This window comes from Myotis nattereri, assembly GCF_964212035.1.
Source record: "Myotis nattereri genome assembly, chromosome: 4".
Classification (NCBI taxonomy): Eukaryota; Metazoa; Chordata; class Mammalia; order Chiroptera; family Vespertilionidae; genus Myotis; species Myotis nattereri.
The window spans coordinates 68,429,745-68,535,000 of record NC_138079.1 but is presented as its reverse complement, the minus strand read 5'-3'; the positions used below and the strand labels follow the sequence as shown (position 1 = coordinate 68,535,000).

Genomic DNA, 105,256 nt, shown 5'->3' with positions numbered 1-105,256 from the left:
ATCTGAGAAAAGGCGGGTCGCTCCTGCTGGTTGGCGCACAGCCAACATCTGGCTTTCGTTTTGTTTTTCTTTTTGTTTTTTTTGCTTCCATGGAGTTGGAAGGCTGTATTTCTTTGGGCCCTTTAGTTGTTTGTGTTTCCGTTTTATTTTGTGGACTTGCTGGATTAATAATTTCAAGGAGATTGGGGGAGGCTTTAGAGCTCCCTCAGGAATGGGGAAGTTGTTAGGAATTGAATGGATTGTTTAAACTCTGCATGAATGTCTGGTGAAAGTGTATGAATGTGGAGGGAGGGGGACTGCTCTCAGCCCTCCTTTGTGTGGCGGTCGGGTGGCCGCCTGAGTGAGGGTCTGTGGAAACAGGTCACCCCCTCCCCAAGTACTCTAAAATTAAAATCCTTCTTGTAATTGAAAAGCGTTTACAAATTTATAAATGCATCCGGGATTTCTGTGCACATGTAAAGGGAAAAGGCCAGTTTAAAAACGAGTGCGCATAGTTTTGAGCTGGACTTGACTTTTTGCTGTGTACAGAATAAAAACCCGAGACTGTTTTGGTCTTAAAAAAGGCGGAGATGAACCTGACAAAGAAATACAGGCAGGTTTCCCAAGGCGATTTAAAGTAGCTTTTGAAATTTCCCGCCCTGAGGCAAGTACCACCAGGAAGTTGATAGTCAAGTTTACATGTGAATAGCTATGGTTTTGTTTCTTGACTTCCCCAACAGGAAAATTGTGACCATTTTAGCAGCTATGCCAGGCTTATTGGCTGGAAACTTAAAACTTTTAAGTGCAAATCATCTAAAAGCATTGAAATTTATAATACTGAAATGTTGATCTAAATATGCCTAAGTTAATCTGTTAATTGAAAATGCCTTTGCTTATTAATCTGATTGAGAAGAGAGGATTGATTTTGTGACCTCAACTGAAGATTTTTAATACAAAAACCAGTTTAAACTTAATTGATATTAAGATAATTATAAAAAGTATAAACAGCTAATGAGATTTCTGTTTGTCTACAATATAATGTTGGCCATCTACCTTTTAGGGGTTTTGGTTTGCTCTGTCAGAAAACAGTGGACAGCCACAATGTTGAGCTGTGTGACTTGGCAGCCACCATGTCAGCCACATGGCGTGCCGCACCCCTGGGGGCCGCCATCTTGGAACAACAAAGGCCCCGCCCTCTGACTTAGCCAATCACAAAAGGAGTGTCTGCTTACTAAGGGAGGATAGAATTTCAGAGGTGGAGTTTTAAGGCGGAGTTTTACTGCGGAAATGCAGATGGGGCAAAAAGTGTGCTAGCCTCGCGGATTTATTTAATACTTAATAAATTAGCAATCATGGTCTTAATATAATTTCAGTGGTATGATAGCAGTAGAACCACAGTTATACATAATATCATAAACAAATTAAGAGTAATTGATTCCATGGTCAAGACTAAATCCTATTATGTTGAGAACTGTTTTTAAGTGTTGAAAATGTTTTCCTAAGTTTTACCTAGGTTACCCAAGAAAGATTTTTCTTTTTTCTGTGTCTCTTAAAATGTATTGCTAATCACCTAAGAATTAAGGCTAAGAGTTCTAGCTACCTGGAAAGCATGGCCTTGGTGTGATAGGAGAAAAAAAATAAATGTTAAGTGAATAATATACCAGTGAGCTGGGACTGGTCACTAATGATGGATTGTGAGAAGGGCTGAACATGGCCTAATTTCTCCTTCCTTGGTACCCCTGAAACGTCAGAGGATCCAATGTGTTTAATCCTCTTGAAGGACATTGAATGGTTCTTTCCTTCCTCTTTAACTTTTAGGGGATTGTATAAATGGATTACTGATGTAGATTATCAAGAATCTCTAAGGGACTTGTCCTGTATCTGGAGGAATGGCTTCTAGATGGTATTCACCTAACTCAGCAGATACTGCAGGCAGGCTTGATGGCAGCTGGATGGCTTGGCTTCCTGGCCCTACGGGGCACATTAAGGTTCAACCATGAAATTCCAGCAAAGGTAGTCAGTTACCATTCTTGTTGGGTTTATGCAAACATCAGGACAGTAAATAAATTTATCTTGATTTGGCTTTTTAATAGCCATGGAGGAATTTTAAGAAGAAAAATCCTATTTCAATAGAAGTTGTTAAAGCTAAAATGATTTCTTTCCCTTCCACCGGACCATTTGTTAAGCTTATAAGAATAGTTCAATTGATAGTTCTGTATGCCCAGTACGGGCCTCTAGCAACGGTGGAATAGAAATGCAGTCCATCTCATGATTGAGCCGGAAGTTCCAAGACAAGGGGGGAATGAAAGGACAGAGCAGGACTGATGGAAGCCGCAGGGTGTATAAGTTACTCAGCCTGCCCTTATCTTGGCCAATGGGAAAGAGGGGGAAACTAGACCAAGGCCAAAAGTATGCTGGCCACCCCCCCTGTCTTTGTGTAACCAGACCCTAGCTGCACCCTGCCCCAACCCCCGACCCCAAGCCCTATAAATTCTTTGTTCTCTTGGGATTCGGGGCTCTCTCTTGCACCCAGTAATGGAGGCAAGGGGGGGACCAAGCGAGCTTGTATAAGAGATCCTCTGCTTTTGCATCGAACTGGCTCCCTGGCGTGGTTTTTTGGGGATCTTGAATTCTGGGCATAACATTCCACAGTAAATCAAACTTTACAAAAATACATTTTTGTCCAATGTCTGGCTTTGTTCTTATACAATCAACGGAAAAAAAGTACTCTTCACTGATCTAACCACACAAGATGCTACAGAAAAAAATAAACATATCAAGGTCCAATGCAAGGGCAGTGATCCTCTTAAAAACCAAGAGAAGTCCCAACTGAACACTTAAAAAACTAAAGTGCTGAGAAATAATAGTGCACCACAGAATAGAAAGTTATTTCTTCTTAATTCTTTAATTTAAAAAAGAAAATAAATCATATAAAATAATTATCCCGTATTATATCCAAGTTTCTCAAGCAAGATCTAATAGCTTTTGAAACTAATTGGTGTTTAACTGGCAAATCTTCACAAGAACTTCACATCATGTTTTAAAAAGATATGAATTTAATCTTTAAAAATGAAAGAGCATTTTTCAAAGTTAATAATACCTCACTAAATTTACTAGTCCAATGGTGGCCTGACCAGTGTGGTTCAGTGGTTGACTGTCAACCCATAAACCAGAGGTCACAGTTTGATTCCCATCAGGGCACATGCCTGGGTTGCGGGCTGGATCCTCAAAAGGGGGCATGCAGGAGGCAACCAACTGATAATTATCTTTTATCACTGATGTTTCTATCTTTCTCTCTCCCTCTCCCTTCCTCTCTCTGCAGTCAATAAAAACATATTTTTTAAAAATTTAAAGATACTAATGGTGTATTTCACAGAACTAGAACAAATATTCCAAAACTTTATCTGGAACCACAAAATACCCAGAATTGCCACCACAATTTTGAAAAAGAAGAACAAAGTTGGAGGAATCATGCTATTAAAGTGTACTACAAGGCCATGGTAATCAAAACAGCATGGTGCTGGCATAAAAACAAACACATAGATCAATGGAATAGAATAGAGCCCAGAAATAAACCCCACTTCTGGGGTCAATTAATATTCAACAAAGGAGGCAAGAACCTAAAATATTCAATAAATGTTGTTGGGAAAATTAACAGATATGTCCAAAAAATGAAACTACACCACCTTCTTACCTTCTTATAGCACATACAAAAATAAACTCAAAATGGATTAAAGACTTAAATGGTAAGACTTGAAACCATAAAAATTCTAGAAGAAAATATAGGCAGTAAAATCTTGGATATTTCTTGTAGCAATATTTTTTTCTGATATATCTCCTTGGGCAAGGGGGAAAAAAAAGATAACCAATAGCCTTATGAAAAGATGTTTAATATCACTAATCATCAGAGAAATGCAAATTAAAACCACAATGAAATATCACCTCACATCTGTCAAAATGGCTCTCATCAATGAATCAACAAACAATAAGTATTAGCAAGGTTGTGGAGAAAAGGGAATCCTTGTTTTACTGTTGGTGGGAATGCAGATTGGTGTTGCCACTGTGGAAAACAATATGGAGTTACCTCAAAAATTACTGCCTTATGACCCAGCAATTCCACTTCTGAGTATATATCCAAAGACATCTGAAACATTAATTCAAAAGGAAATATGCACCCTATGTTCATTGCAGCATTATTTATAATAGCCAAGATTTGGAAACAGCTCAAGTGCCCATTAGTAGATGAGTGGATAAAAAACCAGGTACAATTACACAATGGAATACTACTCAAGTCATAAAAAAGAAGGAAATATTACCTTTTAGGACAGCATGGATGGGCACGGACAGTATTGTGCTAAGTGAAATAAGCCAGACAGAGAAAGTCAAATATCATATGATTTCACTAGATTAATGTGGAATCTAATGAACAAAATAAACTAACAAACAAAATAGAAACAGACTCATAGATAGATAGAACAGACTGACAGCTGTCAGAGTGGAGGAGGGTTGGGGGGGGGGGCTGCATAGAAAAAGTGAAGGGATTAAGTTTAAAAAAAAAACATGCATAGACACAGACAACGGTCTGGTGATTACCAGAGGGAAAGAAGGTAGAAGTGGGTAAAGGGAAGAACAGTGGTGATTGGAAGATACTTGACTTGAGGTGATGAACACACAATACATTATATTAGATAATGTATTATAGAATTGTACACCTGAAACTTATATAATTTTTTATTGATTTAGAGAGGGAGGAAGGGAGACAGAGAGAAACATAGATGGGAGAGAGATACACCTATACCATATGTACGGTATAGAACCTGCAACCTGTGTATGTGCCCTGACTGGGAATATAACCTGCAACTTTCTGTCGCAAGGGATGATGCTTCAACCAACTGAACTATACCAGCCAGAGGCTGAAATCTACATAATTTTATTAACCAATGTCACCCCAAGAAATTCAATAAAAATTTAAAAAAAAACACAAATCAAAGGTGAAAGATAACATATTCTTGTGTGCATGAAAATAAAACCATTAGATCTTAATAATAGGTATCTCTGGATTTTTGTCTTATCCTTTATTATTTATCTTAACCCCTCCTATAATAAACATACCCTTTACTGCCGGGAGCCGGCCCATCCTTGCTGTTTCAAAGGACCTGGCATATATGGCATACTGTTCTTAAAATGTTCGCTCACCTTCTTGGGACTATGTGTTTTAACCAAGGTCTCCTCTCTGAGAAAGATTGTTTCCCCAGGTAGGGATTTTCCCCTGAAGTTAGGGAGGGAATAAAACCCTCAACTAAGTGCCAGGCGGGTAATTAATCACTTTAACTACGAACAATCATGCTTAAGCTACATAATCTTTACTCCCTGGAATGGAGATAAGAAATGCCCTAACCTTTGTAATAGAGATTGACAGGATTGAATCAACTGGTATAAATACAGATGTAACAAGACAGTAGAAGACAGAACCAGGAGAGACAGAACCTAGGCACAGAACCTACACAGAACGTTCTCTAGAGACAGAAGAACTTCGCTGGAGAGAACATGGCAAAAGATCCTGGACAGAAACTGGCCACAGAACCTGGCTGGAGATCCTAAGCAGAACCTCTCTGGAGATCCAGACCAGAACTTGGCTGGAGATCCTGGCTAGGCTGCTGATCAACTGAACACTGTCTCCGTGTCCTTCCTTCTTCGCCGACTCCGTCCACACCTTTGGGGACCCCTGGACCTGCTGGGGACTGAACCTGGCTGGAGAACCTAGCGAGGGAACATGGCTACAGAATCTGGTTGGAGAACCTAGCAAGAGAACATGGACACAGAACCTGGCTGGAGATCCTAACCAGAACCTCTCTGGAGATCCAGACCAGAACTTGGCTGGAGATCCTGGCTGGAGATCCTGGCTAGGCTGCTGATCAACTGAACGCTGTCTCCTTGTCATTCCTTCTTCGCCGACTCCGTCCACACCTTTGGGGACCCCTGGACCCGCTGGGGCTGGACCCTGGCACTTTACATGTTTAAAAATATTAATAAATATTTCAAACATACATCTGAGAATAAATGTACAGTTCTCTCATAGTATGTACAAAACACATATGTCCGGCAGATGGTGCAAAAACCCAACCCAGAATTAAACACATTTAAAAAAAATAACCCTTATTACTTCAAGAATGCCATGTGGATGGTATGTTTCTAGGTGATTAAGAATCAATCAAAATGGAATTTTCATGTCTATCTATCTATATATAAAAAGCCAGCAAACAGAATGCCATAACGACCGGAACAACCAGTTGCTATGATGTCCACTACGGCCAGCCAACCGGTCAGATCAGGGGGTGGGGCCAGCCAGCCAATCGCCCCTGGCCCTGATCGGCCCCTATGGGGCGGGCAGCCAGCCAACCTCCCACCTTCTCCTCCTCCTGGCAGGGCCAGCCCCGATTTGCCCCAATTGGGGCCGGCCGGCTGGACCCCACCTGTGCACAAATTCCTGCACTGGGCCTCTAGTTAAATATAATTTGTTTGACCTCTTCTGTAGTCAAAGGTGCGTCACTTCAGAGGTAAATAAGGGGTCTTTCAATAAGGAATGTGTGGGAAGTACAGAGGCTATAGAGCAAGGTGATTTGTGTAAAAGAATCTTGAGGAATGGGCGCTAGATGTCAATGTAATGTTGTACCAGGAAAGGGCTTTGAAAATCATATTGTCCATCAGTTTTCAAATTTGTTTTTTATATTTTTCTCTAAATTAATCACAATATATAAAAGCAACAAAACTGGAACCATCCTATAGAAGCGGGAGTTGGGGACAAGAGCCATGGTGGGCCTTCTCTTTATTCAAACTCCCCACCCCCGCTTCCTTGGTGGCTGACAGAATCAACATCTACAGAATCTACAAAATACTCCCAAGAAGCCCTAGAGAAAACTTCTAATACAGTGTAGTATGGTCACTTTACTGCTGATTAAAGAGATGCTCAGAGAAGAGCTTCCCATGTGAAATGAAAAACTACATAAAAAGCAAATAAAAAATTGTTAATTGGTTTTAAGGTACAATTCAATAAGGCCATTTAAAATGCATCAATAACAATGACACCAATACTTTTCACAAAATTTACAACATTTAGAATTTATATTGAATTAAGTTTCTGATATCTTAAACTTTGGATTCACTTCCATCCTTTTTATGTATGTGGTTTATGAAACTATAGGAAGTCAGCATTTAGTTGAGTAATATAAGCATATTACTGGGTCTTATTTATACCAATAAAGTTTACTTATATCAAAATGTCCTTAGACTGTACTTCCTGTGTAGTCTATAATTTTTTTATAAATATATCTTTACTGATCTCAGAGAGGAAGGGAGAGGGAGAGAGAGATAGAGATAGAAACATCAATGATGAGAAGGAATCGATGGCCGCCTCCTGCACGCCCCCTACTGGGGATTGAGCTGCTGGGCATGTGCCCTTGACCGGAATCCAACCGGGGCAGGCAGTCGCTCTATCCACTGAGCACATTGGCCAGGGCTAGTCTATAACTTTTAAATGCAATTATAAACCATACAAATGGTGATTTGACAGCATGAAGCTAGTTAAAGAAGTTTGCAAAAAAATAGAAAAGTAATTTTGCAAACCTTTATAAAATCTGTCCACGTAATGTTTGCAAAGTAGGTACAACCTATTTAAATAAATTCACCTCGTTTCTTTTCAATACAAGTCCAAATTTAAGTCTCTTTTAAAACTCACTCTTAAAAAGTTTTGTTTGGATAGTTACATCTACATGAAGCTCTGCCTGATAAATTCCACTTGAACACCCGGTATTTCTGGTCCACAGATGGTGTGGATCCAAAGCTTTCACCTGAGATTTCTCGGTATATAACAGTGTCTTAACGTGTCCTAATTTAACAGATCAGAGAAAAACCCAAAGTAAATGGGGCAGTAAACAGATTGGGTCTTAAATCTGGCCGGTTATACTGACCGGAGTCGGGTCGTAAGCCGCTCTCTCGGTTCCAAATCCACCTTTTTGTCCTCTGCCTGAGGGGTTACGACTGGGCGTCTGCAAACCGCATGGCGCTTTAGCTCCAGGGGGCGCTGAGGGACCCGGAAGACTAGCGGAGGGAGAGGCTGGCTCTCCCCTGTTGGCTTCCGGTTTCTCTCAGCATCTCCTCTGCAGAGATTCTTATTACTGACTTGGTGCTGTTGGGTTCCAGTTCTCAGGATTCACCGTCCCCATCCCATCCCCATCTCCCAGGCCCAGCCTAGTTGAGGCACCCACAGATACCAGCCCCTGGCAGAGCCACCGCCTCAGGGGTCCGGGTCCAGCACCAAGAGGCCGTCATCTGAGTTCCTAGAGCACCCGCCCCAGCCAAGCCGTTCCCCTCCTCAAGGTCTGGATCCCAGCTCTGCCGGACCCTTCCTCTGAGCTACTGAGGCAGCAGCACCAGCTCTGGATCCCAGATAACCCCATCGCTTCTCCTTGTTGCCCCTGCCCTAGGCGTGCTAGCTCTTTCTTGCAGCTCTATCTCGGTGTTAGCTCAGTGTTACTCTTTTGCCTTTTTCAGTTCCATACATACCAATGCTATATATTAAGTTCTGTAAATCAAAAGAAAGCTGATCCGGTTTCTGTTTTCCTGACTGGTGCCAGCAGACTCCCAGGAAAAAGAATCTCAAGGTCAGATTCTGACCATGCCCTGTCCTTGGACACAGTGCTCACCCCCTAATGCCACCCCGGTGAATCAGGGAATCACCTGTGTTTGATTATAGTGAGATATCTACCGAAGCACGTGGCTTCTGGGGCCCAGGGGCTGTTGTATTTAGCCAGGGTGACCTTGAGGATATGGAAGGAATGGCTATTTCTGAATGCTCTGGATAATTTACAGGAAGGAAATTATCAGCTCAAGTCAGCGATTTTTAACCTGTTTCATCGGCACACATAAACTAATTACCAAAATTCTGTGGCACACCAAAAATATATCTTTTTTTGCCGATCTGACACAAAAAATAGGTATAATTTTGATTTATTCATACCAGATGGCTATTTTTGTGTTGGCTGTTGTTTTTTTTTTGTTTTTTTTTTTTTTTTTTGACAACCTAAGGGAAAAGAGGTCAGTGCCCCTGACTAAATAGTCAGGTATTGCATGTTTTAAAAATTCTTGTGGCACACCAGTTTGCCTGCTGAGGCATGCTGGTTGGAAATTGCTGACTCAAGTGATAAAGAGCCAAAGACCTTCAAAGGCAGTTCTCACCAAATCTCATATTTCTTGTAGCTGCTCTGTAGCATGCGTCATTACAATGCAAGTTGAATTCGCAGGCTTGCTAAGGGTCCACCGTGAGAGTTAGGGCACTGATGGGAAAGGAGACCCTGAGGTTTGGAATGTGGACATCTGGGTGGGCCAAACTAAACAGGAAATCGTGTGCTGTCTAATCCAAGCTCCTACATTCTAGTAACGCCAACCTTTGCCCTTTATCCTCCAGCTCTAAGAAGAGAACTACTTCCTGCACTATAACTTAGGGGTTTTCTTTTGCATTTTCATTCTCTAATAGCTGTTATACAAATCCCTAACATTACAATCTCTTTGGTAAAACAAACAAACAAAAATGGCCTACATTCTATTTTTCTGACCGGATCTTAATGGATTCACTGTCTTATAGAGTTATTTTGAGGATGAAATAAAGTGGCACATAGCTCAGTACATCCTATGTAGAGGGTACTGAACAGGTAGTAGTGATTTCCTACCGACCACATCTCTTCTCTACTATGGTCCAACCAACCCAGTCACCTGGCCAGGGCCTTAGCAAAGAATTTTTAATAAATCAAGATAGTAGTAAAGAATACATACTATACAACTTTGAGACTTATGTACCATTTATTACTAGTTGTGTGAAATATATCGTTTAGGCATTACTCTGCATAGCTGAAGTGAAGTTGTTGCCATAGTGACTTTTCAAGGTTACACTTATCCTTGTATATATAGGTTTTTTCAAAAGACATAGTTCAGTTTTAAAAACTTCAGAAGCATAAATGCTACAAACTTACATACAAGTTTCAAATAAAATTTATTAGAAAAATTTAATTATTTACATTTATTTTACATTTTGTAGCTCTGCTAATTTTGAATAATATCTTTTTATTTTAATATTTTAGTCCCTTTGATTTAAGATGGAAACTACTGACTGAAACGAGAAATTAAGTCTTTTGGGACAACCTGTGCCTTCACTTTGTGCTTACTGAAATGCTTAATAGATACCTTCAGGACTGTGGCTATGACCCTTAACAAGTTTGAAATTAAAAAAAAAATTTGAAAAAAAATACGTTGCAGTTCTAAAAAATATTTTATTTATTTTTAAATGTAATTTATATAATTAAAATTTTATAGAGAAGTTAGAATTATAATAAAAATATATTTTTCTGCATCATTAATATTTAGTTGTCACACCTGATGCCCCATTCACCCCTTGATGTGGGTTTCCTACAACAGGGATTTTTTCCTACATAAATACAACACAACCATAGAAGTCAGAAAGTTAACACTGATGCATTTCTAGTACCTAATCCTCAGAATTCATTCAAATTTTTCCAGTTGTCCCAGTAATGTCATTTATAGCAAAAGAATCCAGTTCTGAATCACATCACATTTTGTTGCCACATATCTTTCTTCTCTTTCATTCTAAAGTGGTCTTCCATCTTCCTCTGACTTTCATGACCTTGACACTTTTGAAGGATATTTTGTGGCATGTAACTCAATTTGAGTTTGTCTTATGTTTCCTCATGATTAGATTCATGTTATGCAGATTCATCTGGGTTATAACAAAAAGTGATGCTGTATTTTTGTCATTTTGTTTTATTAAGTGGAACACATTTTTTATTTATCCCACTGTGACAATGTTCACATTGATCTATTGATTAAAGTACATCTGCCAGTTTTCCCACTGTAAATTACTTTCCCTTTACAATTTATCAGTATTTTGCAATTATGTATATATTCTTTTCCTCATCAAAATTTCAATTTATTCATTACTTAGACATATAAGTAAAGATTCATGAATCCCTGTTTTATGCCATTACTGTCTTTATTACAATACTCAAATTTTCCAATATTTAATTAGTGAGGGCCCCCTTTAAACTGGCTTTTGTGCCTTTGATATGTCCTCAAGATTCTTTTAGCAATTCCTTACCTTTTAGTACAAAATGATATTCCATCTCAAATTGTCCTCAGCCCTGAAATCATCCATTTCTCCATGAAACCCTGGTTCTTTTAGCAGAATATGGCATTTAGAAGCCAAGATCTGGACACTAATGGTGCTCATTGTTATTAACACGTTGCTGCTCCCAGGCTTTACCAATTGAATACCTAGCTCTATATCTGTATCATCTATATCTATATAGCTATATTTCTATATCTACAAATCTGTATCTATATATCTACATCTGTATTCCTATCCATATTTCTATATGTTATTAACTATAATTACATATCTATACAGAGAAAGAGCAAGATAAGTCTATAAAGACATTTACATCTATATGTATAATCTATCCATGTATTGAGAACTGTGAGATCTGTTCACATCAGTACCTCCAATTCTAATCCAAAAACAAAGGGTTTGTCCTAGTGTTTTGTTTTGTTTTTCCTTTTGAATATCTGCAACTCTCTTCTGCAGAGAGAAAACCTGGATTCTCTTATCTCATATACTTCCTTATTGGCTTCATAACCCTGTGGTATCCAAGCTCCCATCTCTGCCTCTCCCTCACCCCATGTGGATGCCCCCCTCACCCTCTTCCGTCTCTAATATTTCATACTGGGCCACCCCACCCTTGCTCTAGATCTTCTCTTCTCACCATTTGGGCTTTGACTGCTCTTGCTTGCGGCTTCCCTGCATAGAGGTCCTTCTTACCCTGTTTGGCTCTGACCCTTCATGTCACAGCTGCCCCTCTGCACTATGTCACCCTCTGACTCTTCTGGGGCGCTGACAGCCAGTGCCAAGCTGCTCCCACAATGTGGACTCCCTCTTTGCCCCCCTCAAGCTTTTCCACCTCCTTCCAGGCCACAGGCCAGCACTGCTGTAGAAGCCTACCTTGCCCTGCCTCACCTTTAGGGCTGACTCTTTTGAAAGAAAGGGAAAGGAAGAGTCCAATTAACTCCTATGCGTTGTAATGAATATCTTTGCTGAATTTTGTTGAATTAGAGAGAAGATCAAGCTGGAAGCAATATATGTGTGGTTTCAAATGCTGCTGACTGCTACACAATTCTTTGTGGAGGCGCCAGCTATATTTAGTTGTAAGCACCCTTAAGACTTTGCTTTGGATATATTTATTTGCTAAAGCTTGGATGAAATAAAGATAGCATTTATTGGGGTAAACGGGAAAAGTAATCAAGTAGAGCTCCCTTTTAAATCTCATCTTATTTTGCTTTTTCATTTGTTCCTCAGAATGGATTTACTGTACAGACAGACTGGCCTCAGGGTTTGAATTATAGAGGATCTCCAGTCTTCAAGACTAAGGCATTTGTTCTTTCACTTAAAGTCATTGAATGTGTTTGAGCAGAAAAGAAGCATGAGATTGTGAAGAAAACTTTAATTTCTAATTACCAAAATTGAAAAAAAAACCATGAGTACATTGTACATCTTGTTAACTTTTCTTAGGATGAACAGTATAAAGAGAAACTATTTATAGTTGGGGTGCTAATAGATAAGATGGCTTATTAGTTAATAAAATATTTACACCATTTAGATAAATCTGGCAGTTTCATTCCCTGACTTACTGCTGTCACAATAACAAATTCATAATTACTTCTTTTTATACAATTATTAGGTACAATATAATAAAATGTAATTCTTATCAAAGTAACTGGCTTTATTCAAGCCAGAAAACCATTTACATTATTCAAAATTCCTTTTCATATTTAGAGGAAGGACTATTAACCAAATACTTGAGCATTTGACTTTGGATAACCACTTCCAGCACTATTTAATCACCACCACAGAGGCTAAGATGGGATGTGAATTTTTAGCAGATGGTCTGAATCAGGCAGTGCTTGGCATCACCCAACAACAGGCATCAGAGCCTGCTGGGGCCCCGAGTGTCAGCCTCCAACTGCCCTTGGTGGAATGAGAACACAGTAGGGTAGGAAGACCAAGGACAGAGGACATGGTCAACCAGGCCGAGGCCGCTGAAAAGGAAGGAAGACAGGAGTCCGAGGGAGAGAGGGAAGAGCTGGAAGTGGAGGAGAGAAGGAGGAGGAAGAGAAAAGCACTTGAGAAGACATGTGACATGGTTATCAAAAGATGAGATTGATGATCAGAGGGGGGAAAAAAGGAAATATAGAAAGAATGCTTAAGGAAACATAAGATATCTCATACACAACGATGTGAAAACATGGGGATATTTTATTGCTTTAATTTTAAATTTCTAAATTTCAAGGAAAAATTTTCTGAGCTGTGACCCATGGTCAAATCTGAGTAGAATGTGCATTGGTTTGTCCTCATGGTTGTCTCATAGCCTCCACTCACAGGGAGCATCTTCTTAGGAAGCGAATATGCAAGTGAATTTTTGTATAACATTTTAATTTGTGGCTGCATTAACTTATATAAGAAATAGGGAATAAAACCTTAAATCACACTGTCTTGAGTTTATATAACATTAGAGGCCCGATGCACAAAATTCGTGCAAGGGGCTTGGCCCCCTACACCATGGCAGCTGCCTCTGCCTTGGCCCCTGCCACCACAGCTTTGTCTGGAAGGTCGTCCGGAAGGACATCTGATCTAATTAGCATATTACACTTTTATTATTCTAGATATTTAAAGACCTTTCATTGACATATTCCTTAGTTTTTACAATATCACTCTGAGGTAGATAGGAGATCTGTAGTTTAATCCCCATTCTACAAAATCAAAATTAAAGCACAGTATTAAATCAGATATACACAAACTCTAGAGTAGGGTGATTTGCCTTAGCTGTCCTGGTTTTATCAGGGATAATAAAACTAATCTAATTCCATACATTGTGACTGATGAAAATGTTTAAAGTTGTCCAAACTACAAGTAGTTTCAATTTGGCCAAATGAAACCACATTTCAAACTAATCCCGAGTGCAAAACTGTGAAGAGTATATTCTGGTTAGCCTGTTAGTTTCATTTCTCTTTATTTGACCATATCCCTTTATGCTGAAGATTACCCTATAATTGCTATTGTCTGTTGACATATTATTTTTGCTCATAAACTTTGGCTAAAAGAATGTCCATTCCCACAGGAAAATACAGTCAAGAGCTTCAAGGCAGAGCCTTCCTCTCCAATCTGGCCTCCACACAGCAGCCTAAAGGTACTTTAGGATCCTGTGATCCTGGGTCTTTTTGTGACATCATACATTCAGTAGCCAGTAAGTGAAGTGTGGCACAATGCCTAGGTACTCTGGGTAGAGAGAAAGAGGCACAAGACACATTTCCTGCTTTTAGGGCAGTTCACATGGCTCATAAAATTGCCCATTCCTTCTTTTTAAAACTTGCTTTTCTTCAGCTTTTCTGATTTCTAGGGGGTATTCTTCTTCTGGTTCTCCTTCTTTACACTGTTGTGTTACTTGCTCGTTATTCTTTTAAATACCGTATCTAATAAAAGAGTAATATGTAAATTAAGCATCACTCCATGACAAAGATGGTGGCATCCTTAGTGGCTGGGGCGGGATGCTGGCGGTGTCGCCCCAGCAACGTGAGTCCAGCATCTGCACCCCGGCCATGTGGAGGGAAGGAAGGGGAGGGTCCTCGGGCCAGGGTGAGGGACGCTGGTGTCGTTGCAGGCTGGGCTGAGGGAACCCCCCTCCCCGGTGCATGAATTTCATGCACTGGGCCTCTAGTTGAACTAAATAAACCCTAGAGTATTGCAAATCTGTATTTCCTTCAGAAAAGAATGTGCTCATTTAGCCAATGATTTAATATTCTACTGGCCTTCACAACAGAATAAGCAAGACTTTCTAAGGTAAATTTGTTTTTTACAAGGCATTTAAAGTAAATTTTGTGGTTTTATAGCCCAACTTGAAGTGAAATCTTCCCCTAAAATGCAGCAGTGCTGGAAAACTCCTCAGCAATCAGTGAGCTCAGAGCCAGCGTGACAACAAGGGAGGAACAGGACGCTGAGTAGTAAATGTGACTGAAATACAAATAACAAAACATGTGGTTTTCTAGACTCACAAAGTATTGGAAGACAAAACAGTCAGCAAACTACAGTATAATATACAAGGGGAAATGCCAAAAGTGGCCACTAAATTATGTGTTTTTCCGTAGCCATGCAGCTATCCTGGCACTTCGGTTTTTGTTTGTCAGATTTTCATTCTTTATTGCCTGTAATTTGGCATGAACTTCGAGCCTCTGGTGCTCCTCCAACATGGGGCTGAAAAACTGCTGCAGCTGAAAGGACAAAGAGACGGTCAGGGCAATCTGACTCCTCATTTAGACAAAACAGGACGGTTCACTCTACGTCGCAACATGATTTTGCAAATGGCCAATGACAGTTGGAATGGGTGGCAATGTGTGAAGACCACCTACCCTGAAGAGTCAGATGTAGACCAGAAGCTCCATGATGTAGGAACTTCCTCTATTTTATTCACTGCTCTATTCCCCAGCCACCTAGTAGGTGGTCAATAAAGATTTACTGAATGCATACTAGATATTAGACAAAATTTGTGGACAGAGGTAGAGTGAGACCTTTTCTTATCTCAAAAAATACTTTGCAACTTTCAAAGCTCAAAACTGGCACACAACATCTGTGTCTTTACAGATGTTATCCTTTATTTAAGAACTAGAGGCCCAATGCACAAAAATTCATGCAAGAGTAGTCCTTCCCTCCCCTGGCTGCTGGCACCGGCTTCCCTCCAGCACCTGGGGCCCAGGCTGGCTTTCCTCTGGCTGCCCACAGGCACCCAAGACCCAGGATGGCTTCCCTCCAGCCCCAGCTTGGTAAGGAAGGATGTCCAGAATGACGTCAGGAAGATGTCCGGTCTAATTAGCATATTACCCTTTTATTACTATAGATATTTAGATAGTGGATTTGTCCATTGGCTAAATTCCTTCATTGAGTCAAGTCAAGCATTAAGCTATAGGAACATATGCAATACTATGTACAAGCCAGATGCCAATTGACTAATTAGTTATATTCCTAGTCTATTTCTCCTTCAGAGAATTAGAACTTAGCACATGTGAGATGACAGTGTACCCGTGCTCACAAAATGTCATTTAAACCCTAATGCACTTAAAATTCAGTAGTAATAGGGTTATCAAGGCTAATTACAATGTAAAAGAAAAGGAACATTCTGGAAAAAGTAGATTAAGGAACCAGAACCTCCCACCCTCTTCCACGCCTGTCCATACCTACCAGGCAGTGGAATCCACCTCCCCACAACCCCATATGATCATGTACCTGCAGTGAGTGGGAGGGGAGTTGGGTCCGTGACATTGTAGGGGGGTTTCATGTGTGCTTGAGAGCATGAGTGCGGCCAGGCTCCAACAGGGTAGTGTATAAGGAACAGAGCAAGAGAAGCAAAGAGTATATAGAAACTATGCTGGTCTGGAAGGAGAAGGGACTCATGTGACTTCCTTTTCATCCTCTTTTTAGTAATTATTTTTTATATTATCATGTGAATTAATACATTATAGGAGGACTATTGGGCTTTAATAGGTTTTTGACAAGGATATTCATAATAGCTAACTTGTTTTCAAAATTGTAAAAATGTAATCACTGCTAAATCCACTTTTACATTATCTCTCTATATAAAAGCCTAATATGCAAATTGTCCCCTCAGGAGTTCAACTGGGAGTTCAATTGCTTGCTATGACGTGTGCTAGCCACCAGGGGATGACGTGGAATGAAGGAAGACCCTTGCCAGCAGCCGGCAGCTAGGGAAGGGAGGTCCCGGCTGGCAGCCGAAGGCCCCAATCGGCCCTGATCACTGGCCAGGCCTAGGGGGCCTACCCATGCATGAATTTTGTGCACCAGGCCTCTAGTTTTAAATAAACTATCAGTGACTACAGAGCTTTGGAACTTTGAAGACTGCTAAATTTATACAACCTTCATTCATTAAACAACAACAACAAGCCCTGGCCAGTATGGCTCAGTTGGTTGGAGCATCATCCCAGACACCAAAAGGTGACAGACAGGTTCCATTCATGGTTGGGGCACATGCAGGGGTCAACCAATCTCTCTCTCTCTCTCTTTATCTCTCTCTCTCCCCCTCACCCCTTCCTCTCTAAAAATCAACAAAAATTAAAAATGAAAAACAATAAAATTTTACTGGGTTCTGTAGAGATAAACTACAAAGATAAACTGATACACTTTAGAAGACTCCACAGGATTCCAAGCCTTCTTTCCAGCATTTCTGGGTGTGCCCTTCACACTCTGATCCAGGGAATCCCTGATAAATCAGGTCCTGACAGTTCATCTTCAGGCAAGCCAAACTGAAACAAAGCTAATTCCTTCAGGAATTAGCAGTTCTTCCTCTCTCTCTTTATAACAACTACATAACTGACTGCTTCTTTTTTTCTTGCTCAGGATCAAATTTCAGGCTTTATGTCCTAAACATTTATTTGTTTACTTGCTGGGGCAGGGAGTTGATTTTCCTTTCTTATTTACACAGGCCCTTCCTATTTTTATTAATATAGTTCTAGGCCATAGTTAATATTTACTCATGTATTTTTTTTTTTACTCGTCATCAACTTTATTGAGATAAAATTTATATACATAAGCTTTAAAGTATACAAGTCGAGTTTGGATCTCTGTATACACCTGTGAAACCATAGCCACAATCAAGATACAGTCCATTTCCATGGCCCACCAAAGTTTCTTCCTGCCCTTTTCAGGTCATCCCTCCCTCTGTCCCAGGCAACAACTGATTTACCTTCTGTTACTACGGATCAGTTTGCATTTCCTAAAAAGTCTCTGGTTTCTTTTGCTCAGGACAATCATCTTGAAATTCATCCATGTTGCTACACAAAATTGTTCCTTTTTAAAATTGTGGGGTAGAATTCCATTGTGTGGATATATTGCATTTTCCTTGTCCATTCGCCTATTGATGGACATTTGGTTTCCAGTTTTAGCTAATGTGAATAAAGCTGCTAGGGACATTCAGGTACAAGTCTTTGTGTGGACATAGGTTTCCATTTCTTTTGAGTAAAAACCTTAAAGTGGAATTGTTGGGTCCATGCGTCTAATCGACATGTAGAGATACTGTTTTCCAAAGTAGTTTCCATGTCACAGTCCCACCAGTAGGGTAAGAGTTCCAGTTGCTTTACATCTTTGCCAACCTTTGGTATTGCCAATCTTTCTAATTTTACCTGTGCTGCTGGGTGTGTAGAGGTTGTATTTATATTTTATTCTTGTTTTACTTTGTGTGTTGCTTTTTTGTAGACATTTGCTTTTGCGACTCAGTTTACCTTGTGGTTATAGGATTTCCCTTTTCTTTCCAGAACTACTCCTTCCCTATCTCAGTGTCTGTGGTTTGGGTGGGGCTGGTTCCAAATGTGGGCAAATGACCCAGGTTAGGCCAATCAGAGTATTTCCTTCACCCTGGACATGGTGATTGGTGCATGTGAGCCAAGTAGGACCAATCAGAGTTCTAACTTCAGGACTGGAACTTGAAGCTGGGTGAAAAGGTATTCCTTTTTCTACAACTGAGGATGCTAAGGATCATGTAAGGCTGGACCTATGTTTGCATCCATGTGAAGAAAGCCTGCCTAAGAAGAAATTCAGCCCAGAGGGAAGCAGACGCTAGAAACAGCAAGCCCCACATTAGATTTTAGAATACAGTTATAATTAAAATATGGTCTCTGTCCTCAGGGAGCTTGTTTTACCATCATAGAGTAGACATATGCACACACTGATTACAGTATAATGTGGTAAGTGCTGTAATAAAGATATTGATGGGATGATTTGGGAGTATGGAGGAAGGACAGATATAAATCGGTTCATAAAAAATTCCTGGAATAGGTGGTTGGAGCAGGGTCTTAAAGGATGATTAGGAATTATCCAGTCAAGGACAGGGTTCTGAAATCTAGAAAATGTAAAACAACCTAATAATTTCAGAAAATCTGTAAGTGGTGGAGTATAGCTAGAGGGAAAGTACTTGGGGGTGGTCTGTCTCTTGGTTTCAGATACTCAGTGGTGAGCTGGGCAAAAATGAAGCTAGAGGGTAAGGCAGGGTCCAGATTATTAAGGGCTTCGTGTGTTAATGAAAAGATTTGAAAATTTCCTAAAAACTGATAAGCTACTGAAGCTTTGGGAACAGTAGCAATGTGCAGAATGGATGGAGGCAAGCCCAGCCTGGGCCAGGGAGCTTGGGCCAGAGTCTACTAAAGTAATTCAGGTGAGAAAGAATGATGTCCAACCCTCAAGAGCAAGATAGAATTAAAAAACATTTCATGTACAGTTATTTCAGCACCAATGCAAGCATAGAATGTTATAATTCAGATAAGCATTTTAATTTTAGCAACTCTAAATGACACAAAAAAGTGGCTTCCAACTTATCATTATAATTCATAATATCTAAAGTACTTACCTCCATGACCTGTAAATCTGTACTTATGGTTCTCCCTATTAAATACATTATAGTAACCAACGAGTGTATTCCATACCTGCAAAGCAACAAGATGCTAATCAGAGTTAGGAAATGTTTTACAAGACAAAGCTATATTTTATTTGCCAGATAAATGCTAAGTATATAGCCCCTTTTAATTTTTATCTCCAACATCTAAAAGAAAACATGTACGAATTAGTTTACCCTCATCTTTTAATAGAAAATCTATTATATAAAAAATTCTAGCCCTGGCCAGGTAGCTTAGTTGGTTAGAGCATCATCCCAATATGCCAGGATTGCAGGTTCAATCTCTGGTCAGGGCACATACAAGAAGCAACCAATGAATGCATAAATAAATGGAACAACAAATTGATGTCTCCCTTCCTATCTCTTTAAAATCAATAAAAAATTCTATTAGCACTAAAAATATTTATATTTAAATACTGATTTGTGTAACACATAGTTTTTAGTTCACTTAAATGTAAAAAAACTCTTTTTAAAAACAATAACAATGTCAACTGTTTTAATGTTTTTAAATGAGGTGGTTAGAATAGCCGTCACATACCTCAAATTAAGAAAATTTGTAAGGGAGTAAATAAATATGCAAATTATGTCCCTTAAAAACAGTGGGTTTTTTTGTATTTTTTTAAACTCTGACTAAAATACACTGAAAGCTCATTAAAAATGTTGTATTTGTATGTGCTTTTTGGAAAGGGGATCCATATCATCTGAGATTCTCATGGCTAAGTACGTGGTTCTACTCTATTTACATTCCCTCAAACAAGCGTGGTCACTGAAACTTCCTCCTTAGTTTAGTGCCCCTGATACCCAATGAAAATCATCTAAAAAAAAAAAAAGCCATGAAGTGTTGCTGTAGAGAAAGAACAGATACATACCTGCCCAAAGTGGTGCTGTAGTTATAAAAGTAAATAAAGACTTTTGGATGCATTAAAAAAGAAAGAAAATTAAGATAGGGTTAATACAGACTGAATAAGAAATGGTTGGACTGGCTTGATAATTATACACACAATTTATTTCAAAAAGTATACTTGAAATTAAAAATTATAAGAGTTAATGTTGGCATACTACACAAACAAGGGTAAGAGAAAACAGTGCTTTTGTTCTTTTTAGATCTCCAGCTATAGTGTAAACTGTGTTTACTTGAGCAAAGTAGAGGACAAGAGACAGTCTACATGTAATTCAGACAAGCAAACTTGTTTCTGTGGGGAAAGTGGAAATATTTCTTATTTTTCATTTTTATTGGCCAGGTATGAAAAGCCTGTGAGGTGACTCAAGAAACTTGGCAAAATTTGCAAAGAACCAAGTCCCAAGCTTAAAAAAAAAAAAAGTGGAAAACTACATAAGGTGCTAACTATGGGATTTTCTACCAGATCCAGAAGAAAGGTTACCCCAACAGGTGAGGCCCAATTTGAAGTTACCTTGGGCAACTCATAAGTTGTAGAAATGAGGAATAACATATAGTTAGAAGCATTGTTCTGGGGAGTAAATGAGATAATGTATGTTGTGGCATCTATCAGAGCACCTGGCACACATCATTCCTTCCTGGTCTTGCAAGCTTCAAGCAGAGATATTTTTGAGACAGAGAGGATTTGTCACTGTTGTTGCGAGAGCAATCTCTTTGAAATATTAAACAAAAATACATACTTTACGAGTAGTTTATCTCCGCCCTAGTCAAATGCATTCTAATTAATATCAAGACAAGAGCCAGGGGGTGTCAGCATAGTCACCCTTTAAAAAATACTGATAACATTCAATGCTAGTGTGGACACGGTGATATGGGTATTCTAGTTTGGCTTGCATTCTGCCTCTTTCCTTTCTCACATTTCTCCTTCTCTCCTCTCCCTTCCCCTGCCATGTCTGACTTCCTGTGGCAAGCATGGCCACTAGGCAAGCATGGGGCACCAAGGCATCCAGCCCAATCCAGTGGCAGGTGGTGGGAATGGGTCCACTCCAACCACATCTCAACTCACGCAGTTCCCTTGTGCTCCCACTTAACCTGTTCCACTCTGTGTTCCCCATCATTAAACACAACAGAATGGAAGTGAAAATAAGTGCAAGTTTCAAGCTTAGGACTCTAGGCAATATAACAATATTTGGAGGAGAAATCGAGTGTTTGGAAAGGAAAAGTGAAGATTCATTTTGGGCCAGTTGAGTTTGAAACTGATTATACCTTATAGTCTATATTCAAACAAAACTAGTGTTTTCCTGTTGGCTGTGAAATCCACATTGTTTTAAGAAAGCTAAAAGCAACTTAACAAGGGTGATAAGGGCATAAATATAACTTCTACCACATACAACAAAAGATCACAAAAATCCTGGTGTTCCATCCCTATCCACACATTCTTCCATAGAATCTACCCACATCTACATGTACATATTGATTTTCCTGTAACCTGAAAGATGTCTTTATGGTCAGTGGAGGTTCCTTCATTTAGATGAGTGCTCAAAGGATCATCTTGGTCCAACAGTTAAATAATTACCCCTCAGAGACCAGTGCAATGTCTGCACAAGGGAGGGAGGAGCAGGAGCAAGCTGAAGATGTTTTACTCAAGCAAATATTCCAAAATGTATTTTCAGATTGGGCCTTCTGAGAAGAGTCCTGGGCGTGGTCAAGGGGAGCAGATGTTTCTGAACTGCTATTGGCAGTGTGCTCAATTCAACCCCGTGACCTCCCCTGTCTCCCCCTTTCCAGAGCCCCAAGTTCCAGCCAGGGATGTGACTCATTCCAAGTCAGTCTTTTAGTCCTTCCATGTGGAAAGTGACTTTTCCCAAATCTGCCTGTTCAAACCTCGCTCAATTCCCTTCCTTCCCTTTGAGTCCCCAAAGCCCTCTCTGCCTCCATCTCCACATTCTAATCACTTTATATCCCCAACAACAGCTGAAACTAACTGTGTCTTATCAGAGTAAAACCAAAATACTTTATTACTAGAAAGAACTTTAGAATTAATAAATACATGTCTTTAATTTTAGAGAAGAGCCTAATGGTCATAGACAAACAATAAATAGATATTCCACTTCCCGTTCCAAATGAGAGGGTTAGAGAACTTATTTTCTTTTTCTTTCCTTTGTATTGAATTTATTGGGGTGACACTGGTAACAAAATTATACAGGTTTCAGGTGCACAATTCCATAACACACCATCTGTACACTGTATTGTGTGTTCACCACCCCAAGTCAAATGGATAAGTTACTTTCTCATCTGTGTTTATCCTGATAGGACTGATCTACTAGCAAAAGGATACTTTGTTTACATGAACATTTACAGTGCATAGTAAGATTACAGATGAAAAGGCAGGCATTTCAGACCTAGAGTGAACATGGGGTGAAGTTTTTATTACAAGCTCCAGGGAAAGAGAAAAGATACAACCCTAGGGGGTGGGCGCATCTCTGAAACCTCATGGAACAAGGGGACCTGTGGACATAATTCTGATTTATAGCCGAATTCCCAGTGAGAAGTAGGACCTAGGAAGGAGGGCATTATCTTTAACAACTTCAGCAAAAATGAAAACACCATTTATCCCAAAGGTCTTAGGGATCCCAGGGAATTTAAGGAATTTATAACACTCTCTGAAGCAATAAACCTAGAATGATAAGTCATTTAAAGCAGGAGATAAAGACAATTTTCTCAAATTCCACTGATGAGCCTTTAATGGTACTGTACAAATAAGCTTTTATCTACACATTTTTTATTTCTGATTTAAAACTACATTTTTTGGTGCTGTCTGGATGTTCAATAAATGTACACACACACACACACACACACACACACACACACACCAAAAAATGCACCCCATTCCATTATTTTGCTCTTTAAGAGAACCATATTCACATTCTTAAACATTTTTATGCTAAAAATATTTTGTTTCAAAAGAACTTATTTATACAATCTAGCTTTCTACTTTACAGTTGCTTGTACCTGAACTGTTGGCTACTTCGAATCTGCTCACTCTACATAGCATGTGATTATTAGGAATGCATGGTTAAGTAATGTTCTAGAAAAACCAGCCATCCAGGGCCTGCTGTCTGATATCTGTATGCCAATGTATACATTACCCAATAGATGGGCTAGGAAGCAAACAGATTAGTCTTAAATTATGAGAAATATTAAAAAGTTCAAGACTATGGAATCCAGGCATACAAAAAGGGAATCTGACAAGTAAAGTACACAAGCAACATCCAGGCTGATGTAATGATGGGTATTGTTGTTTCATAAAGACATGGCGATGCACTTCACAAAATAAACAAATGGCTGATGTACATGCACCAAGAAAATGTGACTTGCTCTAATCTCGCTTTCAAACTTCTGAGCGGGCACAATAGGGAAACTGTGGTATAAAACTATCCCATGCAAATCTATCTTTATTCAGAAAGCCAGAACTGAAGACAAGTGACCTTCTCTTCCATAACACGACCAGTTTATGGTGAAACTAAATGCCTTTTCTAGTCAGTGCAAAGGACTTTTGTGACCTAGCCAGGCTGACTCTGTGCTTCCAGCACCAAACTCACGACCTAAATGAAAGAGCGGTCTCACATCCTGTTCTTACCTTTCACTCACAGCTTGCCAATTGTTGACTAAAAAGTCTTTTGCGACATATCGGCCAACATCAAATGCTGCCACAACTTCAATTATATTTGTTTCATTAAAATTGAATGAATATGTAGTGATGGCATATTCCATATATCTGTAAAAATGCATTTGCAGAAAATAAATATGTAAAAATTATCCAATACAAGAAGTTAATTTAAATAAATGGAATCAAAATCCCATATGATTCCAAGTTAATGATGCACAAATATTTATTAATTGTTATCGTAGCACAGTGATACTTTTCTCCCTTTCGTTTATTAATTGCACTCTTCCACCAGGAACTTTCAAGGTAAGTTGTCCATAATCACCTGGTAAGTATCCATGGGTCTTTACTGCAGCTCATTGCATAAGCAAGTTGATTCCTTTCTTCTTCATTTGTGTTATTGGCGTAGATATGTAACAAAAAATCCCACTCTTTATCACTTCCCGAGGCAATGCCGTAACATAAAATCACAGTTTTAATTGGATAAGGTATTCTGTAAAGTATAACATGTGATGATATTTCTCATAGTAGTTGAGTTATACACATGTTACTTGTGTTTATGGGTTGTCATATATTCAGAACTATGTAGCTAGAAAAAAATGTTGTGATCTCAGATATAAAGAGCAAAAGTAGGGATCTAGAAAGGCAACTGTGGGAACTATCATTAGTGTTACCGTGATGAGATGAGACTGTCAAATTAGTTTAGAAAGGGGTTTAGGGGAGAAATAAATTAGAGTAGTACAAATGGTAAGTATATGCTGATAAGTTTGGTTTCATATCTTACTATCACATTTCCTAACAGTCCATCTCTGAGGTGATATATGAATAGAGTCCTAGCCTCAGCTCTCTGAGAGACTGCAAACAAATAGAAAAAAAAGAGTTGCTCTGATGTATGTATGTATATAATAAAGAACAACCTAAATAAGACTCAAAATAAGCATAAGTGCTTATAGGGAGGGAATGCACTGGCAATGATAGATCCTGAGTGACAATCGCTGTATAAGTTCTAATCTATTGTTATGAACAGACCTACATTAGATAGTTTTTTTTTAAAGAAAGATACTTGAATAAAATTGTAGGAGAGATTACCCAAGTGAAAACAAAACAATCATTCCCAGAGTGAGAGCATCAAAAAGGTAGAAAGATTGCTGGTGTTGAAATAGGACAAAGACCAGTGCAATTGCAGTATTTATCTTACTCATTCTCTGGATTGTCCATCCAGTCTTTGAAGAGTTCTCTTGACAGCTGAAGACAGTCCTCAAGGCCCAAGAAACACACACTCGCAAAAAGTTTTTCCAGCGATATTCTTGAAGGAACAGTCAAAGGAAAACATTTTATTTTGCATTACCACATTATTTTTTTCTCCCTCCAAGAATATGTTTCATAAAAATATGGGTATTTTAAAACATCCTTCCAATAACATCAAGTTTGCTAAAAAAGAAGAAGAAAAGCTTCTGTGGATAACGAATGTGTTTAAGATTCAGAGAAATGTTTTCTGAGAGCCTGTCAGGCACCAAATAAGCTCCTAGGACTGGTATTTTTTGAAAAGTTAGAAATAAATTACTGCCATCCTTTATCTCCCTCAATCACACATGGTGTACACAGACTCCACATCTGTTATCAATTTACTTCTCCTCCCTTTTATAATAATTGCCTTGTGGATTAAAAATGACTTTAGAGTATTTGATCTAATACTCTTAAAAAGGAAGTTCTTTATACATGGAAAGGAATGGTTTATCTCTCTCTTTCAACCATGTGCTTTTCCTTGCTTAAATTTCTGTTTCTTCTTCAACTCCTCCTGGCTATTATATTTATGGCCAGAAAAAGGATAGAGGTTTTGTTTTGTTTTTATAGCTGAGAAGGGGTACACATTATGGTTCAAAACAAGTAAGTTCAAAAGAATACAGTGAAGAACAATTATAAATCCAGATAAGCAGTGTGTGGGGTGTATCTTCCTGCTCTCCCCAAGTTTGAAGTAAAAGGTAAAGGAAATCAAAGTGGCCATAAAGTTCCAGAAAATGCAAGAGCCAAATCTCTATTCCTCCACCCTCTAGTTTCAACTCGGCTTGACCTGACTCTCTGATAAGCAGAAATGGAATGCCCAAGGGTGGAGGCCTTCTGAAAGACAGCTCTGAGCATTCATTTATACACACACTGTCCCTCCCCACCCATCCCAAGCTGGCTGCAGAGAACTCGTCTTGGGATGCTACAAAAAAGCAGGTCACTTTAGGCCAATTAACTAATCCAAGGTTTTGGCTAGTTAACAGGTGTGCTGCCTTCGTGTTTTTGTTTTTTTTTTAAAAAATATATTTTTATTGAATTGAGAGAGGAAGGGAGAGGGAGAGAGAGAGAGATAGGAACATCGATGATGAGAAAGAATCATTGTTTGACTGCCTCCTGCATGCTCTACACTGGGGATCAAGCCTGCAACTGGGGCATGAGCCCTTGACCAGAATCGAACCTGGGACCCTTCAGGCAACAGGCTGATGCTCCATTCACTGAGCCAAACTGGTTAGGGCCATGCCTGCGTTTTTGAGCACACTTTTGCCTTCCTGTTTATTCACACATGCCTACACATTCACTATTCCAACTAGTCCTCCCCATCTTTAATCTACTTGTCCATTCAACCCTATGTCCTTAGTCACAGGTCCTAGCACTAAAATTTTCTCCTCTCTCAGAAGGATACTCATGAGAGATAATAATCACATTTTGTATGCTTTGTATTTCTTGTTCGGTCTAATTGATTTAAAGTTGATGTGACTAGTGCTGTAAATATAATCCCTGTACCATAGCTGATCACAAACTCCCTCCCTAAATCTAGAAGCCCAGCATACACACATGGCCTTGGGTCACAGGGAAGCCGGCGACAGCAGAGCTGTATTCTGCCTTTCACCCCCTTCCTGGATCATTATGACAACGTGCTTACTTCTCACCAAATCAATGATTTGAAAATCATTTATAACACTTACGATCATACACAATGACTGATATATTTCACTGCCAACCTCTCATAAAATCTGCACAGTGATTGAATTTCTGTCGCCAGTAATATACAGAGGGGCCCCTTTAATTCACTGGGATAGGCTGACTTTGCTTAGCACAGCCCTTCACCATTAGTATGACATACTTACAATTTCAACCAGTAAGATTTGCGAATACAGAGCTATAAATTCCTGTATAAAATGTCACATGATGTCACTTATTTGTGGAATCTAATGAACAAAATGAATTAACCAACAAAATAAGACCCGAAGCATGGAGGCATGGAACAGACTAACATACCTCAATATGCATTGGGAGAACGAGAAGAGATAAACCAAAGAACTTATACACTTATATGCATAGCCCATGGACACAAGCAATAGGGTACCTGGGAGGTATAGGTAGGGGTTTGGAGGAGGGGGTTAAAGGAGGGGAGGAATGGGAGATATCTGTAATAATATCAACAATAAAAAATATATATTTTTAAAATTTTCTGTGTATACACAATATGTGCTTTGTGGGTAAATTAAAATCCCAAACTATTATTTCCTATTAGGATACATGTAGCTCATCAATCTCAAAGCTACTGTCCCAAAATAGTATATAAAAATCTCTCAGTGAATCATAGGTATTAAGATGTTAGGATGTAAGTATGGAAGCCTATTTATTAATATGAATAATTTTATGCAATTATTACTATTTAAAAATACTTACAAAGCTAAATAGTCATCTTGCAATGCTGTCACATTTTCACGAATTATAGTTGAATAATGATTCCATATTGAGGTCAGTCTCTTTAATAGATACTTCTATAAACAATAAAGAAAATATACTGTTAGTCTAGCTCACAACACTGAATTTGCATTGCATTTCTCTTTATCTGAAGAGACATTAATAATGACAGATATGTCTTCAGAAATGATTTTTATTTGTTAGTAATGTGTAACTGGTTTATTTTATTTGTTAGTAATGTGTAGCCTGCATAGGTTCAGTTTTCTCACACAAAACGAGGTTTACAATAACACCATTATTATAATTTTGTGAAGACTGAACAATATGATGTATGCAAGCATACTGCCTGGCAAATAAATCAATAAATATTAGCTATTATTATAACTTAATATCATCCTATTCATTTCTGGTTATCATAAAAAATGAGAAAAACGTATAAAAATTTAAAACTTAAACTTTCTATTTTAAAAATTCCATGTTTAATATATAAACCTCCAAGAAAATAAGAACTGATTTATGTCTCAAACAATTTAAGCCCTGAATCTGAAGTAAATAAGATTATAAGATTATAAAAGTTATACATTCCTGTATTGAAATATTAAATGTATTCATTGAAATTCTTTAAAAACAAATATTAGTTTTTACTTATTTATGCAAACCCAGTCATCAGATATAATCAATGAGTTTCCTTGATTCCACAAATATTAAAGTGCCTTCTATTGGTCACCAATCCCACATTCTAGTAAGTTTCCATCAGCACTTTGGACAGTAAAGACAAGAAAGTATGGAACCCTGAGGTAGTTATGATTTCAGCCTCAAACTGCCTCAGCAACTCACTTGGAATCCTCACCGAACTTACTTTCCAGTTTGTTTGTGGCCCTTAACTCTCCAAAGGTTTGCTCCCTAACTTAGGCTTTGATTCTACCTGTGCTATCTTTCTTATGATCACTGTTTAAAACCGAATGATGGAACTTTTCTCCTTTTATATTGTTTCAGTTATGATGGCATGTTATGTCTTTAGTCATTAAGTCTAATTTCCCTCACTCTCTTCACAACATCAAGAGCAGCTTTGAAACGTTACTTTTTCTGGAACTCACTTCTCTGGTTTTAAGTGCTGGCCCTGTAAATCAAAGCATCTCATTTATGCATATAGGTCTGTAAAACGTCATTCTGTTTGATTAACAATCTTTTAGGAAAATAGTTGCAAATGCATACTATCCTTTTCTGTAAGCAAAAAGGCATACCATATCTATCCACTTCTGGTTTCTTAGGATACATTGCCACTTCCATGAGAATTAAATACCTTTCTAAACTTCTATCATACTCATCTCCTAGACCAGGTTTATGACTAAGGTATTTTCTTTTAAGAATAATCAATCATTCCTTGGAAAAAAAAAAGAATATGTATATATTAATTAGTTATATATATAAATAAACTAATTTTGGAAAGGCCTGTTTCACAGATGTTCTTTAGAATATAGAATGAGGAAGAATGGATTCTTTTAAACCACAAACAAAGAATGAAATTACCTTTAATAATGTGTATGTATCATAGTTGCCCACATCAGAAACAAAATTGCTGGGTAGCAGGTTCACCAAGACTGTATGCCATACTATGATTTCATCTTCTTCAGCAAGGTACTTGGTTAAATCAAGTGCTGTTTCAATCTCAATATAATTGTTTCTGTTTGGTTTAAAAACACACACTAAAAAACCTTCACTTGCTAAAAATGATTTGCACACTTTCCATATTTGTTCCATGCGTCAATGCTTGACTTTATAAAGTATGTGAAATCAAGAAGCTAGAGGGCAAAGGTCCCATCTCATTGATAAGATGGGAACCAAGCAATGTTGACCAACCCTCCCTTTCAGTTTGGTATGTGCACCCAAATTCCTGGAGATTTTATAGAAATCCAGGCCCTTGCCGAACCAGTTTGGCTCAGTGGATAGAGCGTCGGCCTGTGGACTGAAAGGTCCCAGGTTCGATTCCAGTCAAGGGCATGTACCTGGGTTGCGGGCACATCCCCAGTGGGAGATGTGCAGGAGGCAGCTGATCGATGTTTCTCTCTCATCGATGTTTCTGACTCTCTGTCTGTCTCCCTTCCTCTCTGTAAAAAATCAATAAAATATATTAAAAAAAGAAAAAAAAAGAAAATCCAGGGCCAATATTGGCCTAATTATGGGGCAAAAGAATATTTGTGCATTTAGTATGCATTCTTATGAGAGTATAGTTTCCATTCAACAAGTATTAATTAAAAGTCATTCTCTCTCTAATGTTCTGCCAGCACAAACTAGAATATAGGACAATACGCTCTCCTACTATTGAGGATCTTACTACTTCAATGAGGAGCTGAGATTTATGCATAAGTAAATGTTAACAAAAGGTCCTAAGAAAGACAATGAATACAATAAAGGAGCAAAGACGGTAAACAGGCATGTAATGGAAAAGTCAGCGAAGGCCTCCTGGAGTAGGAATTTGAGAAGAACAATGAAGGTTGGGTAGGATTGAAATGGGTAGTAAAAAAGAAGAAAGTTTAGGTCAGAGAAGATTATTGGGAATTAATATGATGGGCAGACCAAGCTAACCGAAGCAGAGAATTTCTTTTGTGTATAGTTGAAAGGTGGGGCCTAATAGGAAAGGTGGATCAAAACTGTAAAGAGCCATGAATGTTAGGATATAGAATTTACATGTGGTGGGAAGATGTTTAGATACCTGGGTACCATCATGAAGGTGATGCCTAAAAATTTTATTATAATTGGGCTCAAGAAGATAGAATGGAATTCAAAGGCACTAAAGGCGAGAAGCTAATGCAATAGGCCAAGCAAAAGACAATGAAAGCTTGGCTTAGTATGGAAACAGTGAAGGTAGTAAGTAAGGTGAGAATACAAAAGACTTTTCCAGGAATGAATAGATAAGACATGGTGACTATTTGGGAAATGTGCAGGAGTTCAGGATATCTCTTATGTTGCAAGTTTGGGTGATGGGAAGAATAGTGGAACCTTTGACAGAGAGAAAAAAATGATAGTAGGAGCAGTTTAGAGACAAATAAAGTTCAGTGTCTCAGGTGCTGAATTTAAATGACCACAGGATAAATAGAAGACAGGAAGAGACAAGTAGAGATGTAGGTTTAGAAGTCATCAACATATCTTCCAAAAACATTTATTGAGTACCTTATATCTTTTAGGCACTGTACATGTACGTAATAAAATCACTGAAATTTTAAAAACGCATGCATTATCCAAAGGGAAGATAGAAAAAAATAACACAACCATCACTGGTCTTAGGATGCCCACAGCAGCAAGAAGAAGAGAAGTCAGATACATAAGGAGAACCACGTTTGCATACTAAAGTCTCAGGAAGCCAGTAAAGAAGTTTCCAGGAGGAGGTGGTCAACAGTACCAAAGTCAGGGTAATCTCAGAGAGGAGTTTCAACAAAGTAGTGAGCAAGGAAGTATGCTGCAAGTTACAGAGGGGAAATGTGGTAAAGAAATAAAAGATAAAATAAGCAGACATTCATTCAAGAAATAGGACAAGCCAAAGAGAGAGTGAGCACACTAAATAATTTATTATGTATACTCCTTAATTTTATTCTCTGAAAATTTAAATTCTGAACATATATTAATTTGCCTGGTCAAATACTTACCAGCTGCTTTTATATATATACATGTCACATTTTATTTATATCATAATGAATAAGGATGATATAAATAAAATCAATAATTTTGCAGTATGTTAAAATACATGTCATATCTCATTAAAATTATACCTACAGCCATCATCGTCAGGTATCATAAATTACTTCAAAATTTTAATAGTCTACTTCCAGCAACTCGTTTTTTAGATGACAGCTACTTTATTTCCTTAACACTCAATATCGCAGAAAAATATGAACACAATCTTCCTAAATTTATCCATTTTAACATTTACTAGAGTTTACAAAGGTAAGCTTGAATGACTTGTAATTTACGTAAGTTTTTATTCCTGATTGATACTTTAAAAATAATGGTTCTTATGCTTTTTATAATAAGCCTATAAATATTTAAACACTATTATCTTTTTTCTCTTTATATCATCTCTACTACATCCTTTTCAAACTTTTCCTTTAAGGTGTTTCTTTCAAAACATTGAGTTATCTTTGCTATTCTGTTAAAACCCTTTAAAAATTCTCCATAATTAGTTTAAATCTTATACCAAAGTTAATTTAATTGAAAATATATAGGACTTTGATTATAATTGAATGCCAAGGTTTGACTTGAGAAGAACATATTCTTTCTCTCAAAACATTGTTTCTTGGTGGCTTTCTAATTATAATAGACATTATTGCTCTTTCTTTATAGGACTTTTTAAATTGTCTTTCTTTTACTGTGGGAAAATACATATAAAATTTGTCATTGTAACCATTTTTAATGTACAGTTCAGCAGTATTAAATACATTCATAATTTTGTGCATCCATTACCATCATCTGTCTCCTTAACTCTTTTCATTTGTAAAACTGAAACTCTGTAGCCATTAAATAATATCTTCCCTTTTCACCTTTCCCCTAACCCCTGGCAACCACCATTTCGCTTTAAATCTTTATGATTTTGATTACTCCAAGCACCTCATTGTAAAGTGGAATATTACAGTACTTTTCTTTTTGTGACAGGCTTATTTCACTTGGCATAATGCCCTCAAGTTTCATCCATGTTGTTGCACATTCCAGGCACTTTTATGTAATAAAATTCCACTATAACTACAGAATTTGATCCTAATCTTGAGAAGTTATGGCCTGGATATGCTAAAGAACCAACTTCATAGTGATGAAGTTCATAATGATAAATTCTCAAGGTGAACTCTAAAACCATGTGAGAAGAAAATATACTCACTTAGACAAGGAAAAGGCATCATCAATCAACTGCAGTCTGTGAATAACAGGAATAGCCTGCAAATTAGATCCCAATATGTGCAGAGAAAGATAAGAATTTTTTTAGTAAAAAAAAAATAATTTTAAAAGAATAACATTTAAAGATCATTGCTAATTACAAAGTACTTTCACATGAATTGTTTCACGTACAAAGAAATGATAAATACTAAGGGTAGTCCCCATAACTTATGTATTATACATCTGTTTTTGATACATGATCCCTCTGGACATGAATCATAAGGCTTAAATAAGGCAGAGAGTTATGCCAAAATTCTCCCTGAAAACAGCATGTTAGAAAATAAAAACAGGAAGCCAAGTTTAAAAGGCTTCTCCAAAACAGAAAGCATACATTAAATTGCATGACAATGTCCAAATTATTGTCAGGGGAATTTTTTGGCATAGGAGGGCTGAAATACATATTATTTAGCACTATTTTAGTAAGATTGAGGTACTCTTTCAAATGGTATCTCTCTTCTCAGGAATTTACTGCTTTGACACAATACCACCAGTAGGGCCCTTTGAATCAGAGAAAGGCAGGAGTCAATTGCCAACCTAACTCCAGAGGCTCCTGTTTGAGCTCCTTGGCATTGACAGGCCACAGGACTCTGTCTCAGCTGTAGTGTCCTAAGGATGCCCAACGCCTCCCACAGTATTCCTTCAATAGCTCCAGAATTTTCATATATTTGGTACTACAAAATTTATCTTCGCTACATCCCTTTGAACATCTAAGCAAACCAAGCTTAATTCTTTTCTTGGGAGTAGTCTCTTTTCCTTTCTGGCAGTAATAACCTATTTTCTAGATCAATATTAATAACTGAAATATTTTTTTATTTGCTCACCAATTATGTTGTAGGAATAATTAACCTCAGTCTTTAAATAAGTAAGTCTGCAGTGGTTTCAAGAAATCATTGCTATAGTAACATGACCTAAAGCTTCCATAGCCAAGAGTGCCCTTAGAAATTAACAAGAATTTAGCTACTCAGAAAAAGATTTTAAAATGCCATCATAAGTCGGTTTTGTAGCTTTACTCAAAAGTATAATAGTAATTTTTAAAAATTACTGAATGTGCTCTGAATGCCTGAATTGTGTCAGGCCTCTGTTAGACCATAACACATGCATCACTTTATTTAATCTTCACAACAACCATTCAAGGTTGGTCTGTTATTATACAGACTAGTGGCCCAGTGCATGAGTTAATGCACATTGAATGGAAATTAATTAGAAGAAATATTTTAATATCGCTATTCGCCCTTTCTCTATAATAGAAGTGTCAACCAAACTCACGATCAACAATGACAGATGGAAACACACATGTGCAATTGGCACCAGTGAGAGCTTTATATACAGAGAGAAGGAAATTGAGGCATGGCTGGCCAAATAAGAGGCCTAAGGTCACACACCTCGCAAATGAGGAACATAAATATAAACACAAATCTACCTGACCAAAAATCCAAAGTCTGGACCAATGTTCTTTATTGCCTCTTCTGGTGGAGAGGTTCCTGCATGTGTCTCAGAGAATTTCCAGAGTGAGACAACAAGATTTCTTTTAGTTCAACACTCTAGTTTCACAAATGTCATCTCAATGACGTGCCCAAGATTTCACAGCTGAGCCAACTCTATAGACTTATAAGCCAGCATCTATCTCCACCGATGGAGATTTGGTTAAATTCAATCAATAAAAATCTTACTGATTAGAGCTAGCCAACATTTTAATATTTACATATTGCATAATGATTTATAATTCTTTCACAATTTAAAGTGACATTGGATTATTATTGATATTTGTGGATTAAATTCTCCCCTCTGAGAAAGAGTGAGAATAAAATTTTTACAAAAATTAACATTTTCTAGCATATACTGCACATCTATTATGGGCTTAGAAATTTTAAGTACATGTTTACCTACATCATCTCTAATCCTCATGATAAATAAGTAATACATAATATTATTTCCATTTAAAATAAGAAATGAAAGCAGAACATTTAAGTAACTTGCCTAACATCACAAAACTAATGGTTAATACGAAAATGTATTCTTATTTTTAACTAGAAAGGTAAAATTATTGTGGAAAAGTGAGATTAATGTTCAAAAATACGCCCTAACCGGTTTGGCTCAGTGGATAGAGTGTCGGCCTGCGGACTGAAGGTCCCAGGTTCGATTCTGGTCAAGGGCATGTACCAAAATACAAAGCATTCAACCAAAATCTCCCCTTCCTAAGAATAAGTAATGAGGGGAAGGTCTCTTCTCATCAGACAGACGTATGAAAACTCAACTCTGAAAGGCTAGAGAGTGCAATACTAATATTTTTTAAAAGATATAAAAATAATCTTACCTTATGATCTTTTTCAAGCTGTTGATTTAATTTCTTCCAACCTAATTTATCATAGTTAACTCTGTAATATCCAGTCATATTCAAATTTAAAATCACCCAGTCATGATCAAAATTTGAAATTTGCATTTCAGGAAATAATTCTACAAAGAAATATGTGAAATGTTTGATGTGGTACATTTGAAAAATATTTCAATATATGTTTATACTATATTCTCTTAATTCTAAACAATAAATCCAATGAAACAAAAATTAAAGGAATTCATATATATGTATATATACATACCATATAATTACATTTTTTCACATTAATAGCTTTTGATTTGAAACTTTTCTTTAAATCTCTATGTTCAACAAGAATGATATCATACTTTAGTTTTAAACAGGATAGCTTTTCAAAAGCTAAATATTTCAACTTTTTATCCTTTATATTATATATATGCATGTATATATGTGAAGATATTTAAAAAATTTGTTACTTACTGCTGCTTTTATCTAGCCAGACTAAAGATTGTGTAGTTCCATTTTTCATCCAAAGAACAGGTACAATCCATGTGTCACTTAGAAAAAATTTTAAATTCAGTTAATTTTCACACATAAGAATGTAAGCACTGAGCCAATGTTAAATGAGATGATAAAATAACAGACAGAAATTGGTCATTCCCTCTGGATATGTAGGACTTGCTTTTTATTATTCACTATTGATTTTACAAGCCAGTTTGGCTTTAGTTGTTTGTTTACTCTCTCTTGTTGTATCTTATAGATCAGTGGTTCTCAACCTGTGGGTCGCGACCCCTTTGGCGGCCCAACGACCCTTTCACAGGGGTCGCCTAAGACCATCCTGCATATCAGATATTTACAGTATGATTCATAACAGTAGCAACATTACAGTTATGAAGTAACAATGAAAATAATTTTATGGTTGGGTCACAACATGAGGAACTATAATTAAAGGGCCAGAAGGTTGAGAACCACTGTTATAGATTGACTTCTTAAAACTTAAGGTAGCTTCTAGGACTATCTTGTATCTGAAACTTTAAAGGCCTGTTTATAGTAAATTATATCCACCTGGCCTATTCAGAGGTTGTTCAAATGCTGCAGACAGACCCAAATCCGTCCTTGCCAAGAGAGGTAAAGAGAAATTTAAGAAGAAAAACTTGGCAAATATTTCAAAATACTTTTCTGCATCAAGCTTTCTCCCCATCTGAGAAATGTTCAGCATGAGTCAGCCAGATCATTCATATTTCCTGAAGGCCAGCATTCTTTCCGTGTTTGTGGACATGACCTGGATGAAGTAGCTGACCACAAGGAGGACATTAGTCATCTGAAGGGACGGACATGCTACTTGGAATTTGGGCAATATTTTTCAATCTGCTCAAATACTCACAAGTCTGGGTTCTCAAAGGCATTAAACTGAGGGTCTCTGTTTTACCTGATGACTAAGGCATAACTCTTCTCAAAAGACACAGTATATCACAGTGAGAAGAAATCTTTAGGTCTCTTGTTCCTCTCCCCTGGGGTTTTAAAGAAAGAGTAGGAGGGCCTGAAAAGTTTGGTGGTAGTATTTGAAAATTAATTACTCATTTATGGCAATACTACAATGAGATGTGAGGATCAAAATTTTATGAAAAACAGTTAAAAATTATCTAACAAATTAAGAAATAGGAGGGAAGGAGAAAATGATGAATACTAAGCCACTTTATACTCATTATTTCATTTTTACAACAATCTACTGGGATACCTGCTATTATGTTTATTTTATAGATAAGCCAATTAAAACTCAGAGAAATAAGACTTTCCTAAGATTTGAAGTTTGGTGGAGTTCCTATTTGAACCCAGGTCTAACAGTATTGAAAGCCCATAATTCTAATGCTATAGGTAGGGGTACAAATACACATAGACATGCATGTGTGGACATGCACAAAACTATTCCTCAGACATAGTTACCATTTGGTACTGTTTCTAGAGAAAAGAAGATGACCTTGCAACACGATATCCGTTTCTCTTAACTAGCATGAGGTCATCTATGGCTCTAGCGTATTGCCTGTCACCCAGAATCCTGAGTAATTTGTTATTTCTGTCTGAAGGACAAAAAAGAAATACATAACACCCAAAGCTTTGGTCAATGGTGTTGAGGAGAAGCACTGCCTTGAAACCTTAAAAGCAGGTCCCTGGCCTGGCTCAGGACATCGGGAGCTCTCCCTTATCCTAGCACCTCAGGAACGTCCTACACGGAGTCCCAAGTCACCGTCCCAGAGTCACTCTGCGAAAAGGTGTAGCCAGCAGGGGTTATGCTTCCTCACCCACAGGCTGGTTTCCATTCGATCAGAACTCAACCCAAGGAAGGAAGAGACAGAGGAGCAAATCGACCTACTTGTGGGTTGGAAGAGTCTGATTTTTAACCTTTCCAAGATAAAATGGCTCCTGTTTCATGACGCCAGTAGATACATTTAAGGTGATAACTGGAAAACCACTCTGGTAGGTCCAACTGTCCATTATACTTTTTACTGTTGCTGGCAAAACAATTTTATTCTGGTCATCTATGGCCTGTTTTAAAAAAAAAACATCAGAAAAGCAGGTATTTATCTTCAAAATCTTTTGAGGTAGCAATCTCCTAAAAGAAACGACATAGCTATTCTATATAGTAATTCCCAGTGGGTGATATACCGGGCCAAATTCAGAACTCCCTTCAACGCTATACCTGAATGGTTCCTTAGTTTATTCACTCATTCACTCACTAAACATATATTTTTAGACGTAATATGTGCAGGCTCTGTTCTGGGCACTGGGAATACAGTATTGGAGACTAAAGAAACAGCCCGACTTAAGGGAGTTTCCCAAACAAGGTAAAACTGTTTTCCTGTGGCATTGCCATATAAGCCTGGCTGCCCCATCTTGTTGAACTCTATCATACAGAACAACTCAGCAAAAACATGTCAGGAAGTAGGCCAATACCATTTGAAAATGCCTCCAGAGATCATCTTGCTTAGCATTCGAGTAAGAAAATGTCTCCAAATATGACTGTAAAAATAGAAAAGTTAAGGTTAGAATAAATCACATCCTAAAGCAATTTACATTTATTGCCTTCCAGGTAACATTTTGTAAACTTACCTTAAGTGCGCTGATAAATAAATTCTCACTCAGGAAACTAGAAAGCATCCGGACCATAGACGCTCCCTAAGACATAAGAAGTTGTCCATGATTTGAACAAAATTCAATATCTAAATACTGACACATTCCATTTCAACAAGCATTATGCTGGGCTGTGCTCCTGACTGCATTGTGCACTTTAGCTGAATAACTTCAGTTATTCTAAATAATAAAATAGTAGACTGTCACTAATTAATAGGTACAAGGTGAACTAATGCCCTACATATAAAAAGTTCAGGGTACACAAAATGCTTTAAATTTATATATATATATATATATATATATATGGCAAAAATAAATTTGTACCAAATAGAAGTGTCTAGGTCTAAGTGTCTAAGTCTATTCATAATGGTAGATGGTACTAAGCACCTAAGATGTGCTTGATTAATATTTACCAGATAATAATTGATTTAACCACATTTTCTGAAATCTATCTACTGAATAAAATTAGGGTTATTTGTATCAAAAGTTGTACAATAGCATATTAGCTTATGAACCTTGGAATCTATTTTATGCAACTTTCTGCAAGAGTTCAGAACAAAAGGAAATATATGACTGATTTTACCTTATTGTAAGTAAATATGTCAAAGAGCTCACTTATTTCATTAATTTCTGTGAAATTTTCCACCTTCATGGATACAGCTCGAGACACCAGGGAGTGATCTTCTCTGAGAACATCATGTAGAAGGTTAGAAAAAAACACTTCATTCTAAAAGGAAACGATTGAGCCACATTAAGTTCTGAGGTGTCACAGAAACACAAAGTTCAATGTTCCCAAAATACTTTAAAAAACTGACATTGAAGAAAAGAAAAACAATAATTGAGAAGTGCTCCATGAGCTACAATATGCCAAATAAGCAAGAATTCCATGAGTAATAAAATTCTAGGATACTTTCCTTCCCATTCGGTGTCTTTCTTTATTTCAATTTTAAAAAAATCAATTACAAGAGCTCCATATACCTTTGGGGGGGAGAATAGTATCTCTTGGTGGTTTTAATCCTCTAGAATTTTATAGAGAATTATTAAAATCTAATATTAATCTAATTACTAATAGCAAACCCTTAAGATCAATCAGTATCTCTTTCATGGCATTCATAAACCAAAAGCATGCCATATTTATAAATTCAAATGAATGCTGATATAATAATTTGTAACTGGAAGTAACAGATTGGATATAAAAGTTTATATATAACTTATACATTATAAGAAGGCAATTTGTTATATTTTAATAAGAAGTACAGAACTCTATAAAAGACTAAATCTCTCTGACCCATGACAAGGGCCATTTCTTTCTGAAGAAAAGCTGAAAGGATAACCAAAGTATAGCCAAGAGGTGCATGAGGTGGATGAGCCAAAGAAGGAACAATGGAGAAGTTGCAGGAATAGCATACCCTGGAGAGCCCCTGATAATCCACATGGAGCCTCTTTTGGGGGTCCCATATTGACTCTCTCACCCCTGGTCAGTGTCAGATAAACTTTCAAATTCTGCCCCACTTCCATTAGCCTATGTTCCAATCATCATTCTCCCATTAGCACAGTATTTTTAGATTTATTAATACCATTGATTAGGCTCTTATCAAACTCTGAGAAAGCCTACCATTTAGGGCAATGTATCACAATAAAGACAATCTTTAATGTCAATAAAGATCACCTGGGGATTTTGTCAATTGGTCTGGGGTGAGGCCTATATTTTAACCAGATGCCGCTGACATTGCTAATTTGAGAATCACACTTTGAGTCACAAAAATTTAGGGGCGACATCTACATAAGTCTGATCTTATTCATTAAGTATAGGTTTTATTAATTTAACACTCAAGAGTTCTGCATCTGCATATGGTCCTCTGATTTTCCTTCTCAGTTTCAATCTAATGACTAGATTAAAAGTCCATGATCTCTCAAAGATTATTGAAATAAGGCCTTAAGCTTAAAAAAATTTTTTTCAAAGCTTATGCTAATTTTCTCAAGTGCCAGGATCTGATGCTCTTCTAGCAAGGATTGTATTCACTCTGCTGCACAATAATTGAGAAATGTAGACTCAGAAAAGAGTAATTAAGAACCAATGATGAAAAAAATAACTAAATGATACAAAAAGAGCTAATCTTACCATCTAAGTTTCAAAAACACCAGTAATATGTTTTCATCAAGTTTCCCAGATATGACAATACCTTAGCCATTTTAGTTGCATTAAGAGGTACTGAACAGGGTAAAATTTTAAAAATGGGCAGAAAACCTGAATAGACATTTCACCAAAGAGGGTATACAGATAGCTAATAGACATATGTAAAGATGCTCAACAACACTAATCATCAAAGAAATGCAAATTAAAACCACAATGAGATACCACTCCACACCTGTCAGAATGGCTATCATCAGTAAATCAACAAACAACAAGTGTTGGTGAGGATGTGGAGAAAAGGGAAACCTTGTGCATTTTGGTGAGAATGTAAATTGGTGCAGCCACTATGCAAAATATTATGGAGGGTTTTTTAAAAAATTAAAAATGGAACTGCCTTATGACCCAGCAATTCCACTTCTGGGAATATATCCAAAGAAACCCAAAATACTAATTTAAAGGAATATATATATCCCTATGTTCATTGCAATAGTCAAGATATGGAAGCAACCCAAGTGTCCATCAATAGACAAGTGGTACATATACACAATGGAATATTACCAGGTCATAAAGAAAGAATGATATCTTACCATCTGTGACAACATAGATGAACCTAGAGGGTATTATACTAAGTGAAATACGTAAGTCAGAGAAAGACTAATACCAGATGGTTTCACTTATATGTGGAATCTAAGTGACAAAATAAACTAATGAGCAAAACTGAAACAGTCATAGAAACAGAGAACTGACTGATGTTTGCCACAGGGGATGGAGTTAGAGGGCTGGGTGAAAAAGGTGAAGGGATTAAGAAGCACAAATTGGTAGTTACAAGACAGTCACAGGGATGTAAAGCGCAGCATAGGGAATAGAGTCAATAATCCTATATAATAAAAGGCTAATATGCAAATCGACTGAAGGGCAGAATGATCAGTTGCTATGATACACACTGATCACCAGAGGGCAGACACTCAACACAGGAGCTGCCCCCTGGTGGCCAATGCGCTCAACCAGAAGCTGGGCGGTGCTCAGGATGTCTGACTGATGGAAAGTGGGCCTAACCCGGCAGTTGGACATCCTCCAAGGGCTCCCAGACTGCGAGAGGGTGCAGGCCAGGCTGAGGACCCCCCGCCTAAGTGCACAAATTTTGTGCACTGGGCCTCTAGTATTGTAATAATATTGTAACTATATATGGTACCAGGTGGGTACTGAGAAAATTGGAAGAGAACACTTTGTAAAGTATATGACTGTATAACCACTATGCTGCACATCTGAAATTAATAAAAATAATGTTGCATGTAAACTGTTATTGAAAATAAAATTTAAAAAGAACATAGAGAGTAAATCTAATTATTTTTTGGGAATGGAACTTCTTTATTGACTCTAAGCATAGAGGTTTAGAGTATATGGATAGGGCTTTTGAAGAAAACTAAGATTTACTACATGTATATAAAGTTTATATATATGAAAAGAGTCATATAAACACACACACACACACACACACACACACACACACACTGGCTCCTTGAGAGCAAGAACACTCCCGGGTGCTTTCTCTGCAGAGCACGGTGGTTAAAGGCATGGGCTTTGCAGTCAGAGAATTTGGAATTGCATCTCACCTTTGATATTTAATAACTCTGAAACCTTGCACTTAATGCTTCCATGCCTGTTTCCTTAACTATAAAATAGAAAAAATAACAACTACATTCAGATGATTGTTTTGAGGATTTAGATGATGTGTGTATAGAATTCACAGTACCTGGCACTTAAGTCCAAAGTGCTCAGTTAATGGCAAAGACCATATTACTGTTGTCACTCTCATCATTACCCTAGTCATTCGACTAGATCCAGACAACTGGGTTATAATCACAGTTCTGTCCCAATCAGGAAAATGAACTTGGAAAGTCAGTTAACCTTTTGATACTTCTTCCTGCTGAACTATATAATAATGTCCAATCCAGGGAGAAAGAACAGAGGCACCACAGAGCAGCTGGACTGCAGGGTTGTGGACATTTTATAGGATATCTGAAAAGGGGAGAGTAGGTGCATGGAACTGGGACATTCAGAGGTTGCTATATCAGTGCTTCCCAGAAACCATGATTTCACAAACAGATGCAAAAAAGTTTTTTTTAAGTCTGTAGGGCTAAGACAGGTTTGTCAACTTTTTATTCTACCATCTTTTAAAAAATATATTTTTTTATTGATTTCAGAGAGGAAGGGAGAGGGGAAAGAGAGATAGAAACATCAATGAGGAGAGAGAATCATTGATTGGCTGCCTCCTGCACGCCCCCTACTGGGGATCGAGTCCGCAACCTCAGCATGTGCCCTTGACCAGAATTGAACCCGGGACCCTTTAGTCTGCAGGCCAACGCTCCACCCGCTGAGCCAAACCAGCTAGGGCACTACCAACTTTTTAATCAACAAAAACCAAACATTATCTATGTACCATCACCATCCTTTCATAAAAGAAGGCAAATTTTATTACCAATACATTCTTTTTTTAAAAAATATATTTTATTGAATTTTTTACAGAGAGGAAGGGAGAGAGATAGAGAGTTAGAAACATCGATGAGAGAGAAACATCGATCAGCTGCCTCCTGCATATCTCCCACTGGGGATATGCCTGCAACCCAGGCACATGCCCTTGACCGGAATTGAACCCGGGACCCTTCAGTCCGCAGGCCGACGCTCTATCCACTGAGCCAAACCGGTTTTGGCTTACCAATACATTCTTACAAACTCCTTCAAAGTGAAGAAATTTAGCCTGTAAGGAGGAGCTGGCCAGTGGAGATCAACATTTCAAATAACAATACATTCTTTGAATGAGTGGGGGTGGGGAGAGGACACGAGGACAAGAATCCAGCCTGGGAACCACTTGGGAGGGGAGAGGCTGGCAGAGAGCAGCAGGAAGAGCTGCCCTAAGCATCAGAGAGGTGGCGGGAGGCAGGACCAGAAGAGAAGAAAGGGCCTCTGGTTTGTTATAAAGGGGTGAGGTCTGTGTCAAAGGATGATATTAAATTTAAACACGTAAACATCTAAGTAAAATAAAGTCAATTTAGCTTTATCATGACATCCTGAAAGCACTACCTAATTACTCTAAATAAATTATCAAAAATATAACTTAGAGTTGAAACCATCAGAATTGCATACCCATAAATTTATCCTTTTTTTTCATATTACCAGTTACTCAAAACAGCAAAATAATATGAGCTATAATATATAAACATCAGCTATATAATATATACTAGAGGCCCGCTGCACAAAATTCATGCACCGGCCTGCATCCTCTAGATGTCCACGACCCCTTGGGGGATGTCCACCCTCACAATCCAGGATCCCTCGCTCCTTACAGCCTGCTTGCTTGCTCCTTATCACTTGACTTGCTGCTCCTTAGCACTGCCAAGGAGGCGGGAAAGGCTCCCGCCACCGCTGCTGCGCTTGCCAGCCATAAGCCCAGCTTCTGGCTGAGTGACGCTTCCCCTGTGGGAGCGCACTGACCACCGGGGGCAGCTCTTGCATTGAGCATCTGCCCCCTGGTGGTCAGTGCTCATCATAGCGACCGGTCATTCTGGTCGTTCCACTATAATGGTCGCTTAGGCTTTTATTATATAGATTATATATCAACTATATTATATGTGAAATTACATGTACTATTTTAAATATATAATATAGCATATCACTTATCATTAAAGTCATAGACCACTGATCACAACTGCTTTAAAATTTAGGTTAGGTAGGAATAAGTGAAAATAACCTAAAATCAAATAATAGGAAAAGATTATACACATATACCTTATAAGGTTATATAATAACATGTTAGGCAACCCTTTAAAAACCTTGTTTTCAAAAATAATTAATGATTTGTGGAAATGCTTTTGATATCATTTGAAGTTAAAAAAGGCATTATACATTTCTGTGTAATTCCCACTTTTATGAATATTTACAATAAATAAGCCTAGAAAAAGAAAATACATTAAAAAGATAACACTGATCGTCTCTGGTATTACAGATAATGTAGTATTACTTATATTTTACACATTTTCAACAATAACTATGCATTACTTTTATAAGTAGGAGAAAAAATTACAAGTAAATTTGACAGACATACTTACTCCTGAGAGTTTAGGATTGAAGTAATTAACTACTCCAAACTCAAAATGAGATGCAAATCCTTCATTGAGCCAGATATTGTTCCACCAACTCATGGTAACCAAGTTTCCAAACCACTTTTGAAAATGGAAAAGAAAAGAGTTTTCTTAAATTTAATTTAGGTAATATTTCTTGAAATTGCATGTTAAATGTAGAATCAAAGACAAACTTTATTTGCTATCAATAAAACAGGAATCCAGAAAACATGTTGTTTTAACATGAAGAAATATTAGTCATGCGCTCATTTCCCTGAAATAATTATTTCACATTCAAAGATTGAAAGCAATTTTTGTTTTAATGTGATGTTCAAAAATAATGAAAGCCAGAGTAACATTTCTTAAACTGTCCACTTTGCCCATAAGTTAAATAAAGCAGAAGTTCTAAATGTCATGTAATACCTACTAATTACAGCATCTTATACTCTAAATAAACTACAGCAGGATTTGGCTGTAAGCAGTTATTATGTTTTAAAAGTATGATTTGATCTGCGCTGTGTACAAATCACTCAAGTAATCATGTTCTGCAAAATGGTACCGCTATCATTATTTTCTATTTGAGCTTAATAGAAAGAAAGTGTCAAACAGATGATGAATAGAATAAGGAAAGAAAAACACAATAATTTCCAAGACCAACAAATCCACACCCTAGTATTTAACCAAATTATTAGAACAGCTGTGATGTGCTAAGAGTTAGCCTGTATTCCAAAACAATGTGTCACTTAGGATATAATAAAAAATGACACCTTGGGTGACTGATCAAAACTTGTGGAAGTGTGTGTTGACTGTGTAACAGGGTGTTTGTTATTCAACCCCAGTAAATCACTTTCCCAAAATTTCTTATGAATCTATGTAACAAAATAATTTCATAGTTTAGTTATTTCTTTCTTGACTGGCTTGTATTAATGGAGTCAAGGTCAAAAGGCACATGAAAATTTCCATCAAACCAAATTTCCATCAAACTAAACTTCTCTAACCACAAAATGAAAGTATATAGTTCTAATGTAATGAGCTTTGTTTACACCAGTTTTGGGGATGCAGCTCGAGGATTAATTATCACTCATCTCATTGACACTAATATATTGTATATATTCCTTTAACCTCTCTTCCCCCACCCCCCACCCCCAAAAAGAGCTTGTAACAATCTACTGATGAAATGTGGATATCTTTCCGTAACCTTTTATGATGTACCTTACTTTGAGATGGCATGAAAACAAATAATCATAGCTCTGCTTGGCTTATTTTTCCTGAAGGGAACTTTTCAGAGCAAGTTAATCCTTGGATGTAAATAGCTAATCCTCCAATGGACTGAAAGGTCTCATCACTGTGATCCATCAACAACTGTTCAGATCTACTCAGGATGTGATTACATAGAGCCTCCCTTGTTTTTCTCATTATATATATATATTGGAGAGGGCAGAAGGGAGAGAAGGAGAGAGAAACATTGATCAGCTGCCTCCTGCATGCGTCCTACTGGGGATGAGTCCACAACCCAGATATGTACCCCTACTGGGGATCAAACCTCTAGCTGCATGAGAAGACATTCAACCAACTGAACCACACTGGCCATGGCTCCCATTTTATTTTTTAAATATTTTCTTTTTTAGAAAGAGGGGAAGGAAAAGGGAGAGAGAAACATCTATGTGAGAGTGAGACATCGATTGAATGCCTTCTGCATGCCCACTACCAGGGATAGGCTGCAATCCAACCAACTGACCCATACTGGCCAAGGCTCTCATTGTCCCATTTTTTGAATTAATTTTTTAAAAATTTGGTGTATGGCAGGTGTTGTTGTTTTTCTTTTTTTACTTTGTTTTTTGCTATTTTTGGTAGAGCAGCTGGGAAACATCTTCATGTGAAATAAGAGAAAACATTTTACCACGTGCCTGATGCCCAATCTCGTGGGAGACAATGTGGGAGATCACCGTCTTTTTTTCTGTTAGTTGCTCATCTGGTTTCAGCAACAATAACGACTCATCAAATATCAGTAATCCCCAATTTTCCATTGCACGGTTGTCAAAAGTAGGCAAGGCAATCATATCTGAATGGAATTCAATGGAGGAAACAATAGAATCATTCTTTCAAAAAATTTGAGATTTCCAGTTATAAATATCTCAAAGTTAAATCATATAAATACTGAAAAAATACAAGTAAATATGTATAATCTGAGAGTAGACTTTAAAGACAAATACCAAAGACAGAAGCTAGAAAATAAATTGTTTTTATTATATAAAAACCAAATACTTTTAATGAAGGACTTATATCCAAAATATACAAAGATCTCTTAAAAGTCAACAATAAGCAAATAAATAACTTTATAAATTTGGCAAAAGATCAAAACAGACATGCCACTAAAGAATATATACTTGCCTTAACCGGTTTGGCTCAGTGGATAGAGCATCGGCCTGCGGACTCAAGGGTCCCAGGTTCGATTCCGGTCAAGGGCATGTACCTTGGTTGCAGGCACATACCCAGTAGGGAGTGTGCAGGAGGCAGCTGATTGATGTTTCTCTCTCATCGATGTTTCTAACTCTCTATCCCTCTCCCTTCCTCTCTGTAAAAAATCAATAAAATATATTTAAAAAATAAAAGAATATATACCGATGAAAAATAAGCATATGAAAAGAAGTTCTACATCATATGTCATTAGGAAATTGTAAATTAAAACAATAATAAAACAGAAACAACAAGATACCACTACACACCTATTAGGATGGCTAAAATCCAAAACACACCACCAAATGTTGGAGAAGATTTGGAACAACAGAAACTCTCATTATTGCTGGTGGGTATGCAAAATGGTACAGTCACTTTGGAAGAAAGTTTGGTGATTTCTGATAAAGCTTAATATAGGCTGACCATACAGTCTAGCAACTGAGCTTCTAGGTATTTACCCCCCTAGTTGAAGATTTATGCCCATACAAAAACTTGCAATCACATGTTTATTGCCTCTTTATTGCCCAAAATGGGAAGCAACCAAGATGTCCTTCAAAGGCCAATGGATAAACAAACTTGGACATCCATACACTAGTGTATTATTCAGTTATAAAAAGAAATGATCTATCAAGCTATGGGAAGTCATGGAGAAATCGTAAATGTATATCACTAAGTAAAGGAAGCCAGTCTAAAAATTCTACATATGGTATATGGGAACTCTCTAAAAAATAAAGTCTATTTAAAATTAAACATTTAGTTCACTAAAAGACACCATAAACAAATTTGAAAGGCAAACCACAAACTGGGAAAAGTATATATCACAACCAGACAATATATTTTTAGTAAATAATTCTGACAAATTAAAAAAATATATGAATAATTCACTAAAGAAATAATTCAAACAGCCAAAAATCTTACTAAAATGTTCAACTTCTTTACTTATCAAAAACAAAGATTAAAATAATGGTATAACTTAATCTTTTAAATGTATGAGAAGCTTACTAATTAGTACTGGTTAGCATTAGTATTAATAATTAGTTATAGGAAAACTGGCACATGGCCTGCTGGTGAGGTGTCTTTTGGAAGCAATCCAGCAAAATGCTTCATAATCTTTAGAAATGTTCCTACCTTTTGACTAAATCATTCAACTTTTGGAATCTATACTAAGGCAAATATCCCATATATTTGTAAACATTTTCTTACAAGGGTTTTCTGTAGTGTCCTGAAATCAGTCCCCCAAAGTGGTAGAAGCAGTCCAAATATTCAACCACTGAGGAGTAAATAAAGTAGTTTGTCAAGTTGAATATGTAGGTATTCTATGTCTTTAAAATGACAATAAATAATAGCCTGGCTGGTGTGGCTCAGTGGTTGAGCATTGACCCATGAACCAGGAGGTCACAGTTTGATTTCCAGGCAGTGTATATGCCAGGGTTGTGGACTCAATCCCCAGCAGGGGACATGCAGGAGACACCCAATCCATGATACTCCTCATAGTTAATGTTTCTATCTCTCACTCCTTCTCCCTTTCTCTCTCTGAAATCAATAATAAACATATTTTAAATACAATAAAATAGAATATTTAATTATCTGGATCATGTCAATATATTTTGTTAAAAAACAAAGAAGCAAACAGAGAAAGACAGAGATCCAGACTGACAGGCAATGGGACATACCCAAATTTCGGCCATGGTTATATCTGTGTGGCAGCATTGCAGGAGATTTTTCTTCTCTTTTATGTGTGTGTGCTTTCCCCTATTTTTCCAAATTTTCTACAGTGTTATCATTTATTACTTTTGTAACTAGAAGAACAATAAAAGTTTTTTTTCTTTTCTTTTGCTACTAGAAGAAATCTCATTCGTACAATCTGTGCTACATCTGTCCAGTGAATGTTCTATGCTGTGCTAAATTCAATAATTTAAGTTGGCCTTATCCAAGGTTGAAGTTGACAGTGTGTAGTAAAGTGTGTACCCAGGTCATTTCATAGCCTCCACAGGTAATGCTCTATTATCTTGGGTCAAACTTAGTTGCCTTAGCCTAAGTTTCTCATTCTTCTAACCTTCCCTTTCCTTCACCCGCTCCCATCCCACCACCAATGCATGACAAAGGAACAACATACATTTACATGATACCCTCACTTTAGAGAGAGAGAGAGAAAAAAAACATTGAACAACTTTCTAAGCTGAGTGGCTCTTTAAGGACATACTGTATAGATCTATGAGAGATAAAATGTTTACATATTTCCTCAAGAATCATATTATATTCACACATGATTCCAATTTTATATAGCAAAAATTCACAGATGGGACTCTTAAATCCTAATCCAATGACTCAAAACTAAAGAATATTTTTTAAACCAACAAAACCTTACTAAAGGGAACTGAGTGACTCATGCAGGCCTGCTAAAAGAATCCAGAGCATTGCATTGCACACTTGCATTATGAGAGGAAAGTACTGGATGCAAGAGAGAAGGCAGGGTCTGGATGATGTGAGGCTGCTAGCGAGGGATCCGAAGCCTGAGGGCTCCTTGAAAACCTGCTGGGCACAGGGCACCACATGAAGGAAGAGCAGACAGGCCTGCATGTTTTCAGGAGGGGATGAAACTAACCCCAAAACAGCAGCTAAATGGTGACAGTGAGTCCTTGGAGGCTCATCTGGATACAACCTCATCCCAGGGCCCCATAAAAGGAAAACAACTGCATTGGAAGGGCAGATGACTCACCTGTTTTTGGAAGAGGGTAACTAATATTAAATAAATCTTCCAGAAAAGAGAAGATGGGGCCTGTGATGTTCAAAGCAAAGTCTGCATTTCCATTTGCAATGGCGTCTTTCCGAGCCCAGATGCGTATCTACATAAAAACAATTGAGCAGTGATGAGAAAAAGCAGTATTGGAAAGTGGAAGCCTGCTTGCTCCAATTCCCTGATACTCTAGACCAGCGGTTCTCAACCTGTGGGTCGCGACCCCTTTGGCAGTCGAATGACCCTTTCACAGGGGTCGCCTAAATACATCCTGCATATCAGATATTTACATTACGATTCATAACAGTAGCAAAATTACAGTTATGAAGTAGCAACGAAAATAATTTTATGGTTGGGGGTCACCACAACATGAGGAACTGTATTAAAGGGTCGCGGCATTAGGAAGGTTGAGAACCGCTGCTCTAGACTCTAGAGCCAAAGTCACACTGTTTCACAAGAAGCTACATAACAAAACATTTAAATGCATATGCACGCTGAGAAAAGCCCAGAAGGCTCTTCTCTGAGTTGTGAACAGTGGCTCCCCCAAAAAGTGTGTTATTTCAGTCTTTTGCAATAACATGTATAACTATTGTCACCCCAAAATAATCTGTGCCTACCCCCACGGAAAATGTAGCTTCTATGTTAGAGAGTAAATGGGCACCTTGGGCCCTTATTTCCTGGTTCTAGACATATTTCCAATGTCCCAAAAAAGAATTGTGTGGTTAGTAAGGGTTATACAGTATGGTAAACATTAAACAAATTTGAATCGTGCCAACTTAAAATGGTTTGTTAATGAAAACATTAATAGTCCCATCTTACTTTCAAAACTTAGAATACAGTTAATTTCCCTGATTTTAAAGAGTTCATCAAAAGTTTTATGATTTTATAGTTGTTGAAGCAAGTAAATTATATTCTCTGTTTATATATATAGTAGGTAAAAAGAAATCCCTGCCATGTTTTATTAGTTTAATGTAACCATGTTGTTTGGGCACTTGGAATTTATTTGCATAATTTTGGTGACTACTGTTGTTTTAACATTCATTATTATTTTAATTATATGAAATTATTTTATACCCCAAAACAATGTCATCTAAGCACTTTTTAATGGAGTTGCTAGTGTTAATGTTAAAGAACATGTGTGAAACTCAATAACCCTGAAACGAAAAGGAAAGGGAATTAAAATAATTGTCCTGATGTGAGTACAGTTAATTTGAGAAAGATCTCTCTGCAAAACATTAGGGAAAATGCTAAGTAAATGAAAAACAGCATAACAATATTTGCAGATTACTGCCCTTCAAGAACACATTTACTTTACTTTGCTTTAATTTCTGCTAGAAAAATGTGTCTTGAAGCACGCACATTTTGAATTATGTAAGATCTTCAGGAATGCTCCCCTTTCACAGCATGTAACCACCTGCTTTTGAAGCCTTCTGCACTGATCCCCTGACTTCTTCCAACCTCCCCCTTGCTGCCGAGGTCTCATTACCCTCAGGAAAATGGGCCCAGGACTCAGCCCTACTTCTACAATAAACTTACCCTCCCCAACTCTAGTTCTAACTTTTGCATCAACAGAAAGACTACTAACCCAAAGCACACACTGCTGAGTGAAAAGAACAATCTCCTCTCCCCATAGTGGGGATTATGTTTCATTCCTCAAAGTCACACTAAGAGCTTGTAAAGGACTTGGGAAAAGTTGGAGTGAGTACCAGGAGGGGACGATGGGATGTGTAGCCATGCTCCCAGATGCAGAGAGAGTGGATGAACACTCTGCAGCCCGTACAAAGATATTCAAGATAATGAATGCATTTTAATTCATTTAATTATTTGGAAAATAATGGCAATAACAATTAAAGTCTCTATGTTAATTTTTAGTTTATAAAGCTCCTCCCATAAACTACCATTCCATAAGCCAAAAGACAGGCAAATAATGGAGATTTCTATCTGGGTGCGAGGGGTGAGTGGCCCCGGTAGAGCAGCAAGGAGCACTTGGAGATGGAGCCATAAAGTTCCTTCAAAACCATAGCTAGTCCACCAATGTGTTCTTGTGTGGCCCTCCGGATACACAGCCAACCTCAGCATCTAAGAGAGAGGAAGGTCTTTGCGCATACCCATGTGTGCTAAATTCTACTTAAAATACGTTATCTCCAACCTTAATTCTGTGTTTCCTATGTTTATCCTCATGCCACACATTAATCACATTTTCAATTTCACTGTTTTCTCCTACTTGATGAGTAACTTTTATACAATCTCGGCATTATTCCAAGGGTACATTCTAGTTCTCCTGTAGAGTATACAGGACTCCTTCATTGTAGCACTGAGCCTTAGCCAAATGCAACATTCCACTGATAAACTCATCCCAAATTTCAACTTTCTGGCCTACAACATTACTTTCTTCGGCATTTCCTCTTTGCTTCTATAGCAGCTGGCTTTCTTTTAGGGGGAATCTTTCATTAAGAAACAGATTTGATGCTTTTCTGAGACTCGTTCACTGCGCAGTAGCATTGAGAGCAACAAGCCACTTGAGATGTGGATGCTGACAGAGCGCTTTGGGTCGCTCGTGTGCTCTGGAGCCCACTCCTTCATGTCAGACACAAAGCGTGTGCTTTCATATCGTGCCTGAGTATATTGATGAATATAGATGTCATGAAGGTTGGACGTGGCCAATGTTATCTCTGTGAACATCAAGGATTTACCAGTGATTAGTCAATCCAGAAAATCAGGCTGGCGCCAAGAGCTGAGGGAGATAACGAGCCGCTGTTTGCATCCAGCACGGTATTTCCAATTCATCATTAGTTGGGAGTGCAAAAGGAGTAACTATGAGTGATTCTCCCCCTGATGACAGACTCGGCTCATCTACAGCTTCCTCGTCTCCACAAGCAGGAGACAAAGCAGGAGCCCAAGGGCGAGCCCCAGCCAGCTGGAGGGCCGGATCTTTCTCAGCCCAATGAAGTCAGTCTGACCAGAGAGAACCAGGACTACAGCAGTGGCCTTACCTGCCTCCACACTCTAGCATAGAGAGTGAACCAGTATACAAAGTATTGGGTACTTCCCGCAAGGATTATTATGTAATGAGGATATCATTGGGAGAAAACTAGGTATCTCAGGACAGAGCACCTATTTTATACAAATTTGGGGAAGTGTTATGAGCTGCAGAGCTGAGGAAGCCAGCAGCCCTGCTTCTCAGCAGGGACGGTATTTAACCTGCACGTTCCATCTCAGCCACAGCACCGTTCCCAGCTGGGTCATGCTCGTGCCACACTGAGTATCACCAGCTTCCAGGCTGAGTTATAGGGAGGTAAACAACAGGCAAACCTGAGCTTCAAGGCGCTAGTACGTCAGTTCTCCCTGTTCTCCCTTGTCCTTTGAAAGGCAGCAACAGCCTGGGAAGAGGGGGCTCTGAACTTGCCTTGAGTGGACTTCGTGTGTAGCCTTCCATGGAAACCCCTCCACAGAGCTATAGCGGGGATTATGTTTCATTCCTCAAAGTCACACTAAGAGCCTGTAAAGGACTTGGGAAAAGTTGGAGTGAGTACCAGGAGGGGACGATGGGATGTGTAGCCATGCTCCCAGATGCAGAGAGAGTGGATGAACATTCTGCAGCCCGTACGAAGATACCCTTACCTGGAGACACTTCCTTACTCACCTCCTTGCCCCTTTCAGTTCTGTTGACATGGTCATAGTCACATATGACAAATGCAGCTAAATAAGTTGGCATGCGGGGTGTGGTGTGAAAGGTGGTAACTGTCCATTTGCTTCCATTCACATCTTTTTCAGACTGACCTGGAGAAATTTATTTTAGTCCCAAATCACCATAAACCTAAGTAACAATATCTACCTTTAAATTAATTTGTCAAGTTGACTGTCACCTGGCTACTTCTTCCCAACTATGTCCCACAGTCTAGCAGTTTGGATTTCTCTAACCCTAACTTATCACGACCACATTGGGAAGATCTAAGGACAGCATCTTAGTCCTGAATTAGTATGTTGAGTGACTGGTCTTGACTGAGGGCCACATCCTTGAGCACTCTAAGTTAGGCCCCATGTAGAGACTAGACATTGGGTGGTGAGCACACAATGCAATAAACAGATGATGTATTATAAAACTGTATACCTGAAACTTATATAATGTTATTAACCAATGTTACCCCAATAAATTTAATTTTAAAAAAGAAACAGGATTTATTATCTCCAAAATGTGGGTGCCGCCACATATCCCATGTGACTGATCTTCCTAATTATAATACACTACCGGCATATTGCATAGAAAAGCTATTGATTTGAAAGCTATTACAGAGTTAAGTAGATATATACTATATATATAAATATATATAAATATAAATATATATATGTATATAGAGAGAAAGAGAGAATGAGAGAGAGAGAGAGAAAGAAAGAGAGAGAGAGAGAGAGAGAGAGAGAGAGAGAGAGAGAGAGAGAGGAAACATTACTTACGTAACTTTGGCATGTTGGAGAGAGCCACATAACTTGGATGATGAATAATTGTAATATTAAAAGTTGCTTTCAGAGCTGGTTCATCAAAACAAGGGAAAACATTCCTGGCAAATGTTGGTTCCATCTGAGATGCTAACAGGGCCCTAAAATACATTTTGGGGGGAACCCTATTTATTTTTATCCCAAACTAGTGGGAGAAAAAACTACTGAGGTATTATGACTTATAATTATATACAGGAAGGAGCTATAATGTTTTCCCCTCATTTCCTTTGCTGCCCTCCCCATAACACATACACACTGCAATTCTCACAAGACCAAAATACAAAAGAACTATTTAATTTTCAACCACAAAATAATATTTACTTCATTACATCATATGCCTTTAAAACCTTTTACAAACAAAATAGGAACAAAAATAACAAATATGCAATGCCAGGCTTTTGAAAACCAAGTACTTTTTAAAATGGAATTATTGTTTTGGGAATGGTCTATTGCTTTTATCTTCCATTGAAATGCAAATCAGCTGGAGCATGTCTATATTTTTATCTTTTGCTCACATGTTCCCTCTTCTTCCTGGTTGAAACATACAAAATGTTTTATTTTGAACATTCTTGAGGGATAAGCAATGTAAGTAAATGCTTAAACAAAACAACCTGCATTTTACTTTTTGAATTATCCTATATATGGATAGATTGATCAAATCCCTTACTGCTCCTTCCCCCAATCTCCATGGAAAACTACAAAAAATGACATTATCCCACTGTGCACTAGTGATTTATAGGGAAAAGCTTAGGACAAGAGTACCCTGAGCAAACAAGATTCACCCTTGTAAAAACTGCCTGTGTCTAACAGGTGGGTCCTAGCAAACAACCTTTTCCTCAGAATAAATCTGCCCCATTTTCCCAGACTCCTGACCTGACAACCTATCTATATATATAAAAGGCTAAATGACCATTCAACTGTTGAACCATCTGACCAGCTGGTACATATGATGCACACTGACCACCAGGGGCAAACACTCAATGCAGGAGCTGCTGACTTGGCAGCGGCAGTTCTCGGGTGTTGCACTCCGGAACCAGAAAGGAGGGAGCCCCATTTCTCACAGGGCCCGCGCGATTCCACCTTAGGTCATGGGTTATGTTGTTACTGGGGCACTGTTGGCCCTGAGTCTGATTTACTATTAAAATAATTTGTATTTTAATTTTATAATACTATATCACATGTACTATTTTGACATGTAATTTTTTGCAGTAATGTAATTACCACACGAATCTTTCTTCTAATTAATTTCCTTTCAATGTGTACAAATCAGTGCACCGGGTCACTAGTTTTTAGATAACAATCGTGGAGGTTATATTCCTTTTCTCTCCTGAGGTCCTGAGACCAAATGTCTCTAGCATTTACTCTTGCTTCAGGCCCCATTCTTAGGTAAGTGAGACATGAATTAAACAAAGGTATCTCGAGGGAGCATGGCCCATCCATCACCTACCTCTGTGGATTCCTCCTGTAGTGGTAAGGCCCTTGCTCACATAGAAATTCACACAGCTTTAGGAAGGACACACACAAAAGTTGGCATGTTCAAAAACTTCTCACAGTCAACTAATTTGATGTGTTCATAACCTCACTGTGACAAAAATACAATTTTTAAAATATATATATTTTATTGATTTTTTACAGAGAGGAAGGGAGAGGGACAGAGAGTTAGAAACATCGATGAGAGAGAAACATCGATCAGCTGCCTCCTGCACACTCCCAACTGGGGATGTGCCCGCAACCAAGGTACATGCCCTTGACCAGAATCGAACCTGGGACCCTTCAGTCTGCAGGCTGACGACCTATCCACTGAGCCAAACCAGTTAGGGCCAAAAATACAATTTTTAACAAGCCTATTTTGCCCTACTTGCTTTTCCCCACTTTATTATACTCTTGCTAGCATGGACTGGAATTGGGCCTGTGGGCTCTCACACTAGCAACTTCAGCCACAAGACTCCGCTCCATCTACTACCAAGTGAGCAGTCCTGAACAAGTCCCATGTTCTTGTTGAGCCTCAGTTTCCCCATCTAAAAAATGACAAAACTACCTATCTTTTATTGTTGTTTGAGCTTCCATGTTATTATAACTAAATTTACCAACAAATGATCTTTGAATTATTTTATATTCCTTCCAATCTCACAAATTGTTCTTGCTATAAATGAACTACAGAAGAATTCAAGGAGGAATAAGTTATAGGGTAGTGGTGGAAGGCTGGAAATCACTAATTACGAATGTAATTTAAAAGGTTCCAGAGGTCACAGTTGACCACAAGCTGAATATGAACCATGTCTGTCTACCCAACAAATTTTAAACTACCAGAAGTTAAGGGTTACGTATTTTTTCTTCTGTATCATTTACAGTACTTGGCAAAAAAAGGTAGGTTCATATCCATTGAATAAGTATTTTCTCAGCTTTGGAGATACTATAATATAAAGGCAGCTTGATATTAGTATATAAATTCTACAAAGTAGTTTTGCAGATTTTGCTACATTGGCATTTGCTTGTTTTGTAGCATTGGTTGCTATCTTTAAAAGGGATGGGATACAGTAGGGGAGATGCAGCAATTGAAAATCTAGTGGAAAGAATATTGAGCAGGGAATTCAGCGACCTGAGTTCTTGCTCAGGGTCTGTGGTGCAAACACAGTGGTGTAACTTGGCGAAAATTGCTTAAACTCTTTGGGAATTCATTTCCATAAAATTCACAGATGGGACTAGGTGATCACTAAGTCCAGTTACAACTCTAAAATTGATTCTAACAATGTTAAAGACATCCAACAGGATGGCAAAAGAGTCCACGAGGTCATGTAGGGTTGGGAGAAACAGTCCCTTGAGAGCTCACACATGAGCTTCAGATCTGCGGGCTCTCTGAAATTGCCGGACGTTTTGTACTAACAGTGATACATTAGCATGAGAAGGTGCAATGTAGAGTGAAAAAGCACATCCAATTATGTAGTCACGCTTATATACTTGGAAGGCCTACAAATGCCTATTGTTTGTGCAACAAAAACTATAGAAACTAAAGCTTGATAACATCTTCTCTGATGCCATAACTTCACAAAGCATGTAAATCTCAAGGAGGCTGCACAGTGTGGAGGAGGGAGAAAATCAGACTCTTTCAGGAAATGGGTAAGCACCAAAACAGGCTACAGGTTCAAAAAGGCTAAGAGACAGCCGCTTAGACTCACCAATTTAACAAATCAAACACCAAGCAAGTGCCTTTCCGTTTCATATTCAGGTCTCTGGAGAAGTGAAATTAAAGAAACGCTCTTGGATTTTACTCAACTATTTCCCACCCTGGTTTTATACAAGCAAACAAAATGGAGAAAACCCCCGCAAAATACAGAGTCTTTCTGGCTCTCAATCTTAATTGCAAAGGTCAGAACCAACCAGCAACACATACGATTTGGTTATGCTACATCTGGGGGCCAAAGACTGGTATTTATTTCCCTTCTCTCTGCTTTGGACTCAAGCAACCCTGTAAGGATATCCTGACCTCAGAAAATAGAACCATCCACCACCCTCTCCTCCCTTCAGACCTCGCTGAAACATGCTATTATGGTGCCTATGAAGTCTGGGTTTAGAGGGCTCAGCTGGTGAGGGAGTTAATTTGGGATAGTTTGTCTCCTAGCAGCTCAGGATTGCAAAGCCACTTTCTTTCCTGCCCTCTTGTACAGCAGTGGGCTTACCCCTTTCTTGTGCTGGAAGAGGTCTTAGCTGTCAAGACCACTGATGCCCTTGGGGATAAAACTACACCATATAAAAAATATCCACTCAGTAAGGTATTTCATTCCAAATTATTCTATTACAGCTCTACTTAACAAGTGCTAAATAACACAGTGGTCAAAGATGAAATAAGACTCTTTGGAGAGTTGTCCCCAATTTTTTTTTAAATGACACACTCAAAATATTTAGTAGAGACAGATGTTATACCACTGGACTGTGGTTCAAAGATTGGCCCATGAATCATGTTTGTTTATTACTTGTGTAATAGGATCTTAACTGAAGTTTCCACCAGGCAACAATAATAATAGATGTAAAATTCTGCCCTAGCTGGTTTGGCTCAGTGGATAGAGCATCAGCCTGTGGTCTGAAGGGTCCTGGGTTCAATTCCAGTCAAGGGCACATACCTCAGTTGCAGGCTTAATCCCTGGTGCTGGTAGGGGCTCATGTGTGAGGCAACCAATAGATGTGTCTCTCTCACATCAATGTTTTTCTCTCTCTGTCTCACCCCCTCCCCTCCACTCTCTCTAAAAATCGATGGAAAAATACCTCGGGTGAGGATGAACAACAACAAAATTCCAAAGAAAGGTGCCAAACCATGTTATGAAGATTTTCAAAGTAAATGTTCCCAAGAACCTGAGGGCTCCCCCTGGGACTTCTCAGCGCTATCAAGAACAGAAAAAAAGTGTCAGGAAATGGAAATGAAAAAAATCAGAGAAGAGGTTTCTGGGGGTGGAGGAACGGCATTATTTGCCAAGCCTTCCTGCTCTCGGGGAGTTGGGGGGAGGTGCAACCCTCTCACCCTGAGCTAAGGGGAGAAGATCCCTCAGAAGTCAGTAGATGTGTTTCCTGAGGCTGAGACTCAGAGGCTGGCGCCCAACCGACTCTTGATAAAGTTGAAATTGGCATTGGCCAGAGTCTCACTCCTACCAGGTGTGAATCTGAAAAGCAGGAGAACTGCCTGCTTTGGAGGCAGAATCAGAAGGGCGCTGCTGCCTTGGGACCCAGGTCAGTCCCAGGCAGGGGATGTATGCGTGTTCCTTGGAATGAGCCAGTGTGGGGACTGTCTTGGGTTCTGTCCAATAGAGCCACCTGGAGGAACTTGGAGGTGCACTACTCAATGTCTAGGGCAGTGATGGCGAACCTTTTGAGCTCGGCGTGCCAGCATTTTGAGAAACCCTAACTTAACTCTGGTGCCGTGTCACATACAGAAATTTTTTGATATTTGCAACCATAGTAAAACAAAGATGTATATTTTTGATATTTATTTTATATATTTAAATGCCATTTAACAAAGAAAAATCAACCAAAAAAATGAGTTCGCGTGTCACCTCTGACACGCGTGTCATAGGTTCGCCATCACTGGTCTAGGGGCTAAGGAAGGAGTCACAAGTGACCATCAGAACAGAAAAATCAGAAAAACATCCTGCAAGGCCCAGGGAATTGCAGGGGAAAGAAAAACAGTGAGAAAAGTCTGAAGAGTCCAGGGAAATGACATCTCAAGGGAAAAAGGCGTCTGCTAGACCCAAGTGAGATGAAATGACAAGAGGACTGGCTCCAGTAAAAACTTCCCTGTGTGTCACCCCCTCCTTGTCTCCTGCAGTCCCACTGGATCTGGTGGGGTTAAGACAGCAGCTCTCAAGATGGAAGAGGAGGACTAGAAATATGAAGTGGAGAAATGGAAGGGCCACTATCCCCAACTTTGCTGCAGGCTTCTATCCTGAAGCCAGGCCCAACTTGGAGAAGTGAGGGTGGAGGGAGAAAGAGGGAGATCCGACAGAAAGTTAAGTTCAAAGTTTTGAGTATCACGCAGGACTGGATTGATTTTCCATTTTCTGCATCTGGACAGTGTTTGTCACTCAGTGACCACAGATCATCTGCCACCTAAGAATGAGCAGGAAATTCTAGACTACTAAAATATTCATGCAGGAGCAGGAAAGATTACCCCAGAGACTAAATTGTGAAAGGACTGTGGAAGAAACACGGCAGTATTTTTGCTGAACCATGAGGTGTGTTTTTTCAATATGCTGGTTACACTGGTTTTCAAATGATGCAGGATCTAAGTCTTTGATGGCAAAACCATCAGCTGTATGAAATGTATGGGTTCAATACTTGTATAGGATAATGAAATGACCTCTTTTTTCTGTGACATCAATGACATCATGTGCCTGGAACTTGAGTTCACTGACCTTGTGTTGAGACTTCTCAATTCTTTCCTAATATTACTCAAACTTCTCTCTTGTGTGTCATACCCTGAGGGTTGTGCCAGATTCTTAGATAAAACAGTGGCTGGAGGGAAGTCTTTCAATTTTCAGAATGCTCTTTCTACACCTACACAAATTGATTGATTTTGATCATTCTGTTTTTCACCTTAATCCGTCCCAAATAAAGCTGCTCCTACTCCTTTGCTCCTAATAAGGACATTTTTTTTGTTTGTTTTCCAGTTTATATATATATATATATATATATATATATATATATATATATATATATATATCTTTATTGTTGAGAGTATAACAGATATTCCCCTTTTCCCACCACTGTCCCCTTCCACCTGGTTCCTGCCCCAACCCAGGCTCTCACCACCCTATTGTCTGTGTCCATAGATAATGCATATCTATCTATATAAAACCCTAATATGCAAACAGACTGAAGAGCAGAACAACCGAAGAACCGTTTGCTATGACGTGCGCTGACCACCAGGGGGCCCGCGTGGAACATGGCAGGCTTCAGCCGCAGGCGACAGAGCGTGGAACATGGCGGGTATTGGCTATGGCGGGATGGTGGAACAAGTAAGCAGGAGCTCCAGACCAAGGTGGGGCGCTGGTCACTGACATCTGGGTGAGCCCCTGATGGTTACTGAAAATTCTTTGCTCCTGTACGCCGTGGTCCCACCTGTGCTTGCACCCACTGCCAGCGCCAGCCCTGCTCGCAACTGCTGCCAGCACTGGGCCCCAATCACTCTGAGCTGTCAGCGGACATGAGCGGGGCCGGCGCCATCAGCACATGAGAGCAGCGGCAGTGGCAGCAGGAGTGGGGCTGCCGGCAGACAGGGGACCAGGGGCTGCAGCGGGAGGGACAAGGCAGGGCATGGAGAATGGGCCAAGACCCACCCCTGTGCCCACCACAGCCTCATGGCCCACAGTTCCTTACAAGGTGCATGAATTCATGCACTGGGTCCCTAGTATACTTATAAGATCTTTGGTTAATCTCCCCCCCACTCTCCTCTGAGATTCATCAGTCTGTTCCATGTTTCCATGCCTCTGGTTCTATTTTATTCATCAGTTTATTTTGTTCATTAGATTCCTTGTTTATTTTTAGATACAATTGTTGATATTGTTTATTTTTAGATACAATTGTTGATAGATATGGAAGGTCCCAGAGCCAGTGCAACACTTATTTATTGCCATTTTATTATCCATATTTTTTATTTCTTCTTCTTCTTCTTCTTCTTCTTCTTCTTCTTCTTCTTCTTCTTCATCTTCTTCATCTTATTCTTCCTCTTCTTAAAGAATACCCTTTGACATTTCATGGAATACTGGTTTGGTGGTGATGAACTCCTTTAGCTTTTTCCTGTCTGTGAAGCTCTTTATCTGACCTTTAATTCTAAATGATAGCTTTGCTGGGTAGAGTAATCTTGGTTGTAGGTCCTTGCTATTCATCACTTTGAATATTTCTTGCTGATCCCTTCTGGCCTGCAAAGTTTCTGTTGAGAAATCATCTGATAGTCATATGGGCACTCCCTTATGGGTAATTAACTGCTTTTAAGATTCTCTCTTTATCTTTAACCCTTAGCATTTTAATTATGATGTGTCTTGGAGTGGGCCTCTTTGGGTTCCTCTTGTTTGGGACTCTCTGTACTTCCTGGACTTGTAAGTCTATTTCTTTTACCAATTAGAAGAAGTTTTTTGTCATTGTTTCTTCAAATAGGTTTTCAATATCTTGCTCTCTCTCTTCTCCTTCTGGCACCCCCATAATGCAAATGTTGGTACACTTGAACTTGTCCCAGAGGGTACTTACAACACCTTTTTTTTTTTTCTCTTCTGATTGGGTGTTTTTTTGTTTTCTAATGTTCCAAATTGTTGATTTGATTCTCAGTATCCTCTACTCTACTGTTGATTCCCTGTAAATTATTCTTCATTTTAGTTAGTGTATTTTTCACTTCTGACTGGACCTTTTTCATGCCTTTGAAATTTTCATTAAGATCCTTGAAAGTCTCACTAAGTACCTTGAAAGTCTCACTAAGACCCTTCAGCAACCTTATAACCATTGTTTTGAACTCTGTATCTAGTAGTTTGCTTGCTTCCATTTAATTTAGGTCTTTTTCTAGAGATTTCTTCTGTTCTTTCACTTGTGACATGTTTCTTTGTCTCCACATTTTGGCTACTTCCCTGTGTTTGTTTCTATGTATTAGGTAGAGCTGCTATGTCTCCTGAAATTGGTAAAGTAGCCTTGTGTAGTAGGTGTCCTGTAGGGCCCATGACTCAGCCTCCCCAGCCACCTGAGCTGGACACCTTAAGTGCACCCCTGTGTGGGCTGTGTGCACAGTCTTGTTATAGTTGAGCCTGGGTTGCTATTGGCATCACTGGAAGGAATTGACCTCCAGGCCAATTGGCTGTGACTACAGTGGAAGAGCTGCTGTGCAGGAAACACTCGTATAGAGAAGGACTTGCTTCAGTGGGGCTTTGGTGCTCACTGAGTCTGCCCCTTGAGTGTGTCACTTGTGGATGTATAGAATTGTAATTTGGTGTTCTCTGAAGTGTTCCACTGGCTCTGGGACCTTCCAGGTGGTGCAAAGTCAGCCACTGCCTGGGGCCACCCAGCAGGAGCTACAGAGCTATCTGCAGATGGCTGTTATTTGTACTGAGCTTAGAAGTGCCCAGGTGAGGCCAAGCTGTGAAGCAAGGCAGGCTGGTGCTAGTGCCCAGTCTTGGGCCTTTTGTTGGTAGGTATCGGGCACGTTGACACCAGCTACTGCTTGTTTGAGAGATTTTAGGAAGGTCTGAAGCCTGAGCCAGGATAGGTCATTCATATGGAAAAGCTGCTGCAAATAGCTTGTGTAGGGCTGAAAATTGAGTGGGGTGTGATCTCAGGCAATCACCAGGGTAGAGCCACAGTGGGATCCATGCTAATGGAAACTCATATATGGCTGCCCATCAGCCCTGCCATGGAGGAGACCTCAGCATAGGAACAATGACCCTTCTGTGCTGATAGGGACAGTTTTGAGGTGTGGCTCACACCTTCCAAAACTCTGCTCCAAGGAACTTTGGTTGCTCTCATACCCTGTGTCGGCCTCCTTCTCTTCCAAGTCATACTTCCCCATTCACCCATTGGTTTTTCCTAGGAACATTTCATAAGAAATGACCTTCACACGAAAATTTGTCTCAAGGGCACACCTGGTCAGAAGAAAGAGAGTGAAAATGAAAGAGATTGTTTTGTCCATTTCTCCTTCTCTCTCTCTTCCTAGTCTTCTTTCTACTACTCTCTCTTACTATATAGCAACTGCTCTTATCAAACACTGAGAGGACACAAAGACTGACTCAGTATTCAAAAACTCAATTAAAACCATACACCATATTAATTGACAAAAAAAGAAAAATTACATGATCCTATACCAACTGATGCAGAAAAATGTTGGACAAAACCAATACTCGTTCATTATGGAAAAAACAAAACGAAACATCCACCTCTCAGAAATAGTATAAATAGAGGGGAGCTTCCTCAACTTGATAAAGAATATAAACGTATGCCTAACATCATACTTATCAGTGAAAGGCTAAAATCTTTCCCCCTAAGATTAGAAAAAAGGCATACATGTCCAATCTTACTCTATTACATACAGTGCTAGAAGTTTAAGCCTGAACAATAAGGCAAGAAAATAAAATAAATAGCATATGAACTGAAATGGAAGAAATAAACTTCTCTATTTGCAGATGACATGATGATCTACGTACTTAGAAAATCTCAAGGAATCTAAAAAAACAAAACAAAAAACAACAACACACACAATAAAAACAAAAAAAAACAAACAAAAAAACAACAATGCCCTACTAGATCTAATAAGTGAGATTGGCCAGTCATAGGATACAAGATACATATAAAAATCTCAGTATTTCTATTAGTAGCAACGAACATGTGAAAACTAAAATTAAAAACACAATACCATTAATAATTGCTCAAATAAAATTAAATACTTACATGTAAATCTAACAAAATAAATATAGAGCAGTATGCTGAAAATGATAAAATGTTGATGAAATAAATCAAAGATCTAAATAAATGGATAGACATGTGTGTTCATGGATTGAAAAATTCAACATAGTAAAGAAAGGCAGAGAATGGACAAAATAGGAACAAAGAACATGGCCAACAAATAGAAAACAATGACTATGGTAGATATTAATTCAACTATATCAATACTAATTTCACAAATGAAAGCAGGAACATCACCACAGATCCCATGGACATTAAAAGGATAATAAGGAATACTATGTAATACTCTGCTCACAAATCTGATAATCTAGATGAAATGGACCAATTTTTGAAAGACATAATCTGCCAAAATTTACACAAGAAAAAATAGTCAATCTGAATAAGTCTATGTCTTTTAAAGAAATTGAATCAATAATTAATAATTATAAGATAAAATTATTTTTTTAAATATATTTTTTATTGATGTCAGAGAGGAAGGGAGAGGGAAAGAGAGACAGAAACATCAATGATAAGAGAGAATCACTGATCGGCTGCCTCCTGCATGCCCCCCACTGGGGATCAAGCCCACAACCTGGGCATATGCCCTGACCAGGAATCAAACCGGCGACCTCTTGGTTCCTGGGTCGACGCTCAACCGCTGAGCCACACCCGGCTGGGCTAAAATAAAATTATTAATAATCTTTTGAAACAAAAAACACCAGGCCAAGATGGGTTTACTGGTGAATTCTACCAAACATTTAAGGAAGAAACAATACCAATTCTTTACAATCTTTTTTCAGAGAATAGAAGCAGAGGGAATACTCTTTTACTTATTCTATGAAGCCAGCATTATCTTAATACCAAAACTAGACAAAGACATTACAAGAAAATAAAACTATAGACCAATTTCTCTCATGAACAAAGATGTAAAAATTCTCAACAAAATATTAGCAAATTTAATTTAACAATCTTTAAAAAGAATTATACACCATAGCCAAGTGTGATTTATCACAGGTATGCAAGACTGGTTAATTATGCTAAGTAAAACAAGCCAGTCAGAGAAAGAAAAATACCCTATGATCTCACTTTTATGTGGAATCTAATGAATAAAATAAACTGACGAACAAAATAGAAACAGAGGCGTGGATACGTGGAACAGACTGACAGCTGTCAGAGGGGAGGGGAGAGGGGGGAACTGGATGAAAGAAAGTGAGCGAATTAGCTAAAGCACATATATGCCAGCCCATAGACACAAAAACAGTATGGTGATGGCCAGAGGGAAAATGGGGACATCTGTAATAGTGTCAACAATAAAAATAAAGTTTAAGAAAGAAAGTCAATTAATCCATCACATCAACAAACTAAATGAGAAAAATCACATGATCAATAGATGCAGAAAAAAACTTTTGCCAAAATCCACAGCTATTCATAATAAATTCTCAGTAAAATAGGAATAGATAAAAGAACAGGCAAATAGATTAATGGAATAGAATAAAGAGCCCAGATATAGTCAACTGACTTTTGACAAAGGAGCAAAGACAATACAATGGAGTAAATATAGTCTCTTCAACAAATGTAGCTAGAACTATTGGACATCTACATGTAAAAAAAAATAATAATCTAGACAAAAACCCTACTACCTTAACAAAAATTAACTCATACTCATAATGGGTGATACACATAAACGTAAAATGCAAAACTATAAAACTCCTACCAGATGACATAGAATAGAAAACCTAAATAACCTTGGATATTATGATCTCATTTTGGATACTACACCAAAGACATGATCCATGAAAGAAATGTATGACAGCCTGAACTTCATTAAAATTAAAAACATCTGCTCTGCAAAAGACAATATAAAGAGAATGAGAAGACAAGCCACAGACTGGAAGAAAATCTTTGCAAAAGACACATCTTATAAAGTACTGCTGTCCAAAATATACAAAAAAATTTCTTAAAATCTACACTAATAAAAGAGAAAAATGGTAATTGGCGTACGACGATACCCTTTTCATTGGCTAATCAGGGCTATATGCAAATTAACTGCCAACTATGATTGGCAGTTAATTTGCATATGTAGGCACAATGCAGGGAGGCGAAAGGGAAAGCAGGAAGAAGCCCCCTGCCACTGATAGTGATCGGAAACCCAGGGGGGAGCTAAGAGCTGGGGGGCAGGGCAAAGGCGGCCCTGGGGCCGCCTTTGCCCTGCCCCCCAGCCATGATCGAAGAATCAGGTGCCTTTTCCACCCTGGCCAGTGATAGCAGGAAGTAGGGGTGGAGCCAGCGATGGGAGCTGGGCACGGTCGAAGCTGGCAGTCCTGGGAGCTAGGGGTCCCTTGCCTGGGCCTAAAGCGGAGCCCACGATCACGGGGCCGCTGCAGCTGCGGGTCCCTGCTGCCCGAGCTGGACGCCTCAGCCAGAGGAGTTAGGCCTGGGCAGGGGCGAAGCCTGCAACCGCGGGGAGCTGGGGGTCCCCTGCCCAGGCCTGACACCTCTTCCGGAGGCCTCAGGCCTGGTCAAGGGGCCGATCCGGTGACTGGTGATCAGAGGATGATGAGGGTCAACTCCTCTGGCCGAGGCATCAGGCCTGGGCGGGGGGCGGAGCCTGGGATTGGGGGGATATGATGGTCCCCTTGCCCAGGCCTGAAGCCTGGGTCAGAGGCGTCAGGCTTGGGCGAGGGGTGGAGCAAGCGATCAGAGGGAGATGGGGGTCCCCTGCCCAGGCATGATTCCTGGGCCAGATGCCTCAGGCCTGGGCGGAGGCCAGAGCCAGTGATCAGGGGGAGATGGGGGTCCCCTGTCCAAGCCTGACACCCCTGGCGGAGGCGTCAGGCCTGGGCAAGGGGCCGATCAGGTGATCAGAGGGTGATGGGGGTCAACACCTGAGGGCTCCCAGTATATGAGAGGGGGCAGGCTGGGCTAAGGGACACTCCCCACCCCACACACACACACACCCAGTGCACGAATGGGCCCCTAGTACAATAATAAGAAAACAAACAACTCAATTAAAAAGTGGGTCAAAGACCTAAACTGACACCTCATCTAAGAAACTATACAGATGGCAAATAAGCACATAAAAGATGCTCCACATTCTATGTCATCAGGGAAATGGAAATGAAAAGAACAATGAGATACCACTACAAGCTATTAGAATGACCCAAATCTGGAACACTTACAGCAAATGTTGGTAAAGATGCGGAGTAACAGGAACTCTCTCTTTCATTGCTGGTGGAAGACAGTTTGGTGGTTATAGTTACAAAACTAAGCATACTCTTACCATACAATCTAGTAATTATTGGTATTTACCTAAAGGTATTAAAAATGCATGTCCACACAAAAACCTGCATACAGAGTTTATAGCAGCTTTCTCATAATTGCCAAAATTGGAAGCAACCAAGATGTCCTTAGAAGGTGAATGAATAAACTGTGGAATATTATTCAGTGCTAAAAAGGAAAGAGCTATCAAGCCATGAAAAGAGAAACCTCAATTATTGCATATCACCAAGAGAAAGAAGCCAATCTGAAAAGGATATATGTATACACAATACATAATGATAAAAGGCTATATAATATATAGCCATTATATATGTACAATGAATTCCTACAATATGACATTCCGGAGAAGGCAAAACTATGGAGACAATAAAAATACCAGAGGTTGAGAGCTGATAAGTAGGCAGATAACAGGACTTTTAGGGAAGTGAATATATTCAGTATCTACACTAATAAAAGACAAACATGCAAATTGACCGTACCTTCACAACACCTTAAGCCATGCCCACCAGCCAATCAGAGCGATGATATGCAAATTAACCCAACCAAGATGGCACCTGGCAGCCACAGAGCTGGAGCAAGCAGGAGGCTTGGTTGCCCCAATAATGGAGGAAGCCAAGCTTCCCGCTTGTTGCGGCGGGCTCTGATCTCCACTCAAAGCAACAAAGTTTCAATTATAGAATATAAATAAACCCCAGATACCTGCTTTCAGCCGGCCGTGGCCACGGAGCTGGAGTGGGCAGGAGGCTTCCCTCCTGCCTGCCCTGGCCGGCTTTGAGCTCCTCTCAAGGCTAAAAAGTTTCAATTATAGGAGGTAAAGAAATCCCAGAATAAAAAAAATTAAAAATAAATAAAAAGGAGAGGCTGGAGCTTCCATCAGCAGGGGGCTTGGCCAGCCTGAAAACGGCCCTCAGCCCCTCACCCAGACTGGCCAGGCACCCCAGTGGGGACCCCCCACCCTAAATGGGGTGTGGCCAGACTGAAAACAGCCATCAGCCCCTCATCCAGGCTGGCCAAACCTCCATGTGGTGAGGGTCACCACTGGGGGGCGGGGAGGCTTGGCCAGCCTGAAAACAGCCATCAGCCCCTCACCCAGGCTGGCCAGGAACCCCAGTGGGGACCCCCACCCTGAAGGGGGTGTGACCAGCTGCAAACAGCCATCAGCCCCTTACCCAGGCTGGCCAGGCACCCCAGTGGGGACCCCCACCCTGAAGGGGGTGTGACCAGCCTGCAAACACCCATCAGCCCCTCACCCAGGCTGGCCAGGCACCCCAGTGGGACCCCCAGCCTGATCCGGGACACCTTTCAGGGCAAACCAGCCAGCCCCCACCCATGCACGAGGCCTCTATCCTATATAATAAAAGAGTAATATGCAAACTGACCCTAACAGCAGAACGATTGGGAATGACTGGTCACTATGACACACACTGACCACCAGGGGGCAGACGCTCAATGCATGAGCTGCCTCCTGGTGGTCAGTGCGCTCCCACAAGGGGAGCTCTGCTCAGCCACAAGCCAGGCTGACGGCTGCCCGTACAGCGGTAGTGGCGGGAGCCTCTCCCGCCTTCTCAGCATCACCAAGGATGTCCGACTGCAGCTTAGGCCTGCTCCCCGCTGGCAACTGGACATCCCCCAAGGGCTGCCGGGCTGCCAGGGGATGTCTGACTGCCAGCTTGGGTCCGATCCCCCAGGGAGCGGCCTAAGCCAGCAGGTGGACATCCTCCGAGGGGTCCCAGACTGCAAGAGGGCATAGGCTGGGCTGAGAGACCCCCGAGTGCACAAATTTTTGTGCACCGGGCCCCTAGTAACTTTATAATGATGGATATATGTCATTATATGTTTGTTCAAACTTACAGAATGTACAACACCAATAGGGAACCCTAAAGTAAACTATGGACTTTGGGTGATTATGTTGTGTCAATATACATTCATCTTTCGTAAAAGAAAAAACAACAACATTCTGGTGAGTGATGTTGATAGTGGGGGAGGCCATGCATGTGTGGGAGCAGGGACAATATGAGAAATCTTTGTATTTCTCTCTCAATTTTGTTGTAAACCTAAAACTGCTCTAAAAAATAGTCATAAATAAAGAATTCCTAGACATGACACTGAAAGCATGACCTATAAAAATTGATAAATTGGACTTCATTAAAAATTAAGACCTTTGGTCTCTGAAAGACATTAATAACAATGAAAAGACAAGATACAGACTGGGAGGACATATTTATGAGCCATATATCTCACAACCCTTTCAGATATAAAATATATTTTAAAAAACTCCCAGAACTCAACAGTAAAAAAACAAACAGTTCAGTGAGAAAATGGGCAAAAGAGATGAAAAGCCATTTCACTGAAGGTGATATACAGATGGCAAATAAGCATGAAAAGATGTTCAATGTCACCCTCGCCAGTTTGGCTCAGTGGATAGATGGTTGGCCTGCATACCTCAAAGGGTTCCGGGTTAATTCAATTCCAGTCAAGGGCACGTACCTCCTCCCTGGCCAAACCCTGGTCAGGGCCTTGAAAGAGGCAACCAATCGATGTGTTTCTTTCACATAGATGTTTCCCTCTCTCTTCCACTCTCTCTAAAAATCAATGGGAAAATATCCTCAGGTGAGGATTAAAAATAACAATAATAAGATGATCAATGTCATTACCCATTAGATAAATGCAAATTAAAATTACAATGAGATATCACTTATACACTTATCAGGACAGCTAAAATAAAATAAAAATAAAAAAAACAACAACCCACAAAGTGAGAATACCTAATGGTGGCCAAGAAGCAAAGAAACTATCATTCATACATTGCTGGTGGGAATGTAAAGTGGTATAGACACTTTGGGAAACAGTTCGGCAGTTTCTTAAAAATGAAACATGCAACTATCATATGACCCAGCAATTGCACTCCTGGGCCTTTATCCAGAAAAACAAAAACTCACAACCACACAAAAACCTATACACAATTGTTCACAGACTCTTTATTTATAATAGCCCAAAACTGGAAACCAAAATGTCCCTCATAAAACAACTCCCCACTTCCCCAGCCCTTAGCAATCACAATTTTACTTTCTGTCTACTTTCTGAATTTGACTACTCTAAGTTCCTTATATAATGTCCTCAAGGTTTCTCCATGTTATAGCATATTTCAGAATTTCCTTCCTTTTAAAGGCTGAATAATACATTCCATATTATTTATATACCACATTTTGTTTATCCATTCATTCATCAATGGACACTGGGTTGCCCACCTTAATATTGCTATCAACATGAATATACTGACTGTGGGAAACTGTTTATTGCCTTCACTATCTGATAAGCATAGACAGAGAACACCCCCCCCCCCCCACCCCCAAGGCTGGGTGCCTTTGAAGCCCTAGCAAAGGTTGGAGCTAGGCACCACCTCTGTTTGTCCAGACAGTGGTAGCTGAAACAACTCCCCCATTTATTATTATGTAAATCCTTGCTGATGGGCTAGTCTGCCTGTTGCAGGTGGTCACCTGCCTAAGGGCTATGCTATGGGTGCATCCCAGATCCATAAAAGCTTGGTGAGGCCTGAGCACAGGTGGAAGTCCTTCCCCTTGAGTTGGACTTGCCCGCCTGGTCCCCCAATATTTCCAATTATCTCTTGTCTTTTCATTTTCATTTGTGTGCGGCTCTGCTTCCAGTTCCTGAACCCTGATCCACACAGGACGTGGGAAGGAAACACTCAACAACTGACCTGTAAATTTTGAGGGTGTGCCCAGGAATCTGAATTTTAATAAGCTCCCCTGGTGGTTCTGGTGCACATTAAATGTTTGTGAACAACTATTCCAATTAGGATCTCTCAAAGTATAGATGGAGAAATATTTTCAGTAGCCCTCAGATGCACTATAATATAGATTTGACTCACACATAACTGTCCTTTTCCAATTTTATGAATCATCTCGATTGAATCAAGAGAAAGTCTTTGTTTGGTGTTATTTATCTTAAACATCTAATTCCAATTTTTCTTTTTAACAAAAAGAGAGCAGCTCTCAGATTCAGAGCCTTCAGATCCTCCAGTAGGCAATAATAATAGGTACAATTTATTAGCATTGTTTTTATTATATTAGTCTGTGCCATTGCAGTCTATACATTACAAATGGTTTTCCATGTATGTCAATGGTATGGAGTTGCTTTTTAATACATCTACTTAATATTTTTGTTTAAATCAAGTAACTTTTTAAAGAAAATAATATGGCTGGAGATGTGTAAATATGACATAACCTTAAATAGTAGTATGCCAGTGGATGAAGTTTGGGAAATACTACTTTGAAGGGACATTAACATTTTTTAAAATATATTTTTATTGATTTCAGGGAGAAAGGGAGAGGGAGATAGAAACATCAATGATGAGAGAGAATCATTGATCAGCTGCCCCCTACTGGGGATCAAGCCTGCAACCCAGGCATGTGCCCTGACCCGGAATTGAACCATGACCTCCTGGTATATAGGTCGCTGCTCAACCACTGTGGCACACTGGCCAGGCGGGACATTGACATTTTGATCTTGCTCTCAACTTCCTACACATGGATGGAGGAAACCAGATCCTGACACAAGCACAAATCCAGGGCCTCCAGAACGTGGCTCCTATGCGGCAGAAATGTGATGGAACCTGCCAAGTGGGAAAAGGCCAAGAACAGGGAGGACGCAGCCATAGGAGCCTCTAAACATTAGAAGTGAGAGACAGTGATGCTCTTTGAAAACCATTTTCTGGAATGATTTCCTTTCTCGTTTCCCGTAGCGTTGAGTAAAATTATTTAAAAACACTGGCCTTCTAATATTATCTTTGGTGATAAAGGATCACCAAAGGAGAGAGGTAAACATGTTCTGACTGCTGCAATGGAAGCTATAGACACCCTAAGGAAAATGTGAAATCAGTAGGCCGTTTCCTCCCACATGGAAATCTTCTTAAACTCATATGTAACAGGAATAGGGCAGATTCCAAGTTCAGATAACAGGAGGGCGCTCCTAACAATAATATCCTGAGTTAATGACGGTAGTTACCATTGCACCGTCTCCCCCTTCCTCATTAAATCCTCACCACACTCTCACTCAGTATGTGTATTCCAGGAAGGAGGCAGCAAACGCAGAGAGGTAGAGAGACTCAGGTTCAAGCTGTGCCTGCTGGGTTTCCAAAATCTGCCTCACTGTAAGTCATCACTTTGTTTAGGTTCTTTGCTCCCTTGGCTTCAAGCTCAGCTGCAGGTCTCATTTCCTTGTGGCTTCAGAAGCAGGGACCCTGAAAACAACTCTGAGGCAACAGCTCCTTTAAGATGCCGCAAATCTGGAGCTCTGCCTTGGCCTCTGAACATCTGTAAAACTTTATTGAGTTTTCTGCCTGTTTGAATTTTAATGTTCTCAAACTATGGTTTCTAGTTACCGCCGGCTGGCAGCACAATAGAAAAGGGGACTTTGCTTTCCCATGTTTGCTGGAGCGGTGCATCTGGGCCAGAGCCCCATTAAGACTTCCCATTAAGGAAGCAGAAAGAGATGTGTGTGCACAGTGTGGCTATTTTTCCTCTGAAAACTCTTGCCTCCTGAGCTACCCACAGTTCATTCAAAAGGTTCCCAATGCTCATACTCCAGATACACATCATCCTAATGTGAAACCTTTCAAAAACAATTTTTCAAGCACGGATGCATTTTTGAAAGAGAACAACCAGGCATACTGTCCTTAAAAACAAACGTTACACATCACTAAGGCAGCTTATTAAACTTATTTTAAAACCCCCGAAGTTTTGAAAATAGTGCACGAGATTAGGGGTAATCTAGTGGGTTTCTTTCCCAGAGAGAACATCTGAGAACATTTTCTCTAATAATAAAGGGTAAAGTACATGCAGTTGTGTAAACCGCAAATGCTCCACCAGTGCGTGAGTGAAGGAGATCGCCGGTTTGGGGAAAAGAAAAAAAAGATTTTTGATATCTTCCGCCTGAGGTCAAGTAATGCGGTCCCAGGCCGTAGCAACAGGCAGTTCTTGAGGTGGAAACATTCCGTGTGGGAAACATTATCTCAAATGAGTATAAAAAGAACATATGTACACTACGTGAGCTTGCAAACTCAGAGGGGCGGTCTGTCGTCGCTTTTATTTATTTATTTTTTTTCCAGCAGAGGAATCCCAAAAGCGCAGGCTCGGACCCTTGACAGAGCTGTTCAAAGGGCTGGGTGGGGTAGGGGGGATGCGGCTGCGCTCTAGCAAAACCAGACGCGGGCCCCAGGCAGGGGTGGGAGGGGGTGAATTAAAGGGCATTCCGAAGGTTTCAAGAACTTTCGCAAAAAGAAAAAAAAAACAAGAGGACAAACAGCCCCGACGTGAATCTTTGTTGCAAGAGCAGCCGTTACAGAGCGCAGAGGTAAAGAGGCAACGCAGGGAGGGATCTGAGCGCGGAGTGGCCCCCGGGAAAGGAGCGGCGGCAAGGCGGAGGGTGAGATAGCCCCCCACCCCACCCCACCCCACCCCACCCCCGGCTTCTCCCACGCCATCACCTGCGGGTCTCTGGTTAACGCGCACATTCTGATCTCTTAGGTTGAGGGAGGGGCCCACGAGTCTGCGTTTGGAACAAGCTCCCAAGTATCACAGCAATTCCTGGTCCGCGGACCAAACCTGGAGGGCCGAGGCCGTCCTGCCCTTACCTGCGCTCACCCTGGTCCGTGTAGAGGTTGATGAAGAGTCCCTCCCTAAAGTCCTGGTACACGGGGCCCGAAAAGCTGAGCTGCAGCTCATAGAGGCTCCCGGGCTGCAGGGCCTCGCGGAGCTCCAGCACCATGTACTGCATGTCCTCCGCGAGCCACACCTTGTCCACCGGCACGCGGCCCACGGTGGCGTCTCCAGCTCCCGGGGACAGAGGGCCCCTCACCTCGGCGCGGTCACAGCGCAGGAAGAGGCTGTGGAGCAGCAGCCGCGCGGTGGCCTCGGTGCAGCGCACCGTGATGTTGACGCGGCCCGTGAAGCGCAGCGCTGGAGGGGAGAGCTCGTCCGGCCGCAGCCGGGGCCACAGCTCCAGCTCGTAGTGCAGCGGCACGAGCCAGGGCGGCAGGCGCAGCTGGTCCCAGGGCCCCGAGGGTCGCCACACGTCCGGGGTGACCGTCACCTCCGGCTCAAGAGTGGGGTTGGGCTTCCTGGCGTCTGGGACCCCGCAGGGGTGAAGCTCCGACGGCGCGACGCGCGCGCAGTGGCCGTACAGGGCGGCGAGCACGGCCAGCGCCAGCAGGAGCGCGGCTGCCAGCGCGGCCAGCAGCAGGGCCACCGCGCGGCTCACGAAGAAGCCGGAGCTGGAACGGGGTCCCATCGCCAAGACCTCCCGCGGGGATGAGTGAGAGCCCGGAGGCGGCGGCGACGGCTCAGAACCCCGCGGCCGGGTGCTCGGGGGTGGGAGCCCCTCTCTTGTACGGCCCCTCCTCCTCCCCGAGGGGTTGGGAGACAGGAGAGCGCGATTGGGACCTCGGCTTCCCCTCCCACCTCATCAGATGCAGGTCCCTGCCTACACACCCCTCCCGCCAGGACGTGGGAAGAGGCCGAGCCGGCGCGCGCCCCTCCGGGTCCGACGGGCAAGACCTCGCACGAGAGGCTTCCAGTGTCGCTGCGAGGCGAGGACCGTCGGGACAAACTCGGATTTAGACACCTCCGGCGGGAATATCTGGATTCACGGGATTTGTTGGGTGAGCCACGGAGCAGCGCAGGTGCCGGGGAAGGAACGGGGACCGAGCACCTGGAGCTCCTGGACTGCAGTGAGGAGCGGCCGGTCGCACACCTGCGGGCCACCACCGGGGACTCGCACGCCAGGGGCTGGGTGGAGGCTTAAGTACCTGTACTTTTGGGGTGCGTTCTGAAATGACCCTGAGAGGGACAATTGTGCGGTGAGAACTTCCGGAGCCAAATCTTTGGAGCAAAATTCACCTCCTGAATACAATTGGGATGATATCAAGGATTGGCATCTCGAGCTTTTTGCAAGGAGGGTTGGAGGAGGGGGCGAATAAAAAAACAGGGAGAAGGAGAGGGAGGGGCGCTTTACCTCCTGACCAGACGGGCTAGGGTCCGCAAACACCAGGGACTGGGTGCCAGTCCTGGAGCCGGGTCTGGCTCTCCGCTCCCTTGCCCGGGGAAAGGGGAATGAATCCTGGTCTCAAAACCGGCCTTTAAAAAAAATTATATATATATAATTTATTTCAGAGAGGAAGGGAGAGCGGGAGAGAGATAGAAACGCCAATGATAAGAATCATTGATCGGCTGCTTCCTGCACACCCCCTACTGGAGATCGAGCCCGCTACCCGGGCACGTGCCCTTGACCGGAATGGAACTTGGGACCCTTCACTCCGCAGGTCGTCGCTCTAGCCTAGCCACTGAGCAAAACCAGTTAGGGCAAAATTGGCCTCTTTTAAGCAAAGAGAATAAGACAATCCGGCGCCCAAGCTTTCCACTGGGGAACAGCCGGCTGGAACTCGTCTCCCAGGCGGTGCCCTGGTCGGGGAGGCTTAGGGCGTTGGGGCATCTGTTTGCTATTTAGCGACGCTCCTGGAGAGTCCGGGCCCCTGAGCCTGCACGCGCTCTGCAGAGAATTGGGAATGGTTGCAAGAACTCACGAGGCGCGGCGGAAGAGGAAGGAGAGGGCGGTTAAAGATCCTGTTGTTGGCTCAAGATTTATTTGAGTGCATCCTGTCGTTAGACTCCTTCAGTTATTTCAGATCGAAGAGAATTTGTCTGTTACAGCCATAAAACTTAAAACGGTTTTCATTTTTCTTCTTTGAACTGTATCTCCCTTCCAATGAGAAAACCCTCCCTCCTGAGGTCAGAGACAGGTTAAACCCAGGTGATTCTCCAGGGAAAAGTAATCTTCCCGGCTCCTGGAACCGAAAGTTATCACATTAACCACAACACCACACACACACACACACACACACACACACACACAAGAAGGGAGACTTGACAACAAGTTCACACAGTCTCCTGATTCCAAGTTTGATTTCCTTTCTTCAGAAACAAAACAATTATATTTCAAAATAACTATGACCACCTGCATCACTCTCACAAGATCCTGGGTAGAGACCTTCTCTTTCTTTCTGCAAAACCTGCCCAAAGTCAGCTGCCAGATTGTGAGTTACTGGGCTATCAGGGGCCCCTGGGTTTAGGCCATTGTCAGATGGGATTGTTAGATGCAGTGCTAATTAATTTTTGTCCTTACAACCTCCTGGACATTTTTTTTTAAAGACCCTTGAAGGATTCCAGATTCCCATATAAAGGTTTTTTTGTTTGTTTGCCTTTTAAAAAAAGGCAGGGAGGTGGGAGGGGGAGACAGTGCTAAACAAAATAATTCATATTAGATGTGTGGCTCCCCTCAATTTTATATAAGAAATTATTGAAAAGTGAGTCCATGGACACTAGTATTTAACTCTATTTCTCTAATATCATTAAAGAAATAAAGATTGGCTACCACACAAAAAGCTTCATAGTAATGAAATCATTCCAAATGATTAAGCAATTTAAATATCTTACCAAAAGGGAAAATACTTATGATAAATCATTAATTTCACTCAAAAGAAGTTACAAAATAAATGCTGGCTGAGTTGTGCTTATGTTAATAATAAAAAAGGAACTGGAAAATACTATTATATAAAACATTTAACATCTCAACCAAAGAGTAGTTCTGGGACAGATCAGTTGGCAGAAAAACACCGACCAAAAAGTTTTAAAAAATGTTTTTAATGATTTACTCAGAAAACCTACTTCCTATTCCTATCAGCTAAAGTGGTGATTCTCAATAGGAGAGCTGTTGATGGTCTCCTCCCCTGGACATCTGACAATGTTTGGAGACATTTTTGGTTGTCACAACTTTGGGGGGTTGCTACTGGGTAGAGGTCAAGGTTACTGCTAAACATCCTACCATGCACAGGTCACCCGTAACAAAGAAATATGCTGCCCAAAATGTGATCAGTGCTGCTATTTATAAGTCCTAAGCTAAAGCAACTATTCAAGCCTTTTATATGCTACCCAAGTGAAACTTCACCTTAGTATCTTATGTCACTATTTACTTTGTTGTTTATGCTTTGGCATGTCTACTATTTTTCCATCTTTATTTCTTGGTCCTGATTCTGAGGGTAAAACCAGCATGACTTCCTGGCACAGTAGATATAGGATGTAAAAGAAAAAGAGACTTCAAAGATGATTACAAGGTTAGACTGAGTAATTGCAAGGTTGAAATTCCCACCAACTGTGAAATGGAAGATTACTGGGTGAAGAAAGCTTGGAGAGGGGTCATCAGTATGTGGCTTCTGGTCAGGTTGAGTTTGAAATGCTGAGCCAATCACTTGGGTATCTGCTGTCGCATTTATTCCTCACCTTCTGCCTCTTATGTATCTCAGTAGGCAGTTACCAGACTTCTTTGCCTCTGGTTTCAGGATGCTTTTCACCAATGGGAGTCACAGGAAAAATACTGGGAGGCAAGAAGGGAGCCAGGGAAGAGGGGTTACAGGGCTGGGTGAAAAAAGTGAAGAAATTAAGCAAAACATGAGAGAGAGGAGAGAGAGAGAGGACTGTCTGTGGTGACAACAGTTTGGTGATTATCTGAGGAAAGGGGTGGGGAGAAGTAGAAGAGGGTAAAGGCAGGATAAATGGTGATGAAAGGAGACTTGACTTGGGGTAAAGAACACATAATGCAATATACAGATGATGTATTATAAAATTGTACACCTGAAACCTATATAATTTTATTAATCCATGTCACCCTAATAAACTCAATAAAAATTTAAAAATAAATGTAATAATTTAAAATTTTAAACAGTGATTCAGTTACAAAAGAAAGAAGAGCTCTGCTATAAATACTCTTGTATATATGTCTTCTGGAATACATTTTTGCTGAATAGTTATCTAGGAATTAAATTATTAAACCATAGAATATGTGTGTTCTTTCAACTTAAGTAGATGATGCAAAGCTATTGGTAGTACCAATTTGCACTCCTTCCAGCAGTGTATGAATTCCACTGCTCCATAAATTTGCCAATATTCAACATTGTCCATATTTTGAACTTGAGACATTTTGGTATGTTTGGGGTTTTAATTTTCACTTTCTTGGTTTATAATGAAGCTAAGGGCCTTTTCACATAATCATCAGGTCTTTGGATTTCTTCATTTGTGAGGGGCTTATTCAAGAGTTTTGTACATTTTTCTACTGGTTGTCTGTGGGTGTTTTGTTTGTTTGTTTTTGCTTATATATTTCCTAGATATGAGTCCTTTGTTAAATATACATGTTGGGAATACCTTTTCTGATATTAAAGCAGGATTTGAAGAAAAAATAGGAGTAGCCTTCCAGGGAGAGAAAATTTTCCTTTAAATATATATTTGTTGAAATTCCAAACTGTAGCCTTCTCTTCTAGAGCTTGGTTAGGGAGGCTGTCTCTTGACTATTTTTTTTTTCTGTCTTTTACTAATACCAATAAACTTTTAGAGTTGATACTTGTCATTTATGGTGCTCAGGTTTAAGGTTTGGCTGATTGTATGTGGTGGCCATGAAAATATATCATTCAGATCGCCTGCTGGAGTGAGTATAATTGACTGACAACCCCGATGATGCTCTGAGTCCCCCACCCTGTTCACACTGAGGCCATGCATCCCTTGGGCTGCTCTCAGACAATGCATGACTGAGCATGGCAAGGATCTCAATGAAGGTCCTGGGAAAGAATTACACTGATAGGCAACTTTGGCCGGAAGGCTTCCCATTGGCCCAGAAACTTTCTTAACGCTGCACTGCAGTCTGAGACTTCTTATCCAGCTCTCCTCTCTCTCCTCCCTCCAACATAGTGGCCAGACCACCATCACAAGGAAATAACGTTCCCTAAGTCCTCTGGATCTCTGCCCTTTTCCTCTCACCATCATTTCTCCCCAGTAAGTCCTTCTCACATCTAATCTCATCTTAGAGTTGCTTTCTGGAACACCCAAACTAACACACTCTAGAAAAAGCTCTGTTTAAAATTCAGTTACACTTCTATCATTTTTTTTATTTTCCTCACAATTCAAAAATTACTGCTAAAGTATATCTTTTAAAAAGCCTCTTTCGTTGATTTACTTTTATTAGAACATCATTTTCTTTTGAGATTGGTAATGAGGTTTTTTTTCCAGTTTAAGAGAGTTCTTTAGGCTTATGTTTTAAATTATTGCTTCTTCTGTTTCAATTGTTCTAGTTCCTTCATCAGAAATAGCCATAATTCTTAGATTGAATCTCTGTCATTTGTCTTCATTATCTATTATACTCTTTCTCTCTCTTTTTATTTTAAGTCGTTTTTCTCTGTCGTTCTTGCAGAATTTATCAAGTGTTTCCTCACCACAATATAGCTGCACAAAAGGAAAAATCTATTCAGTATTGGGACCTGGACAAGGGCAGCAACCAGGCTGAGTACTGACAAAGACATTTGATCAAGTAGATAGAGAGTGAAATCAAGAGTCCTGCACACCTGTGGATGGTGAGAGTGTGTATAATACAGGGCTGTATTCCATGAGGTTGAAATGATGTCTCCACTACCACCAGCACCTGACAACGAATAGATGGAATATAAGGAAACTCTAATGCCCAAAGGCTTTGCTGCCTCTTATTTCCATCCCCACTTAAAATAATTTAATTTAGGGAATAATGCCACCTTGGATGCAACATGTCACTCCCTGGCTACCTCCTCAACTATCTCAGAGTTGTAATTATTTATTGGGTGTAATGAAAGAGGGGGAAGAAAGAAGATAATTGGGAAGCAATAGCACTATGGCTGCGCCCAAAAGCCACACTTGTAAATCAGGGGACTCGTGTCAGAACAATACTCCTGTTTCTGATCCAGGGAGTGGGTAGTTGGGAGTTCTAAGCTGATTGGGTATTTTAGTGATAAGCTGCGGAAGGGTGGGTCAGGAGCTCTCACGAGGTGTTATTTACAGAAAACTCCACCACATCACTTACAGTCTTATATATAACTAAAGGCCTGGTGCATGAAATTTGTGCACTGGGGCCAGGGGTGTCCCTCAGCCCAACCTGCATCCTCTCCAATCTTGGACCCCTCAGGGGATGTCCGACTGCCGGACATCCCTGTCACAATCAGGGACTGCTGGCTCCCAACTGCTCACCTGCCTGCCTGCCTGATTGCCCCTAACTGCTTCTGCCTAACAGCCCAATCACCCCCAACTGCCCTCCCTTTCCGGCCCAATCACCCCAACTGCCCTCCTCTGCTGGCCCAATTGTCCCCAACTGCCCTCCCCTGCTAGCTCGATCGCCCCCAACTGCCCTCCCCTGCAGGCCCAGTCGCCCCCAACTGCCCTCCCCTGCCAGCCTGATTTCACCTCCAACTGCCCTCCCCTACTGTCCTGATCACCCATAACTGCCCTCCCCTGCTGGCCATCCTGTGACCACATGGGGGCTACCATCTTGTGCAAGGGCATGATGGTCAATTTGCATATTACCTCTTTATTATATAGGATTGCTTTCCTTTCTTCTATGCCAGAAACCATGGCTTCAGTGTTAATGAAGCACTGAGCACAGCATCCTCCCAGCATATTATGTTCAATAAATGTTTGTGGAATGAATAATGGGATTCAAATGATTAGTTCCAAAGATTTTATGTCTGCTACTCTGTTATATTGCATATAATATTTTAGTCACTTTCACTAAGTTAATGTGTTTAAAATGAAGATCAATTGTGTGTAAATCAACCCTCTTTCCTAAAGTAGAAAGCACACTGTCGACTTTGGCAGTTCACATTTAATAATTGAGAACACACGTTAGAGAAGAGGAGGATCAAGTCTGGTTTTCCTCTCTATAGTATCTTGCACACAATCTGATGTGGGAACCATGAGTATGGAAAAAACAGTTATTAAAAAAAAAAGGAGAGGAAGAAAAACATATGGAGAAGACCGTTCTAGATATGATGCTAAAAACATAGTAAAATGAGTACTCAGCTCTCCATTTAATTACATAAGAGTCCATTAAAAACCCAAATTTTCAACAAAATATGTTGTTTAGTCACCTGTTTGGATGGGAAGTTAGGAATTATAGGAGAACCTCAGACAAATTTGCACAAAAACGTTCATTTGGCATGTAACTTCCAAATGAGCCCTGATGAAATAGTTAAGGTTTAGGCTAAACTGTTGTAATAAAGGGATCCAAGAAAAAGCAGTCACTTCAGCAAGACAGAGTTTGTTTTTTTCACACAATAGTCCAGAGGCAAATGGAGTATCCAAGGTGGGCAGGTGACTCTTCGATGACATCATCCATCCCCCAAGGGGGTAGTTCTTGTCCACATGCTCAACACTGGCTCCCACCCCCACATCTGCAACCTGGCCCCATGAAAGGGAAAGAGAGAAAGAGGAGGGCAAGTGTTTTCTTTTAAACAAGTGATGCAGATGTGTTGCACATGTCTTTCTTTGTTCATTTTCCAATGGTAAGGAAATCATATGGCCACATCTAGCTCTGAGGAAAACTAGATTTGTGTCTAAATTTCTATAGGGGGGATTTCTATCACTAAAAGGAGGAAATAACAAACAGACACTAGAAGACAATTGGCAGTCTTTGCCATCCTTTTAGAAAAAGTTTATACAGCCATTCTTGTGTTGGGATTTAAATAAAACACATACAAAGAGGAAGCTCAAAGCTAAGCCTCAGGGAAAGTGTTGTGTGGTGTCAAACATTATTTTATCCAAGAATGCAGAGACAGCACTCTGAGTGTGGTTATCATTTGTCACATCGTTTATGAGCCACAGAAAAGCAATGAAGTTTACCCAAAAATGGAGCTCCTACCTGCCAACTGCACCTTCATGTCTCTAGTGTTTTCTCTAAAATTACCACTCTACCCCATTTCCTATGCCTTGAGGGGGTGGGGGTTTACTGAGCACTTCCCTATAATTAGCATCTCACTCAGCCTGCTCAGAGGTCAGAAGACCCTTAGTCAGCATCAAGTGACTCAGGATCACTGTACAAAAGCAAGAGGGAGCGTTCTGGAGTTCAGGCAGAGAACTGAACAGCAAGCTAAGAGTTGGATAGTTTCATTTCCCTTCCTGGTTCTATTACTACCTCACTAAGATGCGTTTCCCAAGAATAATAAAACATTTTTAAAACTTACATATCCTGGAAGCATTCCATGAGTGGCCAAAGATAAATTCATGGGTAGCAAATGCCAAGATCAACAGAGGTTTCATAAAGATCTGTTTTGCTCCTGTAGCAGTGTGTGGGAGATTGATACCTTTGACTATTCTCAGTTCCCCATCACCTAGTTCAATTTTTGCCTTTTTCTATGCTCTCAGAGGTTGCTCTCTACTAACTGCATCAACCAGCCTCTCTTGACGTCTGAGTCCAGTTGGATTTGATCAATGGGAGGTATGGTCAAAAGATTAAAAGGCAAAAAGAAGTTAAGGTATTTCTTCTCTCTTGCTCCATCTGTACCTCAGTACTGGGATTCTGGCAAGGGCTGAGCTTGTCTATGCCACAACTGCTGTTGAGTGGCTCTTTCACAGCTTTCTCCAGGTTCTACTAAAACTTTTTCCTCTTGCCCCATTCAGTTCTAAGTAGTGGTACTGATTTCTCATTATTGCTAGTCCCTAGGTGTATAACAATTCCTTATTGTTTCCCTTTATCCTATCAGCAGAAACAGCCCCTTCGTTAAATTCTCATGGATTCTGTGAACTGTTTTCTGTTGGAACCTGACAATTTTATCAGGATTGTCCCCGGAAATAGATGCCCAAAATGTGACTGTGGGATTGGGCAGCTCACATATCCAAAGAGCACATGAATATCCACCCTGCTGGAACAGTGCTTACTCAAACTCTCACCACTGGTGGCATAGGATGGGTTATAGGTAGAAAGCAAGGCATTTTAGGAGATGGAGTGACTGTAAGATTTAGTGATTATGGTGATAATGGTGATTATGAGGATTGTGGATTATTATAGTATCTTCTGACTGCCATGGAGAGAGCCAAAAAGAAAAAGATTAATTTAAGGCTTTAAACTCTCATCTCAAGGTATAAGTGGACAGTAAGGAAATCTCTGTTGTCACCTTAAAGAAGCCCTTTATCTAGCTTCAAGTTAAAATAGTTGAAATTAGGCCCAGAGTTGCAATGTCAGTTAAGCATACGACCCCACCAGGTCTAATGCTAAGGTAAGGGCACTATCTGGAAAGGAGTGGGATGCTGAAACTTGGGATGTGATTTGTTTTTGTTTTGTTCTTTTTTTTAGACTTAAATTTTGATAAACTTCTCTTTAAAATTTTTTTAATTAAAATTTACATTCAATATTGCTTTGTATTAGTTTCAGGTATATAGATAGTGGTTAGACAGTAATATACTTTACAGTGTTCTCCCTGATATTTCCAGTACCCACCTGGCACTATACATAGTTATTACAATACTATTAACTATATTCCCTATGCTGTACTTTATATCCCCATGGCTATTTTATAACTACCAATTTGTACTTCTTAATCCCTTCATCTTTCCACTCAGTCCCCCAATCACCCCCCTACAACAACTATCTGTTCTCTGTATCTATGAGTGTTTTTCTTTTGCTTGTTCCTTTATATTGTTCTTTATATTCCACATATAAGTGAAATCATATGGTATTTGTTTTTCTCTGACTGGCTTATTTCATTTAGCATACTACCCTTTAGGTACATCTATACTGTTGAAAATGGTAAGATTTTGTTCTTTTCATGGCCGGGTAATATTCCATTGTGTAAATGTACTACCAATTTTTTATCTACTCAGCTATTGATGGGCACTTGGGAAGCTTCCATAGCTTGGCTATTGTAAATAACACTGCAATGAGCATAGGGCTGCGTATATTTTTTCAAATTAGTGTTTTGGATTTCTTTAGATATATTCCCATAAGAGGAATTGCTGGGTCATAGGCTGTTCCATTTTCAATTTTTTGAGGAAACTCTATACTGTTTTCCACAGTGGCTGCACCAATCTGAACTCCCACCAATGATGCACAAGGGTTCCCTTTTCTCCACATCCTCAACACTTGTTATTCATTGATTTATTGATGACAGCCATTCTGACAGGTATGAGGTGATATCTCATTGTGGTTTTAATTAGCATTTTCCTGATGATTAGTAATGTTGAGTATTTTTTCATATACCTATTGGCCATCTGATGTGCTCTTTGGAGAAGTGTTTATTAAGGTCCTTTACCCTCTTTTAAATTGGATGGTTTGTTTTGTAAGTATTGAGTTGTGTGAGTTCTTTATAAATTTTGGATTGTAACCCCTTATCAGATGTATCCTTGGTGAATATGTTCTCCCATTCAATGAGTTGTCTTTTCATATTGTTGATGGTTTCCTTTGCTGTCCAAAAACTTTTAGTTTGATGGAGTCCCATTTGTTCAACCACTGAGCCAAACTGGCTTGACAGTATGGACATTTTAACATTGTTAAGTCTTCCTATCCATGAGCACAGTAATTGCTTCCATTTCTGTGTATCTTCTTCAATTTCTTTCTTCAGTATCTTATAATTTTCTGAGTAGGGATGGGGATATTTGGACAGACATAGACAAAGCTGAGAATTTCACACCACCAGTTCCCTTTGACCCTTTTTTTTACCAGTGGAAGCAGCTCTCTATTCTGTTTGAGGAGCACCTCTCCTTGCATAAACCTGTCTTCCCCTCCTGGACCAATGCCTTGCCTTGAAAAGGGATACTTAATCTCCGATCTCACCCACCCACTACTCATTGCTTCCAGGCTCAAAATGAGATGAGCCGAACCGGTTTGGCTCAGTGGATAGAGCATCGGCCTGCGGACTCAAGGGTACCGGGTTCGATTCCGGTCAAGGGCATGTACCCTGGTTGCGGGCACATCCCCAGTGGGGGGGTGTGCAGGAGGCAGCTGATCGATCTCTCTCATCGATGTTTCTAACTCTCTATCCCTCTCCCTTCTTCTCTGTAAAAAATCAATAAAATATGTTTAAAAAAAATGAGATGTCAAAAATATGTTCTCTCTAGGAAGAGAACCTACATACCCATGATCTTACAATTTTGTATCAACAGAAGTCTGGGGAGCCGATAAGGCAATAGATTCTAAGAGTGTTATATCACATAAAAGGTTGAATCAGGACAAATTTATTCATATTGATGCTCTAATTTAATATTCCACATTTAATATGTTAGCTTGAAGATCTGGATTGAAATTCATTGGAACCTAAACTCAGTAGTAGCCTACAGTCAATGAGCCTGATGTGAAGGAATTTAGAGCAGTGGTTTCAACTCTGGCTGCACATTGGAATCACCTTGGTTTTCAACATGATACAGCAGGCATCACAGTTCTGTGCTGGAGGCTAAAGTCCACAGCAGTTAGCATATTAATGCAAAAAGAATCATTGGAAGGCCAGTGGACTTCAATATTCAGCAGGGCTGAAAATCAGCATAATATTGCCCTACTGTGGGCTCAGTGGCTCAAGGCAATTCCCTAACCTGATAATCCTTTTACTGTTTACCAAACTTTACTTTGATATGCCTGTATGCATTGCTAAACTGCAAATGTGTATTCAAGTAAATAAATAGCAGACCAGGCCAGAAGTTGGTGTGTCTCTTTAAGAGACACACCTGGCCCCCAATGCCTTCTAAATTCATATTTCTTGTACTGTGTAGCATTTTCATTTTGTGTGTTGGCCCCTCCTTCAGATCCTGAACCCTGCTGGGACCCAGCTCTCCTTGGTTTCTTTCTCTCTGGCCCATCTTTGCAGATACCTTTGCTCAATGTTCTCTGCTACCTGGATATTAAGCATAGGAATTCCTCAAGTCCCTATCCTATTCTGACTCTGTGCTATATTTCTTCTGTGATGTCATAGGTCCAAATATGACATAAAAAGTCCACGAATCCTACATTTGTGTCTGCAGTCTCAACTTCTGTGCTCACCTGCTCCTTGACATGCTTGCTGACTTTCTCAGGTTCCTCATCCTGAACTAGACTTATTCTTTCTCCTGACCCTACATCTGCTCCTCTTCTAGTATTTTCTGTCTTGGGAAATGGCATCACCACTCCCACCCACTGTTGCTCAAACCAGAAAGTGGGAGATAGCCATGTTTCCTCCCTCTTTCTCATTTCTCACATTTAATCAATCACTAAATTTGGGGAGTCACTCAGGTTTCCCCTGCCTCTGCATTCTTCACATCCAATCAATTACCAACTTTTATCAGTTTTGCCTCCAAAACATCTAATTTTCTCTCTCCTCAGTGCCTGTATACTCCCCAGAGCAGGCTAATATCATCTCTGACCTGGAGCATTGCAAAAACCTCTTAACTGGTCTCCTGGCCTGTGATGGCTTGTTTGAAGCCTGTCTCATCACTGGACTGTCTACTCCATGACAGCAAAGATAAGGACTGTCTTATTCACCACTTTATTTACAATTTCTATTAGGCTGCTTGGCATAGTATATACACAATAAATCTTTTACAAAATTAATGAACATGATTCCTGAATTCCAATCTACTCCTGTATCACTCTAAGCAAACACATCTTTCACTCATTCCCAAAATCCAAAAGAAAGGCAAAACACACCTTCCCAGTAGTGATAGAAATAGGTGTCATAAACGTATGTACTCTGCTCTTCAACAGCCATATGAAGGTATCTTCAAGATAGAGGAGGGGGTGGGAGACCATGTGGCTCACCCCATTACACAACTGGTTGGTTCCAGTGCAGGTCTCTTCCCCAGATTGCCACAGACAGAACTTATTAATGCAGCATTAGACATAAAATTAATCTCACTGTCCAAACAAGTTTATTTGCCTATCCCCTGGAAACATTGGAATTCTTTGTAGATTATAACCACAGTTCACTGGAAGCAGCAGATTATGGAAAGATGAGAGTAAGAGTAGAAGCTAGCAACACTGAGAAATAAGGAAATTGCAGAGCCATCAAACATGCTCACAAACATTCTGAGACAAATTAAACAACAGTTTTTACCCAGATGAATGTTACTATGCTTCATTGCTTCACATCTATTGGTTGGCACTCAAAGGGTTAAATTTTAACCCTGCTATCCTGGCTTCTGTACACACCTGATTGTTTTAAGAATAGGATAATTACCTCAGTTTCCAGATTGAAACCTGGGAACTCGCATAAATCACCCCAATATGTTGCCAGCCCACATCACAAAGGTTCTTCTGTGCCTGAGGGCCAGAACCACAAAAGATTGCTTAGTGACTCCAGGAACTGAAAATGTAGATGACCTTTAGAGATTATTAACTTTGCTCAATTCTGCTTCTGTCCAATCTGCTTTTGCAAGATAGCTCCACATTCCAATGTCTAGTAGGATGTGGTTTTTACCTTTATAAGCTCGCTACTATAGTCACTCAGGGCTGCGAGATTTGGAGAGCTAAAGCCCCCTTGTAGCCAATGGCTTTTGAATAAATGACTCCTTAATCCGACTTCTTGACTTGGGGCGTTCTTTGTGCGATTCACGGGGTACATTACAACAGATGCAAACACTCCATTACCTTCATAATTCATTTAACAAATGTATGTGGGTCTCCTACTAAATGTCAGGCGCTATAAAAATTGCTGGAGATATAGTAGTGGACAAAAGAGCCAGGTCCCTGCCCTCATGAAGATGACACTCTAGTCAGAGAAACAGACAAATTAACACTGGGTAAAAATAAATGTTTTAAAGAAATATAAAGTCAGTGAAGAAAAAGAATGGTGTAAGTGAGACAGCTGCAATTTTAGACAGATTGGCTAGAGATCTCTCTGAAGAAGTGACATTTAAACAAGTGAGGAAGCAAACCATGCAAAGATCTGGAGGGACAGCATTCCAGGCAGGAGAAAGAGCAAGGAGTATGCTTTACTGAATTGATGAAAGAGCAAAGAAGCCAGTGTGGCTGGAGTGGAGGGAAAGGTGAGGAAAGAGGGAACAGAGTTCTACCAGGGCAGGATCTTACTAGCCAGGTAAAGACTTTGGATCCTCTTCTCTTTGCTACAGGAAGCCACTGGAAGGTTGTGAGCAAGGAGAGATATAGTCAGGTTTTATTTTGAAAGGCTTAGTCTGCTGCTGATAGAGACTAATGAGGAAACCATCTCATGTCAACAGATGATGGTAGCTGGGACTAGGGTGGTAACATTTGAAAGGTGTTGAGAAATGGTTGGATTTTGGATATATTTTGAAAGTGTAGTCAAGAGGATCTGCTAATGAAGAAGTGTGAAATGTGAGTGAAAGAGAGGAGCCAAGACTGAGAAACAGGATAGAAGAAAGTGCCATTTACTGGCATCTAGAATTCCTGGTAAGAATTAGGTGTGTGGTAAATCTGGAGTTCTGTTTGGATCATTAATTTCAAAATGCCTATTAGATACTCCAATGGAGATGTTGAGGGGGTTGTCTGGAATTCAGGGGAAACCTTAGGGCTATACATATAAATATGAGAGTTATCAACAGTTGTGATCTTTTTATGGCCATACAACTGGGTAAAATAACCTAGGAAATATGTGTGCACTCCAATTGACCTCCAGGCCAATTGGCTGTGAGAATCAGCTGTGTCTACGGTGGGAGAACTTCTGTGCTGGAGACACCCTTCTGGGGCAAGACTTGCTTCAGTGGGGCTTTGGTGCTCACTGAGTCTGCCCCCTGAGTGTGTCCCTTATGGATCTGAGGAGTTGTAATCTGTATGGTCCCACTCTGACCACTGGGTACACAGGGAAGCATAAAAAATGCGGAGACAAAGAAACAGGTCACAAATGACAGAAATGGAGGAAAGCAAACGACTGGATATAGAGTTCAAAACCACGGTTATAAGGTTTTTCAAGAATTTTCTAGAAACTGCTGATAAATTTAGTGAGACCCTGGAGGATATGAAAAAGGACCAACTAGAAATTAAGCATACACTGACTGAAATAAAGAATAATATACAGAGGTCCAACAGCAGACAAGAGGATCCCAAGAATCAAGTTAAAGATTTGAAATATGAAGAAGCAAAAAACACCCAACTGGAAGAGCAAAAAGAATAAAAAAATATGAAGATAGTGTAAGGAGCCTCTGGGACAACTTCAAGCATACCAACATCTGAATTATAGGGGTGCCAGAAGAAGAGAGAGAGCAAGATATTGAAAACCTATTTGAAGAAATAATGACAGAAAACTTCCCCTACCTGGTGAAAGAAATAGACTTACAAGTCCAGGAAGTGCAGAGAACCCCAAACAAAAGGAATCCAAAGAGGACCACACCAAGACACATCATCATTAAAATGCCAAGGGCAAAAAAGAAAGAGAGAATCTTAAAAGCAGCAAGAGAAAAAAAGTCAGTTACCTACAAAGGAGTACCCATAGAACTGTCAGCTGATTTCTCAACAGAAACTTTGCAGGCCAGAAGGGAGTGGCAAGAAATATTCAAAGTGAAGAATAGCAAGAACCTACAACCAAGATTACTTTATCTAGCAAAGCTATCATTCAGAATTGAAGGTCAGATAAAGAGCTTCACTGATAAGAAAAAGCTAAAGGAGTTCATCACCACCAAACCAGTATTCCATGAAATGTCAAAGGGTGTTCTTTAAGAAGAGGAGGAAGGCTGAAACCGGTTTGGCTCAGTGGATAGAGCGTCGGCCTGCGGACTGAAAGGTCCCTGGTTCGATTCCGGTCAAGGGCATGTACCTGGGTTGCGGGCACATCCCCGGTGGGGGATGTGCAAGAGGCGGCTGGTCGATGTTTCTCTCTCATCGATGTTTCTGACTCTCTATCTCTCTCTCTTCCTCTCTGTAAAAAATCAATAAAATATATTTAAAAAAAAAAGAAGAGGAGGAAGAAGAAAAAGGTAAAAATAAAAATTATGAACAGCAAATACATATCTATCAACAAGTGAATCTAAAAATCAAGTGAATAAAAAAAAATTGTTTTTGTTCTTGCCTGCAAAATTTATTTAGGTAGAACAGTTCATTCTATGGCAATGCCTGATAAATTATAAATTAATGAAAAGAGCTGCAAATTCGATAAACAATTTTAAAGAGTTCTTCTTCCTCTATGTCCAACTCTATTTCCAAGGAAATTATGTTTACTAGCATATAAGCAGCTTTAAGAATGTTATTACTGCTCTAACTGGTTTGGCTCAGTGGATAGAGTGTTAGCCTGCGGACTGAAAGATCCCAGGTTCAATTCCAGTCAAAGGCATGTACCTTGGTTGTGGGCACAACCCCAGTAAGAGGTGTGCAGGAGGCAGCTGCTCCATGTTACTCTCTCATTGATGTTTCTAACTATCTCTCTCCCTTCCTCTTTGTAAAAAATCAATAATATATATCCTATCTAATAATAGACAAACATGGTAATTGACCGTACCTTCACTACACCTCCCATGGGCTAATCAGCATGATATGAAAATTAACTGCCAACAAAGATGGCGGTTAATTTGCATATGTAGGCTTCAAGCAGTGGAGGGAAGACTGAAGGTGGCTCCAGCCGGAGCAAAGGCCTGGGTCCTGGGTGCCAGGAGAAGGGAAGGCCTATTGCATGAGTCTCTTCGTGCAACAGGCCTTTAGTATATATATATATATAATGTTATCACTAAGGCCAAGAATCATTTCTGAACACTAGATCACTGGGTAAGATGAAATGATTGCATATAATTTAAATATTCAAATCCAAATCAAGTCTGTCTTTCAAGATAAAATCAAAGGTCTATGATTTCCTGTGATTTTTGGCTATGACTATGGAACCAGTTTTTCTGATTATTATCTAGTGACTTTATAACTCATATTATAAGGTTGATTGGTGATTTATATTGAAGGTTATTAAAGATCTTTGGTTTAAATAATAACTTTCATTTTACTTTGCCCCTTTTATTTTCAGCATAATATAAACTCATCATTGCTTCATTCTTTTTCTTTCTGGGACTCAGTTGGCTTTCCTGAGTTTTCAGATAAGCTTAAGTTGGCAAGAATTAAAACTGTTAGAACTGTATTGAGGTAATTTATATCAGAAACTGGGCAGCATCCACTTATTTGATGCATTTATGTGCCTGTAATTCTGTTTGAAAAGTATAGTCACATCAATTCTATATATATAAAAGCCTAAGTGACTGGAACTACCGGAATGACTGGTCATTATGATGCACACTGACCACCAGGGGGCAGACACTCAGCATAAGAGCTGCCTCCTGTGGTCAGTGTGCTCCCACAGCCACTCAGCTGAGACCCATCCCAGCAGCCCACCAGCCCATTAGCCCACCAGCAGCCACTCACTCCCTCAGTAGTCCTACTGGTTCAATCTCCAGAGAACGGGCCAGGCACCAATGGACCAGCACTGCTGGCACAATCCTGACAGCACCACCAGCCTCCTGGAAGTCAGCCTCGGGCCCTGCAGCCGCTTCCCCTCCCTAGACACTCCGCAAGGAAGAAACAATATAAAAGCAGCCACTAGGTGGCTCCCAACAACCGGTGCGAATATCAGTGGGATGGATCTGGATGCCTGGCCAGCAAAAGTGTCCCATCACCCACCTGGAGGGCCGATCACATCCCAGCCGCCCCCCTGCCCCCAGCTCGGGACCCCACCCGTGCACAAATTTGTGCACCAGGCCTCTAGTTTTACATAAGAGCTGTTCAAATACTTTTGCAGTGTCATAAATATTTTCACTAGAGAAAATATATTGTCTTTTTTTAATGTTCTTTATCATAGAAATCTCTTACTAGCTAATCTTTTTAACTTCCTTTACCATCTCTCTTTGCATCAGTCATAGTTACTCTGTCATGTTCACATCATCCATCATGAAGAGGCTGGTGATCAGGTAGGTCAGCACAGTGGTAGTGGAAGAACATATATAGCTACATATGCTGAGCAATTACTATGTGCTACTTACTGAAGCAAGTACTTTATGTAAATACATCTCATTACTCCTTGTAATAGCCCTGTAGGCAGTTGTTTTTAATCTCCATTGTATAAACAAAGGCAATTTTCTCAAGAACACAGAGCTAAGAAGTGGCAGAGCTGGGATTTAAATCCAGGTCTTTGAGTACCAAAGTCCATGATATTTCTTTTTTTTTTTTTTAATATATTTTTTATTGATTTTTTACAGAGAGGAAGGGAGAGAGATAGAGAGTTAGAAACATCGATGAGAGAGAAACATCGATCAGCTGCCTCCTGCACATCTCCTACTGGGGATGTGCCCGCAACCCAGGTACATGCCCTTGACCGGAATCGAACCTGGGACCCTTCAATCCGCAGGCCGACAATCCATCCACTGAGCCAAACCGGTTTCGGCCATGATATTTCTATTATTAGCATTCCTCTCTTAAGAACTACTCTGCTTATATTAATGTTGGGGGAAAACATTTAAACGAAACAAAAATAAACTTTTCAAGTTTATAGAATATACTATATTCGTGCGCGGGTGGGGGTCCCTCAGCCTGGCCAGGGAGGGGGGAAGGGGCCACAGGAGGTTGGCTGTGGGAGCACACTGACCACCAGGGGGAAGCTCCTGTGTTGAGCATCTGCTCCCTGGTGGTCAGTGCGCATCATAGTGACCGGTCAACCGGTCATTCGGTTGTTCAGGCTTTTATGCATAGATTCACTTTTTGAAATGAAGGAAATTCCCTGCTATCTTCAATTCTTTAGTTCTGCTTCTTGATCTTTAACTCATCTCATCTTTCCTTGAAGTTCCCTGGTTCTATGGTCTGCCTCAGCCTTTCTTGTCAGTCTCCGTTACAGGACCAGCTCCACTTTCCCATCTCTGCAGAGGTCTAGTTGGTTTTCTATCACAGAGTTAATCATAGGGGCATCTTAAAGCCTTCCATATGATCATAGGGGACATGAAACATGTAAATGTGTTCTATGGCCCTTATAAGAAGGGGGCAGAAATCCTAGACCACTGAAGCCTAGAGAATGAATGATAGCAGCTGGGGATATATAAAAGGAAAAGTTACATTTTCCATGGTAGTTTTAAAAATGGACACAATTAGACAACTCATACAGTTTGTGGGAACATTACAGGGTTATTACTGACATATCTGGGCTGGTCTGAGCCACGGGCTTAATTCTACCCAGGATCAGCCAACCAATCTGACATCAGTTCATCCCAGCTGGGCTGCTCCCCTCCCTCCGTTCTTGTCCTTATCAAATAGTCATCACTTGGGAAACTGTTTCTCCTCCAATTCTTTCCAGGTGTAACCTTACCATTATAAGCAGAGAGGCAACTGGTTCAGCTAGGCCATAATGAAAGTCTAGGAGAAGCATGAAGAAAAGAAATTTAAAAAAAAATTTTTTTTTAAGGTGAAAACATCCTAGCATAGAGACCCTGGCAAAAAAAACAACAGTTTGCTGCACTGGCCAATGAGAGAGCTTGGGAGAAATTTTGCCATAAGTATTTGCTAACTACTGAAATTAATTAAAATAGCCTTGGTGACCAAAACCACAATCCATTATTAAAGGTTTATGTGTAAATACTGGAAAGGGGATCAGTATTTCATAATATTATACAAGCTTTTTAAAGAAAAATTATAAATATGTTCATGGGGAAAGGGTGGCTGCTGCCATCTTTGCCAGGGTGAGGTCCCTCTATTTGCTCTGCTAAGGAATTGGAAATTTCACTTGGTCTTCTACAGATGCAACTATATGTTTATTTACCCATTCAGAAATATTTATTATTTACCTCATATACAGATTCTGGGCTAAGGAAGTTAAGACATGTACACAAATAATGATAATACAAGACAGAGTGCGGTTGAGTGCCATCAGAACAACGGGAACTATCCTCAATACCAAAGAATGTATAAGGCACTCAGTGGAGAAGACATAGGCTATGACATGAATGAACTTTAAAAGCATTCAGTTAATTGAAAGAAGCCAATCACACACACACAACTAAAACACATGTTGCATGATTTTATTCATATGAAAGTCCAGAATAAGCAACTCTATTAGAGACACAAAGTAGAGTAGTGGTTGCTTAGGGCTAGAGGGTAGAGAATGGGATGGGGGTGATAGGGGGGGCAGGAGAGTACAGGGACAATAGCTAGAAAGAAACTGTTTCTTTTTGAGGTGATGAAAATGTTCTAAAATTGTTTGTGGTGATGATTGCACACATCTGTGGCTATCCTAAAAACGATTGAATTGTACACCTTAAACAGGCAAATTGTATGATATGTGAATTATCTCAATAAAACTGTGTTTTTTTAAAAGTCAACAGGATGTAGCAATTTACTACCATAGGAAATGAAGTAGAGAAATGAGTTCAAGATAGTTCTAAGACAACCTACTTGGGTCAGAAGGAGACGGTAGCATAATGACAAAGAGAACGAAGACAGGAGAGGAACCTGGTTGGGTAGCAGAAAGAAATATTATATTGCCTGTTATGCCTGAGTCTGCAGTGACTGTGAAAGAACCATAGGTAATTAAAGTAAACAAGAAACAGAGGATGTGAGAATGCTTCTGGGCTAGCTAAGGTCCCTCTTTCTGGGGACCTGGGCATGTTTTAGGCTATGACAGAGGAATACACCGGGACCAAAAGTCAAAAAGGCTGCCAACTCATGCATGTTTAGGAATAGATGAAAAATTTTCATTTTCCTTACAAAGTTAGATGGCAGGTTATTCATAATATAATGCTGCATTCATTACAAGACTTTCTTGAATTACAAGACTTTCTGTTGATTGCAGGTCCTAGCTGGCTCATCTCAATGTATGCATTCCCCACCCTAACTAGCTCACTGTCCTGCATTTAAGAGCTGCTAAATAATTCTTATAATTTCAAATTTAGATTTTTAACTTCCACTAGTCTACCAGATGTTTGAAATACAAAGACAGTCCATACCATCAGCCCATACCCCTCCATCTGTGTTCCCCTACAACTCTGCACAGACATTTTGTGATATTACATCCTGTATACAATTGTTCTTGCTTATGCAGAGATATTTGTATTTGTGGAACAGTATCACCTGTTTTGGATGACTTCATTTTCTGTGTTTGTGACATTTTTGGCCTCCTTGTTTCTGGTTTGTCTTTTTTGTGACAAAAAAAGAAAGAAAAATGATCCAAGGAAAACCTATAATTGATGATAACTAAAGAGAAAGATGGTAAGCCCAACCTAATGATCTGAAGATGCTTGTTACATCAGATCATTGACCAATCTCTACACATTGTGTAAAACTTGGAAGCATACACCTATTGCAGATTAGGTCTGATACACAAGATATGCTATAATCATTGTTTTTGCTACAGTGATAAAAAACTCACTTTCCCCTCTATTGAGAATCAAATAAATCTGCAGAATAATGTATCTTTCAAGGTCAGAACCTAGAACTTTATGTACATGGTCTTACTTAATGCTCATACTGAGGAGGACACAGGCCCAGAATAGCAAAGGGATTTATTTGCTCAAGATCACTTAGCTAGGATTTAAAACCAGCTCTTTCTTTTACAAAGACTGGGCTGATATATTACAATGGCTTCAAATGTCTAATACCCCCATTAGTGTTATGTCCTGCATTTATGAACCACATATTTATGAGTGTTAAACACATTTAAGTGATGATCCATCACCCAATAATGCCTTTGAACAGTGATGTTCTCCTAGATGCTAGACGAGTCTCAACTGTGCTGACTGGGCACTTCAAGTCTCTGCCACGTATCTGTTCCATGCCAGTAGGCTACCTCAGGAATGTCCTCATGGAGATGACAGAAACACAAGAAAGAGCATGGCCTCTCGAGTTGTAGACTTAGAAGCACCATACTTGCACTTCTGCTTCATTCTATTACCCAAAGCCAGGCACATGGTCAAGTCCAGAGACAGAGGCAGAGGACACTTCAAAGTTAAATGCCCAAGGGGATGGATGCAGAGAGGGTAAAAGATCATTCAACCCATCACCAAGACCTATCAATTCTACCTTAGGAATACTTTCCACACCTGTCCAATACTCCTTCTATCTTATTGCTACCACCACTTCAGTTCACCATGATCTCTCTTACCTATCACCACCTGACTGGTCTGTCCAAATCTTTCTTGTCCATTCCTTCTCAGACCATTCTCAATGCAGCAACAAGAATAAACTTAAAAAGAAAACCTGCTCTGACCACTCATTTAATGAAGTCTGCCAAAATGGTTTCCTATTGTTCTCAGGATAAAGGTGAAAATCTTGACTAAGGCCTGAATTGTTTTCAATTTTCAGTTGAGAGGTTATTTTAAAGCAAATAGGTGAACCTGGTGAAAGGGAGAAAGAGAGTGAAGAGGGAGTGCGGGAAAGAGAGGCTTTGTAATGACTTCCATGTGAGGACAGCCTGAAACCCCTTTCTCCAACCTCATCTCCTTCCATCCTTTCTTTCACTTTATGGTAGGAACACATCATAATTCCCCAACTTGTACACTATTTCAAGCCTCTGGGGTCTTACGTGGGCTGCTCTGTGTCCATGTAGAGTTCTTTTTCCCTCCTTTTGGTACGGATTCAAAACCCTCTGCCTTTCTCCTTTCCTTCTTGCAGGGAAAAAGTAGAGAGGAGAAAAGCCCTGATTGGTTTGGCTCAGTGGATAGAGCATTGGTCTGCGGACTGAAGGGTCCCACGTTCGATTCCAGTCAAGGGTGAGAGGGAGAGAGAGGATGAGGGAGAGGATGAAGAGGCCAGCTTAGGAGTACCCTAATTAAGTCAATAACAATGTACCTACCTATATAGTTTAAGTTTAAAAAATTTGGCTCTCAAAAGAAATTTCAATCGTTGTACTGTTGATATTTGGCTCTGTTGACTAATGAGTTTGCCGACCACTGTCCTAGCCCACGCCAGTAGTTGCATTGCATGACAGATCTCACAGCTGCAGAGTGGCCTCAGCAGAACCATAATAGCAGTTCCTTGCTACTCAGGGATGGGAAGTCCCGAAAGTAGGCCTTGTTCTCCACCTTACCTTTCAAATACTTTAATATTGACCATTTCTAAACTAGATATTGCCAAATAATTCATTCATTCCCTTCATTTTGGAGACCATGCTCATTTAAAAGGAAATGTAATCCATATGTTTCTGGTTCCTTTACACTTAACTCATCAACAATATATTCTTTTGCAATAGCTACTAGATGTCCAAATGTCTTTGGAGACAATTTTTTTTCATGAGGGCAGGAAGCTGCATTTGGACAAGAGTAATCACTAAAAGGTTTAGGTTCACAACTTGAAAATGTAATCCCATAAGGTTTAAATTGTAAACTGGCCCACTCCTTATTCTCAAACAGCCCCAAAGAATAATAATAACAAGGAGCTGGCAAGTCATAGTACATGAACAGCTGGAGAAGGGGGTTGGGTGTGGAGTAAGAGAAGACAATGATTGATATGGATGCCATCAGGAAGCCTGGCCATGGTAGGGTCCCTTGACAAATCCAGGAGACACAGTGTCCTTGGAATCCTGATGTTCTTGTTGTGAAGTTAGCAGTGGCAGTAGCAGCCAGAACACACTAAGAGCCATGAGGGAATTCATGGTTGAAAACAGAGCCAGAACTAGATCCATATTTTATATAAAACTAAACATCTGTGGCTGGGCGTAGAGGCTCCTATTTGTTCAAATGTCATAGGAAAAGTTCTCTACTTCTACTGGGCTATGGCAGAATCTTAGTCTGGAATATAATTAAGAAAGTATAGAAAGCTGTTTTCATAAACAGTGGATTAAAATTAACTGAGACCTATATAATGTAGCACCTTATTGTATGTTGATTTTGATCTTGATTTAGAAAGGACTAAGGATTTTCTCAGTTGTAAATAAACATCAAAAATAAAATTTAGCTAACTTGAAAAAGGAAGAGAAAAATCATTCTTAAAAATTTTGAAACAGCCAAAACCGGTTTGGCTCAGTGGATAGAGTGTCGACCTGCGGACTGAAAAGTCCCAGGTTCGATTCTGGTCAAGGGCATGTACCTGGGTTGCGGGCACATCCCCAGTAGGAGATGTGCAGGAGGCAGCTGATCGATGTTTCTCTCTCATCGATGTTTCTAACTCTCTATCTCTCTCCCTTCCTCTCTGTAAAAAATCAATAAAATATATTAAAAAAATTTTTTTGAAACAAATATTTTCTATTATTAATTGTAGATAATGGAGAACAAAGACTTTGTACTGTATGAAATCTGACTCAATGGGCATTCTCTTAGAGAAAAAAATAACATGATTTTTAGTTAAAGGACTAGTTGTGGAAGTAACAATATAAAAGGCATTATGGGAATCCTCTGTGACATCATGGGCCTAACAGAGACGCAGGCAACATAGGAGAACATGAACTTATTGTCTCATACACAAATTCTACATTGGTTGGTTTGTTTCTGAGTCTCAGATTATTCACACATATATCTGTCAACTGCTACTGCTAGCCTCTTTACCAAGGAAAGATGGAATGTAAGGAATGGGGGCTGGAGAGTAGGGACTCCAGAAAGCCCAAGGAGAATCTAGAAACCAAGGAAGAATAAAGATGCCTATTGTGGCATGAGAGGTGTTTATCCATTTCGTTGCTTCACCACTTGGAAGTTGTGATCTTCAAGTTCACTGGGACAATAGAAAGATATTATGGTGGAAACCTATCACCTCTTAACTACTTCAATATAGAAGTGCCATATATACCTTCTGCTCACCTATTGGGCGTAACTTGTCATATGACCTAACCTGACTACAAGTAAGACTAGGAAATGTAGAGAAGTACATGGACAGTTGGTGAGCCCAGTTGTTTCTACCATAAACACCTGACTTATCTGTGCCTATACTTTGACTTGATTTGCGTCTCTGTGGCCAAGTTTTTTGTTAATTCTCTGAGTTAAGTTGACAATTTCCCAATAATTCCCAACTTTAAAAAGTGAATCAATAGTTGGGGGAGTGGGGAGCGCATAGAGACTGGTAGGAGGGGGGGAGGCATAAAAGGGCTGGCTAGGCACCCACAGATGGCAACTGAAGTCCCTGAGATATATCTCAGCTATGGGGGGTGCCACTGAGAACTCTGGGATCTAACCCCAAAGCTGTGCTCCCCAGCAGAGAGCACCAAACTGAGGAGGTTACCCACATAACATCTAGCTGTGAAAAGCAGTGGGGTGCTGTCTTCTAGGGAGTGGCAGCTGAAAGTTCGGGCATCCTCTTAAAGGGCCAATGCACAAAAATTTCCTGTGGAGCCACCCACCTTGTGCTCTGGCAGAGGGAGGGTGAAGTGGACTGGAGCTGTGAGAGTAGAACCCAGGACTGGGGACTCAGGGGATAGAACTCAGAAGGCAGACACCCCAAGTTTCCTGGGATGAGTCATTCCCTCACACAGCAGAGAACATCTTTCCCATATAGACATCTGCCTTGCCTGGAGGGAAGACAGTAAACACACCCTATTGAAAAACACCTGGCCCTGAGGCCACTTAAGAGATTAAAGGTAACAATCAGCCTCCAGGCAGAAGCAACTGCCCTACCCTGTTGAAAAAAACTCTCATCACACCTGAGGATGATTGCCTGGGGGCAATTCAAGTCAGAATCCTATTAGTCTGTAGTAGACAGAGGTGGTCTCTGAAGGCTTTGAGTCTTTGCCTTATCCAATTAGTCAGAAACAGCCATTAATACTGTCCTGCACTAGAGATTGAGAGGTGTAGAGGATCTACCTAATACATAGTCACAAACCCAAACAGACAACCAAAATGAGGAAACAAAGAAACAACCCCCAAATAAAAGAACTAGCAAATTCTCCAGAAGAAAAGATAAATGCAGAGACAAAAAATTTATCTGAAACAGAGTTCAGAGTAATGATGTTAAAAATGCTCAACAGTATGAAAAGAGACATAATAACTATGAAAAAAGAACAGTCTGAGATAAAGAATGACATAACACAAATAAAGAACGCATTGGAAGGAATACACAGCAAATTAGGGGAAGCTGAGGATCGAATCATTGAATTAGAAGACAGAGTTGAAAATATTACTCAATTAGGAAACCAAAAAGAAAAAACAATTAAAAAACAGGAGGACAGCTTAAGGGAGCTGTGGGACAATGTGAAATGTAACAATATTAGAATAGCAGATGTGCCAGAAGAGGCAGAAAGGGAGAAAGGTATAGAGAAGGTGTTTGAAGAAATAATGGTAGAAAACTTCCCTAATGTGGTAAAGGAAAAAGTCACACAAGTTCAGGAGGCACAGAGAACTCCAAACACGAAGAACTGAAACAGACTCATGCCCAGACACATCATAATTAAAATGCCAAAAATTAAAGAGAATCTTAAAGGCAGCAAGAGAAAACAAAACTGTTACCTATATCGCCAAGACCGGCTTGGCTCAGTGGATAGAGCATCGGCCTGCGGACTGAAAAGTCCCAGGTTCGATTCTGGTCAAGGGCATGTACCTGGGTTGCGGGCACATCCCCAGTGGGAAGTGTGCAGGAGGCAACTGGTCGATGTTTCTCTCTCGTCGATGTTTCTGACTTTCTATCTCTCTCCCTTCCTCTCTGTAAAAAAATGAATAAAAATATATTAAAAAAAAAAAAACTGTTACCTATAAAGGAGTTCCCATAAGGCTGATGCCTGATTTTTCATCAGAAACTCTACAGGCCAGAAGGGAATGGCATAAAGTGCTCAAGGTAATGGAAATGAAGGATCTGAGACCAAGATAACTATATCCAGCAAGGCTATCATTCAAAATAGATGGTCAAATAAAGAGCTTCCCAGACCAAAAAAAAAGGCTAAAGGAGTTCATCACCACCAAGCCAGCAGTACAAGAAATGCTAAAGGGATTGCTATAAGGGATTGCTGAGAAGAAGAAACAGAGAAACCTAGCCATACAGAATTAAAATGGCTATAAATAAGTACCTTTCAATAATAACCCTAAATGTAAATGGATTAAATGCCCCAATCAAAAGGTGTAGGGTAGCTGAATGGATATAAAAACATAACCTAACTATATGCTGTCTACAAGAGACCCACCTTAAAATGAAAGACACATACAGCAGTGGTTCTCAACTTTCCTAATGCAGTGACCCTTTAATACAGTTCCTCATGTTGTGGTGACCCCCAACCATAAAATTATTTTCGTTGCTACTTCATCACTGTAATTTTGCTACTGTTATGAATTGTAATGTAAATATATGATATGCAGGATGTATTTTCATTGTTACAAATTGAACATAATTAAAGCATAGTGATTAATCACAAAAACAATATGTAATTATATATGTGTTTTCCGATGGTCTTAGGCGATCCCTGTGAAAGGGTCGTTCGACCCCCAAAGGGGTCGCAACCCACAGGTTGAGAACTACTGACATACAGGATGAAAGTGAAGGGATGGAAAAAAATTTCCATGCAAATGGAAAAGAAAAAAAAGCTGGAGTAGCAATACTCATATCCGACAAAATAAACTTTAAAAGCATCATGCTAAGTGAAATAAGCCAGTCGGAGAAAGATAAACATCATATGATCTCACTCATTTGTGGACTATAATGAACAACATAAACTGATGAACAAAAGAGAGCTGGGGGGCAGAAGGGGAGGGGGGGAATCTAGCATATATTAGAAGTAATCCTGTTATTTGAAGACTTTTAATATTTTCTACAACTTTTGTGATATCATCTGTTAGTAGAGTTTTGGTAATATTATTATACTTAAAAATTTTTATTCTTAAAATATTAATGTTTATTGCACATAATATTATTATATGTAAGATCATTTTTCCTGAATAATTGGTGTTTATTGCATGTAACATTATCATATTTAAAATCGTTTTTCTTGAGATATTAATGTTTATTGCATATATTATTATACTTAAGATCATTTTTCTTGAAACATTAAGTTTTATTGAATGCAACATTATTATATTTAAAATCGTTTTTCTTGAAATAAAAACTGAAAAAACAAAACACAACAGTTAGGGCAGGATCTGTAAGGAATTTTCGATATTGGAAATGCATACATCATATTAGGCCTGAGCTATAATATGGAACAAACAAAGAGCTTCCTATCAGTGTTTCTGCATTATTTACACTATTCCTAAATTGAGTAACATGGAAATTGAGAAGAGATGGTTTCAACAGATGCTTAATTCTCAATTATCCTTTCCATTTGTCTTTAAAGAAAGATATATTATTTTTATTGGGAGAGAAGACTGACAAAGAGGGTTCAAGTACAACTTGATGGAAGGGAGGATGCCCCTTCTAAGGAGGGTGTGTGGGAGTGTATGGGTACAAGAGCACATAACCATGCCCTACATGTTTTGTGTGAGTTTCATTCATAGAAGGAGGTAGGCTGTAATGCTACACAAGGTATGCCCCCTATGATGACACCCCACAGTGTTTAATGTTAGCAAACAAAATAATGGATCAGGACAAATGTTCTACTACTGCCTAACACCTCAACCTATACTGCTATAATGCTAAATGGAGCCACCCTGAAAGAGCAGAGAGGGGGCAAAAAAGAAGGATATGGGCTCTCTGCCTCTCATTTGGTCTAATAAATATGGAAGCCAGGACAGTGGTAAATAACCTAGAGTGGAAAATTGAGGGCTCAAGTATTCTACAACCACTAAATACTGAAATAAATGTACCTATATGTCCTGGCCTTTGAATAGACGTAATCTTTGACTATATATGACATCACATGTATGGTAATGCTTCAAAGACACTGCTTTGTGCACTTAGTAGCAGAAGTTTCTGTCAAGGGGTTCTCTGGCCCCACAATCTTCACGTGGTGTTACAAATGTGAATCAGAAATGTACTGCTGTCACTGACATCCCTGCTTCTGGAAGAGATTCAGGACTAGTTCCCTTGAGGCCAGTGGGGCTCAGGGGTGGGATGTAGAAGCCAAGTTGTAGATTCTTGAATGGCCTAACTTTTCAATTCATTATACAAATTTGACACATTCTGGGCATGAAATATTGTAAGCTGATTGTGGCAGGGTGGGTTCACTAGAAGTAGATGCTGAGATGAAGTTTGGGGCACAAGATGTTTATTAAAATCAACACCTGTGACAGAAGTGGGGGGAGCAGGATTGGCAGAGGGAAAAGTCAAACTGCAACATAGGCCAGCCTAGTGGGGAGCTCTGGAGTGAAAAATGTCCTTTGGCATTGTCCCAAAATAACTGCCTGGGACTTTATATCCCTGAAAAAAAAAATGAGCAGCCCATGTTCAGTCACCAGATCTAGACTGCCCCTAGACGGGCATGGTTCAGGCAGAGACTCTGCAGCTGAGGCAGATCCTGAAGAAGCTGACAGCTGGAGGCTGTCTACTGGTTGCATTTCCTACTGTTGGTCAGCAAATCTTTCCTTGAAGAGGGCTCTTCATGGTGCATATCAGGGTCGACCATACTGATGGGTTAGTCCAAACCAGGGAGGAGGGAAAAGAGATGAAAAGATAAAAAGATGTGAATGGGCAAGGAGTGAAGAAGCTGGAGTCACCTAGAGTGTGAGGTCAAATCCTGCTCTCAATCTTGGGTCGGGAAGACACTAGAGTCTGCAGTCCCTTCCAGCCTCCACTACCATGACCAGCTCCATGGAGTACCCCAACAACCTGATAGGCCTTGCCTCTTTCTACTCAATTCTCTACTTCCTTAATGTTGATGGGGCATGATGCCACTCAGTGTCAACACTTGTACAATCAGAATGTGAGGGTTAAGGGAGTGGGCAGTTATTGTCCCATTGACCAATAGGAGGCAGAATAAGAAATTTGCCTTTCTCTTAGAAAACAGTGCTGTGAGATTGAGCAATTAGTTTGGCACCAGCTGTGGAGTGAGTAATACACTGTCATGTTGGCTCTCTTACCTTTCCATCTCAGTCCTTCCCCCACTCTTTCCCTGGGATTGCATTCTCTAATAAAGCTATAGCACATAAACTTCTGCCTGAAACTCTGTTCTTTGAAGAATCCAGGCTAAGCTGGTTTGTTTCTTAGGCTAGGGCTAAATGTCTCAAGATCAAAATTTCTCACTCAGCAAAACGGCCAGTTATGAGCAAATGGGTGGGTGGCCCAGGACCTGAAGACTATTGCTGTGCATAAAGAAACTCCCAACCAACCCCCCACCACCCTGACCCATCAAGGGAAAAAAATCTAGATTCTGATCTTGTCCCTTCCCCATTTCCTCTTGTAATCAGACACATGCAAATCTGTCCTAATCCCTTGCCTTTTACTATGACCAAAAAATGGAAAATTCAGGGAAGTACTTAAGTCATTCCCCACTCCTGCAACTCAGAATGCTGGAACTATTAAGTGTTCTTGTATTTCTTCTTTTAAGATGGGGAACTCAAAAACAGAGAGAGCACAAAACATTTCTATATCTTGAACCTTCATCTGATATCTGGAGTTCAATATAGAAACACTGCTGCCATTGTTCAGTCAAACGTCCGGCCTCCGACACACCTACAAGAGCACTTTCAGATGTTCCTTTATGAAGAATTCCTTAGGGCCATGGTGGAACTGGGCCAAATGAAAACTGAAGTCTATTACATCAAGCAGTGTGGCTTACAAGTCCAAATAGATTATTCACAGACCAATGTGATGGACCAAATGGAGCCTCTTGGCAAAGGGGTTTATTTTCGAGTGTCACTCGCAGTTCAGCAGTTGAGTTGCACATAAATGTACAATAATGTAGCTGAATCACCTGCTAGAGATTAAGTGTGTATTTTCTCCCTCTTTAGGATAGTGAAAGCTATTACATCTGAAGGCAGAAGTGTTTGGGTAGCAACCCTTAGAATAGGGCTAGAAGCAGTAGGGGGCAAACTACCCGTTTGAAATGAATAAAACTAAAAAAAAAAAAAAAAAAAAAAGACCGTACCCTTTTATGTAATGATGTTTACTTTGAATTTATATTAGTTCACACAAACACTCCATCCATGCTTTTGTTCCGGCTGTCTGGTCCAGTTTAAGAACCCACTGTGGCCCTCGAGTCAAAAAGTTTGCCCACCCCTGGGCTAGAGTCTCATTGTGAGAAAGAGCAGGATTAGTCTTTTAGAGCCCAAGGTTGTTACACTCCCAGAACACCTCCAGGTACCATAAGGATTAGTTAGAACCTGATGCCACCCTCAGGCAAAAAGTGATAAACCCTATAGTGATGAGC

At 40.0% G+C, this 105,256-nt stretch overlaps 1 protein-coding gene across 1 annotated transcript; it reads right to left on the bottom strand.

Annotated features, from left to right (window-relative positions):
- Window positions 1–13,343: 13,343 nt before the first annotated feature.
- Window positions 13,344–74,684, bottom strand: LVRN (laeverin). Its single transcript, XM_081088740.1, has 20 exons — window positions 73,967–74,684; window positions 54,091–54,233; window positions 53,282–53,418; window positions 49,621–49,747; window positions 46,352–46,506; window positions 44,433–44,546; window positions 38,776–38,919; window positions 38,172–38,237; window positions 38,016–38,081; window positions 37,435–37,607; window positions 35,544–35,620; window positions 35,064–35,203; window positions 32,694–32,749; window positions 29,357–29,510; window positions 27,809–27,903; window positions 25,311–25,418; window positions 24,438–24,605; window positions 24,086–24,223; window positions 19,503–19,578; window positions 13,344–15,363 (listed from the first exon to the last, which is right to left on the bottom strand). The coding sequence occupies exons 1-20, from the start codon at window positions 74,620–74,622 to the stop codon at window positions 15,223–15,225; spliced, it is 2,934 nt and encodes a 977-aa protein (XP_080944866.1). The 5' UTR covers window positions 74,623–74,684; the 3' UTR covers window positions 13,344–15,222.
- Between the last annotated feature and the right edge of the window lie 30,572 nt (window positions 74,685–105,256).

Bases quoted from the DNA above. Each gene is read 5' to 3' on its own strand.
- LVRN (XM_081088740.1), bottom strand. From the start codon at position 74,622: ATGGGACCCCGTTCCAGCTCCGGCTTCTTCGTGAGCCGCGCGGTGGCC. The intron at 44,547-46,351 runs GCACGTGGTAAA...CATTTTCAAAAG, and splicing joins CCCACGAGATTGGGCATCAG to TGGTTTGGAAACTTGGTTAC. The intron at 38,238-38,775 runs GTAAAATCAGTC...CTTATGTCTTAG, and splicing joins ACATATTTACTTACAATAAG to GGAGCGTCTATGGTCCGGAT.